Source organism: Dermacentor andersoni, chromosome 4 (assembly GCF_023375885.2).
Source record: "Dermacentor andersoni chromosome 4, qqDerAnde1_hic_scaffold, whole genome shotgun sequence".
NCBI lineage: Eukaryota > Metazoa > Arthropoda > Arachnida > Ixodida > Ixodidae > Dermacentor > Dermacentor andersoni.
The window spans coordinates 194,902,258-195,046,436 of record NC_092817.1 but is presented as its reverse complement, the minus strand read 5'-3'; the positions used below and the strand labels follow the sequence as shown (position 1 = coordinate 195,046,436).

The following is a 144,179-nucleotide window of genomic DNA, read 5'->3' as shown; positions in this document are numbered from 1 at the left end:
ATCGCAGGGAGAGGCCTTCGTCCTGCAGGTGATGTAAAACAGGCTGATGATGATGAAGATGATTATGATTAACAATATTACTTTAAATAGGGTCTTCGAATTGAAATATTTAGGTATCCTACTAACACACGATTTTTCATGGTGGAAACACATTGATGTAACCTGTAACAAGGCCTTTAAAAGACTAGGTTACTTGCATCGTCAACAACTAAGCTTCTTGTATATAAAACCGTCATTCGCCCAACTTCGTATATGGCTGCGTTGTATGGAACCCATACAAACACTGTGACGTCCAAAAGCTTAAATCAGTGCAAAAAATAAAGGCAGTGCGTATTGTTTGTAGGAGATATGACAAGGAATTTTCGCCGTCTAAACCTCTGCCCCTACTTGGTCTCACTCCTCTTGCAGAGCGTCGCAAAGTTGAATGCCTAAAATTCCTTCACACGTTAATCAATTCTCCTCGCCTCTCCTCTCCAGATAACTACTTGACTTATTCCAAACCCTGATGTACGAGGAGTCACCATGCTCTAAATATGTCAACCTTTTTTGCCCGCACTGATTCCTTGAAAGAGTTTTTTTTTCATTAACGATTGACATCTGGAATTAATTACGGGGCAACATCCGTTCACTACTACTCAAAGAATTCACGCAGGCTTGTTTATAAATGTTGTTTGCTTGTTGTTGATCCCACTCCTGCAATAGCCTCATTGAGGCTGCAGTATGTATAAATAAATAGATAAATGAATAAATAAATAAATTCAAGTTAGAAACCAGAAAAACAGTCCGTATAAGCTATTACGCTCGTTATCGGCGTCAAGTAAATTAACCTTAATATTTCCGACAATAAGGACTTGCTTATATTCAAGAGATAGTTTTCGAAAACCATGACGAGTTCACTAAGAAAACGAGGGATAGATGAAGAAGAGGAGCGTTAGACAGCACTAAGACCAAAATTCTTACGATTATGATAATTTGGCTGTAAGTCACTTTCAATCCATACTGGTATGCAGGATTTTACATTAAGAAAAAGATCAAAGCTACGCTCATACTTAACATGAGATGAAACAAATATAGTGGAACCACCATGTCGATCCAAAATCCGACGGCAGTATTCTGCTTGGTATGAACAAAAACCGTATAAATTACCATCCGCATAATGAAGCCATGCTTGTGAAACAAGCAAATCAAAAGACGATAAATCTCCTCATAGCCATCGTCGCCGTACTACACCTTTGTTCTCACGCTTTCGCCATATTTCGCCATACTCTCCTCCGCCGATTTCCTACTTGCATCATTCATCCCCTGCTACGCTCCGCGTTCGCTTTCAGCTTTCGCGGTACTCGTTGCAAGGAAGTTATAAATGGAAATCCGTAGTGGCAGCCCTCGCATATTCTTACCAGCAGAAGTGAAGCCAGCGCTTGCCCCTACTTCACCCTAGGAAACGTGAAGTTAAAGCAGTTAAACTTCCCTTGATCTCTTGATATAAATTTTAGACTAATTGGAAAATCATACAATGTTGTTTCGGCCTAAAGTATTACCACATGCTGACACGCTGATCTCCCATACAAGTTGCGAAGACCTTCAAGCTTCATCCTAAAACAAGCGACACAGACAGGCACATCGAGAAGCATCTGTGTGGCAAAATTTGCCTTATGAAAGTCATTGGAAGTGATAAAAGACTTATCCGCCAAATGCCAAAGTTAATCGATTCCCCTGGTAAGATGGCGGCAGCCGCGTTCACCTTTAGGGCATTATTTCCCATACGGAAGTTATTTTTTAAACCTCCTTGGTTACACCGACGCCGACGCTAGCCGCAGGGACGAGCGCCTAGGAGCTGCGCTCTAAAAGGCCCTCCGAGCGTTTATGCCAAGGGGCACAATATTAAATTTTTTTTCCCATTTGCACTCAAGGTTTTCAGTTCCGAACGAGCGAGGCAACGCCGGTGGGGCTTGACTGGCGGTGTCTGTAGGTGCTTCGCTTACCGCATTGCGGCGGCAGGGCTCGTTTAGGCTCACGGAGGAAGGAAACTAAGGAGAGGCCCTACCCCCTCCGCGCGCTAGGAGAAAAGTGTGGCGGAAATGACGTAGTAGGTTCTCATTTTTGTGCTGCTCTTTTATTTTTTTTGTTGTATGGCCACGCCTTTTGGGCCACAATGGCGGCGTTGCGTTGTTATGGTTTTGAGCGCTCACACGTGTTGCTCTGGTAGGTTTCGGGCCGTGGCAAAGGCGCTGAGTGGGCGGGTTTGCGTTAGTCACCGTGTCTTGTTGCGCTGTGTTACCTGCACCGTGCTCTGCCAGATATTGCGCGAGCGCGCGCGCTCCGCGCGCGACACCACGCGCAGCGCGGCGTGGTTTCGCGAAAGATGTAAACAAGAGAGGAGGGTGGCCCAAAAGGCGGAGCATCGCCATGAGCAACGCCAAATTCCGGCTTCACTTTTGCTTCACAATGAGTGACGTCAGGGCCTCTCCTTAGTTTCCTTCCTCCGTGTTTAGGCTTGTCGCGGCATTGACGGCACCCCGCGGCGGCCGCGGTATATAACTATGGTAGCTACAAGAGGGCAGTGTGACAGGCGGCGTATCTGCGCCGGGCAAGGGAGAGGCCCGATGAGCGATGAAATTTCCCGGTGCCGCTAGGGGTGCTCAAGCGCCTTGCTTTTGTCCGCAATAGACATTAGTAAGAGGCGACTGGAGGATTGGTGGAAGAAAAGTAGGGAAACGACGAAAGACGGAGACGTACAAAAGCACAGTTCACAATAGGGGATCACAAAATTTGGGCGTGGTAGTTCAGAGTGTTTTTTTTTTCCTTTTTTCATTGTTTAACCTAGGTAGGATATTAGGCAGTATAGTAGCAAGAGCTTGGTGGCGCAACCCACCGCCCCGTTCCAAAGGGGACGCTCATAATATCCATCCATCCATCCATCCATCCATCCATCCATCCATATAAAGGTAAAGGGGGGAGAACGATAGAATTGACTCGTATAGACCGTTGACCATTACATCGGTAATATACAGGCTAGCAATGCAGGCAATGAAATTAAAGCTGCAAGCATGGGCAGAGAATTTTGGCATTTTGTGAGAACTTCAGAATGTCTTCAGAATAGGTAGGCGTTTGGATGATAACTTATTTGTTCTTACTCAGTGCATTGAAATATCAAGCGTAGAACCGTTATATGTGGCCTCTTTAAAGACATTACAGGAGCGTATGACAACGCAGACCGCAGCATTTTGTGGGATATCATGGAAGGGGAAGGCTTTGGTGATGATTGTCTACAGCTTTTGAGGGAGATTTACCCAGAAAATACCGTTTGCGTTCAATAGAAAGGGATGAGCATCAAGAAGAAAGTTGACATCAACAAGGGACTGAGGCAGGGGTGCCGTTTATCCCCACTACTGTTTAGGATGTACGTGGTGAGGATCGAGAGCGCTAGAAAAAAGTAAGATCGGGTTTAATCGCTCATACAAACAGGCGGGTACAGTAGTAGAGCAGCAGCTCCCAGGTTTATTTTATGCGGACGACAATGTGTTGCTAGCTAACAAGCAAGGTGATTTGCAACGTCTGGCTAATATCTGTGGAATGAAAAGCGGGATTTTAGGTTTGAAATTTAGTTTCAGAAAATCTGGTGTTATGGTATTCAATGAAAACAGTGAACAGAAAGTGGTAATACAGGGAGAAAAAATACCTCGGGTAAGAGAATATAAATACCTTGGTATATGGATAAACGAAGCCAAAAGTTACATGGAAACACAGAAAAAAACAATAACAGTAAAGGGGAAGAGAAATGCAGCCATAAGGAAGCACAGAGCGCTTTGGCGTTACAATAGGTAGGAGGTGCTCCGAGGTATGTGGAAAGGTGCAATGGTTCCAGGACTTACTTTTGTAAATGCGGTTGTTTGCTTTAAATCAGGGGTACAATTGGAACTTGACGGGAACCAAAGGTCAGTGGGTCGCCTCCATTGGGCGCTCACGGGAAGACTACAAATGAAGCTGTGCAGGGTGATATGGGCTGGACTAGTTTTGAAGTGAGGGAAGCTCGCACTAAAATTGAGTATGAAGAACGGCTGAGGAATATGGAAAAAAGTAAATGGGCTGGGAGAGTGTTCAGGTATCTGGACAGGTATCTAAAACATTGATTCACAGTGGAGGAAAAGTACTAGGAAACTTACTAGCAAGTATGCGGCCTGTAGGGTGGGCAACATAGCAACAAAGAACGTCAAGCGGAAAGTCAGAGAGGCTGAATAAATCTCATGGGTGGCAGCAATGGAAAAGAAACCTGCCAAGAGTAGCTATTTAGAAGGAAAAAGCAAAATCAGGAAAGAAACAATTTATGATAACTCAAAGGGAAGCTCATTACTTTTCGATGCGAGATCTGGACGCTTTAGAACACGCACCTATAAAACGAGATATAAGAAGCAAGAAGAAGCGTGTGCTTGGCCGCGGTAAAGCTATAGGAAACTATGGACCATGTTTTATTAGAATGTGAAGACGCCTACCCAGTGGTCGATTTAGGCACCACTTGCCTCCTTGAAGCCATTGGGTTCAGCGAGAGCAGTGGAAAAGTAAACATGTCCGCAACAGGGATTAGTAAGAGGCGATTGGAGGATTGGTGGAAGAAAAGTAGGGAAACGACAAAAAACGGGGACGTACAAAAGCACAGTTCGCAACAGACGATCAGAAAATTTGGTTGTAGGAGTTCATATGTTTTTTTTTATTGTTTAACCTAGGCAGGACATTAGGCAGCATAATAGCAAGAGCTTGGTAGCGCAACCCACCGCCCCTTTCCAAAGGGGATGCTCATAACATTCATATATCCATCCAAGCGCGAGAGAGCAGCACGGCTGCATACACGCCTGATACGTAACGCGACTTTACGTTGGCAATGCAATGTGCGGCTACGTTGATTCAGCATTCTAGTTGCAAGAACGTTGGAATTCATCGTGAGATGGAATCTGCCTGAATTGACTATGCATTTTAAGGCTAAAGTAACACACGGGTTATAAGAGGAATCCTTAAACGATTGTGCTTTGATGTGCGAGAGCTCGATTGCTGTTTTTCTGTTTTAAATCACAGCTACGTTTGCTCTCCCGCTCCCTCTCTCTGCTTTCATCTCTGTAGGTCGAATTAAAGCGTGCCCATATTGTGTAGTAGTAAATTGACTCGATCTCGAAAATAGTATAATTAAAACTGGACAGATCCCGGAGACGGTATAATATAAAAGTGGGCCGTTGCCTTGGATAGGGATACAATCGAAATTGGGCACGTCCCACAGACAGTGTAATCAAAGGTGTTGACTTGGCAAAACGGTCCTTGCACCAGCCTGCGATGTCTCCTAGCAAGGGTTTTGATGTTGTTTCTAACGTGAGTCGATCCACCAGGCAGTCACATCCCAATAATACTGATAATTCTATACCATTACATTCGCTCACCTGCGGCACGTGAACTTAGGTGCTTTTCCGCTTCTTACGGGTTTGGCGTCCGTGTCCCACCAAGCAAACGTGCCTTGCAGTCTCCTACACAGCAGTGGCACGGAGAGCAGGACCACGAATAATTTTTAAGCGATAAACGATGTGTAAAAAGGACAAATGACATCTCGCGTAAGGCCTGCTATTTCGCGTAGGTTTAGTTGCAAGGTTGTTTGAGCACATGTTCGTTAGCAGCGATGAAGAGTGAAACATTTATCGAAACCTCTGACACTTCTCCGTGCCTCCGCTCAAAATACTTCCTTAATAGCTCTAAAGAAGCCCCGTTAGCCTGCAAATCATCGCTGCATCTATATCTGCAAGAAAGTTTGACACAATGTAGATTCCAAAAATGGGTTGCATCAGCCATAATTGTTGGTCGATCTTAACAGTCGTAGCATAACTCATCGCTAGTAAGGTCATCGTGGCCTCGGCAAACGTCCGTCAGTTTTCTTTGTAGTGCTAAGCCATAAAAACAGAGGCATGCGAATATTCCAAATTTTCAGTACAAATCCAAGAGTCCTTGCTATTCGATTTGAAAAAGCACTAATCAATGTTTTTGAATATGCTATTCTATTCTAATACCAAAGTTCACATCATTGTAAATTGAAGATATTTTCAAGTGCGACGACAAACGCAGGAAGGCAGAACACGTAAAAATAGGACAAGGTCTCGTTATGTTTTTACGTGTTTTATCGTCCTGTCTTTGTAATCGCGCTTCAAAGAATTTTGAACATGAACATCGATCAACTGAACTGAATCGCAACGTTGTTGCAAAAAGAGAACCTGTTGGGCAGTACAGGGAGAGCACTTGTTGGTCAATACAGGGACAAACATTGACGAAGGTGGCGACCGTTCCAAACGATTAAGCTTCCGGAGGGCCGAGGTTGTAGCGCTTAGGCACTAGCTCCCAGCGAATGCGTGGTGACGATAACTTTGAATAAAACCTTCAGTCACTCAATCAAAATGTCGCGTTTTTAGGCCCACAATCCATATTTATTGTTTCATTTTAGTGGATACAATCAATATTTTGTACAGTCTCCCTATGCCTGCATTCCTTTAAAAAAACGTTTGGAGCCGTACGTTGTATCCCATCTATCTATTTCAACGAATCCACAATTGAATGTGCAATTGGTGACGATCTTTTCTTCACTTGATCAGCTGTCACTAGCACAGTTGACTGGCTAGCTCTTCAGCTTGTCAGATGGCTGGCTGGTGAGGGCATTACGTGCGTCTATCAAATATTGTCTTTCTTTCTTTTATCAAAAGTAGTCCACGCGAACCTTATGTTTCACTTTTACATACAACAAAATATTCGGTATATCCGATTCGAAATGCGTAGGTCGTTGATGTGGAATTTTCGTTTTCGATTGGGGAATTTCACTATTCAATACACCCACTGAAAAGCTTTGCCGCATACCACGTTTACCTCTGTTGTTCTTTTCAGACCATGCCGCACTGTCACTCGCTCAATACAATGTTCGATTTTGAAGCAAACCTTCCTTTCGAAACCCTCCCGCGCAATCCTGAACAGGCTGCTTAGTGCTGTTGTCTTGTCGAATGGTTCCAACTTAAAGAAAAGGTTCAGTTACGTGCCCTGTAGTGGGATCGAACCTCCGTCCTCCAGTTCTTCTTTCCTTCTTTTCACTGCATTGAGTAAGGAAAAAACAACAGTGTACCTTTTTAAATGAAATGGCGTTTAGGTACACACATAGGTAATACTTGCCGAGCAAACACAAATATATAACAAACACATGCACATAAAGGTGCGGCTCACCGCGTACACACGTGCTATCGCGCTGAATATGAGTTCCAACACGAGAATCCTTATTTTTTTTTCTTTTATTTTTCATTTTCTTATGTAGGCGCTGGTATACAGTGCCCGTATGGCAGTGCGGCCGCGCTTACAGAATAAAACTGCTCAACATCGTTCCGATTGCTGGTACCACCCTGTTTACAAGGAAAACTGGCACCTCTAGTTTTTTTTTAGTGAAATTACTTACGGGTCTAGGCATATGTTTCCGCTCATATTGAGTGCGGCCTCAACTAAAGTACTGTGTCTCTAAAAAAAAAAAAATGATTTCGTTGAGCGAGGGTTTCCGCATGCCTAACGCACTACTTACTTGTCCAGAGACTATATGTAGGTCATTTAGTATGTGCTTGTCATATGCGCCTCTTCAAGATTTTGGAAAGGCAAAAAAACCCGAATTGAGAATCACGTTACCATCAACATTCTTTTTCAGCGTTCACATGGCAGGTGCACTTCTATCGGGCCAACGACAACAAGCACTTTTCGAAACTCGTAAAATTTTACAAAGGACTCCCCAGGAGGCTGTGATGATCGCCGCCTGTGTGACACTGCTTAGCACGCGTGAGCTATAGCACCAGTTCCCTTCCCGCCCGAGACGCAGGGATGGAATGGACAAATTCGTAGCATTTGGTTAAACATTTCACAAAGCTTCGATCGCTTCACATAGATTGGAAGATGTGAGTTGGGTCTGCATAATATTTATCTATAGTATGGTCTGCTCTCAGCGTGATGACATAGTTTCCACTGCCAGCAGCAGTGGTCATGCTAAGATGCCAAAAACGCTTGCTTACCGTGATTCGTACGCACATTACACGGACTCAGGTGGTTTACATCATTGCAGTGCCCGTCACTACGGCGTCCCTCTTAGTCGGTGAGTTTCCTAGGGACAATTCCATAATCTCTTCATAGTAGCGTTTCTCCATTTTCACATTCGCTGGCAGCGCTCATACTTTCACGCTGCTAGCGCGGCACGACTAAAGCACGATAGTAACTTCGTATCAATGCAATAAATCTTGAAAGTCTGCTTGTTTTATTGGCGCAGTATTCATTGTCTTAGTCTGAAGCGTTGTGAATTGCGAGCGCGTAGCATGCAAACAACCACTTGGTGCAACTTGGAGGATACGCTGTTTCCTATTCGAAACGCAAGTTCCATGGGCTACTTGAAGTTGTACGCAGAGGCATCAAGCGAAATACTTCTTTCCTGTTATTGCCACATTGTAGTCAAACATATACAAGCATGATATACAAGTATATATCCTTGATATATAGCACACTACGTTTCCCGCGTTCGTGGGAAGCGTGTGAAAGAACTCATGCAGTGCACTTTATGGAAATGTACGTCGAGCATACGAAAGCAATAATGCCAAAAAACAAAGAATAAGGGACATTAACTGGCACTAAGGTTCCGCGAACTTAGGGGTCATCATTATAGTGGGAAAACTACGGAAAAAACATATCTTAAGCATCACATGAAATCTGCAGTAACACAGAGTTGCAGCGTTAAAAATCAGTGGCACTGGTGAAAAATGTTTGTAGTTGGTTCAAGTGAGCAACCAAGCGCGTTTGGAATGGTGCAAATATCTTCAGAACATAGCTACACGCGGGATTGACCCGGTGGCCCTTTTCATCCACGTAGCAGCCTTCACGACAGTAGTTTGTGTAGAACAACTACTGGGGAGTGTAGCTTTCGAGCCCTTTCAGTTAGAAATCGGAGGTTTGGTCCCTGAAGAGGACGTAGGTCGTGTAAGCCACATCTAGCGCCGCAAAGCTTGGATACAGAAAGGAGACATTGACAGCTCCAGGGCACCATAATACGTTCCAGAATGCTCGACGATTCGTTTCTATTCGTTTCTATACGATTCGTTTCATCGAATCCCTCTCCACTTGAGCATTTTCCTCGCCTATTGTCACCCAATTAGATACGACAAGCCGCTCAGTGTAGGCTATGTTATTCGTTTTTCAAGTAAACGAAAGTGACCTCCTATGAACGAAGAGAGCATGTGATTGGTCTGTTCAGACAACCCCGCGAGTGACCGCCCGGTGCATGCGTCGGTGGTTACGCAAATTTGACGTCAGGAGATTGGAATAGAAACATATTGGAATAGTTTTACGTTATAGGGCCCCAGCGATAGCTCCCCATCTGATAGGACGTGTGCAAACTGATTATGCATTATCTGACCGAACAAGAGAAAATAGTTATTTCTGATTCAACGCTTTTCACCATAAGCCCTCGGCTATTGGTCAAAAGTTTTCGGGCTGCACCCACTTCACCTGCCTGTCACGCGACGTCACAAAACCGCAAAATCTCACCTCGTCAAAGTGACGTGTACGCGTTAAAGATGCATTAATATACCGAACAAAACAGAATTTTCTTCTGTTAACCCGCAGGCGGCCTCGATCCGAAAGGAATAAAACATGGCTGCCGCCGATCGCTCAGGCACTGGCTACTCGCACCTGCCAAAGAGCATGGGTTTACTTGCGTATAATAAAACATTTTGCGTTGCCGTGTAACGTTTTCGAGAACTTTCTGCATGTTTACAACCTCGTTCTGCGAACTCTTCTTCGCTGAGCATCAATTTCAGCGTCATCCTTAAGCTTCCGTTGCATGTCCCCGCGGTTTTCGACCAGCCACCGCAAGTTGAGTAAGGGAAAGCGAACCAGTCGAAGACGCCGACACCACCCTCTTCATACGGTTATCGATTTTCAGTGCTGTAGATCGCCCCCATTGAATCCCTCTCCACTTGAGCGTGCTCCTCGCCTCTTGTCAGCCAATTAGATAACAGTGTAGTCAATGTTATTCTTTCTTCAAGCAAGCAAAAGCGACCTCCTATAAATGAGGAGATCGTATGATCGGTCTGTTCAGACAACCCCTGAGTGACCGCCCGATACTTGCGTCGGCGGGTACGCAAATTTGACGTCAGAAGATTGGAATAAAAACATATTGGAATAGCTTTACGTTGTAGCGCCCAAGGGCCAGCTCGTTGTCTCTGTGAGCACGTCCTATGTGGAGCAGCGCCAGCAATTGTTTGAACGTGCTTGCGCCAGTTATAAATGCAACGCGATAATGACGATGCTTGTGTGGGCACGCTTTGACGGTTTTTTTACTGTTTTCTTTTTCCATTTTAGAATTGTGCAGAACAGGAGGCGGAGGACATCATATAAGAGTATGCTAGCGCATGCGCTTGACGCCTATTTGGACTTTGCCATTTGTATTGTTATTTATGTATTTATTTATCTTTATTTATTTATTACATACTGCAGGCCATGAGGCCCAAGCAGGAGTGGAATACAAAAATATAACAATGGTAAATTGCAACATCCGAATTCTAGACGAAACCTAGGAAGTAACTCGTAGCAATACTAATATGAGCTAAACAACATGGTCACTTGTAAGGTCAATAGGATCCACACAGTACGCCGGCCAAGAGTTCCAATCGGTGATTGTCTGAGGAAAGAAAGAATGCTGAAATAAATTAGTCCTAGTAAAGTACGGGGCAAGAGAAAGGTGGCGGGAATGTCAAGTTTGTCTAGTTGTCGATAATGCTATGTACAGTGCGGAATTTAATCCAAGTTTCTCGTTAATTAACAAATATAAAAATTTCAAACGATATAATGTGCAGTGGGACTGAAGGGTTGGGATTAAATTCGATTGCATTAGTACTGAGAAGGAAACGGTTCGACTGTACTGCAAAAAAATGAAATGGACGGCTTTCCTTCGGATTTTCTCAAAAGTTTTTATGTTAGTGGCAGTATGCGGGTCCCAGACAATGCAAGCATATTCTAATTTAGGCCTTATAAAGGTTTCGTATGCCAGTCTTTTAACCTGAACTGGTATGTATTTTAGTTTATGGCGTAACAAGTAATGTTTACCTAAGGCAGAGGAGCAAGTATTAGAAATGTGCGTGTAGCAGCTTAAGTTGCTTGTTAGTGTCGTACCAAGATACTTATATTCGTTTACTTCTGTAATTAGTCCTGAACCCAGAGAAAAAGAGAATTTATATGGATTAAGCTTTCTAGTAACGCGTAGTGCAACTGTGTTTTCTTAGTTTCATACCCCATCTATTACTCCACGTGATGATTTTCTTAAGGACAGTGTTTAGTACAACCTGATCATCAGCTAACCGAATGTCATTGAAGATAATGCAGTCATCCGCATACATGCGAATCTGCACAGGTTCATTAATCACATTGACAATGTCGTTACAGTATACCAGAAATAGCAGCGGCCCAAGCACACTGGCCTGAGGGACGCCAGATGTGACCCGAAGGGTACAAGAATCTTCACCGTTTATAGATACATATTGGTTACGCTGCTTTATATACGTTGAAAACCAGGCAATAAGAAAATTCGGCGGTTTTATAACCTGAAGTTTCTCTATTTATTTGTCATGGGATATAAAGTCGAAAGCCTTGCTGAAGTCCAAGAAGATTAGGTCTACCTGGCCGACCCTGTCAATGACGGACGCAAGAAAGTGAAATATGGTGACTAAGTGTGTAAGTGTCGAAAACCTTTTCCCAAAGCTATGCTGGTGCTGCGACAAAACGTTATTTTCCTGAAGAAATTTTGAAATGATGTTAGCCTCAATATATTCTATGAACTTCGAACAAGAACATAATATAGATATGGGGCGGTAGTTGGCCAAAGAAAGCGTGTCACCTTTCTTCAGGACGGGAACGACACGTGCCATGTTCAAATTGTCAGGTATGGATGCAGTTTTAATAGAAGCTTTGAATATTACAACAAGGGACTTACTCAGGGCTTCACCGAAACGCCGAAGGAATGCGCCTGGAATGCCATCAGGTCCCGGTGGAGATTTAACTTTTAGTCTCTAGCAGCATGTTAAGTACGCCTTCATGTGTATCAAATCAGTCCCATTCGAGAAATGAGGGAGAAATGTTGAAAATAACGGCCCAGGAGGCGTGGAAGAAACGCTATGAAAGTAGTGGTCAAAATGTTGCGCAATATTCTTGGGATTAGTTACTCATCATCATCATCATAATCACCAGCCTATTTATGTCCACTGCAGAGGAAGGCCTCTCCCTGCGATCTCCAATTACTCCTGTTATGCGCCAACCTATTCCAACTAGCACCCGCAAATTTCCTAATTTCGCCGCGCTGCCTTAGTCTTCTGCCGTCCTCTGCTGCACTTCCCTTCTCTTGGCACCCATTCTGTCACCCTATTGGTCCAACGGTTATCTAACCTGCGCATTACATAACCTGCCCAGCGCCATTTTTTTTCTCTTGATGTCTATTAGTTATTACGGCACTGTTATAAGATATTTCTTGCGCATGCGTTTTATTTTCATAAAGTTCCAGAAACCCTGAGCATCCTGAGAAATGAAGTTCGGGAGGATTGTGTTAAAACAGAAAGACTTGGCGCGATTAATGGCATCGGAAAGTGACGCGCGAGCTTCACTGATAGCATGAGATGCTGTTCTCTTCTTTCGTAGGCGTTTAGCCTTCCCTTTTAAATGTATTATATGCCTGTTCATCCATGATGTAGATTTGGCCGTTCTCTTTGTCTTATCAGGTACAAAGTTACATAAGCAAAAGTAGCACACATTCCTAAACTTGTTCCAAAGAACAGCAGCAGCATTATCAGAGGAGTCGGCTAACTGGCAGTCTAAGTATTCTCAAATGGCAACATCATTGGCATGTTGAAAATCCTTCACTTTTTAACAGCTGGTGTATTTTTCGTACACTTAGGAGCGAGCGCAAAAGAAATAGATACGATTTTATGATCTGATAGGCCGGAATCGACAGACACTTCACCATGATTGAGGCAGCGATGAAGAAAAACAAAATCGAGAATAGGAGAAGAAGAGCTGCCTGCCCTTGTAGGTTCACTGAAAATCTGAACCAGTTATTATCAAGCATGATATCAAACATAGTATTCGCATCGTTGACAGAATCGGCAAGCGGTTTCCGTCAAGGCTTGGAAGGTTGAAATCCCAACCACAATGAACCTATATTTGCTGTAATTTATTTATTTATTAGTATTACCCTGAAGCAGCAGAACTGATAGTTCTGCTGCTTGAGGGTAATTTTACTATGAAAGTATTACCCTCAAGGCCAGAGACTTTACAGAGGGGAGTAGAATATACGCGAAAAAAGACGCAATACAGGCTTTGTTCTGTTCATACAATGTTAGCCGAAAAGATGAGATAAAAGCGCGAAGAAACAAAAATTCAAGCAATTGACTGATAACAAGTAGAATTACATACTTGGTTAGTTGCATTGCAATACACTTGTGTTTAAAACAATAATGAATTATAATGAATCATATGATCCCTTAGCTTAATCAGCAGATCCGGCGTCTGCTCTGCTGGTCAATATGCAGCATACAATACGAAAACATGTCCAAAAAGGGTACCCTTTAAACATAAAAGTCAATATCATTTAGGTCTGAAGATGAATGGCTTCTATGTCCGATCTGATTACGACAACGACTCCTCCGCACCTCTTTGCCTATCTTCGCGAAACAATTTGAATGCTAGAGGAATAAGATAGTCGTTGCTAAGTGAACTGTGGAGACAAGTTTCATTAACGATGGGGATGTTTTGGTTATAGGCAAGGAGGACTGCTTCGAGTAAGGTGTTCTTAACAATATTCCAACGACAATGCGCAAAATAAACATATTTTTTTTTTCAATTTCGCAGAGCACACAAAAGGAAGCATGGCTTTATTGCAACGTCAACCTTTCTTTTTAACATTAAACACCTCGATAAAAGGCTGTTGTTTATTATAATCGTGAACTCAGCGCAACATGTTTGCGAGTGGTGGACCCAATACACACCACAAGGCCTCTAAGCAGCTTGTGTGCGAAGTAGAAACGCGCGCCATCAGCACGCAGGTGCATTACATTTGTCTCCGTAATTGCTGAACTAACCACACAGTGTTTTCTAGAGCATTGATGAAAAAAAGTCTGTAGAATAATAAATAAAACGGGCTCCATCATATTCGAGTGCATTCGCGAAGTGCTCCAAGTTACCCAAAGACAATTGCAATAGTGTCGATTAACGCTTGACAATGTATACAGAAGGGCTAGTCAATTTGTGCAGTGTAGCTTTCGTAGCTCACCCAGATTTCACAGAATCCTGATTGTGTAAACGTACTCCACAAAATGATCTGTGTTTTAGAGAAGCAGCACACACAAGCCAAAATAAACAATATGCACAAATTTTCCAACAGCATCTGTGGCAGTGAAACTTACGCCCCCGAGGTCCTTCAATAGCACGATGCGAAAGCCATCGGACGTACGGCTGTCGCGTTCTTGAATTTTTGCACTTTGTAACACAGCCACCACGTGAGAGAAACTTCGGCAAGCAAATTACCGGAGGCGGGAATTGCGTGAAAGGCGCCGCAAGCATTGTCTTCTGGAGCGCAATACGGTGGCTAAGAGAAACTGTCATGGCACCGACGCAACTCAAGATAAGGAAACAAAAGGCGCGGTCTGCTGCCCGAGGACGTTGGCGGGCTTGTTTATATGAAAATGGCGTTATTCAACCATGTGACTTCAGCCCACCAACACGGAAGCGGAGGCCACTTCGCCTGCTTTCGCTCGCCGGCTTGGGCATATAGAGAAAATAGAGAGCTTTAGATTAGAGGGACGCAAGGCGTTGGGGGCCCCCTGGCGCGTCGGGCCACGGTACTGCGCACGCGCAGACGGTCTGCGAATGCGCAGTACCTTGGCCGCAAGCGCTCGGGTGCCCCACCGCCTTGCCTCCCCCTAACCTAAAACTCTTGAATATGACCAAATCTAGAGGAAAAGCTTCCCATAACACCCATGAATTGATACTGGTAACCGCGTAGGCGTCGCCAAGACTGCCATGATAAAACGGTATCGGTACATAACGTGGTTGTATGTATAGTGAGGCGTAACTATAAAGGTTCATCGTATATAATAAAACTGTGTTTGCCACGTCTAGTACGGGCAAAGTTCTCTGCACGAGTCAAAAGAAAGCGCAGACGAGGAGGTGCTTCCGACGAGATTCGCGTACGGACGCGGTCCCGTGTGTCCCTTACATATGGTGGCGCCATCTAGATAGAGCACCTAAAAACGCACCCTCTCATGCTCAGTAAAATTTATAAATAGTATGAACTCTTTCTAAAGGATATAGGTAATGAACTTTACCCACTGTTCATAGGTGCGTGCTACTTCTAAATGCTTATTTATGCATAATATTTTAAGTATCTAAGCGTTATATAAATGAAATTTCCGGCAAACCGGAGATAGTTGGGCTAGCTGCATAGAGATGTTTTGACACCTTTGCGATTGTCACCTTAACCCGTGGTATTTTCTTCAAGGGAGAGAGAAAAATAGTTTATTTGCAGAAAAGCTGAGAGGTCGGCTTTAGCTATACCTTCCTTTGGCTTGCTGCTCTAGGCTGCTGCAAACGAACGGGGAGCAAGTGTTTATGAATAATTATGATGATAATGATGATGATGGTGGTGGTGGTGTGTGTGTGTGTGTGTGTTTGTGTGTGTGTGTGTGTGTGTGTGTGTGTGTGTGTGCGTGCGTGGGAAGGAGGCGTGTATATGCAAGTTCACAACCTTGCGGCAACTCTGAAGTCATGCGCTTAACACAGTGTAGAAAGGCTGTAGCAGCGGCACTTGTAATCAACGGTTTTGACGCTAACTCTAAGGGGCTCAGGTGGCATGACAGAATAATGACGCTAGCTTTAACTAACTCAGAATTTATCGGAAAATGTTGATTTTGTGCTATTGACATATCTATGGAAACGGGGGGGGGGGGGGGGGGGGGGACAGACACATACTCTACTTGAGCTAATCAGTTATTCTATGCATGTATAGCCGTCTAGAATTTTCACTATTTCTCCTTGATATTTGCTGTCTACACTATAACATCTAACCCACTACTGCACAGTTACCTATTCTAGCAACGACACCAGTTCTATCAGCCTCTCCCAGGCAATTTTCCATGAATACTCTAAACGTAACTCTCGCTTATGTAGACTACTGACCAGCTATTAGTTCCATCAGCTTTGAATAGCAGCGCGTATGGAAGGAAGGCGTTCCCTACTGCTCTGATGCGGTGAATATCATGGCATTCCGGACTGCGGAGTTATTAAATATCATGGCATTCCGGAGTCCTTTTCCGACGTTGCTTGCAGCGGACTTATGCCTTACCCTGATGCGAATGTTTGCTGCGCTGCGTTCTTTTGTCGTCAGACAGGCAATACGGTCCTTATATAGCAAGGCAAACAGATATGCCTTCCTGAATTTTTCTCGGCGCATTTGCAAATCTTGCAATTTGCAAACGCCATGTGACACAAAGTTTTACGAGAGCACACACAGGTGATATTACAATGACTAACGGTATTCTACTTAGCTGATGACCTGATGGGTCGACAGCAGCATAACCATTACCAAACAGACAGCGTCTTTCTACCTCGAGGACGGCCACTTAACGCCACACGCCATTTACACAACGTCTACCGCCCATGTCTATGCATGCATGGTGTTCCATGAAATGGAATTCGTATGCAGATAAGGGGATACTCTTCAGTTATTTGTACTGGTAATGGGAACGCGAGTTCGGCCCCGTGATATTTTGACGGGACTCCACAGGGACAGGACACGCACAACGATTATGTGGTATTGAGCTTAGTCCTACTAGATGAATGACCCACTCCACAACAATTATGGTAATAGTGTGTTATACGCTTGAACAGAAAAGGGGGCTCCCAGTGATAGGAGTGGCGCTCGTTTCTGCCTTCAGCGGCCAGCTAAACTAAACGCACGGTAGAGTGCTCAGCGGAATGAGTCGGAGTCGGCCGAAGAGAAGGGCGTGATTCGCTTGAAGAGGTTGTGCAGCTCTAATGATTTCTTCTTTTTTTTTTATTTTTTGCGCGGAACAGCTTTTCGTCCGAGTGTCGATGTACCGTCCGTTCTGCGCCTCTGTGCAGGTGCTTTGGCTCGCGCTCGCTGATGAGATTTGTAACAGCACTTTCGAGATCAGCGCTTCTTTTCTCCTCTCGGCATCGCTTCTACAGACGCTCGGTCGGCGTGCTTCGACTGCTTTTCCGCATGAAGTCACGCAATTGCATGGGTCGCATACGCCTGACCATGCCTGTGGCACAATAACGCAAAGCTATTCTAAACTTGTCTATCACAATTCTACAATCAGCCCTCCGCGATTGGTCAAATTTTTTTTCTGGCCACCCTCACTTCGTCTGTCTGTCATGCGACGCCACAAAAAACGCGAAAACGTCCCTTTGACATGATATGTGCACAATGATTATGCGTGATTAGACCGAACGCAAGAAAAAACTTCATTTCTGATTCGACAACTTTTTCGCTATTAGCCCTCTGCTATTGCTGAACCTATTTGGGGCTGCACCGTGCCCACTTAGCCTGTCTGTCACGCGACGCGACAACACCGCGAAACCTCACCGCGTCAAAGTGGCGTGTACGCGTTAAAGACAAACATATATGCCGAACAAAACTAGTTTTGCCCTAATAGCTGCAGAGTGCCCATGCCGAAAGAAATAGAAGATGACAGCCCGCCAATCGTTCAGGCATTGTCTACTGGGAGCTGCCGGGGAGAAGGAATTTTTTTGCGCATAATAAAACATTTGCGTGGCAGTATAACGTTATGGAGCCATTTCGGCACGTATACGACATCGCTCTGCCAACTCATATTTGGTGAGTATCAGTTTTAGCGCCATCTTTAATCTTCCGTTGCAAGCCACCGTGATTTTCGAAGTAATGGGAAGCGAACCAGTTCCAGACGCCGGCACCACCATCCCCATCTGGTTTTCTATTTTCACTGCGTTGGCTCGGCCCCATCGAAACCCTCTCCACTTGAGCGTGCTCCTCGCCTCTTGTCAGCCAATTAGATAAGAAATAGTGCTCAAAGTTGGCAATACTATTTGCTTTAAAAGAAAAAAAGTGATCTCCTATAAACGAGGAGCGCGTTTGCTTAGGCTTTTCAGACCACGATGCGGACTACCGCGCGATGCTTGCGTCGTTGGTTACGTAAATTTGACGTCGAGAGATTGGAACCAACAGAGATTAGAATAGTTCTACGTTATAGGGCCCCTGATATGACTATGGTAACTAAGCGATGAGGCAAAGTGTGCTCACCGGGTGCCGATATCCGGCCCAACGGTGAAGTCCCGTGAAGGCGTCCTATGGGACTTTCGGTAAGCCTGTGTCGCACAGCCACCCGACATGAAGATTGACGTTTGCGACATCCGCCTCATGGTCGGTTCACAGGAGGCTTTTCTCTTGGCCTCCCCAGCTGTCATGGCAGCGACGTTGCCCTCCGTGGCACGATAGTGACCATCGCGTTCATCTACGTTAGAGAACAGGGAGAACTGGAAGTGTCTGTTCGCTTGTTTTTTGAGAAACGCTGTAATATGGCCACATTGAATTCAGTGTTGTTGTTATTAACAGTGACAGAATTAGTAATGTGCTTGAACACATTGACACGAATGCGCGACGTCCCCAAGTGCTGCCTACAGTAACGAAAAAGAAACGCTAAATCGCGAAGCCGCGAAGCCCCCGCACCGATCGTACTCGTCGAGTATAATGTGCAAGAAGGAGTACTTTATTAACGCGAAATAAGTGGGCTAGAATAACGCTGAAGTGTGTTTTGGGTATTATTGCGATACCAATCATATGGAAACTGCAACCGAAATTTCGCCGTCGCAGTCACTGTGACATTCCGTTTAAAGATAAAGTGTGATAAGAATGACGGGCCCGCTCACCGTAAGCTGCGGGTGCCATATACATATATATACATATATATATACATATATATACATATATATACATATATATACAGATATATATATATTTATATATATTTTATTTACATAATACTGCAGACATCATGTGGTCCAAGCAGGAAGGGCAGATAACAAGACATATTTACAAACGCCATGAAGTTATTGCACAGACAAAAGGTTTCATACATGACACAAATGAGCGAAACAAGTCAAAGGAAATACATTGCACATCAATCAGCACATCAAAATTCATTTGTAAGATTTCTTTCAAAACTGTCACTTGAGACAATCTGTTCAGGCAGTGCATTCCAATCGTTTATTGTGCGCGGAAAGTATGAGTATTTAAACAAGTTTGTTTTCGCAAAATATGGTGTTAGGCATGGGTATGATGGTGACGGGTTTTTCGTGTAGTTGAAGGTTGAAGGTGTAACATAAGGTGAAGAAGAAATTCCAAACTTTCCCTGGATGAGTGAATGAAGAAACGTTAATAGAGCAATTTTCCGTCTTATATGAAGAGGTTTAATTTCGTTGGAGGCCATTAAAGCAGATGGGGAATCAGTTCTCTTGAATTTATTGTAAATGAAGCGCACAGCCCGTCTTTGCACGTTTTCTATTTTTACTATATCTTTTTTGGTGTACAGGTCCCACACTATAGCCGCATACTCAAGTTTGGGCCGAATAAGATAGTTATAGGCTAATAGCTTAACGTGACTGCGTGCTCCTTTGAGCTTGTGTTTCAAAAATCCAAGTTTTTTTAACGGAGATGAACAGATGTAATCCACATGGTCGCTCCAGTTCAGCTGTGAATTTATTAAAACGCCTAAATATTTCTATTTTTCGACTTCCGAGAGAGTAGTGCCGTAAGCAGAGTAACTAAAGGGGATAGGATGTTTCTTTCATGTCATGCGCAAAAGCACAGTCTTATCAGAATTGAAGACCATTCCTGATCTGTCACACCAGGCCACAATTTCGCGGAAAGCATCATTCAGTAATATTTGGTCAGCCACAGAACTTATTGGGGTTTACAGCATGCAGTCATCGGCAAATAAACCAATTTTAACATTTCTATCAATGGAACACACAATGTCGTTTATATAAACCAAAAATAACAGTGGACCTAGTACACTTCCTTGGGGCACGCCAGATATCACTGGGAGTAACGTAGAAGAGATGCCACCAATATCCACAAACTGTGTTCGATTTTGTAGGTAGGAAACAATCCAGTTTACTAAAGTCAAGGGCACGCCTATTAATTTCAGTTTTTCAAGAAGTTTATTATGGGGAACTTTATCAAACGCTTTGCTGAAGTCTAAAAAAATTATGTCCAGTTGTCCAGATTTATCTAATACGGAAATAAAGTTATGGATAGCAGTAACCAACTGCGTGACAGTTGAAAAACCTTTCCTGAAGCCGTGTTGAAATGGAGACAAGCGTCCTTTAGAGTTTAATATTTCAAGTATGTGGTTAGCGATAATGTGTTCAATTAGTTTGCAGCAGGTACTCGTCAAAGAAATCGGACGGTAATTGCTTAAACACGCGCGGTCCCCTTTTTTATGCACAGGCACAGCTCTGGCTGTTAGCCAGTCGGGGGGCAATGAAAAAGACGATAAGGATAAACAGAAAATTTTTGTTAAGGAATAAGCTAATGATTCAGCATAACGGCGTAAGAAGGCGTTTGGTATGTCATCTGGACCATGCGAACTTTTGGTATCTAACCGGAGTAGGTATTCAACAGCGCCTTCGTAGGATACAGTGATTGATTCTTCAGGTGGAAGGTCAAACACATGTTCATTGGCACTTTCTTCAGAAAATACAGAATGAAAGTAGGCATTGAAATGCGTAGCAATTGATTGAGGACACGTAATCACGTTGTTATGCACAGTGATTTGATTTATTTGCTTGTGGGAAGTTCGAAGGTGATCCCAAAATTTATGGGGATCATTTCGTATAAATTGTGGAAGACTCGCTGTAAAGTAATCTTTTTTTGCTGATTTAATGTTAGAAGAAAGCTCTTCTGCTAAAATAGTTAACTGACTAGAACTGGCGTTCTTAGCTTTTTTCAGCCGTTTAAGCCTTCGTTTTAGGTGAATAATGTGCAGATTTATCCAGGGATTTGCTTTCTCTAAGCGCTTATTCTTATCGGGTATGAAGCTATTGATAAAATATTTACAGTGTTCCTTGAACGTGTTCCATAACTGTGTGACACTGGTTCCCTCAAAGCTTTCATAAGCGAATTACAAGTAATCAAGGATAGATTCATCCAGTGCTTTTGAATAATAATTTACGTTCTTATGCTTTGCTTTTTCTATACGTCCGTGGACTACAGGTAAAGATACTACTACTAACTTGTGATCAGATATCCCGTCATGAACACATACTGTGTAATCACAAAAATAGCGTTTTATGAATACTAAATCTAAGATTGAGTCAGTAGAACCATGTATTCTAGTTGGTTGGGTGACTATTTGCTGAAGGTTCTGGGACAACATTATATCATATATAGCGTCAGCATTTTCAGAACATCCAAGGTTTTCGTTAGACCAGTTTATGGTTGGCAAATTGAAATCCCCTGCAAGTATCAATTTTTTATTTCTGTAGTTGAACAAAAAATCCTGCAGCTTATGCAGATAGTCCAGATCTGAATTAGGGGGCCTATACAGTGGACATAAGATAAAAGTGTAGCCAAGATACGTGATTTTCAGAGCAAGGCTTTCATGGTTTTCTGGTGAATTTAGAACTATAGCGGAAACATTCGGTTTTAGTAAAATGGCTACGCCACCTGCTCGTGACCCCCTATCACGCCTAAATACAGTGTATGGTGGAGGAAAGATGCAATCATTAGTGATATCACAGTGAAGCCAAGTCTCGGTTATAACAACTATGTAAGGGCTGTGAGTAAAAAAAGTGATCTCAAGGGCAGTTGCCTTGTTCACTATGCTTTGGGCATTTATGTTTAAGATAACAAGGTCACGAAGAGCTGGGTTATCTAAGGTGGTCTGTCAATCAGAGTTACTAGAAGAGAGAGGAGAAAGGCTAATCCGTTGTTCAGTTGAATCGTTCCAAGCGTACATGCTGTTGCCGATTTTGAGCTTGTCAATAACGAGATAAGCCTTCTTTCCAGCCTTCCTTTCGGCTTTGCAAGATTCCCAGAGCAATTTTCGTTTCCTTAGTGTCTCCTTAGAATAATTATTTTGTATGGAAAAAGCCGAACCTTTAAGTTTACTAACATTTGCATACAGGGCCCTTTTTTCATTAAAATCTTGGAAGAATGCGATTACAGGTCGGTTTGAGTTGTTATTTGCTTTTCCTATTCTATGTATACGAGAAATGGATGACGTTGAGACACCAAGGTGTTTTTCAAAGACCTCAGAAATCACCTTATTTTTAAGTTCCTCTTCAGTTTCAGAGGTATCTTCCATTATGCCATGTATAATCAAATTCCAGCGACGACTGCGATACTCCAGGTCAGTGAGCTTTTGATGTTGCTGGGAAAATGACTGCTTTATCGAATTCATATGCTGTCCGATTGGAGCAAGTGGTTCGATACCGGCCTTGAAGTCGCCAAACAGATGTTCTATGCGATCTAGTCTAGTTGCTAAGGAGCTGAGAGATAAATCTAGCTTACTATGGAAAGCTTTCAGTTCCGAAATTTCCTGCTGTATGATGGTTTGGGATTTCATGATTATATCGAACATTTCCTGAACAGGGGGGCCAGGTTTGCTTTCTACATCACCGCATAAGAGCAGTTTGCACACAATTAGGCATTCATATGCAATGCACATCAAACGCCGTGGGCACGGCAGGACCAGCAACATACGGTTATCGCTTCTACATGAGGAGTAGCAACCAACCTGGATAAGCAGAAGGGAGGCATGCTTAGAGCCAGTTTTCCGTGTGGTCCGCCGTCCCCAGTGAAGTCGAAGCCCTGGGGATCTGCTCTTATACCGGTTGTTGAGGATGACGTCACTCCCCAACCGAAGTAGCCGGCAGGGGTACGGATGAGCCTTGCAGTGTCATGGACAGGGGGATCAGTGAAAGTTGTATCAGTTGATACTGGCAAGCGGGTGTGGTTGTAGCACGTGTCGTTTTCATCGGCGAAGCCAAGCAGCAGAACCTGGATAAGCAGAAGGGGAGGCATGCTTAGAGCCAGTTCTCCGTGTGGTCCGCCGTGCCCAGTTAGTTACCATATATATATATATATATATATATATATATATATATATATACATATTAGCTATGCCAGATGTATGTACAACGAATATGTTGTCGTGTTGCTGCCAGTTGTTCAAGGGGAGGTGGGACCAGTCAAGCTGCGGTTATGCCGCTTTTATTCTGCCATCCCCACCGCTTGTATACATCTGTTACCTTAGTGGGAAATAAACGTCAACTTCTAATTTCTAACCTTGCTTAATATAATTGTCTAGTGCTTTCCTATAACTATCAGTGCTTCGCCTTTGGCGAAACTGCGCTTTTTTTTTATTCTCTTCTTCCAATAATTTCACCGAAATGCAAAAACGCCGGTGTCTCTTGCATTGGGGGCACTTTAAATCACTTGGTGGTCAAATAATCAAAAATGGAATTGTGGGTTCGGCACATAAAATAAAATAATTAATAATTAATTAGTTATTTCTTAATTAGTTTCTCCATTCATCCATTCGTTCATTCATTCATTCAACAATATTATTTTATTTACAAGTCACGACCAACCAATGCTAATGTTCTCTCTGGCAGAGCACCGCATGCAACACCAATGAACCGAAAGAAGCAAAAGAATCAGAATGGCATTCACACATTATTCCAGCCATAGAAACAGAGAGCGGTACGTTCACGAGTGCATATGTATCACCTACGAAGGGATTAGCACTTTGTTATTTACAACCATGCACAAACTAAATCAACGGACAATGAGACTAAGAGCACAGGGGAACTTAACTGTTGTTTTTATTGAAAACGACTTAGCCTTGTTGCCATGCGAGATTGCTCAAGGGCTTATTGGGCAGCTGAGTGCTTCAAGTTTAAACGCTAGATGATGCGATGTCGGCCACTGAAAGGATGTTGCACATGCTTCGCTATGACAGTGAGTGACATTGGCTAACACTCCCAGGGATAATCTCGTAGAAATGCTCAAACAGCCAAAAATTGAACGGGAGGATGGCCTCCGCGATAGCGCGATGGTGAAGCATCGCACACGTAATGCTGAAAAAGCGGGTTGGAGTGCCACCTGCTACAAGTTGCCTTTTCATCCACCTAAATTTCTGTTTTTCTTGTTGTTTTTACATTTCCATTTGAAATATGTGGAACTTTTCTTGCGCACTTATTGCCTTCATTCGTTTCCATTGTTCCTTGGTTCTGACAGTTCAACAAGCGCTAGCGATTTACAAAACTGCGAACGTATTCACAAAACGTTCTTACACTAAAATCGTTCGTGCCAGCCAATAGTGATGCACGACATATTATTAGCAAAGGCGAGCAGCCAATGAAAAACAGCACTTACGAATGAAAAGCCTTGTGAATTCGCCCCTGCATAAGGACTGAGAGTTGTATTAGCTGAAAGCTGAAACTTTTTGACGATGCTCTGAAATAGGTCTTTTTTCATAGATAATTCAAATCTTAATTGTTAAAGCGGTGGTTTTTGGGCAGGTTCAAATTTTTAACACGTAAGTGCTTTATGCCGGCGTCCATCATCAACTGTTTCTAACGGATGTGACGTCGGCGTGAACGAGTAAAATATGTTCTCTTGACAAGGATGGCGGCACCATCTAGGAGTGGTGAAGCCAAGTAGTGCATCGTTACATTACGGAGCACCGACACTCAGCGCTTCGACGCAGCACAGCGGAGTCTTCAGCGTGGTGTAGCCTGGTGTAGGCGGTGTAGGCCTTCTGCTGAGGTGACGACGCAGTTTCCGCACATTGTTTGTTTTTCGCGTCCGATTAACTTGAGACACTTCGTCGCCTACTGAGTGCAGCTTCAGCATGCATCCACAGTGCTTACGCGACGCCTACTGCTTCGCTTGCGATGGCACCAGCTAAGAAAACTGCTGCGCTAAGCGGCGCAGAAAAGCAGCGACCTCGACGGGCGAATCTCGCTTTCGTCAGGCGAGAGACACGACAGCGTGAAGCAGAACGCCTTCGCGCTTTCGTGGCGCATGCTGCGAATTCTGCCACTAGCATTCCTGAAGCTCAGCGCACCGCAACTCAAGCGACTGCCCAAGACCAAAATGACCAGCAAGGCCAAAATGCTTCTATACTTTTGCCGAAGCGACTCCGCAGCAGGACGCCGCTCGTGAACAGGACCCCGCAAGCCAAGCAAACCCGCAAGTTGTGCGCCTTTTGCTGCAGCAGACCGCGACTTCACCAAAGCAAGCGTGCAACAGCTTCTGTGAAATCAGGTTTCACTCTCGTGTTCTACCGATTCCGATGAAAGAAGGATCAATGAGCACGTCTTTTTTTTTTTTACAACAGTGTTTTTTCGCTTAGTGTCGAGTGGACGTTGAACGAGAGAGGACGCGAGGCGGCTAGCAACCCTCGTGTCACGTGTTATACAACAGAACGCAAAATTTGAGCGCACAGAACGCGAACAGCAGAACAGAAAATCGAAAACGACGTGTAACTGGTACGCAGAAGTATAAATTTGTTGACCGCAAAGGTATTCCGGCAGTCGCGATAAAAATGCTTATAAACACGACAACCTCGGCAAGGTGGTGCTACTGCGCCTTGCTAAGAATAGTGAATCGTAAAGAAGTTCGTGTAGCTGTCGAAGCGGTGCTCCATGGATGATTAGTTTATACTGAGGATGTGCGCTATTGGAGCGCGGCACTCGTGGCGCTATTTTGAACGTCCCGACGTGGAATGGTTGGGAAACTGCAATCTCTGGACTCCAGTGCGGTTTCCAGAAACTTCACGATATCGAACACCTTTTTGGCTGAGGGGACATCCAGAATGGGTGTAATACACGACAACCAACGCCAAATGTACCTTTCCCGTCAGCGACAAGATATTTCGCAACATTAGTTTGTGCATGCGTCTATTAAATGGAACAGACAAGTCATTCTGCTTACAAATGTTCAAAATAAAGGCGAGTGTAGTTTATTTCGTTGTGACGTAAAGCACACTAGTAAGATTCCTGTCGTTTGTTGACTGTCATTACTTTCTTTGGTAGGTGCGTGGATATGCAAACGATCCCTTTCATATTTGCGTTATAATCTTCCTCGGTAACATGGGCGCGATGTTGTGGAACCAATTTTAGAGGATCTATATACGGTGTCCACACATCTCACTAAGATTATGCGCTTCAACAAGACAACTGCATTACCACGAGTTCCTATTATGTAATTCTAATGTCATTTGGAGTGCTAAAATAAATCTAATGTTAAATAGCTCGCACTTTCATCCTTGCGTATATTCAGGGAGCTTTATAGGGGAGCTGCACATTTTACAAGATTTAAGCGATCATTGATTTGTCGACGGGTATACGTGCCTGAAGAGAGTTGCAAAGGCGTATAACAACAGACAAATCTAATAGAAACAACGCCAAATTGTCGATTGCACATATACTGCTGTCATTACTATGACAGGACGCCGTAGACCATAAATAAAGTATACCGAGATTGCCCATCATATTTGCGCTTACCATTCTGGCCAATACACGCGATGGCAATTACAGCGATTTGGAAACATTGAATAGTTCACATAATCACAATAATGTATCTCATCAGTTGGTTCTGCAGCGAGCTTCCCCCTGAAAGGGCGAGCATTGAGTGGACGCACCGACACGCAGAAGGCCTACAAAGCTTTGTCGACGTCGACGTAAAGACTACCATACCTACGAGCTAAACGGTTTAAAAGAAGACACGCAAAAAATAATTAGATTCAAGACGCATGCTGGAATCTGTGTGAAGCAGTTAATGAAGCAGTATCAGTTTGGTCATTTCCTTCTTCTGTCATAGGCGTAAAGGAAACTGGTGAGTCAATGTGGCTCTATAACACCCTTGCTGCGCAGTGTTACGAATATTACATCGGCCTGTATTTCTTCATTTCATTTAAAGGTACCGGCCGCGTCTTGGCCGATCCGCCCTTCTATTATGCGGCATAGTATAGAAATCACAATTGTCATGAACACGCGGCAATCATGTCGAAAGGCAAGTTGGTGATGGCGCGTTATGTACTGCCCGCTTCTTGGCTGGACCCCCTGTGTCGGTATGTGTCGTTGCGTGGATATCATCATCATAATCAACACCCCAACACGTTTATTTGCCAATCTCCTGCTATGGGCATGTGCTATAGCATGGATATCGTGTACATTGACACGTGATGATCATATCAAAAAGCTAGTTGCTGACACGGTGTGCACCGCCCGCGTCTTGCACAAATTTCCGTGGTCCCGGTATCGAAGTTGTCATCATATTCAACATGCGCACATGCTTCTTTGAATATCTACTGTTGTGGGTATGTGTCACTGCGTGAAAAATGCAACGAACACGTGGGGATCATCTCAAACCCGCAAAGTGGTGGTACGACATGTACCGCCCACTTCTAGCCCAATCCCCCGTTACGGGTATGTGTCATGGTTTGGAAATCATCATTATAGTCAAAACGTGGCGACAATTTGATAAAGCTAGTTGGTGTTGGCACGAGGGAGCTATAATGCGTTTCTGGCCTGAAGGTCCCAGCACGAATCTCAACGGCGAACTCGTTTTTTCTTAAGAGTCAGCTTGAATCTAGTCGGCAAGAATCTAACCAACGCACGACTGACACACAAGCAAATCCCCGACCGACCCAGGTGACACTATGGGATGGTCCTCAAACAATGCTTAATTTTAATAAACTGACATTTGGCTCTGCATACAGCTCGGCAATTGTCTTAAAATTTTCCTTAAGTATGCAGAGTATGACCGTCGGTTCATGGCGTTTCGTCTTCTCGAGCATGTTGTTGCACTCTGCAACACAGCAATACTGTGTACCAGGCTTTTAGTATTGCGAAGCGACGCTTGCCATCATGTAAACGCAATCAGAAGTAGTAACACACGCTTTTACGCGAACGGTTGCGCAGTCGTTTCGACAGGCAGGAGGCGACCGTCTATCTTCGAACGTGCCCATTATGGGAGCGATTGGCACTAGTTTGGAGGGCGGAAGGCTTGAGATTGCCTCCTCTGTAGTATTACGTAAGCAACCACTCCTGCAGGCAGTGTAAATGGTAAAGACAGAAAGCAGTTATTTGAGGCGAGCACGAACGTAAGCACCTTTTATAAAACCATTGTCGTAAGGACATTTTCACACTGCCTGCTGTTCGAGCGCCGCACACACGCACTAGCGATCGGCGTCACAATGAGAGAACTGCCGCAGTGAAGGCTAATCAATCAGCACCAGCGCATGAGAAATTTTGCGACTGCGGTTCAAGATTTCATGGTATGAGCCTTGTGCTGCTATACGCTGTCGAACGATATAAATAAATAGAGAGCCAGCTAGTTGGTTTCGATGTACTGCTGCAAATGGTGCAAATAACGCGATGAGAATAAAGAAACAGGGCACAAAAATGCGCTTTGCTACCAACTGACACTTTACGCAAACGAACGCTTTCTTATGTACAAGCCGTGGCGACGCCATCATATTGCTACGTGCAAGCGCTTCTTGCAAATCACCAAAGCAAAAACGCGGCATGACAGACAACGGGAAGAACTATAAATTACCTAGTTTTCTAGCCCAATGGCCTTTGAAGTAAATAAACTTTACTTTTGTAGTGATACACACAGAGCTGTGACACAAGAAAATGACATGCGCTGAATGTGCAATGTTTCAGCAGTTCATATCGCTGACTTATTCACATGCCTAATTAGAATCTTAGTACATTTCAACCATGCGAAATAGGGGCACTTACGACAATGAAGCCAAGTCGGAGTTTTGAGCATGCTTTGAGCCCGAAAGTCATGATATGCTCCCACCACTTCTCGATGAAGCATTGGCAGAGACACTCACCGCGTACGTAGGTATGTCGTCTATTGTATTGTCGCCTTTCCTTAGTCATCTAGAAAGATCCGTTGTTAGTCAGCCGGGTGTCTTTCATCTGCAATGCTTTCGCGCTGCTCGGTTCTCACTAACATGCGCCAACCCGTCCAGTTCTGCACCCTACCACGTGAAAAGATATGCTGGAGCGACAGGCGGCCACAGCGGAGATATTGCAACATTTGGTGCATCAGGCCACCAACAGATTAAATTATAGAGCTGACGGTTCTCAATATTCATTCTGAGGAACGCATCTTCTGAATGGTAGTCGACTTCGTGCAGATACACTTGAAGTTGTCCGCCAATCTACCCCTAACAATTTGTCGCTAATAGCCCGCGTTACGTCTCAACGCCACAAATTAGTTAATTAGACGTTTACCACGAAGCAAACACCGACCCATCCATCAGCGCCTATCCAGACGTCAACGTAGCGTAGACACGGACTCTTGACGGGTACATAGAAGACCACCACTCCCACCACTACTTGACAGACTGAACCAATGATGAGGAAGGACAACATGAAATGCTACTGAACAACGACAGTGACCTTCGATTCGCAGGTTGCTCGGGCTTCGGAGGCAGGGTTACTGCGGAGCGTTGCAATAGCATGTGCCTGGTATCGCAACGGATTCGACGATTATGATTGGCTGCTAGACAGCTCTCAGATTCCCTCGTAGGCTCGCCTAGGGAAAACGACGGTATGAAAAGAGGAGACTTTTTTTGCTCTAGGAACAGAGGGTCCAGTGATGTGAACTCGGATGTTTAACTTACTTCTGCATGGAGCGGGCTTCCGTAACTGGAGCCGCGTGACTAAGCCAGTTTAACTTTTTTTTTCCTTCATTCGTCCCTGGGCGTGGTGGATTACTTGCCCAAGCGCCACACTACGCTGCAACAAACTGGTGGCAGCGGTGGGATCTGAACCCACGCCCCCGAAGAGACTGGTGGTGCCGGTTCCATATCGCAAGGACTTACTGAGCCTTTGTCATGACCCCTCGTCATACAGGAGGCTACGTATGGATAATATGAAGCAAAAACTACTGCAGGAATTTTATTGTTCCGATTGTTTCATAGAAGCGCCGGATTTAGTCCACACTTGTGAGACTTGTCAGAGAGCAGGCAAGACTAATGACAATTGGAAAGCACCCATGGTAAAGGTGCCCATTATTTCCGAGTCCGTCCGCAGAGTTGTGGATTTGGTTGGACCGTTGCCAAAACCAAACGCGGGAAACAAATACGTTTTCACCTTATTGTGCCCTGCCACAAAGTTTGCTGAGGCGGATCCCTTAAAGGAGACAACTTCGCTCGAGGCAGTGGGTGCTCGCTTTCCAAACTTTCGCGCCTCGGTTTCATGGCAGAAACACAATTCGATCAGGGAAAAGTATTAACGAGCGCACTCATGGCAACGTTTCCCTAGAAATGTGGCGTTATAATTTTGGCATAGCTTGGTCTATCATCCCCAGAGCAACAGCGTAGAGATGAGATTCCGTCCTCAAGAAAGTTTCGGGGGCGCTTTGCCATGAAGGTAAGTGTGACTGGGAGTGTTGCCCACCGCGCACACTCTGCGTTGCTCACGGTGCCCCACGATGGATCAGGGTGTGCCACGGCAGAGAGGGTATATGGCCACAATCTTCAAGGTCCACTGAGGCTAGTTCGTAAGCTTTGGGAGAACGATTGGGTGCCCATAAGTGTGGTGGAGTATGTGCTGGACCTGCTGCAAAGGTTACATGAGTCTCGTGAGATCGTGTAGTGTAACCTAGAGGCAGCGCAAGATGCTTCAAAGCGGTATTTACGACAGAAATGCGAGGAAGCGATCATTTTACACTGGAGGCAAAGTGATGATCTTGCGGCCAAATCGCCAAAATAAAATGGAAGTCCGCTGGTATGGATCTGCCACGGTTATTGATTACATTTCAGAGGTTAATTACACCGTGAGGTTACTTGGCCATAGAGGTGAGGAACAGGTTCGTCATCTAAACCTAATGAAACCACTCTTGGAGAGAACAGCTATTGTCTGCATAGCTATGAATATTTCAGAAGACGGTCTTCTAGAGTTGCCTAGTTTTCGCGGGAAAACGGACCATAATGTGGAAGAAGTAATAACGCAGGCTGTTAAATAGGAGGAGCTAGGAACTGAGAAAGTGGAAGATATGAGGAGACATGTTCGGGAATATGTGGATTGTTTTGGAGAGAAGCTAGAAAGGGCTCATGTGATACAACATGACATAGAACTAACAACGAAGGTTCCTTTTGAGTTCAAACATTGCCGCCTATCGCCGCTGCAGCTAGACATAATGAAGGCAGAAGCAAAAAGAATGCTTCGTCTAGGGGTGATCAGGGAAGAATATAGTGCATATTGCTCCCTTCTAGTGCTAGTTGAGGTACGGCCAACTTCCACGGCCATGAATGGATTATGGAAAAAAAAATCCCATCACGAAAGACCAAATCTACCCCTTCCCTAATATAGAGGAGATAGTCGAACTCGTAAGCAGGTTTACATTCACTTCAGCCCTAGACTTAGTGAGGGGATATTGCAAGTGTCCTTAACAGAACGAACAAGTCGCTACGCGGCCTTTGTAACCGATTTCGGGGTTTACCAACAAGTTACCGTGAGCGTTGACTTGAAGGACGCGCTTTTCTTTTTCAATGCTATCCCTATCTGGATGATGTCACTGTGTTTTATGATGACTGGGAGTCTCACTTGAAACCTACCCGAATAGTGCTTGAACGAATCCGAGAGGTGGGCTTGACAACCAAAGCAGAGAAGTGTCAGTTCGGCCAGGCTCGTGTCAGGTATTTCGGGCACGAAATAGGACACGGAAAGCGTGAACATATGAAAGGCAAAGTGGTGGCTATATTGAACTTTTGGAGGCTCGTAACAGGAAAGGATGAGCGGTCATTTCTGGGATTGGCAGGGTAATGCCAGCACTGTACTCCAAATTATTTGGAGCTTTCCAATCCGCTAAATAACAGTCTTCGGAAGCGTCAATCAGAAGGGGTCTCCTGCAGCTCCGATAGGGAAGAGGCTTTTCAGGATCGCAAGAAAGCTTTGTCTTCACGGCCTGTACATGTCTCGCTAGACTTTTGCAGAGAATTATTTCTCCATTGTGACGCCAGCGACCGTGGTCTAGGTGTCGTCCTTGCCCGACTAAATGAACGCGGAGAAAAGCATCCTGTGCTGTACCTCAGTCGAAAACTGACACTGCGAGAAGAGGCGTTTAGCACTTGGGAAAAGAGTGTTTTGGTATAGTATGTAGTATATATGTTTAGCATAGTATATATGTTTGTGCATAGTATAAAATATGCATAGCCGCATATTCCATACTATCGGGCTACGGAGGCGGGGCTACTGCGGAGCGTTGCGAAAGCATGGGCGTGGTATCGCAACGAATTCGACGATTGCGATTTGCTGCTAACGTGCGTTTAGCACTTGGGAAAAGAGTGTTTTGGTATAGTATGTAGTATATATGTTTAGCATAGTATATATGTTTGTGCATAGTATAAAATATGCATAGCCGCATATTCCATACTATCGGGCTACGGAGGCGGGGCTACTGCGGAGCGTTGCGAAAGCATGGGCGTGGTATCGCAACGAATTCGACGATTGCGATTTGCTGCTAGACACACTTCTCATTCCCTAGTCGACTCGCCTATGGAAGACAACGGTATTAAAAGCGGGGGCTTTTCGTGCAGTAGAGACAGAAGGTCCTGATGTGAACTCTGACGTTTAACTTGCTCCCAGATGGAGTGGGCTTTCGTGACTGGAGCCGTGTAACAAAGCCAATAAACCCATTTTCCTGCATTCGTACAATCGGGCGTATTCGATTCCTTGCCCTACCGCCATCCTACGCCGCAACACCCGACACTCTCGACATAGATGGGTTTGTGACAGATCGTGGGGTCTTGCGGAATCAGAGCTTGCTCGGTGAATTCCATTTTGCAGAATGTTTTCAATGCGTAAGAATTCTTTGGCGAGTACGCCTGCCTGTCACGCAAAAAGTGTGATGCCTTGTATCTGCCCAAAAATGCGTAATTTGCGACGTTAAAACATTTATTGAATATATCAGTCTAAATGAAGATGACCGGTAGCTATATGAACGATAAACAATATTTAAAAATTTAAAAATATTCAGAAAGAATACCCATAGAGATACATAGGTCGCCATAGAAAATGCATCGGGCAGCTTATAGCTACAGCGGCCCAACTTAAATTGTAGGTTGGCCAACTTGAAGTTTGCGGGCGGCCCACAAGAGTTTAGGGGCAGGACAAGATAAATTCGGGGTGGGCGAACCTAATATTTGAGGGTGGGCCAACTTAAATTAGGGGTGGGCTAATTTGAAATTTGGCGGTTGGCCAAGTGCAAATTTTAAGTTAGCCCACATGTAGGGGTGGTTCAACTTGAATTTTGGTGGTTGGGGTGGTCCAACTTACATTTGGGGGTAGACCGACTTCAATTTTCAGCTGGGCCAGCTTAAAATTTGCGGTTGGCACAACAGAAACGTGGGGTTGTGCCAATTGTGCCAACTTGAAGTTCGAGGATGGACCTACCTAAATTTCGGGGCGGGCCAACTTGGAATTTGGGTGTGGGCCAACTTGAAATTTTGGGGAGGCCCAATGTCCAATTGAACGCTGCTGAGCATCCTTCGACGTATGAGCTCCTCGCCGGCAACCGAGCGCGTTGAGACGCTTGGTGCGTGTTCGTTGGGCCATAGAGAAGTGCACTCAGAACGCAGGCAAGAGCTCGCGCGTACAAGGAACGCGCATAACACAGGCGCTTGCGCGAGCGACAGCGAGGGTGACATGGTGTCGCGGCGATGCACTCGCCCCTCAGGGGAAGCCTCGCACGCTACTGCTGCAGCTCCCTTTCGCCCGCTCTGCTCCGTCGAGGCCACGTCGAGGCACGCTCGTGCCCGGCATTCCGGTTCAATTGGTACAATCGCTTTCAATGGGCCTGATGCGGCGAGAAACTTTTGGCTGTTGTCTTCTAAAACATAAGCCTTCTTTGCCATCGGAAACGCCGTAGGTAGGAGAGCACAAGCTAGGAAAAGCAAGTAACCAAGAGTAAGTAAAAGCGAAGTCACAGCCGAGCCAACCTAGAGCTTGCGCATCAGTAGGCAATTCTCAGAATTTCTGTAGCTTTTTCGACGACTACGTCGCGAGGTGCAGCAGCATACATGCACTGCGCCGTGGCCTACAGTGGCGTGGCGTTGCACTATGCTGTGACTACAGCCTGCAATATGCTACCTGCTAGCCTGACATCCGGTCATCCGTGCATCTTTTGCCTTCGAGAGCCTGCGCTTTGGGGCCGGCAGGTGCCGTTCCACCGTCGCTCAGTGGAGGGCCGACATGCGAGGCGAAGGGAGTGACGGCTGTTGTCGAACGAGGACGGGTCGCGTGACCGCTGGCTGGTATCCGGAAGCTACGAGCATCTTCGGACTCGGAGGACCCCTTGGGTGCTGCATTATTGAGGGGCCGCGGGACTTGCTGCATAAAGAAAGTTCTTCCAACGGAACGGCCGTCGTCTGTGACACTCCTAGGCCTAGAGATTTCTTGCATATGGCTTACTAGCATATACTAGCGCGCAGACTATGACCTTTCAGGAGTGTGGTGCAATAAAGCAAGACAATATCAACGGAAAGAAATAGGGCCAACGAAAACTGAATGGTATCTGCCACCACTCAAGAAAAGTTCCCAATTACGAGTCGGCCACCAACTCCGGAAAACGTGAGAAACAGAAGAATATGTTTCTCAACAAAAATGTATGTGTGCGATTTTTTAAATAACTTGGTACTCATCCTGCAGCAGGCTTCATCCTGAAAGGTGTGAGCATTGAGTGGACGTGACGACATGTTCCAAGCCTACATAGCTTTGGCGATGTGCACCTAAGGACCACTGTGCCTACCATATGCTACTGGCGAAATATATTGGCGTTCGTACATAGGTTAAAGCGAATGTTTCTTCCCATTCTAAAATTTTTGAGCAGAAGTAGAATAAAATTAATACGAGTGTGTGTATAGTAATTTGCAAGACGCAATCGAATACGAACAAACTAGTAGTATCAGAAGCGAACCGAATACTTTTCGAATAGTTCTTGAAAAATGAATCACTTTCACCATTACTGTAATACGATCTTGACACGCTAATTGCCCTTGCGCGAACACAGTAACCTCGACGTAAATGTTTGAGAACGCCTGAAATTGTCACGGCTGGCGTCACTCGGTCCATCATGCACTGCTTCAAAACGCCGATTCTACTTGACGTGCTATAGGAAGCTGAACTCTCTATGAGCCGCACTATTGCAAGCAATAGCTGCAACTGCAGGAGGCGCTCTAGACGACGTGCTCTAGAGCGTTGCTAACTTCAAGCAAAACTTTTTTTGTTTGTTATTGAGATAGTGTTAAATGCCCCGTGTCGCAGAAAATCCGGTATCGGCACCGTCGTTGGCAGAGTTGTCCGTGAGCGAACATTTCCGTATATATTTAGGTGTATATATATATGCGACCCCTTATTATGTGACATGCGGTATATGCAGGTTATATTGCCACACGATTCTATCCCTAAACTTGTTTTACTTTGCCTTACATTCTTGAAAAAAGTTATTCCTCGGTATTTGAGAATGACAGTCCGCAAACAAACGTGATGAAACAATACACCAACAGCGCAAGCCTTTTACGTTAAATCTTCTCAGACTTAAATGTTAAAACAGCGAAACAATAACAGAAACCTCAAAATCATGTATTTTTTTTTTTTTTTTTTTTGCTGTGACTGCACACTACCTTCGGAATCTGCCCACGCAAGATACCAAGTTTCTACTAGAAAGCTCGCGTTGGCTGCGCCATTAAAGACCGGAACTTTCTTATACACGATGTTTGTATTACATCAAATAAGGCATTTTCGCATGCTTTAAACGATCAACAGACTGTTGTTACTGAATTGCTGTATCCACCAGCTGTTAATGCCTTTTTAAAGGCGATGCAGGTACCTGACAAATTCATAAGGATAAATAAACAATATCAACATCAGCTATCCTGGCTACATGCCCACGGCCCAAGAACCAGACGAATGCCTCTAGTGTGACAACGGGCATCGCAAGGCCATATAGAGCTCCTCGTGACCACTTAGTGACTCTCACGAAGCTTTAGGTGCCTACCTGTGCCGGTAATTTATGTCAGTGGGAGATTTCTTGAATGGCGATCACCAGCATCCGAAGCCTCCGAAGAGTACACCAATATCCGAAGCCTCACCAGCATCCGAAGAGTGCATCGGCATATTTTGAACTCTGGCTTACGTGAGCTGGGACACCCTGTATATAAAGCCTGCATCGCAGTTCTGTGGTTCGAGGCTGGAATCTGCGTAATTAGGAAAATGCTTGTCTTCTTTTACTTACATTGTCTAAACGTGCGAGCGCGATTTCACACAGATAGATTCCTAACAGATAATTTCCGAGCGCAGTAAAAGCTACGACGCCTATTCAGCACGTAGCACTCCACTGGTCATGACTCCAGTGCCATCAGACCTGCGGCAATGATTAGCACTGAGGAATGCGGCTCATTGGTTTATAGACTCGGTATTAACACAAGAATATCTCGCTACAAAATTATCTAAATAGGCTCTGCGATGACCAAAAACGCAGAAGATAGCCACGCGCATGCCTCAAGGATGAATATATTGTTGTGCGTTTTCTTGGATCTGCACGAATTTGTCTTTTATCTGATGTTTTACAATGTTCCTCGCTGAATTAAATTAACTTTTTGATGCGCTAATCACCGGAAGCTCGGTGATTCCTGAGGCTCACGTGGTTGGGTTGTGAAGAAATACGACGCTGTGACCTGCTTGGCAGAGCGCGGCTTGGTGCCTTTGCAGACGCTCGACTGTCGCTCTAACCGGTAAACGAACTGCTGGAAGACGCAAAAGCACCACGCCGGAGTTTTCTTCGGTGACCGCTAGCCACGGCTGGGGTTAGTGGAGAGGCTTTCCTGCCGCTAGGCTCTGCCAAGAAATCAGGCACAAAACCAACTAGTCCGACGCTCTGGCTCTGAGCTGGCGCCGTACGATCCGAAGTTTGCGTCGCCGGTTGTCGCGTGGGTGGTGACGGAGGCTTGCCGGGATCGTTCTTGAATGAAGGAGGTCCGTTAGTGGACATGACTTCCGCTTTGCCCTTGTTATCCGCAAAAGGGCCCTGCCAGCCTGCGCACCTCGGTTCTTCTTCTTCTGTTCGGCTCTCGTTCTCGAGCTCTTGGCCAATCATCGGTCGCAGCTGACATATCGAGGAAGAACCATGTGGTAAATGCGGGTGCTCGAATTTTACAGCGAAGCGGTTTATGGCTAGGCTCTGGTGGATCTTGTCTCCGTGGACATATTCTAGCTTCGCTGATCATGCTTCTTCACAGAGTGTAAGGGCACTGACTTTTTTTAGTGTAGCTTGCATGAACTTGCTTTCAAGAACGTGCGCGGGGATTATAGTAATTCCTTGTGGTTATTACAACTCCAAAAATCCTTAACTCCATTTCCCAGTATACAATGGCTGCTGTTTCTTTCACATCGGAAGCACCCACTGGCCCAGGGAAAAAGGGATAAAAATTGGATGGGTTAAGCCAGGCGCAATTGCAATTGCAATGATCTTATTCCAATAGCATAGGAATTGGTCCATTGGTCCAATTCGTCCATGTCTGAAGATTCTCTCGGGCCGCTAACCAACATCGCCCTGGGTTAACCACCTAGTAGCGCACCTCCTGTGTCTAGTTAACGATAACTTAAAATTTTCACAGATCGAAGTACTTCGCCCACAGAACATCTGTCACTGTTATACTATTGAGCAAAACGAGAGCGAGTTAAAAGCGGGCGCCAATGTTTCGACTAGTGAACGTGTCTTCTTTAAGCATATGTTGCCTCGAAAAAGACAAGTCAACTTGTCGAAATTTTGGCTCCCGTGCTTACCTCGTTCTCGTTTTGATAATTGTCTCAAATTTCCGTCTCCCGCCTTCGCGGTGTTTCCCTTGTTGCACTATTTGTAATTGTGAAACTGAGGCAATTTAGCACTTCTAAAATTTATTCTTTAGCGCTGGCATTCTTTCCCGAGATGCGAGCAGCCGGAATGGCTGCGGTCAGTCAAGGCGATGATGGAACGTCCACTAGCGATGGCCGTCCACGTTGCTGGTGCAAATTACAAGGTTTCGCGCTTTGACCACGAGGGGTGCCTTTCGCAACAGTGCCAGTGGTGGCGCACGATGGCCGCCCGGCGCCAGTAGCGTTTATTGCACTAGAATCCTCCATTTACTTCGAGCTATAGAGCTACTAAAATTAAGTCAGCCCGAAAAAGAGACACGAACAAATCAGGCAGCCTGAGAGACAGCGACTAGTCAAGTGCATAAGGATGGATGCCAATGTTGGGCTTTGGTCATACTGCAGTGCGTCAGTCGCAATGGCAAATATTCTGGTGTTTGTCTTTAGATGTTATTTAAATATTCACATGTTTTCTGGCAGTGCCCTAGCTTCACACTGTTTCGAAAAATGTTGCGAAAAGAATTCTAAGAGTTTTAATACCTATAGCGCACTTCATAAAATAGATACTAGCTCAAGTAATCTTTCCACAAAAAAAATCATTCAGGGCTTACGAAATCGGCTCAAATGAAAGCGAACGAGATGAAAATTATTTGCGCGGCTGACATTTCTGTTGGCTCGCTGCGTAAGCCCCTTTGTGACAATGCCCAAGGTGTCTCACCTTGAGGCGTATACGTAACGGATGATTTGAAAATAATTTCATTAGAAACATGCAAGCACAGCAATTTTGCGCATTTGAATTTTCCGCGTCTCAACTGTCATTGGTTTGCATAAATTATACAGATTTTCACTGACATCACTACATCATGCAGGAGCCTGTTAGCCCCGGCGCAAGATGGCAATTGGAGGCTCGTATGGTTGAATTCTATGCCCTTTCCTACCCTTGCTTTCTCTCTCCTTCTCCTGCGATTACGCTTATCGGGACAGGTGCTCGCCATGGGGATTCGTGTCCTTTCTCTATGCAAAATAAACTAATACTATAGAATTCATGCAACGCCTCCCTGCTTCCAAATAATTGTCTGCTGCTTCGTGCTTAATTTTTCATAGTGGCACCTCGCCTTATTCAGCGGTGACGTGACGTAAGTACAAGGCCAGGTCCACACAGTTCTAATCCGCCCGGTCACCTGTCACTTTGGCGTCCTTCAGGAGAGAGTCTTTCCTTGCTGAGAAAGCTATTTCCTGACGGACGCCGGGGCTGTGACTGTGACAGGGGTGGATGGATTACGGCTGCCTGATCTGGTCAGCAGTCTCCACTAGTTTCAAGCTGCAGTTTCCTGCGCACCATCGCGCCTTGACGCGCTAGAGCTGACGCCGTCTTTACCACCTGTCCAGATAAAGAATATGTCGGCTTTGGGTGCCTGCCTTGGAAGTTCAAGCAATAAACGTGCGTCGTGCTGTTGATCGAGTTAAATAGATTGACGCAATCGTAATGTAATGTACGGATACGATAAACCGCATCTTCGCAATGGAATTATGATGCAAAATGAATGCTACGTGCTTGCCTTTCTTTGTGCGCTTTACCCTCGGGAATCAAAGATGTCGTGGCGATGCTTTCATCATAAAACGTGCTTTCTTGCTTCCATTAGCCAACGGAAAAGACAGTGATAATAGATAATTCCTGGGCTGCTAGAGTAAAATAACGAGTGCAAAGGGCACTAAAGCGCACAAGATGGTCGGAGAAAGGTCGAGACATAAAAGTATATAATTAGCAGGCACATGGTGGGTTCCGTTGGCAGAATTCATTGGCTGTTGTCGATTCTTATAAACCACTAAGATTTCTGTAATCGGTAGAAGTAGATTCGATGTAGAGTAAAGGAGCAACCTTCTCAGTTTAGGTAAGCTAACACGACAAAAGCGCTTTCCTGAGATAAAGCGTAGCCAATCACAATACTTATGAAGATCTAACGCATGTCCTGCACCACGTTTTGTAGCACACTGATCACGTCCCTGCCACTGGCAAGACCCGCAGACCCCCACCAAGTGAGTCGTGTGACTCTGGCGTCCTTGGGTGGCACTGTTTCTCCCATCTGCCATTTTCATTGCACAATTTTTATTCCACTGCATCCGGGATCGGCCCTCCTTACCAAGCGACAAAACGACCAAGCAGATGTTCAGAATAATAAAACGATTGCGCGCTTGCAGTTGCAGATTTCTTTTTTCAACATAGCCGGTCACTTGCATAGATTTAAGGATAATACAGACAGGGCTACATAAGCTGATTGCGTATACGCGTGCTGTTCTCTGTATGAGATATTCACCAAGACAGCAGCAAGCAGCCCCAGCACCCACGGTCAGCAAAGTCCAGGATGGCTTGCAAAATATATTTGCTTTCAAAACATTTCAATGCATTTAGTTTGATATATATCCCGGTGCGATCGCCTAATCGTTCGGGCGAAATGTCAGCTTGTTTTTTTCCGTAACGTTCGCTATTAATGATTTGGTGTGGATGCTCCTGCAACAATGCTGCATGGCTGACCTTCAAACTTTAAGTGTATTTATTACCATGGACCACGGAATCCTCCAATAATCTTAATGTGTTGCGAATCAAGCAAAGTGACCGGCTGCTACACCCGGTATAAGTGCAGCTGGCCGCCTCCGGATTTCCAAGTCTTGCCGACACTGCTGCTCCCTGCCCGTCGCCAAAGGGTGACCGCCACGAGCTTCGGCCGCAACTCTGCTGAGACTGCAGGAAAACAAATTCTACAGCTGCTGCAATTTTCGTGGCGAGGCAAAATCTTCTTTTCTTTCCCACGCATAATAGCTTGTTTCAACATGCATCTCTGCAGCCAAGTGCAGTTCCCTGTTTTTCTTCAAGTACAGGCAATATACACAGCTAGCATCACATCCTTTCTTAGCTGCTGGTTGCAAACTGCGGTGTCACATTACTGGAAAACAGGACTGTACCAACAACGCATTTTCCCTAATGTCGTAAAGCAACCTCAGACAGACGCACTAGTATTATTATCTATATAGAGGTGATAAAGCGGGTCCAGTTTCATTTTTTTTCTTATTTCACTCTTTCAAGTGCTTGGCAGAGCTCTAGCACACTAAAAAAAAGCGCCATAAAGATAAGTGAGGTCACTACGGCTGTCATTCTGACCCGGACAACAGCACTTGTCTTCCGCAGCTTCCCTTCAACACGACGGCATTTCGCCGCAGCCGGACATTGTTAACTACGTCACGGGGACGCTCGCGCCTTTCCCCCGACAGTAAACACGCCTCGTAAGCTCTAGGAGCTCAACAAAACTATTCAGCGCAGGATTATACGTACAGTCATTGTGTGCTTTTCTTTTTGTTGATTGTGACTCAGTTTGAGTAATGCCGTCTGGCGGTTTGATTTCCTGAGGGAAAGAAAGGAGGCGCATGGACTTATATAAGGGGCTGAGACGCACGTCGAAAGCAGTTCCAGATTACAGCTCTCTTGAACAGGTGCGTATAAGCTGGCTTTTCATTGTTCGGTCATCCAAGACTAGCGTTTGCAGTGGCGGAACAATAAGTTTTGCTTAAACTGGACTTTGAATCCCAGTGAGCTTCCCCTATGTCATTGATCGTGTGCGGTGAAGGGCATTATAGTCATTGATCCTACGAGTTGTGTTACAGCGAATGATCTGCAAGCTTTTCGATGCATTTTCATAATTGCGTTTAAGAGTACGCATTTATTGGCGCTACATGCTTGCATTGTGTCTTATGAGTGCTGCCTGGTTATTTTCTTTAATATTCAAGAAATATGCTCTTCTGCTAGAATTTTAGGAACTTGGGGGAACGTGGGCTCCGAATACGGGTATTCCGGAAAGCAACGGTAGCAAATGAGCTTTTAGGTCAATGACCAAACCAGTACAGATACTAATGCTAACGTGACGAGTAAATATGGTTGCCAAAAGAATGAAAGAGGATTTTTTAAGTTGTAATGGGCGCAACTAAACGTGGCTATTTTTAGCGCCTAAATTCATGCACGAAATAATCAAGGAATAAAACCTGGCCTCGACATCGCTTAATGCCTTATGAAGTTATTGTAGAGCACGGATTTCTCTCGCAAGTATATTATTTTGTAGGCTCCCAAACGTTATCTTTCTTCTGCGATATTGCTGTGCACCCTAGGTGTTATCGAATGCTGCTGCATTTTAAGGAAAATGAGTGGAAAAAGCTAATTTCTAAAAACATATATTGTTTCAGTGTACCTCTTTTGTGTAAAATATGCGTATGATGTACTTATGTATTTTGTATGAAATACATCAAACAATCAGTTGAACTTAGATACAATATATTTTCTTTCTGCGAAAACTGTCATCCACTTCAATTTTCCAAGCTTCAAAACAGTGGGCCGAAGGTACCTTTAAAGAACGTACTCATGTTGTGGGTTGACTAAAGCCTTGATTTTGCTACCGTTTCTATAAAGCATTCTAGTTTCTTTTCTATTTTGCATGCGTATTCTATAAAAAGGCAGAACATATTTCCGCACTTAAGTTTAAGTCCAGTCTTCTGTATGTGTCGCCAGGTAGTTCAGCGCTACTTTGTTCAGTCGATGAGTTGTGCACTGATTACGCTTACCCAAAACGCAGCACGGAAGTGGAGCTGAGCGCGTGATATAACATTACCATCGCTATATTGAATCCGCGTATCAGCTGCATTTGCTGATGAATCTGACGGAGTAGTTCTTGAGGACGATGATATTATTAATAAAATTATTTCCAACCAACAGTAGCAGATACAATGCTCTGATGTACGCAAGACGCAGTCGTGTTTCTCGGTAATAAATGACTTACGCATTTCTGACAAAATTATTCTGCGGCATTGATATGTTTATTTCCTTTACAAATGCAATACCTTTTCGTTCTTTACCATCGGGTGGGTCTCTGCACCGGAAAGGTAATGCTCTCTACTGTTTGAAGCTTTGGCGAGTTGTTAGTTTGTTACGTTTGAATCTTGCACAGGCTTGATAACAGAATAAAGGGGCGTGCTCTTTCCTCATCAGTAAGTCACCTAGAACAACAGGATGCTTTTCATGCGAACGCACTGTTGCCGGTTCTGCAAGCAGCAGCAACATAACTAATGGTGTTAGGCGCAGAAAAGCCAGACTTTGTGCCTTTGTTTTTCAGGAGCAGAGGTGTTCTCTGCCAATTTTTGATGCACCATGACCTCTCTAGCTTTCTCGTTCGGACCGTCGATGTACGTTAGCCAAGCTAACGGCCAATACGCATGAACTATTTGCCCCCACTTGGCGACGTTTAAAATATGTTGCTTCTTTTACCCACGCAGGCACCATGATTAGCCCCAAGATCATCATAGCAGCGCTCGTAGTTTTGGCCCTGATGATTGTGATGGCCAGCGCACAGTTCGGCCCAGTCATGGGGCCCGCCTACGGAGTCGCCGCGCAACCCGCGCAGCCCGCACAACCAGTGTACGCCGCTGTGCCCGTGCGGCCGATATACAAGGGGCCGTTCGGAGGCATGAGCCCGTACGCGTACGGAATGGGACGGCGCTGAGCTCTTCCAAGACGTCAGGGCCACCGATGTGGACGTCGTGAATGCAGAAATCACAAGCACAGAGCTGCTGCGACAAACAACTGGAACTTCCTCAGTCACAAACAAGCTGCCCGATTAATGGGTCTACTAGAAGCCTGCTCCGCTTTGTATACGAATTATTTGTCAATTCTTGTTAAGTAAATAAATGCGTCATTCTTTACTGTATGACCAGACTGCGTTCATAAGCGGCGCGTAAGCAAATTCGCGCGCCGACATTGGTGTAGTACCGTTCTCTTCCCTCTCTGCTTGCCTTGTAGGGCATAACATACAGGCGACTGCTTATTCGCCAGTCAACATTCAAGCGTTTATAAAAGTGACTAGCTCTCTGTGTCTTCGTGCCATGGGTTCATATGGTTTAGAGCGTAAGCTGTTATGGGCTCGCTCCAATAGGCGCTTCGGTTGGCGATGGTGTCTGCCGCCGCCACCACCACCGGTTTCCGGTGCCCCTAGCAGCTATTGCTGGGAGTGAGAAAAAAAGACACCGAGTTCCCTCCGGGATTGAACTCGGGCCTACTGCGTGGGAGTCTGCTGCTCTACCACTGAACCATGCCAGCGCTTTTCCTTTTTTTGCTTTTATTGCATCGAATTATGAGCAGTGTCATTCGAAAGTAGTTACGTTACATTTAGATACAGATGAAAAACAAATACACACGTGCTACGTGGTCCGATGAAAGTTTGAAAGTGGGGTAAACAAACGCAAGCGTCCATATGCGAAATACATTCAAGAAAGCGATCAAAGGTCGAAACCACACTACGCACTTGAGCAGCCTCTTCTCGAAAGACACACCTTGTCGAGCGAGGTGGCTCGACATAAAGCAATGTTCTATTGTCTCGGGTTTATTGTAAAGTCTAGAATTTGTATACTAGGGTGCATATAATTATTTTTCCTGAATCCATGTTTTAACTGGCAGGGTGTAAGGGTGCAGCTCAAATGAAAATGTTTTCGCTGCTAGCAAGCAGCCGGAAAGTGCTCTATAAACTCGTCCCAAGGTGCGAGGAGACACACGAGGTGACATGCGCGCCGCGTAGAGTGGATACGGGCACAACATTTAGCAGTGCAGTTGCATAGTATTATACCAGGTATAACGCCCTGTAGCAGGCACACGAGTAGCGGTACAAGGCGAATTACACCAGGTTGAACGCCATATAACAGATGCACAATTAGCGGTAAAAGGCAGGAAGTAAAGAAGTTTAGGGAGATAGATGTGCACAAGAATGCTATATAAAATATATTCTGTAGCTGAATAAATCAAGCTGGCTAAGTGATTATGTCACCGCCACGTTTCAAATGCGATGCCAATAAATCATCATCATCGATAGCATCGTATCGTGCCACTTGCCTTACGATGTGAAATCCGTGCCGCGTAGCCTCTAAAGGTGCGCCCTTTCCATTGTAGTTGCGTATTATTGCACCAGGTGGCACGCCATGCAGCAGTGGCATAGGTAGCGGTACAAAGTGAACAGATCAGTCTTGAGGAAGAAGAAGAAGCTTACGGAGATGTTTAAATATTGATGTAATAAAAACATGTGTTGTATATCCCTGATTAATTCAAGCAGGCTAGGTGTCCCCGACTCATTTCAAAGGAAGTGTCATTCAATTATCATCGTCGTTATTAGCATCCTATTGCTCTATTTGACACGCGGTGTGACATGCGCACCGCGTAGCGTCTGTACATACAAACATTGCAATGCGGTTCCGTTATATTCCACCAGGTGTAGCAGTTGCATGCTGCGTGTTACTGCGTGTAGTTGGAGCCGCTCATCTCACTCAGGCTAGGCGGCTATTTGTCACCACCCCGTTTCGAAGTGGATGCCACTTTGCCATCATTATCATCAACATCAACGTACTGAACCACAGGTCAAGTGATATGACATGTGGGCCACGTAGTCTAGATACCTGTGGTTACTCTTAGGTGCACGTCGTGGCGCCTGCTCGCAAGGTACGAACCACTGCTGCAGAAGGGAACCGTAGAGCTACGGGGGCTGCGGCAACCAGGCAACATCGGGCTCAGCAGACCTCCGTGTAGAAAGCAGGACAAGACGCAGCTCGCCGTTGACGCCGGTCGGACGGTTAAGATTATTCTCGTAAAAACGACGCGAAGTGACTTCACCGCGATGACCTTGTAGTGCATGGCGCCGAAAATGAAGCTGCTACGAAGCCTCGCCTACCGTTTACGCTGTGACTGTGCTGCGTGTGCCGCGCGAGCTTGTGACTTTTTTCTCTTGGCTAACGAGAACACAGCGTACAGGTGGGTTAATGAAAGGATGGTGGCACAAAATGCGTCTCCTTACGCCCATTAGCACTCCTTCAACGCCTTAGCAGTGAGCTAACATCAGCGAGCTAACAAAACATGGAAGGTATTCTACAAACAGAATCGCAACAACTTCTTAAGCATATCCTCATCCCGGCAATGCTATCGCTTTAACGTACTCATGTTCTAGGTTCTCCATAACCTTTCTTTTTACATATACTGTTTCTTTAGCTTGATGACACACTTCAGTGCCTGGCGTTGCTGGAAACAAAATATTAGCTTTGTAAGCTCCATGTAACAGGTCGTATGGCAGCATCTACTAAAGATTCGAAGCAATGTCTCCTCAACAATAGGCGCCGCTTGAAGTTTTGTTGCAGGACGCACAGCATTTCCTAGCGCAGAAGCGCTACTCATTACTCTCCTCTTACGAGGGCGAATCAGAAAGCATTTGTCCCTATGTCTTTTTTTAGCCAAATAACGGCCGTAAATGCAAACTCAACATATCCATTTCCAGCGGTGGGCCTTTCTTGAATGTGCTTGCCTTATCTGCCGGTAGCTCCGCGGCGTGGCGCTGCTGTCCGTGGTTTACGATGGTGACTGTGCTTCACATCTTCACAGCGTACGAGCAACGAAGTGTGATTCGTTTTCTACGGAGCAAGGGATGAACACCCATTCAAATCCGCAGGGAAATTCAGCCAACAGTTATTGTTCCACACTGTCCTGTCTGGTGGCTGCCATCAAACGAAAACTCCGACGGATTCTTGATGCGGAAAGCGCGGTTATCCTCCACGACAATGCGAGGCCACGTGTGGCAATCAGAAGAGCCGACCAGCTCCAGTCATTTCACCGGGGCAGGCTGGACTACCCACCATGTCATCCGCATCTCGCCCTTAGTGATTTCCAAGTTTTAAGTCCGCTGAAGAAGTTCCTGGCAGGAGAAAGACTCACGTGCAACGATGAAGCCAAGACAGCAGTTCGACGGTGGTTACACGGTCATCCGGACCAACTATGCAAAAGTTTAGTGCAGCGATGGGATAAAGGTCTGAAACGGTGTGGGGACTATGTGGAAAAATAGTGTAAGGTACGTAGAATAGTGCGCATATTTGTAACTACCTGTGATGGGATAAAGGTCTGAAACGGTGTGGGGACTATGTGGAAAAATAGTGTAAGGTACGTAGAATAGTGCGCATATTTGTAACTACCTGTATGCACCTTATTTCGGCTAATAAGAAACGTGGGCAAATACTTTCTCATTCGCCCTCGTAATAACTGGCCTTTAGACGAACTGATCATCTAAATTATTTTTTACTCCGAATAGAACTTCATGCAAGTATTAAGGTATTTTGTTGAATAGTTGTACAGCAGCACAATTTCCGCGATTAATTTGACTATGTCAATTTAAGTGGAGAATAATGAACCGCGTCAGAAACCTTGGCCGCTGGGGCGATAGTTATAAATGATTTAGATACAAATAAATCTCGACCGAAAAAAAGGACAACACTGAGAACTAAACGACAAACCGTATGCTGCTTGAGTCAAATTAAAGCGCGGCTTCCAACCAACTGTGATGGACACTGGAAACACTACACGTGCCTAGTGCTCGCCAAATGTAGCCCATTTCATACTACATGCGACAGGTTTTATTTGTTAATTATACCAAAGTTTAATATTGCTTTTGATAGATATCGCACTTAGAACCCTTGAGTTCGATCCCTGAAGGTTACCCGCACATTAAATTTTAATGTAAAATTGAATAATGAACACAAACTTTCTCTAATTAACAGTGCTACTAACTTCTTCCGGCACATATTGCGATCGACTAATTGCATCCTGTCAGTGTGCTAGGCATATCCACATGCAACAAATTATAAGGATGGTACAAGTTTTCATATACACACTGTCAAGCTTACAGTGAAAATGCACCGTTTGCATACTAAAGGTGTAAAGGTATTTCGTCGGGCGCATTGGCAATGAATATCTCGGTGCTGATGTGATCACTAGAAGTCGTTCCAAGTAGATCCGACTTTGAACTCACCTGCTATAGTTCGTAGGCACGCGTGCCCTAAAGTGCTCACTTAAAAACCTAACTAGTAATATCGTCTTAATTCATCGAATATTTTTTTTTATCGTACAAGTAATGTCCTTGACTAATCCAGCTCACCGACTGGAGCGGTGCTGTCTACCACAGGCGATATATAAAAATTCTGTAAAATCTCCAGAATCACACTCGATATTTAAAGCTCATTAGCTGCCTCCCCACCTTCGCTGACTGTAGGCCTTTACTTTTCCTGTCACGTACCCTTTCCGGCTTAGCATTGCTGAAGCAGGCAATGAACACTTAAGCGAAATTTGCACTTAGTCAATCACGTGCGCTTTAAATGCGTCTGTGTATGTGAGACGCCTTGCTTATGTTGCTGGCCACCGGCACGCCTGAGGAGTCTTTTTCCTGCCTGTTCAAGGAATTTCGTATTTTGGAAATATTGAAGCGGATGGCACTGTATTTTCCTTTTTTGCTGCTTGCAGAATGTGCAACGTTTCTTGCACAATTATCGTGCAAAAGCAATAGGCGGCACCACACCTAAGGCTTTCAACGACTCCTGAAAGGCAGCTAGTAAAGGAAAGAAAGAAGGTACGGTTGAATTATGTACTAGGTTATGATTGTGGTAAGCGGACAGAAGCTTAGAGGCGCATGTACATGGGCAGTTTATATGTGCATGTTGTTCAAGACTGCTCCGTTTTGTCAACTGTAATATGCCCTGGAAGCTGCTCGCAATTGAAAGAGTGACTTCTAATGTCTTGTGCGAGGGCATCTCAATTTATTGCTTATAACCGATTCTCAAGCAAATCCATCGAATCGCCATAGGGACATACGCTGTAATATCTAAGCAGCCGTTTCAGAAGGTGCCGCTGCACCGGCAACGCATGAAGCTTTGTTCCATTGGACCTAATTACTATGCAATGGCAAGTAGTGCCGTCTGCGCTGTAATTAAGGCTTGTGTCTGGGCAGCCAACGACACCTTTGTTTTTGACAAATATAACCAGTGACAACTAAACTAGACTAATACGTATGGCGACGAAACAGCACCAATCATGGTGGCGTCAACAAGACGTTCGCGCGTAGCAGGATGGTCAGCTCGTAACCGCGCGACATTGTGCTACCATCTCTAGCCACACGCGCACTCTTAATGAATAGCTCCCAGTGTTTTTATTTTATTCCCACGGGCTGTCATGTGGTAGAATGGGCACATGTATACATGCTATCATGAAGCCCCAGTTCATGTGGACACTCGAAAACGAGTTATGGAATGTATTGTGCACCACTTATATAGCCGTCAGGTTGGCGAGTTGTAAACGTCACAACGTCGCAGCGCTATCTCGATAGTTCGCATTCAAGCGAGCCTAAAACATTGTTGGAAATAATCCTAAAAGAAATAAAAAAAAAATATTCACACTATATCCTAGTTGTTCCGGAAAATTACCGATCGATTTGTAGTTATAGACGGGGCTGAAAAGATGTCCACGTAATTGGGCAGTACGAAAACACCAGTTTCGATGACGAAGTCTATTTCGTAGTTATTTTATTTATTAACACTACGCCACTGCGAATTTACTTACAGAATATCCCTCTTTGTTGTGGTTCAATGAAATGTTACCTGCTGAAAATTTTGTGATCGTCGAGTCCCCGTGTGTTTTGCGTTTGCCCCTCACGCAGCCCGATGCGCGTGGTCATGCAGTTCACCGTTTTCGTCTCAGCGAATGTGGGAAATACAGGATAGGCATTCGCTGCAGAAGCAGAATCACAGAACTTCGGACATTGCACCTTTTATCACCATGGCAGACTCCAGGTTAGAGCGAATTCCAACGATGCAGAGACCGGTCCCGTTAGACGACGCCTGGCAAACGTATTACTGCAGCAAGGTAAAAGTTAGCTCAGACCAACATTCGTTTGGGCTAGATGGTGCATACTTGAATTAGGAAGGAACAGCGCCAACTAAAATGTCCACGAGAGGGAGAACGACACAGCACAAGCGCCAACATGCCATTGGCAGAGAATGGCGCTTGTCCTGCGTCGTTCTCCCTCTCGTGGTCGTCTTAGTTGGCGCTGTTCCTTCATAACTCAAGTAAAAGTTTGATTCGCCGTGTTTCTGCGACTTTTCGTTACCAGTGCCATTGCCGCCGTTATCAATCCGTCGTCATGCTTTATCCTCAAATGCGCCCTTGCCCATATATGAAGGGGAAGAAACGAAACATTGTTGCTATCGCCACCGCAATGCTAGCTCATGTCGTCAGCCGATACCCAGTTGAGAGTAGAACGCCCCAACCGCTCCTATATTGCGCAGCTTTGGAGTTTATGAAAGACTGTTCAGTGCTGGGAAATTAAGCGGTGCAAGGGGTGGGAGAGGACGGTGGCATTTGCGGTCCGCTCGAACATAGCGGTAGCTGCTTCGTGAGAGTGATTTCCTGAAGAGAGAAAGCATTTACCATTACCGGTATTTTGATGAGTACGTGTTTCTCCTGATGTTTTGTCGCATTAGTCTGTTGTGCATCCGTGTTCAACGGCCGAAGAAGTTGTTACAAAGAATTTACATGAAATACCCAGCGTGAAATTGATGTTCGAGCTTCCACCACCAAAAATATGCGGCACACCGTTCCGCTATCATCTAGCAACCGAGTGAGCCACTGTTCACGCATAAATGTTGTCAGTGGCCCTATGTGATTCATCAGTCGATGAGGCTTATGTCTCGAAACAACACGCCTTAATAGAGACGCCTCTCCTTGAAGGGGGAGAAATAATTCAAACGATACAAGCACTTTCGTGTAGATAGATAACTCTGCACAAGAGCGATTTTTGTACATCACGATAATCAATACGTAGTCATACGGCTGGGAACCGAATAAGCGATTTTGATCATTAAGGCAAAAGGCTTAAGCGGCTCGTGGACCGAAAAATCCTTTGTCAGGCGTTATCGAAAGACTGACCGTCCGGCGTTATGGCAGCAAAGTTCAACGACACCGAAATTGATGGTGCCGCCATTGCTGGTCGAACCCATGACCAATGGTAAGAGTCGAACCTAGGACTTTTGCTGGTAATAATAATTAAGCCGCTCGAACCCACGACCTCTACTGGGAGTCGAACCCTCGACCTTTTGTGGTGCCTAATACCGCGAACAAAATTCAGAGGCGCCAAAATTCGATGGCACCAAAGGCCACCATTGATAGTCGAACCCACAACCTTTGGTTGGAGCTGAACCCTCAGCCATTGGTAGGATTCCAACTGATGACCTCTGTAGTTCATAATTCCGAAGTTAAATAAGGCACATTTTGCAAAAAAGAGTTGAGGCGTGCAGACAGGGCACAAGAGTAGTGAAGTGGACAACACGGCGTTCGTGTTCACTTCTCTACTCTAGTGTCCTGTCTGCACGCCTCACCTCTTTTTTGTATAATGAATCCTCACCAACTAGCTCAACTTTCTGTCATTCTAAATAAGGCACAGTTATTTAGGGTAGAGTTAAATAGGGCACTGGAACTCACGACCTTTGATAGGAGAAAACGAGTGATTTGAAGTAACAACGCATTCTAATGAGAATGTCAAATAACTTAATTAATGTCACGTGAGCGTTTAGGCTTTAGCCTTCATCCTTTTTAGCGTATGTTGAAGTCACTGTCAACTTTTGCATCATAATGAAATTCAAAACAAAATGTCATAGGATTCACAGATATTACCTTTTTCTTTCGAACGCAAGATATCTCAGCAAATTTGGATTTGTCGATCAAAGCTGTTTCACCTATTCCATGCATATACCTCCGAACTGCGTAAGTAAACATTTATTTTCAGTGTGTGCAGAGAACCGTTCGACAGCGAATACGTGGTGTTCAAATCTCGCCATTAGCGACGGCCTCCCTCAGAATAATATAACCTAATCTTGAAGCCCATACTCATGTGTATGTCAGCCGCGAAAAACATCCAGGAGCCCGAGCCCGTAGTGATCGCGATGTTTTCGACAGCAACTGTAATTAAAGCGCAATCTTACTTGCATTCTGAATAGCTGTCGTAACATGTATAATATCTCTCCTATAGGGCACGTTCAAGCATTCATTTCGGGCGCATTCTAGATGACAGAAAGATAAAATTTTCGCCACGCTTTTCCTAAATATTCTGGATTCTTTAAATACGAAGGCGAGGATTGACGCATTGTGTTTACGGGGGCGTAAAGAACAAGTAGTCAATTTACACGTGAATCTTTTTTTTTTTTTCTGGGCAGAGAACGTAGACGGTACAGAGGCAGTTGAATATGTTGAGATTTTTTTGTTTCGAATACACTTGGAATGTAGTTCTAAAATATAAGCAACTTCGGCCCCGTGATCAAGAACTGAAAACGTTCTTAGACAAGAAAGAACTAGAAGCCTAACACCAGTCAAAGATGGCAGAGTTTATTTTGTGTAAGGCCTCAGAGATGCATCCTTTCGAAAGGAATGCATTCCGCGGGAGTGCAGCCCTCTAGCCTGTAACAAGCGCCGCCGGACTGCACCTTACGTCGGTCCCTCATCGGGAGATGTTACGTGGAATGGAGCATTTATCCTCTGTATCCGCCATGACCGCCTCCAAATCCACGTCCTCCTCCAAATCCGCGTCCACCACCAAAACCACGTCCACCGCCGAATCCACGTCCACCACCGCCGAATCCGCGTCCCCCGCCGAATCCGCGGCCGTAACCTCCACGTTGAGCCACGGCGATGGTGAAGACAAGAGCCAGGACGAGGAGGCCGACTAGGAGGACCTTTGTGCTGATCATAATGGGGCTGCGAAAATAGGAGAAAAAACGAAATCAGCTGAAGCAATAACTCTTCCATGCCTAGTTTTACAGATCCTCGATTTACAAACGGAAATTGTAGCTAACCTGTAGTGTGTTAGTTACAGCGGGCCAGACCAGGGTTGAGAACTCCATATATATGTATATATATATATATATATATATATATATATATATATATATATATATATATATCTCTTAGTTTACAGAAATAAATAGGAGTGAAAGGCTGTGCACGTCCGCACCAATAATGATGCAGTAAGGTATTAGCCACAATAACATCTTCAGCGATAAGGCCAAGTGAAAATAAACCTCAAAGGATGTGGGTGACAAAACTGTGGTAATGACATTTTAGGTGTTTGTGTGGGAGGGGGGTGGGGCCTCTGCTCCCTCTTTAATATTCCGGAGGTCGGACTCGGGCCCGGACACAATCCTCACAAACAGTTACAATCCTTGCATCTGGCAGAAAGACACTTTTCAATGACTGAAACTTCCTAAGTTTATTTTACTCTGTCCCAGTGCCATGGTGTATTCCGGCGTGGCAAAATTCTTAGCCGTGCGTTAGGTAAAAACATGAAACCAATAATTGAAAGACAACGTGTTTAGCGACTCACAAACGGCTCTGATCTCGAATTGACTGGTTATGTTTATGTCAGTTGATTTTGCCATTCGAAAGAACGCAGGTACAATTGTTACATTGCTTTTGGAATGGCCACGGAGTTAAAACATATCGAGATCCAGGCCATGTCGAAGTGATATCGAATGCATAATCGATTTTGAAATTATTCTACTGCTAGAAACTCGCACAGTTCCTCAACAATTAGTGTGGAGCAAGCTGAAGAAAAAAATCATTGGTTTTAATGGCAAGAATATATGTGCTAAAATTGAAAAAAAAATAATGGGGCTTTAAGTGCCAAAATCACTTTCTGATTATGAGGCACGCCCTAGTGGAGGACTCCGGAAATTTCGACAACCTGGGGTTCTTTAACATGCACCTAAATATAAGCACACGGGTGTTTTCGTATTTCACCCCCATCGAAATGCGGCCGCCATGGCCGGGATTCGATCCCGCGACCTCGTGCTCAACAGCCCAACACCATAGCCACTGAGGAACCACGGCGGGTGGGCTAGAATTGCACGAAGAGTACAATTGTTTGCAAATTTTCTGTTTCGTTTGTCAACAGAGATAAGAAAATGAAACCGTCCCTGCCCTTTTAGAGAAGCACGGAGAAGGAGCGTCTATGTGCATGAATTTAATTAATACAGCCGGTTACCCTAAAGAGCGCTTCTGTATTAACAATACATTAACTAAGCAGAGTTCAATGATACATAACAATTGCTCGTGTCATTATTAAGATATATAAGCACGAATGGGGCATACTGCATATTACGAGCTCACAAGAAGCTATGTGGTTATGCGATGCCGTTAGCAGATGTGAACAACTGTGCGTATAGTGATATTGCACTGTAACCACAAGTACGGCACGCCATCAGGTCCACCCATAACTACTGTTCTTAGTTACGTCCATTTTAAGGTCCCCGGTGGTTAGAAAAAAGCGCTAAATTGCATGAAAACGAAATACCCATGTTTGCTGTGCACTACTGATCAATTTGTGAAAAAATGTTGTCCTTACGATTTCCTCCGGAGCTGGTCGGTGTCCCAGTATAATGCAGGAGTGTCATTTTTAATGTATGTTATGTTATGTATGTTATGTTTAATGTATGTTATAGGTGTACCTGATGGCGCGCCGTCCTTGTGGTTACAGTGCAATATCACTATACGCCTAGTTCTTCACATCTGCTAATAGCATCGCATAATCACATAGCTTCTTGTGAGCTCGTAATATGCAGTATGCCCCATTCGTGCTTATATATCCTAATAATGGCGCGAGCAATTTGCATAACCTGGCAGTACTAGCACCAAAAAGTTGTGCTTACCTAGGATAACTTGACTCTCGAATGCAACGCGTAGACTGAGCTTATATCAATGCGACACCTTGTGCAGCGTGTCACGGATGACTCCAAGGCTAGCCACCAATATCCATGACTATATTGCTCACTGAGCCGCCGAAGCTAGGGCGCAGAACCCGGAAAACGATTATGTACCAAGGCCGCCACATGGGAACGCACATAAACGCAAAGAGAAAGGTCGTTCAACTCGCTTCGAGATTGGATAGCTTCGCGTAAGTACCGATTTCATGCCGTTGCCCTTGCAGTAGCGCTATAATTTTGGTTTCGGCAGCCAATACCATCGTCAGGTTGTACCAAAGTAAAAAAAGAAAAGAACAAGATAGCTGTATTATATTTTGGCAAGAAATACCGTGAACCGACATAGCTATGAAAATCCTGACAATCTATTGGCAATGCACGAGGGGCAATACTTTGTTGTATTGGAAGTATGCACACGAAGAGCAGGTTTCCTTTGGAAGCCCCGCAACCACAGCCCGAAGCCGGAATTGTGGGCTTCCTACAAGTTTTTTTCCGCATTAGCGAATCGGAAACTTCATTTTTAACTCAGGTAGCGTAGACGCAATGACAGCCTTAATTATCGCGGTCAAGATTTCTAGTGTGACCCACCACTTATATGCCGCCCGGTGTGCGATATTTCTTTTACCTTTAAGAGGATGTGACTCCAACACGCGGCGTACCTTACATCATGCTGCCATATAGAGTTGCCAGGAATTGAATGATAGCGTGGTAAACAGGTAGGGGTAGGTCGGTAGATTTAGAAAAAAAGCGAAAGAATGAAAACGAAGAAGCGAAGAGGCTGTTTTGGGAGACATGAGAGTGCGTAGTTGGTATTTCATTATTATAAGTAAACTTGAAACTCAATGTGCGCACTCAGAGTGAGGTTCGTCGACCTCCTTAGAAAAAAACTTGCATTCCCGCGTCTCGACTCTCCATGTGCCGTGCCGTAGAGTGGAGGTGGACATGCTGTTTTTGTTCGTCTCTTACCAGCTCCCTTTTCTTGCATATTGTTTTCTTAGTGTATATGGTCGTTATGCAAAAAATACGTGAGGCGTGCAGACAGGAGACAAGAGTAGAGAAGTGGACAACACTTTCGTGTCATTTTAAACTAACGTTTATCAGGAAGTTAGCGCTTTTGTGGGTCCATCCATTCTTCCCCATTTTTTGTCTTCGTGCTTTGCCTATACTATGTTTAGCTACGTCTTAGTTCACGCGGTCAAAGAGAAATTTCACGATGACCCACGATGCTGCACTTTGATTAAGTTGCAATGTGCTTTTTGCATGCTACCCTTTCAGTTCAACTTACAGATATTTGCACACTGTGATTCTTTATAAAGAAACCTCACGTTGCTAATTGTAAGTCGGTGAGTGTTCCTTGTCCTGCCTGTAAAAGCACGTTGGGGGCGGATTTACTGAGAAATGTTCCTTTAACCCAAAATATTTTCTCCGGATATCACCACAACTACGTGCCGAATAGGCGCTACGGACAAAGACACGGAATTCATGCAAGCGATTCTAACCGTAGAGTTGGCTGCCTTGGAAGGAGCTACCGTGTTGTTACTGGCAGTCCGCGACATTTTCACGATGAAATGTAAGTAGGGTTAAGCTATAACTGAAACGTAACTTAAAGGACCTGTTGTCGGGTAGTGGGTTCATGTTAATTGGTGTGCGCTTGGGCCGTTCGAACTTGTCCGTGACTCGTTTGCACTTTTCTAATTTTAATGTACTGGAAAGATTAAATGGTTTTGCAGTAACAGCATAGAAACAGCTTAGTTGAATATTTCTCGGCTGGAATGGATGAAGGAGGTAGCGGACGTCAGCCTGCTGCCAGTGGTTGAACATTTCTTGGGAGTACATCGCATGGCTGCTATACTTGCGGTAAAATTCACAAGCCGTAAATAACACCAGAACCATGCAATGAGATAAACAAAAGAGCCTTTTGTATTGTTTTATAGTTTCTCGCATAATCGTGAAGCCTTACCAGTTTTCCTATTGTTCTGGGCACATCCACCATCCCTCAACAACAACGGGACGACCATGAGTTGCTTCAACTCATCAATTACTTAGAGGCCAGATCTGCGAAACCGCCTAGAGTTTTCGCAAGAGGCCAGTTGTCGTTTCGTTTGTGGGCCAAAGTCCTCTACAAAAGAAACTTTTCTTCGACCGGGTCCCCCTATCTGCTTGTCATTCCTGCAGCTCTTCGTACGGAAGTACTTCAAGCCTATCACAACGAGGTGACTTCTGGTCACTTAGGCTACACGAGAACGTTGACCAGAGTGCAGCAGAGGTACTACTGGCCGAGACTTAACACCACCGTGAAACATCACGTCCGCACTTTCCTCGACTGCCAGAGGCGCCAGTCGCCTCCGTCGAAACCAGCCGGCCTCCTGCAACCCGTCCAGGTTCCTCGAAGACCATTTGACCAAATCGGAATGGATATATTGGCTCCGCTTCCTACTTCTACGGCAGGGAATCGCTTTGTTATCGTAGCAACCGACTATCTCACACGTTACGCTGCAACAAAGGCAATCCAGAGAAGCACAGCGGCCAAGGTGGCGCGCTTTTTCATTGAGCACATTGTGTTGCGACACGGCCCACCAGCCGTCGTAATAACAGACCGAGGAACCGCATTCACTGCTGCGCTTTTAGATCACGTCTTGTTGTTAAGTGGAACGGTGCATCGGAAATCAACCGCCTACCATCCACCAACGAACGGATTAACTGAACGCCTAAACAAAACAATTGAAGACATGCTCTCCATGTACGCGGATGTTGAACTTAAAAATTGGGACGACATCCTACCGTATATCACCTTTGCATATAACACGGCGAAACAAGAGACGACGCGTACGACTCCGTTCACCCTTGTTCATGGGCACGATGTACAAACGATGTTGGATGCGATGCTGCCACATGACTTTGACGACACTGATACGGACGCCGCTGTGTTTACGCAACGCGCAGAAAAGGCTCGGCAACTCGCGCGCTTGCGGATCTGCCAGCAGCAAGACTACGACGCCGGGCGCTATGATCTTCACCGTCGAATAGTAATCTATGACGTCGGCGAGAGAGTGTGGCTTTGGACACCCATACGAAGACGAGGCCTCTCCGAGAAGCTGTTAAGGTGATACTTCGGACCATAACGAGTATTGCGCCGACTCAGTGACGTCACGTACGAGGTCGTCCCCGATAGTCCCAATTGTACGCGGCGCCGCACGCCCCGTCCTGTACTTGTGCACGTTGTCCGCATGAAGCCGTATGTGAGCGAATAACTATGCGAGAGACCCTTACTTCCGCAAGTGACACTTCTGCTCTAGCATCGGGACGACGCTCTTTTAGGGAGGGACCAATGACGCGTCTATTCTTCTATGCAGATGACAACGAAGATAGGGACATTAACGGACTTCATCTAGTGGGTCAGTGGGATTCATCGAGAACGAAGAAGACGTGTCTCTGGCCTGTTTTGTATTTGAACAAGTTATCCTGCGGTTCTTGAACATCTCCCTGTCTACTGTCCGCGTTGTACTGCGACAATATACTTCAGAAATGAGTTACTTCGGTGAGAGCAGTAAATGACTATGCTATTCGCCTTTTTTAAATAATAAAATATGACTAAGTGAGATATGGTGCAAAAGGTTAAATACTTTACTGAACCTCGACTACACACAAAGTGACACGTTAAAATTGGATGTTAATGGTGAGCAGCTCTGCGGCGCTGAGTTGGTCCACGCTTTCAATTTATCACACGTGACAATTTACACAGCCTCATCCAATGTGTGCGAATGCCTGAAACAACAAAATGAGACATCTGTTCTTTCACCCTGTCATATTAACTGATGTTTTCTGAATGATTAGAAGCTGGAATAACAGTAGCAGCAGTGACATAAATAGCATACAGATGCCGCTGATGAAGTATGTCGCTGGTATTATAGGACCTACTCTCGCTAGAATATACAATGCCTGTTTGGCTCCCACTGTTTCTTCGCTCAAAGTGCAGATAAAGAAAGCGGTAATGGTGTAAAAAAGTCAATCATAATGAATTTAGAAATAATAGACCAATATTTCTCTTGTCAAATTTTTCATAGTGCTTTGAAACGGTAATGCACGTCAGGCTATCAAACTTTCTGGAAATGTGTAATCTGCTCACGGGGTCTGATTTCAGCTTTCGCAAAAGATAAATCCTGAGAATTTGTACTATCAACAAACATAACATATCCTCACAAAGTCTGAAAGAACGCCATAACCTTTGTGCTGCTTATAAAATATGCTAAGTTGTTCGATTTAATTAACCATGAACTTGAAACGAAAAACTCTGTTATTACGGCATCACATGGTTGCACAATTAATAAAACCTTCCCCATCCCTTTCGAAACAAATAGTCGAACCTAATAAATCAAGGTCATCAAAGCAGTTGGCAGAGTTACTCACGTGAGTAATAAATCAAGGTCCCGCGTCAATAAAGCAGTTGGCAGAGTTACTCACATGAGTATATAAGGTAACGTATTGTTTATTTTACATATGAATGATGCAGTGCGCAGTAAATGATGCGCAAGTTTTATTTTATAGCAAACAAAACAAGGATGTTAATTTCCGGTAATAACACACACGACCTCATAGGCATACGCTATGACACGTATTACAATGAAATACCTCAATATGCAGATATTGTTTCACATAGTCATTGCATTGAAGTCGTCGGTCCCTCGCAGTGCCTATAGGCGTGTTCTCTGCCATTATGTCCTCAAACAGCCATGCAAACTATGCGGATGCCTGAATAAGAAGAATAATTGGTCGCCTGAAACAACTTCTTTCGACGCGGGTGAAATTGGTTATTTATAATTCCACGATGGAGTACAACGACGTGCAAAAAAATCATCTAATGCAGATCATGGTTCATTCAGTATTATGTTATTATCCCTTTTTTGACCTCAACTGTTCATTCTTTTATGAATGCTCACGTCACTAGAAACTAGCAGTTGTGCTATAATTTAGGTGAGCGATTTAAAATTGAAATTAAGAGAAATAAAAGCATTTGCCCACGATAACTTGTTTAGAAAAAAAAGAACAAATCTACGAGACTAGAAGATGTGAAACGTGATAGGTACCAAGCACGCGTTTAAATTCAAGAATACAGCATGTCTTTTGAATCATTATAATGTTGTGAATTTTTTTTTACCGGCACTTCCACCAAGCTACACTTGAATTTTGTTACCATGACTCCGTAATTCGCTAACGTATGCATATTGACCATATTTTATTAATGCTGGTTCTTGTGACTTTTGTTTTGGGGATATATTATGAAATTATGGGTTTGTGGCGCCGTGAACCTTTTCAACAGGGGAGGCGGGATCATGAAGCTGTCAAAGTGAAGCTTTCATCCGCCACTCCGGTCTGTTTCTTCAAATAAAATAAAATAAAATGCTGATTGATTCGTATATGTCTGGCCCTATTTCTGTAATTAACTTTTTTGGACCTCGCTTAGCAATATTGCTAACATCTATGTCCAATAGTAAAAAGTAGGGAATGTCCCTTTTGTCGAGTAGTTTTCTTTGTTTTTCTATGCAATTTATTTTTGCTCGAATTCGCCTTGGGATGACTGGGCAGCTCATCACATGGCGCCAGCATCTATCTACAGTTGCCCTTTTAAGGCACAATTGTCCACCTACGCAGGTTTAGAAAATCGCTTTACTGAGGCCATGTGTCAGCTGAGTAAATCCTAACATTAATTAATTAGCCTGCAAAATATACTCTAAAGACAAGGTATGACGCAAGCACGCCGAAGGTATTAATTTTGCTCATCATTAAATCAATAAATTCGGTTGGAGAGGTGCAATGGGACGATCACAAAATGTGAGCAACTGCAGAAACCAATTCCGAAAACTGTTAAGGTGCCAATATGCCTAGTGGTTCGCATGTGCGGGATGACAGGATATCACATGTACGTAAGTACGTTCATTGTAAACACCAGATACAATCTTTCTCCTAGTACGTGCAATGGCACTTCGTATTGGTTCTGCCATACGCCTCTTTTAGTCAAGAAACGACTGCAGAATTGGCTGGTTTCTATTTAGAAGTACCATACAGTGGGGTCACTTAAGCTTCCGTAAAATATAATTAAACACTTTTCCGAGAGGCGTTGCCTCTACATCGTTCGCAATAAATTTTGTTCGCATACCCTCCCCCATTGACCATAATAACATAATGTAATAAGTAGCTGAAAAATTATCCCACCTTTGCAGATGATTCTCGTGCTTCACAGATAGTGTTTCATAGTGCTACACCTAACTATAGGTTACTAACCGGCGCCTATTTGTTGTTACTGCACTTCCAAGGTGCGCGGCGGAAAACGTGCAGGCCAGAGGGTGTGCTGGTTTCAAGAAACTAATTAAACTGGCTGTTTAGAGTTTTGTGTTGCTTCATCTGAGAATTTGACTAAAATGATTACTCGTGTCACTATTATATCGCAACATTGTGCGATGCCGCGCAAGAAAGAACATAACATAGCGCTGCTTGAAAAATTGTACGTAAATTTCGCGTTAATACACGTTACTGACATGGAGCTAGCATTATTTTTTAGATCACCGAAGGTGCAATAACTATGTGGGTCATAGTGTATCTATACGGGCTCGTTAATGTATTGTTTTCTTCCCTTTCTTTTTCTATGTGTTGCCAAGCTGACTGGCTTTTACCTCTTCGTCCGTACAACGTGAACAGGTGTGCGTGATATGACTCAAAATATTCTAAAATCTCGGAACAACAGCTCCTTCTGGACAAATTAAAGTGCTCGTTACTTCTATTTTCATTTATATTGTGAAAAATTGTCCTTCATATCTACTCGGATGTTTTGCTGCCCCATACAAAGAGATATCCAGCTTCCGTATTTATCAGTCTATTAAAAAAATATGTTCACAGAGTGCCTCCAACATAATGTCTCGAACGACAGCGCCTAACCGTGCTCCACTTGGAAGTTCTGGAAAAGCTAATTGACAAGCTTAAAGCCTAGTAGACTATGCACAATGTATCGTCGCACCTATAAGACTTGAACTGCACTTGCAACACCCACAGAATGAAGTACACCTTCTTTGCTTGTTTTCTCGTACCACATTGGGTGTCCCATAGCGAGCGTTCCATAAAATGCTTTTGAAATTGTTTTCTAATAGAGAAGATGAAATAATGCCTGAGTTTCGTCCGATTGATTTTACTACAAAGGCACAAAGACTATAAATACTGAAGGCATTATTATAGAAATTAAAATTCACACTTTTTTTTTAATTCTAAGTGTCAGACAATCGATCTTAATGTAAGGCTTGAAGCCCAGCTCTCGAGGAGCTGGTGATCAGTTCCAGACGTGCTGAAGGCGAAGTCCCTAATTTCTGCAGTGTGACCAATTCTGGTCAACTTCACCCAGAAAAACCAATATTAACCTACCGTAAGGCAAAAGCCTCACGCCTTAAGTAGTATACAGCAGGTGACGCTGCTTACGCCGAAGCTTCTGTTGAGCGTCGACTACTCCGACAGCAATGGTTGTCACGTGAAGATTAAAAGGGTTATTGAACGTTGAAATAAAACTTCTATGTGCGAAGCATTCCTCAAAATTAAGCCAATATTTCTGCAGCTTTTTTCACTGGTTCGCACTGTTAATATTCAGCACCCAGGGATGCCACATCAATCCACAAACAATTATTGACTGAAACCATGTAAAGATCTTTTGCCATCAGCTCAAATCTAATGTCTACAGCAAAGAACATTTGGCAGGTAATATAAAGGAGCAAGATATTGATGCAGTGGATTTTTGTGATTACCTTATAGAAAATGACGCAACAATAAACGTCAGAATTAACAGTGGTCTTGGCGCTAAGTTTTGCCAATGCTTACCTTTTCTCACGATGCGGTTGTTCAGAGCTGGGGTGGTCACTGTCTCTCGTTGATGCTCGCCGGTGGAAGCATCCTGCCTTTTTATTTGCAGAAACTCCGGATGTCCCAGGCCTTTCCCTGCCTGCCTGTGTCGCAACGATAACAACACCGGGAAAGGACTTGAGGAACTGCGTTGCCCTCGCAGTCAACCCGTGGCCATCCGGATTTCCACAACAAGAAAGAAAAAGAAAAGGTTACGCTTCTTAGGCTTGAAACAAAAAAAAATTACTGCTGTTTAGCAATAAGTTGATTAAGCCTAGGAGCAGTTATATTGTTTCTAAGATGCATCATCCGCAGTAACACGTCATTTTGTGGTTGCTTCACAAGGAGACCTACAGCTGCTTTGGCTGCTAAAAAACAGCCCTAAAAGAAAAAGACGACCAGAATTAGGCATGCTAAACGAAGGAAGTTTAGCTTTGAACTAACAGAAAAACTCAAAGTCCTTCTAGACATCTTTAAATTGCGAAATGCGCATTAACACACCTCACATTGCCGAGGACGGACCATGCGAACGCCTAAAGGTTAAGGCATATCCGGCTAATCATTTTCCACGAGTGCTCCATAGGTTACGTGCGAAAGCAGCTAAGTGGTATTCCGATCATGCAAAGTCTCCAGTAGCGACATTGAAGCCTGCATGATTATCCCTATTTTAGAAGCACTCTGAAATGGCCAGTCGAATATGACACAAGTTGGTACCACACCATTCACCACACATTCACCAAGCATTTACACGTCCGCATAAAAGGTGCAAGTACTAATATATGGGGGTGACGTTGAGGTTATCCGGGTCCGGATAAGGTTGACCAACTCGTTACATTAGTGAAGGAACTGACAGTGTCCAACTAACGATTTCACAGAGAAGTGACAAATAAAGTTAAAGACATCCACACTACTTTGACAAACGTCAAAAGGCGACTCTCCAAATTGAGCAACGACTTGAGACTGTTTACAAGCTAAGCGAAAGATTTACGGCTGTTGGCTGTGTTCTTCAAGAATCTCACGTGCAGTTGGCGAGCATAGAGCGGAACAGACTCAACAAGGAAGCCTCGTAGTGGATGACTTGAATAATCAAATGAGGCGAAATAATCTCGTATTCAAGGGTATTCCTGAATAGGCTGGTGAAAGTGGAGCGATACAGAAAAATTTATTTCTGAATTTGTCATGATAAACCCAGGCATTCTTACGAGGTGATCTAGAGCGAGCCCATAGAGTCGATCAATGTAAACCGGATCGCACTCCACCCATTGTGGCTAAATTTCTGAACTTCAAAGACAAAAGCTATATCACGAAAAGCACTTTCAAACTAAATGAATTGGAAAGCTCTCGCGTATGGATCGAGGGAGATTTTTCAGCATGAATACAATTAATCAGGAAAATGCTTCGTGATTACGCGCGCGATGCGCCAGCAGAACGCAAAATATAAGTTGCAGTTTGATAAACTTTTAACGGGTAACGCAATTTTCCCCCTTGATTCTTCAAGCAATGAATTTGTCCCTATCCCAACACACAAGACTGCCCCGAAGGGCAATTGACGCCTAATTGCCGCTGATGACCATATCATATTAGGAACATAGACACGTCTGTTGTGCGATGTGGCCAGCATCGAATTATCTTGTCCTAAACATTTTATTTTGTTTCGAAAAGAAAGGGTAGAAGCGCCAGGCGACGGTGTTATAATTGCACTAAAGGAAAAATTCCAAGCGCTCCTACTTGACACGGGTGGATACCTGAATTCAAATTTTGTGGGTCATGCTTCAGCTTTCCTGCGTGACTTGTGCCGTTCCGGTTTGTCACCATCCGAGAGACTCACAGGACACCTTCATTATATGCCCAAACAAATTGTTAACCATTGTATGCCACAATTTTCCGGCTTACTTATGATTCTTGCGGGTGACTTTACTTACCCTGGAATTAACTGGCGGCCGGGCACCGCTGAAGGTGGCCCAAGAAAGCTGAATGTAAGGATTTTCTTGACGTCATTTCGCGCTACGGATTACACCAAATAATTTCTTTGCCAACACGAGGGAAATATGTCTTGGATCTTGGACCACTGAGCCCTTCAACGTGCATGTTTATGTGTTAGATTGCATTAGTGAGCACAACGTCCTCCGTTGTGAATACGATCTAAAGCGTAAAACAAGTGTACAAGAAAAGAAAACAATTTATAATTCATTTTCATCATCATCAACCTGGTTACGCCCACTGCAGGGCAAAGGCCTCTCCCATACTTGCAGGTGCAGCGGTGGCATAGAGGTAGAGCATCCGCCTCGCGTGGAAGAGGACCGTGGTTCGAATCCCGGTGCCACGCAATTTTCCACCGGATTAAAAAAAAGTAATCCGTGTGTGGATAAAACTGCATAAACAGGTCTGGAGTGCGGTTTCATCCCATTGACCAGAACCGGTAACGCATTCCCTCACCAGAGCAGGATTGGCCACCCTGGTGCAGTACTTGGCCACAGCTTCCTAAATGAATTTATAATTATGTGCGAGCAAATGCTGAAATGATCAGCAGCAAGCTCTCGTCTTTTTGGGTAGAATTCTTCAGCGCCACGTATGATCGTGAAAGAACTGGATGATTGTTTGTAACAAGCTGATTGCACTTGAAGAAAAGTACATTCCAAAAATACAAATAACTCTGTTACTGGAAGCGCATGGTTCACCTCTAACATAAGGCGATTTATTTATTTAAAAAAGCGCTCTTATTCAAAAGCTAAATTGTCAACATCTGATGATGCCTGGAAGTGCTATCGGGAACAATCAAAGTACTGCAAAACCGAAAATGAAGTAGCTGAAGACAAATTTTTCAACCATGATATTTCTAGTATGTTAGCAAACAGCACAAATATTTCTGGAATGTAATAAACCTCAAGCCATCATCATCGGGCTTCATTTTTATAATGAAAGACAACGAGTTCCCTCCAGCATCAGATGTCGCTACTGCATTAAATTCTTTCTTTTGATCTGTTTTTACAAGTGAACTTCCTGTTCCCGCTAATATTGACTTCAGCTCTGTTACCTTCAACGTGAGTGAAGTCATTATCACTCAGAAGGGCACTGAAGCTGCTATTGATTGTCTTTCTAACAGCTCGGCTTTCCGTCCAGACGGAATCTGTTCAAATCTACTAAAAATAACTAAACCTGTTACCATTTTACCGCATCGCGTTGTACACCAATGTATGCTTGTTCCACTCCTGCCTTGGCTACCAAATGGCGGCTGGAAGTATTGAATAAATAAATAGATATATCGAATTGTCATCTCTCATTTTCAGCAATCTATTGATTCAGGATGTGTTCCTGATGGACGGAAAATAAATTATTCCAGTCTTTGTGTCCGGCGACCCATCACCTGTCTCTAACTGCACACCTATTTCACTGACTGGTAGTTAATGTAAACTATTAGAACACATTACATCATCAGCAATTATGAAATACCAAACAGAGCACAATCTTCTCTTCATTAACCAATAATGGTTCCACCAGGGTCGCTCATGGGAGACGCAGTTATTCGAGCTATTTTCTAATCTTTGACAAGCTATTAACAACTCATCAGAAATAGACGCCAGCTTTATCGAGTTCGCAAAGGCTGTTGGCGAGGTAGCTTATAGCCGTTTATTAATAAAACTGCGCTATTTTACTATAGATAGTAGGAATATGAATCGGATCAGTAACTTCTTAACTACACGGCAAGCAATTTGTAGCTAAAGAATTTTCTTCTCGGCGATCCCTATCAAAACCCACGGGGCCGCCGGGCTCTGTATTGGGACCAATTTTATTCCTGCTATACGTCAACAGCAGCAATAATATTAAATCTACCGTAAGACTATTTGCAGATAAATGGGTAACTTATACACAAATGATTAACCCTTCCGACATTGACACTTTAGAATTTGACTTCGCGAAAATTATCGAGCGGTGTAAACAGTGGCAAATGGAAATAAACGTTTCAAAAACTAAGGCTCTAACTTTCACTGCAGCTATTAACAGTAGGCTTACCTATTACTCTGTGAACGATATTAGTATTGGACATGCACACACCATAAAATATTTGGGAATTCATTTATCTTCACGCTTCATGGAATGAACACATCGATGTGATTGTAGCACTGAAGCGACAGCAGAACGTCCAAAACCTTAGGCGTAGCCGTTACTGGGCAAACAAGTCCAATAAATTATTGGCACTAAATTATTTGCACTGGTTTGTTCACAAATATACTATGTGTCTTTTATTTTGAGCCCGCATCAGTCGTCCCTCATAAATAAGCTTGAGTCAGTCCACAACAAAGCAGCGTGCTTCATTACGAAAAAGTACTCACCGGCGCCTAGCACAACACGTTAAAACCTCTACAAATATCCCCTCTTTAGAAAATCGAAGAACGATAGGACTTACTTCCCGTTTTCACAAGCTTTATCACTGCAAGCCATCTTTCAGCGCATACCACATCAGGCCCGCCCATCGTATCTTCCCACCTCTTGATCACCCCTTTAAAGTGCAGTCCGTTCTTGCAGGCACTAACTTCTCTAACTTCTTCAGTCACTCACCCCTCTTTCTCCCGATATATCATGGAAATATGTTACGAAATAAAATCGTATCTTCTCTACGCCATCATAATTTCCTAGCAAAACTAAAACATTATTTTAACGTACACACGTCTGCTTATCTTTCTTTTTCGTTCTAGAGGTCAGTGTGTTCTTGTGCTATTTTTCTTATTCGACTCTTTTTTCTCGCCATATCTTGATGTTTCTTGCGCAAATGGCCTTATTTTAGTTTAGTACCGAGTACTTTGCACTGCATAGAATGTTTTTCTGGTTGTGCACTTGCTTCATCGTTGCAGGCAATATCTGCTGGTATATGTACGTATGTTAACAAGCATTTTCCGTGTATTAAATAACCAAGTAAACTAGGTTTTCTGTAATAGCCAATTTGATGGATATAGATGCCTTCAACAGTTAGGATCTGATGTGGGGGTCCTTTTACGTTTTTCTGTCTGTTTTTCTACTTGTGTGCTTGTTTTTATCCTAAAATGCGTTATTTCTTAGGATGCGTGTATTGTATCTACCGCTGATTTGCTTTACCACGCCTATGTAATGCCCGTATGGGCCGTTAGGGTACTTCAATAAAACATATCTGAAAGAAGTTTCCTTTTTTTAAGCATGGCGGTATTTATCACCTTATACACATTGAAAAGTGGGAAGCTCTCCGGACGTGTTTCTATCAAAAAATTTGTCGGGGCGTTATAGGAGAGGAAGGAAACACGGTGTGCAGCAAATATAAATACTTTTTTTTTATCATGGAGGAAACACGATGTCGTCATCTTCCTGTTGTCCTACTTCAGCGCTACTTCATCGTCGTCTTCAAGGCCTCATGTATCAACATGGCAATATGGATGTGGCATCTGCACCCATTTTCACTGCGTTTATACTCAAACTACCGGAAGTTGTACATAAAGATTACACAGTAATGTTATGCAGGAAGTATAGGGCTTCATGCCCAGCACGTGTCCAATCTCGGACAGGTGGAGCCTGCTTGAGCAGTAAGGTCAGTCTAGAACAAGTTTCTAATTCAAGTCAGTGATGCCGCACAGAACTTTTTATTGCCCAAAGCATCTCCACCCGAGCTCCTTGAAGAGCCCCCGTCAACGGATGGGTGTCCAGAGCTACACCATGTCACTGAATATGTACGTAGTAGGTCTGTGCCAAAGATTGCGTTGTGTGGCATTGTAGTCCTGGAGACCTGTGGCGCATATGTGCAAGCTGACTGGCTTCCTCTGCGCGTTGTCTAAACTCATCGGCCCCCGTTTCGTCTTCGTCACATTCTTGGGGAATATTGCGTAAATAACAACTGCAACAGCACGGCCACAAACAAGACATAAGTGTGTCACTATAGCGTTGTATCTCGACGAGCCGAGCCATGAGCATAAGAACATGGGGTAAAATATCGTCCTAGCTCTTGCGGTCGACTTTGACATACAAGCTCATCAAACCCGAGAGAACCTGATTCAGGCCTTCTGTCAGCCCGTTTGTTTGTGAGTGACACGCTATTGTCTTGTGGTGAGCGGTACCACTCGGTCACAAAAGTGTCTTGAAGCGCGCCGGTAAATGCAGCGCTCAATATGCTCTTTTATGACTACTGCAGGAACATTAGGCTTTATAATGGCGGCCTCGTTGAAAAATTGCACTGCTACGGCGGCTGTAACTACACCGATGTAGAGCACCCCTTTCAACACATCAAGTGAGATCGTGGCGACAATCCTGCTGTTGCCGGTAGTATAGAAGTTGCAGTTAGACCTAGAAAATCGATGCCACTTCGTCCGAACGGTGTTTCTAGTACCTAAACTGGATACTGGAGGTCAGCTGGCTGGTCAGCTGGTGCTTTGCCTCTCTGGTGATCAAGACATGTCTGGACGTAAGTTGTCACAAATGCCGCAAGTCACAGCAAGCAACACTTTAACCTAATTCAAGGTTATGTAATGGCGTAGCCGATGTGCTCACACAGGGAAAATTTCCTGCACTCAGCTAGTGTATGTACATGAGGTGTTGGACTTCACTGGCACAAGAAAGACGTCAATATGTCGTCATGACTACATTGTTTTATCTTTCGTTCGTTTCGCCGCCATCGCATTGAAAAGTCTACCTACTATTTCCCTCGTGCGATAACAACGGGGTCACTTCGACAGTAGCAGCGGTGCAACATCCTCAATTCAAAGATACGCTGCTGATATCATCATCATCATCATCATCATCATCATCATCATGATCAGCCTGGTTATGTCCACTGCAGGGCAAAGGCCTCTCCCATACTTCTCCAACTACGCCGATCATGTACTAATTGTGGCCATGTTGTCCCTGCAAACTTCTTAATCTCATCCGCCCACCTAACTTTCTGCCGCCCTCTGCTACGCTTTCCTTCCCTTGGAATCCATTCCGTAACTCTTAATGACCATCGGTTATCTTCCCTCCTCATTACGTGTCCTGCCCATGCCCATTTCTTTTTCTTGATTTTAACTAAGATATCATTAACTCGCGTTTGTTCCCTCATCCAATCTGCTCTTTTCTTATCCCTTAACGTTACACCTATCATTCTTCTTTCCATAGCTCGTTGCGTCGTCCTCAATTTAAGTAGAACCCTTTTCGTAAGCCTCCAGGTTTCTGCCCCGTGCGTGAGTACTGGTAAGATACAGCTGTTATAAACTTTTCTCTTGAGGGATAATGGCAACCTGCTGTTCATGATCTGAGAATGCCTGCCAAACGCACCCCAGCCCATTCTTATTCTTCTGATTATTCCAGTCTCATGATCCGGATCCGCAGTCACTACCTGTCCTAAGTAGATGTATTCCCTTACCACTTCCAGTGCCTCACTACCTATTGTAAACTGCTGTTCCCTTCCGAGACTGTTAAACATTACTTTTGTTTTCTGCAGATTAATTTTTAGACCCACCTGATATACCGGCTGCTGATATACCGTGCTTGTATTCAATAAACAAATAAATAAATAAATAAATAAATAAATAAATAAATAAATAAATTGTCAAGAGGCGTTATAGTTCGATTGCTAAAACGCTCAGATAGCAGAGCACCGCAGCGAGAGGACACAGAGCTTCGGCGACACAGGCACAAGGCTTCCAAGCACTCGTCGTCGTCGTCTTTCTCTAAGCAGTGCCTACTGCTCATTCTTCTTCAGTACAAAATAAATAAATAAATGAATAAATAAATAAATAAACCAACTTTATTTCCCTTGGAATAGGTGGAGTACGGGACTAAAAGCTTGAGCAGCTTGACGAGGTACCGACCCCTTTACAGTTGGTAAAACAGCAGAATGACGGTCAGTCATGCACAAAGAGTTTAAATAAATAAACGAATATTACATAACATCGAGCAACACAAGATTTTGTAAGAAAGCTCAAAAGCAATATAACCTATTTCCATAGGCTTAAGCTGGCATGAACACAAAAAGCAGCGATCGACAAGTAGAGGGACAAAAATAATTCGGAAGGGTGTACTGTTCCTGAACATAAATGGACTGGGCGAAACGCTTAATGAGATAATTTTGATTACACGAAGGATCAAAACCTTCATGGTTTAATAGGTTTAGAAGGGAAGGTAGCTTGTAGGACAAAGATTGTTCATCATAAGAAGTTCTAGGGGTGGGTGCAGTTTGCATTTCTTTGTACCTCGTTGAACTAACACTTGTGTTTGCTTTTAACTTAGCGAGATTAATTATGGTATTGGTACCGTACTTAACGAAAGCTTTATAACACAACATCAGCCTATAATTACATAAATAGAAGACTGGAAGAATTTCGTACTTTGTAAAAAGAAGTTTTGTAGAAGAAGTATAATGTACTGCAGCAATATGTCGCAGCAAATACAGCTTGCGCAGCAAATACAGCTTGCGCAAATTTGTTACACCAGTAGTACACCACACTATGCTGCAGTACTGCAACATAGAGAGGACACTAATGCATTGTAGATCTTAATCTTCACCTTTGTAGGAAGAATACATCGCGTACGTGTAAGGACACCAATGGCAGATGACATCTCTGAATGGAGGTTTTCAACATGTACATTCCATGCAAAGTGCTTTGAAAAATGTATTCCAAGCGTTTTAACAGAATCCACCAAATATAACTGATGAGAGGCCAAAAATAAATTCACCTTCTTTGTCAGCGTTCTTCCTTTGGGCGCGCAGAAAACAACTTGTGTTTTTAAAGGATATATGTTTTAAGAATTCACCACGGCCCAGGCATCTAGGTCAGACAGCGTTTTGTTAGCCATTGCTTCTATCTCTGTTTCCAAGTTCCCTGTACTAAAACTTTCGTGTCATCAGCATACAAGACGAATGTTGCGTTGTCTGTGGAGTGTACAACATCATTTATGTAAATAAAAAACAAGAGTGGCCCTCGAATCCTTCCCTGTGGCACATCAACAACGACCGGCTTCCTTGCAGATATTTTATTGTTTGTATCTACGAATTGTGTCCTGTTTGAAAGATAGAATTCTAAAAGCGCATGAGCTCTTCCACGCAAATCCATAGTTTTCTAACTTTCTAAGAAGAATGGTGTGATTAATTAAGTCTAATGCCTTGGAAAACTCAACGTATACGCCTAATGCCATTTGATTACGACTCAATGCACCTATAATTATTTCTGTTTAAGTCAGGAGGGCTGTTTCGGCAGAGCGATGCTTCCTAAACCCATGTTGAAAATCTTGAAGCAAATTGTAGTGATTAAAAAATGATAGCAATTTGATATGCATTAATTTCTCAATACCTTTCGAAAACAAGGCGATAATCGAAATAGGTCGATAGTTGTTTAGTGGCCTCTTATCACCATGCTTGAAGACTGGAACAACGCGTGAAGTCTGCATTTGTTTAAGAAATATGCTTGTAGTTAATATTAAGTTATATATATGGGTAAGAGCAGTGCATATAATATCAAGCATATACTTTATGGGGCGAACCTGGATGACATCGGCGTCCAGAGTCCGGCTGTTACCTACATCGCTGAAGAAAGAAAATACTTCTAGGGGGCCAGTTGGAACACATGTTCGAACACATTATCGAACACATGCGCGAAACAGCAAGACATGGGCTACTTACGATATTGAAAATATGAATTATAGTATTTTACGCACCAGAACCACGACCTGATAATGAGGCACGTCGCACTGTGGGACTGCGGAATAATTTGGATCCACTGGGGTTCTTTAACGTGCACCTAAATCTAAGCACATGGGGTTTTCGAATTTCGCTCCTGCCGAAATGCGGCCGCTGTGGCCGGGATTCGATCATACGACCTCTTGCTTAGCAGCCCAACATCATAGCCACTAAGCAACCACAGCGGGTGATGTTATGATGTTGCATGAATAATTGTTGCGGGCTCGAGAAGTGTCAACAAATCCTGCAAGCGACAACCGCGCTCGTCGTTATCGTGGTGAATCAGCACACCTTTTCCTTTCGGGCATAGGTGTGGTAGATGAGCAGTTTGATTCCTCATATTTATCCTCCTTGTGAATGTTTCTGCCCATTCATAGCCGCTAGCCCATAAAAATACTGACATCATTTTCAAGGCAAAGTTAGTACTTGACAAAAATATTGCACAGATGCGAGTCATCACTATAATAGCCGCTGTAAACTCACTTTCTTGGGACGATGAGCCAATCCAGAAGACGAAACTCTTCATTCTGTACATAAGAGACAGAGATTTTATTACTGACCTTCAATTCTAGCCGTCGCAAGCAAGCAGCGTTCAAATGGTACTTCCAAGGATATTGTTGCAGGAAGAAAGCAGGGCCACGAGTGTAAAATAACGTATATTTACAAATGGTGTATATGGCATTCAGGCAACTGCCTGACTTCGTCTTCGTCTAGTCTAATTCAACTTCTTTGTTCCCTCCACCGTAACATCACCCTCCCGGTGGAGTAGCGCCGTACCAGCGCAAATTATAGAGCCTCACTTAATGGGGGGACATACGGTTTAAGCCTGGCGACGTGAACAACATCGCTGGTGACGTTGGGATGCACTGAAGGCTGACCGATTGGTGCGATCTCGTATGTCACGTCGGACAGTTGGCGTAAGATCTGGTACGGACCAGAATAACTGCAAAGTAGTTTTTCCGACAAGCCGACGCGACGTGAAGGCGTCCAGAGAAGGACAAGGGAACCAGGTGAAAAATGGTAGTCTCGGTGCCGAAGGTCGCAACGTCGCTTTTGAGAAGCTTGCGAGACTGTCAGGCGATGACGGGCGACATCTCGGGCCTGGGCGGCTAAGTCAATAGCATCGCGAGCGTAACCAGTGCTTGGTGATTGTACTGCGGAAGGTAGCAACGTGTGAAAGGGCAAGGTGGGGTCGCGGATATAAAAAAGGTAAAATGGTGAAAATCCGGCAGTGCCGTGACGGGACGAGTTGTATGCGAAAGTGATATATGGTAAAGCGACGTCCCAGTCACGGTGATCGTCGGAAACGTACATGGCCAGCATTTCAGTTAGCGTGCGGTTGAGTCGCTCGGTGAGGCCGTTCGTTAGAGGGTGGTACGCGGTAGCAATCTGGTGTTCTGTAGAGCAGGAGGGGAGCAGATCATCGACGACCTTCGATAAAAAGTAGCGGCCGCGATCCGTCAGCAACTGGCGAGCGGCGCCGTGGTGCAGGATGACGTCGTATAGTAAGAAGTCGGTGACATCTGTAGCGCAGCTGGTTGGTAGCGCTCGTGCGATGGCATATCATGTGGCATAATCGGTTGCTACAGCAATCCATTTGTTTCCTTTGATAGAAATTGGAAAGAGGCCAAGGAGGTCTAGGCCCACACGGAAGAAAGGCTCTGTATGAATATCAATTGGTTGAAGCAAACTAGCGGGAAGCATAGAAGGCGTCTTGCGGCCTTGACACAGGTCGCAAGAAGTGACATAACGGCGCACAGAGCGATAAATGCCGGGCCAGAAGCAGCGGCGCCGCAGGCGGTCGTATGTACGAGTGATTCCCAGATGTCGAGCAGTAGGAGCGTCGTGAAGTTTCTGGAGCACGGCTAGTCGAAGGTGCTTGGGAACGACTAGGAGGAGCTCCGGGCCGTCAGGACGAACGCTACGACGGTATAAAGTTCCATCGCGCAAGGTGAACATCCGGAAGGACGGGTCATTGGGCGAGAAGCTTAGGCGTTCCAGAAGTGTTCGAATAACAGGATCTTTGCGCTGCTCGTCGCCAATATGGAGGAAGCCGGAGATGGATAGAACACTGATGCCCGAGTCTGCATCGGTATCGTCCGGTTGCTCCATGGGATTGCGGGACAGGCAGTCAGCGTCTTTATGCAGGCGCCCTGACTTATGCTTAATAGAAAATGTATATTCTTGTAGATGCAAGGCCCAACGTGCAAGTCGTCCAGTTGGGTTCTTCAAAGAGGAGAGCCAGCAGAGGGCGTGATGATCGGTTACGACGCAGAAGCTCCGACCGAAAAGGTACGGCTGAAATTTCGCAACTGACCATACGAGCGCGAGACATTCTCTCTAAATAATGGAGTAATTTCGCTCGGGCGTGGAAAGAAGGCGGCTAGCGTAAGCGATAACACGGTCTTGGCCCTGTTGACGCTGAGCGAGGACCGCGCCGATGCCATGACCACTCGCGTCAGTTCGTACTTCAGTGGGCGCAGAAGGGTCAAAGTGTGACAGAATTGGGGAAGTTGGGGATAACTGAAAGCTGCGCTCCTGTATCAACAAGAGATCTAACAGGAACGCCATCAACTTCAATGCCCAGTAGGTTTCTACATGTAGGCAGGGTCAACAGTGGATTTGTGGGCCGGGTCGGAGTTGCAGCTTCACCTCCGGGAGCTGCACCGCCTAGTTTCCCGAAGCGAAGCGACCGGTTGCAGAAGGGGACGAACAGCGGTGAACGAGAGGCGAACGGGACCTACGACCTTGCGGAGACGGGGAGCGGCTGGATCTTGGTGGAGCACTGTCGGCGTTGATGTTCCTAGTCGGCGTATAGGGCGAGAAAGTAAGATTGTCTGGTACTTGGCGGTAGGGACTCTGAGACGACCACCGAGGAGGCGACGACCAATGGTTGCGCCAATGACGGGCGATGTGTCCAATACCGGAACAATTCAAACAGATAGGTTTATCATCCGCAGTGCGCCAGTCAGCTGGGTTGCGACGGAGGGGCGGAAAGCTTTGTGTCTGGGAGCGAGCGGCCGGAGAAATCTGGTAGGTGTTTGTATGGCGGACCGAGCAGAGAGATGGAATGCCCAAACTTGCTATTTCCTCCCGAACGGCCGCTTATATAGGGGAGCTATCGGGCACGCTTTCCCGTCAGTCAGAATGAACTGGAGCCATGGCCTCAAGCTCACGGCGAACGATGCGCGTGATATCTTCCGGTCCTGTGGGCTGAACGAAGCGCGGCGGGTCTTCGCAAGAAGATGTCGCGGCGGTATTGGACAATCGGTCGAAAGTTTGAGTGACGCGGCGGCCCTTCGCTTGTTCGAAGCGCCGGCACTCCTTTATAATTGCATCCACAGTGGCACAATCCTTACACATGAGGAGATTGAAGGCATCGTCTGCAATACCTTTCAGTATGTGGCCGATCTTGTCTGCCTCGGTCATATTGTTATCAGCCTTGCGACAGAGGGCCAGCACATCCTGCATGTAGACGACATAGGATTCTGTGGACGTTTGAGCGTGACACGCAAGTTCTTTTTTTGCTGCCAGCTGATGATCGACAGGTCTGCGAAACAGGTTTCGCATTTTTTCTGTGCAGACATCCCAGCTCGTTAGGTCAGCTTCGTGTGTGTCGTACCATTGCCTCGCAGTTCCTCTTAGATAAAATATCGCGTTTGCTAGCGTCATTGTTGGATCCCACCTGTTGTTGTCGCACACTCGTTCGTACATCGTAAGCCAGTCCTCGACGTCGGCGTTGTCCGTGCCACAAAATGTCCCAGCGTCCCGCGGATGAGTGAGGATGACCGTTGACACGGGATGCTGAGGCGTTGTCGCTTGTGTCGGTTGATTTGCCATTGTGTCGGCAGGTAGAAGACGTTCGCTGCGAAGTTCTGTGATTGTACCCCGCACCTCCACCAAAATGTTGCAGGAAGAAAGCAGGCCCAGAGTGTAAAATAAGGTATATTTACGACTGGCGTAACTGGCAACTGCCAGGCAACTGGCAACTACCAGACTTCGTCTTCGTGTAGTCTAATTCAACTTCTTCTTTGCCTTCACGGTAACAATATCTTTGTACGCTGTCCCGTTGCTCGCCTCTTTAAGGCAAAATGTTTGCCTCTTCTCTTCCCACCAGTGCATCCGGAATCGCGCTGTTGCTCATCAAACTTTTATGTTCAAGATGTATTTATTCATGGCTAGCTGCATGAAATTTCACTAATCGCACTTGAATCCTCAGTCTGAAATCCAATGATACAGTTACCTTCTGCGAAATATCACTTTAAAATGCTTGAGCTGCCTGGGTGCTTGACTGCGCTGTCGTATCCAGGTGAGTTGAAGATGCTGAAGATAACTTGCTCTAGACGATGAAACAAGATAGCGGAACCTCTGGCTAGTATATGAAAATACAGTATAGCTCACAGTTGAAGCAATGCAATGGATAAAATAATAATGCTATTCAGACAGCATAAACATCGATGTGGTAAATGTCATGAGCGGTGATGTCGATAGAAGCAGCCGGAGAGATCAGGACGCTGCTCATGGACGGTGCGGTGGGTTAAAGTACTGCAAGGAAAGCGAGACCCAACACCCTCTTTTAAGAGGTTGATTGATCGGTTTGTTTCTTGCTAAATGTGGCACATATATGATCTAGCCTACTGACAAAAGAAGCTGGCGGCAGACCCGAATTACTTGCACATATGGCGCTCGTTAACGATCAACTTTATCGAAATTTCAAGGATGTACGTGGCGTAAGGAAAGGATGGCTTCTCTTTAAAGCTCGAGATAAAGGAGTAAATTAAACGTTACAACATAGAAAAATTAAAGAAAGAAGCATTAAAGGTGGATCTTTATATTACATATTCCTTTGTGGTGCTGACATGGTTCTGTTTTAACAAGGGTAAATTAGCGTAAGGATTGAAGTAAACAAAACAAGAAAGAAAACAAGAAATGCAATGTGAAACTAGTCTGCACAGTGTCTTATATCGAGTGTCATTCTAAAACGTTTATATAAAACGCAGTTCTTTGCATATTTGACGCATAACTTTTATGCCGCAATTTTTATTGTGAATTGCCTAAAACATATGTCTCCTTATTTCCTGTTTCCTGAGAAAACAACCGTATAACGAAGCCTGATTACGCAAGAAGATTCTTTCCCATTTTCCTTTCTTCTTTTCTGGGAAAGCTAAGCCCATTGACAACGCCTGTTTACACGGGAAGATTCTTTTCCGTTTTCGTCACCTGAACTACTTGAAAGAGCCGGTAGCACAACTTTTCACTGTCGTGCCAAAACACTGGCCTTTTTAATCATTACGACTTCCGCGTTTCTAATTTACACACCCCCTAGTTCTCTCGCATCGAGGGATTTGGGGAGTGAGCTAAATAAACGCTGCCAAGCAAAAGCAGCTGTTGCCCTCACGAAGACGGGAGACCAAATCATCGACAAAGCTTGTCGAAACGCTGGGTCAAGAGTCCCGTGTTTCTTTCTCGGCTACCGTAATTAGTCTACGTAATTAAAATTTCGAAGGAAATACTGCTTCCGTAATGCTCAACGATGTTGAAATATAGCCATCATCTGTTCATTCCAAATGTTTTTTTTTTTTTTGCCAAGAAGCCTCAAATCTCCTTAATTTCATTGTCACTACGTGCAAAGACATATCAGGTTCAAGAATTAGTAGGAACATGGAACACAGTCTCTTTTGCGATGCTAAAGGAAATATTTAGAGCAGCGTACAAAAAGAAGGCAACGGAGACAGATGTCGTGGAGCAAATTTTTTACTCTTGAATTTTTCATAGAACCGTTAATCTAGGCACGTTTCCGCAACTTCAGTTGAAGGCCTCTCAAAACGCTGAACATTTGCGCCAGTTTATGACTTTCCCTTCAGGTTCTTGACTACATTGTGTTGCGCCTTACATTTAGCGTAACTAACCACTTAGCCAAGCAACAACCCTTATTTTTCCTACATTCCCTGAAGTAACATGCATATTTAGAATATTATATTCCTAAAGAAGCGGAGATAAGCTAATGAACGCATTACAGACTGCAATTTTTCGTGTACGGCAGGCTCAACAAAAGCAAAGAAATCCTTCAGGAGCTGCATAGGTGCATTGGCTATGGCGGAAAAATGAGTCTTCATCAGAAAAATAGAAGGGTAGGATGGATGCATAAAACGCGCGTACTATCCGTTACTAAGTCTGTGAATACAGCGAAAAAAATCAAGAAACCTGAGAGGTAGGTAAATCAACATCGCAAACAATTCAGCTAATTGAGTGGTTAGTTGGGCTTATTTGTGGTTCATAGTGGGAGGAAGAGAAGACGGACAGTAGTAGAAGCGCACAGGTTTGATTATCATAAAATTTTGTGTGAGTACCGGATCTATTTTTTTGTTGAACACTGAATTTGAAGAAACCTACAAAATTTACTAGAAGTGTGTCACTACAGATGCATTATCTGCCTGGGTGGGCGCTAGTTGCAAGAAAAGCTATTCTAATTCTTTCACTCATTAAACTAATTACATTCTTAACTTGTTAATAATCAACTTTTCCTGCATGTTTTATATGGAATGTTCGCGGCAATTGTTATAAAAGTTTAGTCGTGGGTTTTTACATTTTAAAGTGATCATTGTGGCTGAAAGAACTAGCCTCTAATTATTCGTTCAGTTTACCTGACCAGGTACGTGGCAACCCGAAGCGCAGCTATGCGTGCGACCTTTATGAGACGTAAACGGTGACGTCAAATGGGGCGGCCGTCGAAGCTCTTTCTTTCGGCGTGGTGATTTCTACTGGTGCTTTGCGTTGCTTCCCATTACACGCATGGTGATTTCAGCGGCAGGGGTTAGGTATAGCACTTTACCGCGCGGCATGGCGCACTATACGTACCGACTGAGTTGCACCGTGAGCGGCACTTTGCGCTGCAACAGCTATGACAAATATTTTAACGCCAGTTACTTCGGTCCACGCCATCGTCTTCAAATGTATAAACGCAGAAATATAGCGTTATGACACGTCCGTTCCACTTTCCGTTGTAAACATGTACCGAAAATATTGGTAAACATTATGGAAATATTGGTTATCCGGAAGTTATTTGGTGTAATTAGTTTATTAGCGAATGCATTTGTTTTTCTTTCAAGATGTGTCCACCTGAGCAGATAATTTTGCAATGACATTCCAAGAGTGAAACTTCTAGCCTTATTTTTTTTATATGTACACGGTGTGCAAAACACACTGTGTACATGCTGCATGCTGTTCCTTTCAAATGTAATTTGTTCAAAGTCACAGCTGTATGCCAGTACTGCAGTCGGTCTTGCCTTCGTGGCACTGACGCTTAGCTAATGCCGTGCAACAAACATCGGCGAAAAACTGGAGAAATGCAAAGGTGTTGAGTGAACGAAAAAGTCACATTGACGGTTGACTTCGTGAGCGCGGGCTACGTGCAAGCGTATGAGTGTTTTTCCGTTCTTGTTCGAATGTTTTAAAAATGCTTCGTATTTTTGTAAGTGTGGCGTTTTATTGAAGGCTTATTTTTATATTTAATAGCTCGTTTTCCGATCTCTATAAAAAGTTAAGTGCCATTAGGAAAGATGGTAAGCCAGTGTGAGGAAATGCATAGTCTATTATTTCAATCTATTTGGTAATGTACTTTTAACACTATTCATTTTAGCCTTCTACTTCTTCCTCTTCTGAACTCTCTGGGCATGGCAATCCAGCACCTCTTGCAGTACTTGTTAAACTCGTGCCTGACGCTTGCCGACGACTCGCACTAGGCCTACCGCCGCTTGCGTCACTGCTCTCTCCTTCTTTCCCACCGCTCGGCCTTTCGAGCACAAGAGCGACGCGGTACGCCCATAGCAGACACAGACCCGTAGCAACTGCCAGAAGAGGTGAGCCCAGCTCGCCTTCGCCTACGCGACACTTCGCCTCCTTTCACCTTCTCCGCTTCGCTCAACGCCACATAGACTTTCCTCTAGGTGGCAATGCTTTGGAGTGCGCTCAGTTGAAGCTCTATTGAAAGCAGTAGAAGAATTCTCACAAGTCAGGCAAATGCCAGACAGTCGGCCTCAAGGTAGAATGAATTTAATTTATTAAGGGAAGCTGAAAGAAATGTAGAATTCACGCAATCGGCGATCGGCGAAATCTGATCTGCCGGTCAAGCGCGTCGCTTTTATACATGAGTCATCGAAAACTCGACACAATTCGCGTCGCACATGCCATGAGATTACACAAGATTCGGTGACAAGAGAAAACTGGTAGAAACATCGATAGCATTCGAGGAGAAAGTTTCGATACAAGCGGGCGCGTCCCGTGCTGAGCGATAACCCTTGTTAAACGGAGAAAAGCGGTAACCCGTAAATATATATATGTATATATATATATATATATATATATATATATATATATATGGGTTTCGGAAAGCTGGTAGGGCCCCAGACCTCTCCCGAAAAAAAAATTAAAACTGTCTGCCTGTGGGCATTGTCACAAATGTTTATAACTGTTTTCGAAAGCATTAGCCTGGTCTGATTTTGTGCACATCACACGGACCAAATGGAACACCTCGTCTGAGCGTATTCATCACGCATCGAGCGAGGGGGAAACAACAGAGTGCCGTATGTGTGCGCAGCAAAACTGACTCGTAGTCTCTAGATAATTTTAAGTTACGTGCACGGGCATATGGCTACAATATTTTGCTTGGCATACAATGATGCTATTAATGACCAGAAGTAACTTCGATCCCCCAGATGCGCATGAGATATGCGAGACACCAGGTAGCTGAGTTAGTGTTTCTCTCTTTCTGTCTGAATAAATTCGACCAGCTCTAGAGAAAAAGCGAAACAGAAGCACTTTGTAAAATAACGCGAATGCTCAGTGGCTACTGATTATTCATTTATCTTTTGTAAGAGAAAATCACTCTCAGTCATTACATATAACTCAATGCAAACCACAAGTTCTTTTCCAGAACATACCTATTTTGCAAGAAAGATGAGAAGCAGCCATGGAGATTGTACGCGTGATAAAAGCACTGTGCGCCTCGTGGTGTTAACTTAGCATGCATAAATCTTACAGCAAGGCTTATTGTATGTAATTACTTGTAAATGAAAGGTTAATTTGCGTGAAATCGTGTAACGGGCCAGAAGAATGTCGCTAGCAAAACCACACAGTATTTGTAGTGATTCCCTCGATCGGAAATGTATGGTACCATGACGCCTCGGCAGCACGTATCGCGACATTGTGCTGATTGTGCTTCTTGAAGAAAACGAAAATTTTTAGACCGACCAAGGCAGACCTAATTTTTCGCGCGTCGTGCTCACCGCCCGCCGTGATTCGAAGTAAACGTTGACATTACCTATACTTTGTAGCTTTTCTCTTCTTTCAATTCCTAATGTGTTCGCGTATAACCATGGTCATTAGGGATTTGAAGCTTTAAATCGTCCATTTGCTTTCTCAGGCTCGGTGACGATTTGCCACTGCCTCGTTTCAAAGGGAGGCAAATAAATGAACATCAGCATCATCGTCAAGAACTACCACAAGAGATGCGAGTCGTGCCACATGTCAAAGCATATGTCATGTGCTCCGTGTAGTCTCACCACCTGTGTTTACTCTTCGGTACACATTACGGCGCCTAGTATTGCGAGGGGAGGGAGCAATAAAGGGCCCTAATCCATTAACCTCTCTGTAAACATTCAATGATTAACAAATGTTTTTCACCACCAACCCTTCATCACGAGGCAAGAACCCTCTAGTGCGTGCTGTCGAAAATGGAGCTCCTATTGAGGCACTCGTCTAGCTTACGCTGCGAGTGTGCTGCGTGTGCCGGGCAGGACTGTGACTGTTTGGTACGTGTAGCATTCACAGGGCGTTTCAGCCACTTTTCGGGGGCTGTCTTAGGTGTCTATTTATATATAGATATCCCTGACTGTTATCCCGCTAATTTGGGTCACGGGATATATGGTACTGGGTATTTAGCCGCTGTTCAACGAACCTATTTGACAGCTTGGAGAACTGGGCATGTGCCACTCGGTCTGTGCCGCTGTTCAATGAACCTCTTCAAGGCCAACTTGCTGTAATGATAATGGCAACTGAGGTCGACATTAAACAGGAGATAGGTTCTGCCAGATATATACTTCCGCTAGACAATTTGGTTTACTTTTCAGTGAATGCATTTTATTCGATCAACCTTAACGGATATTTTTTTTTTTTTTGCTTATAAGTTCTCGTGCCAAACTTACCTTTTTTTTTCTCTTAATATTTGGTTCACCAATTTCGCTGATGTCGACAGGCGCTGTATGACAGACATTCTTCAACAGCGTAGTTGCATTCAATACGAAGAATAACAGGTCTATAAACAACTAGCTTATCTAGGATCGGCACAACTACAGGCTGCGTTGGATGTGACTATTGAGTGATCATAAGAATGTACGTGATATTCGGCCATAACACGAATGTGGTATAGAAAATAAGGAAAAGGCTGATGCGACCTGGCGTTATCATGCACGTACCTGCAAAATTTCTTCCCCGCAGCACGAGGACTACAAGCATTACCCGACCTACATCTGATGTCCGCACCCTTCCTGGTTCCTCATTTTCGTCGCCGCTACAGACAAACTCGACGCAAATAAAAATAAAGTGTGTAGGTTTCTAGGCGAGCAACTGACCTTCATCTCGCCGAGGTAGCTTGACGCGGAGCGCGGGTCGCTGGCAGCTTTAAGGCAAGCGCTGTTTTAGCTCTCCGGCAAATTTGCTTTCGCTGTGCTTTTTGTGCTAAAACAGAATTCCAACAAAAAACAAGAAGCGAAAAATTCCGCATAGCCTTTACAGTTTTGCTCGGTTTAAAGTAAAAAGGCTGAACACATATGTGTAGAGAAGGTGGTTAAAACACACTTACCGTCCCAGTCACTTGTCATGCTTTGGGCGCTTATCTAATCAGTGTTGCGGATTCTGATTGAAGGGACGACGCCGGGAAGGTGCAGAACCGGGAGGAAGCCGATCACGTAAGCGTAAACGGCAACGTTATCCTGTGCTAGCTTATACTGTTACTAAGATGAAAGGGGGGGAGAGAGAGAGAGCAAATGATAAAGGAAAGGTAGGGAGGTTAACCAGGACTGAGCCCGGTTGGCTACCCTACACTGGGGAAAGGGAAAAGGGGACGGAAAGATTAAAAGAAGAAGAGAAAGTCTACTGGGTATATCGTTCGGTCACTCAGTTCGGATCACAAACGCTGACTCAAACCAGTAGCCTTCAAATATCGCAGCAGAGCTTTTGTGGCCTTTTGTAGCTGCGATATGCGAGGCCATGGTCCCAAGATCTTCTTCAAGGTGAACGGTGTTCTATCTAGCTGATTGAGAGCTGTGCAGAGGTCATGACTTTCGTTTTGAAAAGATGGGCAGTAGCACAGTAGATGTTCTATAGTTTCCTCGGCACCGCAGGCATTACAGTTGGCGCTATCAGTCATTCCAATCAAAACCGTATATGCATTGGTGAATGCGACGCCCAAGCGTAAGCGGCACAGCATTGTTTCGAAATGTGGTTAGATTTATGATGCAAGACCAAAGAAACAAAGCCACGTGCAAGTCGCTCTTGGTAAATCAGCACCAGCTGTAAACTCTCAGAGTAATAAATGTCCAGCGAATAGTTCGAATATTCGCCAAGCGCTTACGATAGAGCAAATAGCTAACCTATCGTTTGAGGAATCGTTAAGGACATTGTCGCCACTAGCGGTGGTCGTGATCGAGCTCGCGATTACCCACGTGCGTTTAGTACTTCAAGGAGATGGGCGCAAATAATTCACGGACATATCAGAAACGCAAAATCGGTAGAACTAGCTGCTGCCAGGCTAGCGGGCTGAAAGATAAGATCATGTGACCTCATCGTTGATGGTGGTTTCTGGTGGTTTTCTTTGAGATCTCTATCCCACTCAGCTCGCTGTGTGAAAAGTAGTTCAGTTTATTCAGGCAGTTCACTCAGTGATTTCGCTGTTTTGACGAATAGAACCGAGATAGCAGTTTGAGGAGTTGAATGATAGTGCGAATCTTTTTCAAAACCTCTTCAAACGTGCGCTCTGAAATTAAGGTTCTCGGTGACTTTTAGAATCCGTCCATATCTATAATCAGCAGGCTTCGTAATCTAGAATCGAACCCACGAGAACTTGGTGAACGTAACAAGGCCCCAGACGCTTAGCACAGGTGGTGAGCACACGGGGCATCGACATTTACTGGCACGTTTTTCACTGCCTAATATCCAGCTGGGGCACTGCACAACGAGGTAATCCAAATCCTTAGAGAGAGAGAGAGAGAGAGAGATAAATGACAGGGTAAAGACAGGGATCGCCATTGGCAGAGTTTCTGCTTTGCTAAACTGCATGGGGGGAAGAGTAAGAGGGGAGAGAAATATAGATAAAATAGCGCAGAATTAACGTAAACCTAGAAGGAGAACATCTTTGAGAGCTATATATATAGTCTTTCTAATAGGACCCAGACGTTAAAATTGAAATAGTCAGTTGGACCGACTTCTGGTGTGACGACTGTATAGGCCGGCATTCCTCAGGATGATGCTGCAAGTGTATGACATGATTGAAACAATTTCTTTGAGAATTATTTTCTTATTGTTCATTATGTAGGCCATTCGCAATTGACCCACATAAAACCGCGATCTTGCTAACAGAGGGCTCGGCATTTGACGATATAGAGGATAAGAAATAAATGAATAACACTCTGAGGAAAATGATTATTGCATTACACTGATTCTGCCATCAGCACAATCTCTCAACAATTATACGGTTATAATTACAGATGTAAAGTTTACTTGTACACTGTTCTAGAGTGTTGTATCCTCGTTTCAAGGGTGATTTCTCTCTTTTGTAGTGACTCTTTTGGCGAGCTATAGCCACGAACGAGGAAGGTGATCTCACTTTCGTTGCAGTGCGACAGCGATATAAGCGCGCGAGACTGTTAACATTGCGCTGACTAACAACTCTTCCGTGTGCTTGTTTTTATCTCCCCCAGCAAGCAAGATGAATTGCGACCAACTCGCTCACTTGTCAGCTTTGCCGCAGATGATCTCACGCGCCTTATTTAGCGCTCATGTCCATGGCCACAAAGGCGCTGGTGCGTTTCTTGAAAGGCACAAGCCTGTATGACCACTTGTGATTGACTCGGCGATGAACGCTTGTGTGTGAACTTCTTTCTTCGTTCCCCTCTTTCAATCACATTTCGCCCTTCCTCAGTGCAAGGTACCCTACCAGGCTCAGGCTGGTTAACCTCCCTGTCTTTCCCTTATGACTTCTCTCTCTCCTGTCCCATTTTGGGCAAGTCATAGCCACTGTTCCTCTTTCAAAGCTGCTTCTTAGACCAGCAAATAAATTTAACTGCCGCTTTTACCACAGTGATATTCTAATTATTAAGGGATCCGAGAAGTCCTGCCCTCCTCCATATGACACGCTGAGTTTCGGGCTGGCCAGCGAAGCTGCTCTGCCCACCACTCTGGAAATTTATGACTGTCTTTATCGTCGCCTAGTTTAATTAGCTTGACGCAGTCGTCGTTGACTGATGCCGTCGAAGCAGCATTTTGAGGCGAAACTCTTTTGTAACCTGCTAGACCATGCGTGCAGTAGAAAACAGTGAGTTGCCTTGAGTCTTTTTATTGAAGAGTGGTAGGCAATCTAATAGCACGCCTTATGATTCCTATTACGTGAGACATGAACAAACAACATTTAGCATCAGCTAATTGTAAGGATTAGATGGAGTGATGACTTGAACTGGGGGGGTATTCTGTAAGAGTCCACCTAGTGGACTCCTACAAAATACCACCCCTGATATCCAAGAAGAAGAAAACAAATTGAAGATATCCGTATAAGACGGTGCTACTACACGGTGCACTTATTTACCCCACAACAATTATTATGATTGCATTATTTGATGAGGTAGGCTGCCTCAAAGAAAGCCCTACCAGAGGTGACGAGACAAGAAAGTGGCAAAGTCGAACAACCAGCGAAAGTTTCAAGGCTGGCCTTTACATAGGCAACACGCGTGAACATAGGGCCTTACGAGATAAATGAATCCCCATCAGCCCATTTACGTCTACCGCACGACGAATGTCTCTCTGAGCAAATTATGCCTGCTGTTAATGTGGGGTGTAATGACTGGTTACTTGATAAAGTGGAACTTTGGTCTAGCGGGCGATTTAATATTGACATACTGCACAGCGCAGAAGACGAGGACAGAAAAAAGGACACAAAACCGGCGCTGAAGTGTTGCCTGGTGTAACTAACATTAAACAGTTTTAGCAGAGCATTTACGGTCCACTTCGCTCACACCGGTATATGCTAACAATTTGCACACAGCCACTCAGCATAACGCTACCAGGAACACCATTGCGCGCGCGTACATTGCTCATAGCGCCAGTGGAACGTTGCCCACGTTGCGCTACGAACTCGACCTAGATGAGTGTCAGGGTGCATCTGGTTGCTTTCTTTATCATATTACAGTCAAGCTGGGGTCGCGTCACTGGAGACTCTCGGAGACGGGCTTGTTAGATAAGCGAAATCGATGCATCTTGTGCAGCCGCAGCTGCGCGTGAAATGTGTGTGGATTGGAGCGTAACCAACGGCGCTGCTAAAACTCTCTATATACGCTAGTTACTGCACTGAAGTGGAACAATGCTTGTTCTCGTGAGAAAGTGCCTTTTGGCACTAGTTGATGTGAATGGTTTCACCGAGAATAGTATAACCCCAAGAGAACTCGGCAGATCTTGTGCAAGAAAAGAGACTTCACTCCATGCCTGAAAACGAAGCGCCTTAAAAAGAGATTAGAGCCGAGAACATTCGCTACCAGAACCAGATGCAGAACTTGTACACCGGTACCTAGCTTACAGAACGCCGCGTTCAGTGAAGAATTCGCAAAGTGAACCGCGCTCCCTGGCAATTTGGAACACGCAGAATGAACCCCGTTGCTCTCAACGAACCTCGACGCGTCTGTTCGCAGCCCCGAGTGCACGTTTTCGGAATATCCCCTTCGTCTCGCTTAACTGCGCTCTCGCGTCGCTATCGTTTCGCCTTAGGGAAACGCGCTTAAGAAAAAGGGCGATGCAAGTGACCTTGCGTCGCTTTACGATTCAGCAGCGTTAATAAATGACATGACAGTGACAGGAGAAATTCCTTCCGAGCATGCGTGTTGCTCCTCGTTTACGTGAAGGGACTTACTCAGATTGAACTGAGCAGTGTTTCTATGGGTATTCAAAGTGGACGCAATACTGTGAAATAGAGTCCCTTTCTTCGGGTCCGCTATTGTCCACCATTTCTCTCTGGATCTTCGACACCTTCCGTCCTTGTTAATACGCTGACAATTTTGCGACGAGCTCTGATATTAGTGGTTTCTGTTGTCGCATATGAGATCTCGGAAAGAATTGATGGGCTAGAAAAGAAAATTTAAAAATAATGTCCCACTGAATGAACTGAATGAATGTCTCAGAAAACAAACCTGCCCACATAATGGATTAAGCCTGTTCGGCTAGGCACTACACCACTCCTTGCCACCGTCACATCAAAGAGTGAGCACGCATAAGACAGCACATTTGTGTATGCCACTCACAGAAGGCAATGTTTATTCGAGGCCATGTTCAACAGAGCCACATCAACTTATCGGAGGTCCGCGATCACAGGTCCAGCCGGGTCTCGCAAGTCTCTTTCAGCACAACGCGCAGCATTTCGTTCGGCAGTTGGCCTCGGTGCTGTCAGATCACAGAGTGACGCGCCATCGTAGCAACCGAGAATCATCCTCTGTAGCCGCCGCCGCCGCCATACCCACGGCCGCCGCCGAAACCACGCCCGCCTCCGAAGCCGCGTCCACCGCCACCGTAGCCGCGTCCGCCGCCGCCGCCGCCGTAGCCGCGTCCACCACCGCCGTAGCCGCGTCCACCGCCGCCGTAGCCGCGTCCGCCGCCGCCGTACTGTGCCGTGGCGATGGTGAACACCAGGGCCAGGACGAGGAGTCCGACAAGGAGGGTCTTGGTGCTGATCATGTTTTATCTGCAATGGTTGAAAAACAAAGTCGCGAGACGATAAGTCTTATGCGAGCATGAAGTTTCGAAATTCCCTATTTCTCAGTTGACCCTACACTTCCAGATAAAAGCAAACGCACTAACACATTATTCTATAATTAGTTATTTTTCCTTAAAGCGACCTCGTCAAGAATTCAGTTAAGTTAGGTAAGATAATTGCAGAAGCTATGGGGAGAGTGTGTGTCGTCTAGCGAAAATGTTATTCATTTACATTCTTTCTCATGTTGTTAAGCGCCGCGAACAGCCAAAATTGTTTGTTACGGAGAGTTTTTGTGTACAAGTGGCTTTACAAATGCATGTCATTTTTTTTAATACAGTGACCACTCTTCTTGGTGATTTCACAAAACACATGGAGCTGTCATGTTACTGTCGATAAAGGTGGAACCACGAAGGAATTCTCGCCTTTTTTAGGAAATGCTTACTGTGCCATATGCTCCCAAATTTAAGATAGAATTTTAATCTATGTAGTCACGTTCCTAACCTGAGACTTTCGCAATCGGTGAGGAAAGTCGCAGGGTTGCTCTAAAATATGTCCCGGTTTTCGTCATTAATAATTGTTTCACAATGAAACGAAAATACTTTCCACCTCCTTCCAGACGCATATGTTTGAAGCCATGTTGTTTTTCTTCCTTTCTTTTTGATTCTTTCTTTTCGCTTGTCGGCTTTCCGATAAAATCGCTCCAGTTGCGAAAGCGCTTGTTTTGGAGCAAATACCCTTGATTTGGACAGACCGTTTTTTGAAGTTCCGTACAATTTTTATCACACGCTGATTTCTAACGTTTTCGGAAGTGACAGGGTCACATGATACAGCCACTCATCTGCCCCTGTCGATAGAGATTGTTAATTCACGCAGGTTAACGTTTGACTGCGGAGCACACCACATTGGAAGGCTGCTTATCTCTTGCGTTCGTTACCCTGCACTAACGCCACAATGAACATATACCCTATTTCTGTCCGGATCAGAAACTGCAGCAGAATTGCGTCGTGGGGAAATCGCCGTAGTGGCTATTGGTGTCAATATTTAGCTTATATTCAGAACAGTGATTGTTTTACTAGCGCTCGTGGGACAAGTAGTTTCTGCAGTGTTATATACTTCAGCACTCTGCCAAGAATGGAGAGATTCTGTTACCATTTGTTCGATATTTCCCGTTACAGTTCTTTTCATAATATGGACGAGCACAACATAGATACAGATGGGAGTATGAGCTCTTTCGAAAAATCCCATAATAGGAGCCAGCAACTCAATTACTGAGGAACTAAATGCAAGAAATAAAAACCGGATGCTTAACTCGCACATTGAAAGCAGTAATTTTTGCTCTCGGTATACATCGGACATAGCCCCTGCTCCAACTGTCAGGGTTATTTTGGTTCATATGATATTCAGTTAAGTTAAAAATTTCTCCCACGGTTGACAGCATAGCCGTAACCTACAAGGCATTGTGCTACGGCCCAAAAACATTTGCGAAATCAATATTAGCAACGATGCATTTGGTGCTAGAAAGTTCTTGTACGTCTTTTCCTCTCAAAAGGTAATAAACCCCGCCTTTGACGCGTCAACACAAAGAAAATATTCCAGTTCTTTGATAAAACGCGCTGCTGTGGATAGACGAAGAGATTGCTTAGCCCGAGCTAATGGTGGAGCGATGCTTACCTGCCGAGGAACTGTTCGTCCGTCAGATGATGCTTAGTCGAGCGGCTGCGGCGAGTTTATATACAAGCGCGCCACGCGTGCTGTCATCGGACAGCGCCGTCTGTAAATACCCACGGCCATATTCACCGGGCAGGCTGCCCAATCGAACCACGGTACGCAGAACACGCGCAACGAGTGTTTTCACGTCACATTCTACGCACTTGCCGGCGGCGGGAGACCAAGCATTGCCTTGGCAGGCTGCAAGCACCCTCGCCTCATGGAGTGCCCAGCCTGCGAAACCTGCTAGCTCTCCGAGGCTACTATTGGAAGCCATTGAAAGCTGGTTTTCGTTGTGTACTGAATCTAAGTGAACCGACGTGACAGTCGTGCCAATACGACGTCTCGCTCCAGTCATTCAAGGTCCGCGAAGCGGGAAACGAGGCAGCCGTTTGACACGAAGCAAAAACAAATCTCGGAATCGACGATTACACTGCGACATCACGCACGAGATAAAGTGCAGGTTGGGCTTTCTGGAATAGGTAGGAGTAAACGAAAACAATATAGCTTGGTTTAGGCCTTTCATAAGAGAAACCTTGACTTCCACATGAAAAGGATGGTTTCCTATATGACACGTCCAGGAAGCTTCTTTTTCTTTTCTAAGTGTTTGCTCACACAAAGCGGTGTTTTATTAGAATCGCTAGTTCTGAAAGGTCTGTGAAGAATACTGACGTGCTAATCCTGAATTCAAAGCAAGTGCCCATGATCTACGCATCGCGCGCTGGTGTCAGGGCTACACCGCGAACCGCTCTGCAGATCTGCAAAAAGCACGAACTTTGTTCTCATTTTATGCGTTTTTACTCTATTATGGTACTGGCAAATCACATTGAATAAAAACATGTTGAAGATATTGAGAGCGCAGCATATTTATTAAGTATGTAGCAGCTATCATGTAATGATTGATCGACAGCGATAGAATTCATATTTATCGAGGCAGAAGCTTTCTCGTGCATTGCTCTGATTTTCTAATATTGACAGCAGTATCATACGCGCAACTCAAATAAACACCCGTAAGGCTGCTGTAGCTCCAGCGCACAATTAGTTTCAAGCTTTTGCACGTAAGCTATCGCCTGTGCCTCCCCACCAGTGAGAGAACTCAGGGATAAAATAGAGAGAACATTCATATTTTACTTAGTTTTAAAGCGCTAATGATATTTTTGTTTCACTTCCTATTGCGGATAATCTAAAGAAATTTGGGAGACACCCGACCATCCGAATCTATTCTGAAGCATCAATCGGTCAACAGTCAAGATAATCAAGACACGTTTAATGTATTGGCGGAATAAAACCAAGGAAGAAATTAATACGACCGCATCCGTTACAGCCATAGGTGGCTAGACACGGTAGATAGTGAAGTTTTGACGAAAAGCAAGCATTAGGGAGAAGATGTACACAAATTCTAGAATCAAAAGTTCGTAGAGCATATACCTGAATAACTCAACCAGCCTTGGTCACTATTTGTAACCACCCTGTTGCAAAGCGCATTTTTATTAATGCGTCACCATAATCATCACCAGCGAACCCAATAAGTTCTTACTGAAAAAAAAATGTGCAGACCAAACTGACGCGTAAGAATCTATGCCAGGCGGAGCTTTAGACAAGCCTTTCATTCAATGTCATACACGTAAACGTAGTACGTACAACGATGTCTAATCTCGACGCAACCTGTCGCAAGAACTAAGGCGACGAGTTATCTTTGTCAACCAAAGCATGGTGATAAGACACCTTGCATCTGCGTTACATTATTGCACATTTCCAAGCGTGGTCGCATCAATTAGGAGCAGATGCAAGTCTTGGTGTCAGAACCATCAATGCGGGTAATGGCCCATTATTTGCCACACTGTCTACAGATGCTCATTGTTCATGAGGTCATTGGTTGCTGGTTGGGTAATTGTTACTTTCTGTTGCAAGTATTTATTATGTCATTATTTTTTATGCACCAGCACTGACTAATTTTATTAGTAGGTAGGTAGTAGGAAAAGGCACAGCGAACAGTGGAGTGACGCTTATCCTAAGTCATAGTACCAACGCAAAGACTGTGAACTGTTATTCTACATTATGTGTCTTAATCAAAGCTCTCCAAGATTACCTTCATTTTCTTTGCTGCATTCTTGACGTTTCTTAGCGCATCTTGTTATTATTTTCATTTCCTTTCTTCTTGTTTGTTTATTCTATCGTACAGGTCTGTGTGTGACACACTTCATAAATATTTCACTGCTTACATCGGCTACTACGTGCTGTATCTTTTGTATTGCTCCCTCCCCCCCTACCCTATTGCCAGGTAGGTACTACAGGTATTAAAAATGCGTGCATAACATTAAAGATCGCGAACTATAACATTCATAAAGCAGACGCAACACTGTATGCATCAACATTCCCATAGCGCGATTTCTCTCCCGTCGACGAAAATACAGATTTGGTTAATATATTAAGTTGTTCGAACATTTTCTACCATTCTGCGTTGCTGTTCACAAGCCCTAAGCTTGGGTCTTCTCAAGAACATGTACAACACAGGAGCCTCGGAGAACGAAGTGCTTTGAACTGCAAAGAAACTTGCACTGCACATCAATATGTTCCGCCAGTTTCTTCACTCAATATAGCAAAAACTATTTTTATGCTTTTCGAGTTGTGAGGGGGAATCAGGTAAGTTAGTATGTGTTTAATTTTTAAATGATGGCTTGGACTAAAAGATTTTGGTTGTTTTGTAGTAAAACTTCTTACTTTCGAGATTTCCATCTTCACGCAATTTGGCAAATAATTTTGAGTTCCCGACTGGCGCAATATTTCACTCAAAATCACCTCTCATGTGCTTTGCTACATAAGCCGGCAATTATTAGGTCTACGAGGGGTATTTCCAAAAAGTAAATATACAAAGCAGTTTGTTGTTTATAAACAATACGCCTAAAATTGTCACTAGAGCTGTCTAAGACAAATTATGTTCTTTAAGTAAAAATTCTACGCGCTGCTTACTGTCATCCCACAAACATCACAACGACAAAATGGACATGGGTTAAAATAACAAAGACTTTCCTTGGCAACGCCTAGAGCTCCACGTGCCGCATACATCAATACCGACTACCACGTGTGTTTCAAGGAGTGTTGGCGACATCATGAGGAGGTCAAGAAAAAACAGACTGCAATCGATTACCTTTATTTCGAAACGAGTAACGTGAGAACACAGAGATGGCTCGGTCAAAGCGGCCAAGTATAGGCTTGTTGTTGGCAAGTGCCCATTTCCTATACAAAGAGCAGTCGTTTTTGCAATCAGCAAGCCCTTACGTCGCCCAGCGTCTTGGCTAGGAGCCTATTAGGCTTTAAGTGTGTCAACAAGCTCACCCTGCAATGTTTGACCCCAGCCACATGTTATAGTTGTATTACAACCATATATGTTATATTACAACATAAAGGTCGTCCCCAGTCACAACCCCAGTAAAATGTTTAAGATATTTTTTGTTCATTTTCATTTCTGCGTTCTGGTACATTTGCAGCTTTTCACAAAATGCTGGAGGCACAGACTGAAAGCCACAAAAGGTTTGATAGCGCCTGTACCGACTAATTGCACTTTGACAGTGACAAAATGAAATGCTCGTATGCGACAAGCATTCAATGACGCCACCGTACATGCAACGTATAATACTAAACAAACTACTGGTAAAAATTCAATGCTTTACTTTTCCGCACGACATCAAAATTCATCAGAAGCTTGGAGAAAGATAACGCAGTAGCAGTAATACAGAAAACAAGGCTGATGGTTTAACAGAGTAGGCAATATGTGTGCAATCGTTAGTCAGTCAAAGCTAGCACGAGTCCTAGGCGAAAAACAAGAGCTGCTTCCGCACGTGTCATAGGCACTCACTCTTTCTGTCAGATTAGAAAGTTTGTGCAAGTTGACGAGTGCTAGTAATGAATTTCTTTAAAAGAAGGCGGATAACGGTCACATGCTTGATCCGCTATAGCGGTAGATCACGTCGCTGTTATGAGGCTCATAGTTTTGTAAGTACCGGTAGCTTAAGAAACGCTCTGAGATTTCTGAGATGTCTAATTTTATTCCTAGTAATGTGAGGTTAAAAAAAGGTTGATTGCACATTTTTAGCGACCTTTAAAGAAAGAGATTTCGGAGTACATGGTGGGGCGAACATCACTTTTGTATTTAAGTAAAGAAAAGAAATAAACATTGATGAAATATGCAACATAAACATATCTAGGAGGAAAGCTCGAGATAAAATGCTGTAATCACAAAGCTTTAACGAACAAAAATTAGAAGCGTAGAAGAAGCGTGCATTGGTTCTCAAGAGGAAAAAAGGTTAACGCACTATTAGTTACTGTAGCACTTAAAAGGTTATTTCTATATAAAAGTGATTCTTGATGCTTGACGGCACAAGGTGTCGCACAATCAGCGAGCAGGAAAGGAGGTCAGGGTTCAAGTGTCCGACCACACGCAGATGGATCGACTGACAGGCTAGTTGGGACGATTCACATGAAGGAACCGAGAAATGTCGCACGTGGTCTCCGTGCAGCTTCGTGAATTGTACGCTTTGGTGGAACTGTTTTTTTATGTCCCCAAGACGCACATTCTAATCGGTCAAGATGAGACAATGCAACAAAAGGCGAGTCATGGCGGCTTATTTATTTGCACGAATTTCTATACGGAAGCCGCCATGGAAAGTCAGCACACAAACCGCGCTAACCAGAAAAAGCAATAAAATGATTCGCAAACACAGAGCTACTTCTGCTTAAGCACGGCTAGGGAACGTCTCACTGACAACCAGCTGGCACCTTTTTGCCGATCACATGGATAAAGTAGGCGATTATGTGCCACATGTCTCCTCTACAAGTGCTGGTGCAAGTCTTGCTTATATGACTTTTCTTTTTAGTCTTGGCTTTTGTTGTTCTGGCACTTTATTGGCCTTTAACTTTACTCTGCTTCAACATAATGCATACCAGGGGATGTTTTAGACCATACAGAGTTCTTTAAGTACATGTAGCAGATAGGATGATTACAGCCATTTAGTTGTATTACTCCAAAAGGCGGGCATAACTCGGACTACAAAATTAAATGCACAATCAACTACTTACCAGACTTGCCTAATTAGGTTTTAGCTACGTCTTTTACGAAATATATTACAGTTAACGAATAACCACTGAATTTGCAAGGCGTATCTCCTTGAAGTAAATTTTCAAGATGACACGATTTTCGAGTTTTCATTTTCCAATTTGCTTGATGAAATTTATTGGCGTTGCACTTACTTTCGCGCATCAATGTGTAAAACACCGTTTCCTTAAAAAAGTAGGTTGAGCAACAGTTCATTTTCTCCAAAAGTTCGACGCCGCAAATCTCAAAACCAGTGTTATAATCCCAATTCGCTCCAAGTTGATATGCCTAGTAAAGTCACTGGCGACAATTTGTACCTTCCAATATCTGCGATATATGCCTTAGAGTAATTAGTTAAAAACCTATTTAGAGACATTGTCTCATTTGGTCAAGTAAGCATCTGTATAATGTCCTGCCTCGCCGCGCAATTCACTTTAGTTATCATAATTGTGCAATATGCCCCTAAACATAACCCCGATTTGTGTGCGCAATATAAATAAGTAAACGCGGTGTGTCTTCTAGAGTTATCGTGTTGTTCACTCGGGCTAATAGTGAGAACAACGCTCATCCCTCTCTCTCTCATGCGGTGTTTACACACAAGGAAGCAATTGTTTATGGGGGTGCTTCAAAAATCTCGCACAAGTAACTTCCTCATTGAGAGGAGGTTACACGTACTCGTGTGTTCTGGCGAATGCTACAGAATGAGGTAAATGCAAGCTATCGCACTTGCTCGTCAAGTTTCTACAGCACTTGGAATGAACTCACAACAATAAATTGGCTTATTAGAAAAAGAAAACATCGCGAATGCGAAAATCCCAGAGCTATGTAGAAGCTATGTAGAACTATGAGCTATGTAGAACTATGTAGAACACAGAGCTATGTAGAACACAATCTCGAAAAAGAGAGAGACACAAATAAAAGTAAAAGAAAGGCAGGGAAGGTAACTAGAAGACTTCTCAGGTTGGCTACCCCACACAGGGGAAAAGGAAAAGGGATACGGAAGATGGATGAAGAGAATGCTAAATTACGAAGGGAAAAAGAACGACATAAAACAACTTGTGTGACCACTATCGCAGTTTGTAAATTCATCATGTTTTCATAACTTCGATTTTTCTGAGAAAAGCCTTCGGCATGAAAGGTGCCAGTTCTAAATAGCTTGACATGCCTGGGGCTCCTCCATTGAATGGCTTTTTTATTTAGTATTGTGTGCTTTCATATAGTACTCCGGTGACCTAAAATGCCGCACTTTATTAACAAATAAAAAGTGCTGTATAAACTTAAAATGGCTTTTGTTGTGTGGTACGGTAACGTGCTGGTGTGTCATCGCATAGTTAGTGACTCGGTGACAGTGCAAAGCGTAGGTTCGTATAAAAACTAAAGCCGGTTGGGAAACGCGAGACGTGACGGTGTTGTTGGCAGGCACACGTCCGCTGAATGTCACAGTTGAGAATGAAAATGCTCCGCACGTGCCATCCGACTACTACGCAGCGCACGTAATAATTATCGAGGCAGCCACCGCCATCAAGAAAACAGGCAAGTTTTCGAGGAACACACGCCCCCCCGACGCAACAAGCGGGCGCGTCCTGATCGCGTGGTGCACTGCGTGAAACGCTCAGCGGGGGGAAATCTCTCTGCTTGCGAAGGCGAAAAGGGTGATTCATGTTTGCAGTCGATTACTTGTTGTTCGCTTTGTGCGCCGCCTCGCCGCTGTAAATGATCCTGCACCTTGCGAGAGACAAAAAGCGCATTGCTGGATAGAAGTAACTAAACAGGTGCGTGACTTAATTGTTATTCGCAACTGCAACTTGGCTGCGCGTTGCGCTGTTGTAACGCTTATTAATGCAGTGAGAAGGGTTAATTAAACGAGGATCTATGTTTATTACTATGGAAGCATGCACGGCAGTTTCCTAAACCTATACGGTCAGAAATGTATTACGACCACTTCGTTTGTAAGTATTCAAAGTATAGTAGAAGTACGACGCTGTTTAGACTTCTGAGGAGCTTCTTAAGGTAGTCAGCGTGGAATGTGTTCATTCTACCACAGCTCTTTTTTGCAAAACGCAAGGTTATAGAACTTAAAGCTGCTCATGGTTCAGTATTCATGACGTCGTCCACATAAGCATATACAAGGTGTACCTACTGGCATGAGCCAGCGCTTACAGAGCTCCGTAAATGCTTACTTGGCAGAGTTTAAACATGACGCGAAAGGGCGGCTATACTAAATCTGTGCTCACATGTCCAACTTATTACCAACTGTTCGCAGTTGATAATTGTTTTCGAAACTTCAAAACGTGCTAAGCATTACTGATTTTTCTTTGACGCGTATCTGGCCACAGGTAGCCGATTGAGACGAATTGAGTGTACATACAGTCATGCTGTTGTGACGATGCAAAATCAGAACTAATACCAGCAAATTCCTACCAAAAATATAACTGTTCTTTTTGTGACCTTGAGCTCAGAAACGAAATCAGTATTCAAGTGACAATGATAGCGGCCAGCATGATCATCGGCAGCTTCAAGCTCATCTCCTCGTAGTCATCGTAATGGTACAGCCCGGCCCAATCGCTGGCGCTCATGTGTATTCGAGCGTGTACAGTGGCGTTCCCGTCTGACGCGCAATCTGGCCCAACACGCCTTCCCGCTACAGTATTCCCGACAATATTCAGGCATATTTGGATGAAGAAAACGTGCATTGCACGAATATTATAACCCATAAGGGCGAGAGTTCCGCAAAGCGGTCAGCGGCAGAGAGTAGCGGAACGGCGCGTGGAAATTTCCCTCCTCTGGAAGTATTGTCCGAATGCTTAAAACGGTAGATCAAAACCCAGACAAAAAGCATTAAATGCCATCACGATGGAATAATAAATCGTATAAGTAAATGTTCTGCAGTTCGTTAGCGTTCGTAAAAGAGTTTAAAACGAACGGCAAAGCCAACGCCAAGTCGTACGTGGCAAAGCTGTGACTTTGCACGCTGTGACTCCATAGACCCGCGTCTCGATGCGTTGGCATATTTTGTGCAGACCAAATAAATGTTGCTGAAGTTCGAAGTGGAACCTCTCCTCAACGGTGGCAGTGGTTCCTTTAATAAAGGAATCACGTGCATTAAGGAGTACATTTTCTCCATCCAGCGAAGATAATTAGTCACCGTTGGTGGCTTCATTGCGTGATTTCGCGAGGAACAGAATGAGTCCCTTCTGTAAGGATAGATGGCTGCATAAGCCGACTCGTTAATGTCTGATATCTTGCGTGGAGAGCTTCGGCAGGAATGCAGGAGCACCTTGCAGCAGCAGCGGGAGGGTTCGCAAAGAAAGCTTCACTTTAATAAACACTCGATCACGCACATTTTCAGACGCCAAGAGAGACACCACATATATGCTATCGCGTACACGTCGCTACAAATTTTCTCACGAAGTCCACGTTGCCGCATTGGTGTTCAAACACAAACATTGACCCCGAGCTGCCATTCCAAAGAGCGTCGTCGTAGGTTGCAATGTGTGGTTGCTGCTCCTTTGATCCTTCTCGATGCTCAGGCGCATCAGTTCCTTGGCTTTTGCAACCCACTGGAGACCGGCAGCCGCGTCGATCGTCGGTGACGTTCAGCAACACCGAGCAAAGCGGAGCCGCGGGGTTCCTTCGCAAACCAGCTTGAATGACGTCATGAGCGTTCCTTCTTGCACATCTCTGTTGTAGGCAAAATTTGTGTAAGAAGGACGGCGTCCTACGCCTTGCGCTGAACGCAGGCATACATTGTTAGCATGTCGGCGAAGGTGTTGTATAAGCGCTGCGTAAGGCTATTGGTCTAACGATAATAGCGTATTTGTTTGCAAGTTGCAATAGGGTCTTGACCTTCGGTAGCTCGTGACTCATGGGCATTTATTCTCCATTCGTGTACCAGACGCTCCCGACTAAGCTGCAAAAATGGCCAAAGTCGTAAAGGAACTACAAAAATGACTTAGAGCAGTGAAAAGTACATATATACACTAATGTTAACAAACATTAACACGTACATGTAGAAGAGAAAGGCAAAAAATTACAGCAGAGCTCATTTGAAGATGTCAATAGATAGTAATGAGAATACCAATCGATCGATGTAGCGACAGATAATGTTCCTGAAGTCACCTTTATTTAACACGTGCTGTGGCAATTATGAGGCTTTCGTTGATTCGGCTATATATGCGACATACATCGGCGTCGTCACACTTTGCTATGGCACTGGCTCGCACAGGTGGGGGGCTTCATGAGCATGGAGGCATGATGACGACTGTATGACGCCGACGCAATGGCGGTGAAATGACGGAGAAGAAATGATATCGATCAAGCTACGAAAGCGTTACGTTTTGGGCGAGTTGGTTGTAGATGATTCCTTAGAGACTTATGCGCGCACAAAGGCAGTACGTCGAACGAAGAAGGAACACACAACATGCGCAAACTTCAAGTGGCTTTTATGATGGCACGACAGTGGGACAACGAATTATAGCGTTTGTGTGACGACGATGACATGACAACGACGGCATAATCATGATTGAATAATGACACTATGGTTACAATACAATGCGAAGAAAGATTGACGTAGACGGAACAAGGAAAAATATTAAATTGAATTATAGGGTGTTACGTGCCAAAACCGCTTTCTGATTATGAGGCACGCTGTAGTGGAGGACTTCGGAAATTTCGACCAGCTGGGATTCTTTAACGGGCACCTAAATTTAAGTACACGGGTGTTTTCGCATGTCGCCCCCATCAAAATGCGGCCGCCGTGGCCGGGATTTGATCACATGACCTGGTGCTCAGCAGCCTAACACCATAGCCACTGAGCAACCACGGCGGGTGAGACGGAACGAAGAAGACGGTATGACAACTGCATGACGAGAATGGGATGACTTTACTTAAGTGATGATAATGATACAACGACAGCGTGACGATGACAGTGGGATGGCGATGCCGTGATGACACCGGCATGACGAGTGTGGATGACGCAGTGGAATGACAACGGCGCAACGGCCACGACAGCATCAGAACTCCGAACACGTGAGAAGAAGAGGCTGCGCACGGTTGCACCGCACATTGGTTCCGCCTTTACATCGCTAAACCCTGGATAATTGATGTCAGCGCCGCCACAACCAGTCTTAATCGACTTCTTACGTTGAGCGGAACACGTGGACACCCAAAGCTATACTGTGAGTCGCTTGCTCCACGAATTACCGGATTCTGAACTTCACAAGAGGCGCCGCCCAGATAAGCCTAACGACGGGTACGGTCTAGCCGAAGACCTTGACCCAGTTCGGCGCACCTATGGCCACCAATGATGGCATCGAGATGAATCTCGAGCACGCGCAAATCCCACTTCCTGATGAACCCCTCGGCGGAGACTGGCTTACTGTTAAGTACGGTCGGAAGAAAACATCGACTCCTACCAACCCACCCCTCCAACCCCGACACCCATCGCTTCCCCGACAAGCCCGACTCCCACCGCTGCCCCGAAATGACCTCAAGGTAATCATCCGTCCCCGAGAAGGACTCAACCTTGCCACGTGGACCACGCCACAGATTGCTGAAGGCATCAAGCTGGCATGTCAGCACCCCACTACTGAGCACGTACGCACCCTTACTGGAAGAATTGACCCAGTACAAAACATCGCTATTGCTAGCACACCAAACGAAGAGCAAGCTATGAGCATCCGTCGCATCACTACAATTCACCGGGGCGGTCGAGAATTTGCAGTCACGGCATACGTGGCGGCAGCCGACAGCTCCGTCAAAGGGGTCATTCACGGCATTCCCGCAGGAACTCCCACAGAAGTCCTCTTTAACGGGCTCTATGCACCCGGCCGAGAAATCTTACACGCACGTATGCTCGGACAAACCGCTGCGGCAGTGATCACATTCACTGGCAAGGCTGTACCCTTCTACATGCGATACTACGGCGGGGAAGTACGATTCAAACCATACCGACCAACCACTCATGTCTGCCGCATCTGCCACCAAGTCGGCCACCGGACCGATGTGTGCCCAACTCTAGAAGCAAACGTATGCCCTCAGTGTGGTACACGGAACCCCACTCAGGACCACCCCTGTCACCCCCGGTGCGCCTTATGCCAGGGGCCTCATCCTACGGCTTCCAAGGAGTGCCCTGATCGACTGAAGAAGGCATCTCCAGCATCCCAAAGGACCAGCCGCCAGGACTACTCAAGGTCGAAGTCTTGGTCACGTACAGACCAGCAACGGAAGCGTTCCCGCTCCAGGTCTCGCTCCTGCTCGCGGAACCAACAAGGAGGGATCCGGTACCTCAGCGGACCTGCTGTACCGGGATCACAAGCGGTGAACTGGTCAGCACGGCTTTGCCCCTCTCACACAGTCCACCAAGACAACACCCTCTCATCGTGTCTACACACAGCACCCACCCCACACAATTCTTCACCCATAGACAATACTGATGTTCAACTGCGAATTCTAGCTGAACTAAAGGCCATCAGAGAAGAAAACAAACGCCTTCATGTAGAAAACATCAAACTCCGCACGCAGATTGCAGAACTATACGCCACTCGTACTGCCACTCAGCATTCCACACCAATAACAGCACCCGCAAAGCCATCATCTTCGGAACGTTCTGAACCCACGATTCTCGCGGAACCAGCAAAACCGACAGAAATCGCACAAATGGAGGAGAAAGTTGATGTACTGCAACGACAGCTTCTAGCAATGCAACAAAGCATTCAGCAACTGGCAAGTGTTATTCAAGAAACACGGCTCGCAAAAGATCAGCAACGCAAGAATGTTAGAACACTAGTACAACAGGAAGTAGAGCAGGGACACCCTGCCGATCTACCCGTCAGCCAGGACCAATAGCAAAACCAACCACACGAACGAGAACCCACTCATAATCTGGCAATGGAACTGTCGCAGCTACAAACGCAAGCAAGTATCACTGAGACAGTACATAAGTAACCCAAACCGACACCAAGCGTAATCGCACTCCAGGAAACAGGCACACACCCAACTCAAACTGGCTACAACACACATACCACCACGCCTGAAAGTCGCGTGGCCACACTTGCAGCTAAAACGCTCACAACCACACAACACACAATAGACGGTAGTGGCGTCGATCACAACCTAATTGAGATCCTGCCGCTCCAACGAGGCCGAAAGAGCCTTTTCATACTGAATATATACAGCCCACCCAAGCAGAAGCAGGCCAAGTTCGACTACTTGATCACTAAAGCGATTGGCATAGCCAAAAATAATAGTCTGCTGATTGTAGGCGACTTCAACGCAGCTCACCAGACATGGGGCTACACGACAGCCACATCAAAAGGCACTGCACTGCAATACACAATACAGCAGCACCGTCTCACCATCCTCACAGACCCCGCATACCCCACACGTCTAGGAAACAGCGTCTCCCGAGATACATGCCCTGACCTCACCCTCACTAAAGGGATACAACAAGCTGCCTGGCACAACACGAAGGAAACTCTGGGCAGTGACCACTGCATACTTGCCACCACATTGAACGTTACGCATGCGCGCCACCCGATAAAAAAGACAACACTCACAGATTGGCCAGCTTTTCGCAAAGAGCGAGCGGATGACTCCTCAACGGGTATTACGGATCTCGAGCAGTGGGTACGAGAGCTGCAATAAGACGTAGCCAGACATTCAAAACAGATCACACTCACCACAGACATACCGGCCGTAGAGCCGCCCCTTCTTCACCTCCGGGAAGCACGTCGAAGCCTTGTTAGGAGATGGAAGCGCCAAAAACATAATCGTAAATTGAAACTACGTATAGCGAAACTCACGGCCACCGCGGAATCTTATGCTGGGGAGCTCACCCATCACAACTGGCGACAACTATGCAACAAGTTGCAGGGTAATCTTAGCACGGCCAAAACATGGTCGCTGCTACGCCATCTTCTTGACCCCACACAAAGCAAGGCAATTAACCAGCAAACAATTCAACGTATCTTCCACAGCCATCCGGGTTCTGATGACGAAATCCTGGAGGAGTTTCGGGCGCGGTACATAGGCGATTTTGAACCCGCACAAGGACAACCTCCAACCTACAGCGGGAGCGACAATTACGACCTCGACAAGCCGATCACTATCACTGAGGTGCAAGAAGCACTCCATGCACTCACACGAAACACCACCCCAGGCAAGGACAAAATAAATAACAAGCTCCTGCGCAATATGGACGATGGCACCATTCAATCTCTTACTGACCTCTTTAATCATCACTGGGAAGCGGGTACGCTACCAGCAGACTGGAAGCACGTGGACATCATACTCATTCCGAAGCCAGGCAAACTCACCAGCTTAGAAAATGTGAGACGAATCTCACTGACTTCATGCCTAGGCAAGCTTCTGGAACATGTCATTCTGAACCGGCTTCAACCTTACCTAGAATCCAGCGACCTCTTTCGCGAAACAATGTTCGGATTCCGGCCCCACCTTTCTACCCACGACATCCTTCTTCAGCTGAAGGAACAAGTCCTTGAACACATCTCACCGCACAACACCGGAGCGATTTTAGCACTCTATCTCAAAGGCGTTTTCGACAATGTGGCTCACCATACCATCCTTACAAACCTAAGCCTCACGAACTGTGGTCGTAATACTTACAATTATATACGCGCCTTTCTAAGCAACCGCACACCTCAATAGGCATTGGCTGACTCAGAACCCCGACGTTACCTACCCGCAACAAAGGAACCTCACAAGGTGCTGTTCTATCACCCACCCTTTTCAATATTGCTATGATGAAATTACCTGACAAACTCAACGCAATACCAGGAATCAGGCATGCAATATACGCCGATGACATCACTATCTGGACCACCACTGGTTCTGAAGGAGAGAAACAAGACGCCCTTCAACAAGCGATTGACGTCGTCCAGCAATATGCAAAAACAAGTGGTCTCCGGTGCTCCCCCAAGAAGTCAGAACTATTAGTCGTTCGACAGAAGTCACGAAGAAAATTCAATGAACTACCGCACATTACACTCACTCTCGACAGCAATAAAATACCCACAGTAAACCGCGTCCGCATTCTCGGACTCCACATACAACAGGACGGCGGAGGCGCATACACCATCCAACGTCTCAAGCAGACCACCTTTCAAACCATGCGAATGGTCAGCCATATCACCACCAAACAATACGGACTGAAAGAAGACGACATAGGTCCAGGCCCTGATAATCAGCCGCATTGCCCACGCTGCCCCGTACTTGCCCCTCACTACCAAGGAAATAGATCAATTAGACGTACTTCTTCGGAAAGCCTACAAGCAAGCGCTCGGCCTACCACCGTAAACAGCGACACTCAAGCTTGAAGCCCTAGGAGTCCATAATATTATAAGAGAAATTATAGACGCCCACCTCACAAGCCAACGAGAACGACTAGCCCTCACACCAACAGGAAGAACAGTCCTAGCGCGCCTAGGCTACCCCACACACGGCAAAGGCCACGAACAAGCAATTCATCGGGCCCCCAACTTCCGGGAGCACATCAAGGTAGTCTCTATCCCCAGAATCATGCACCCGGAACATCATGCCGATCAAAGCCAAGCTCGCGCAAAAACTCTGCAGACAAAATATGGCAGTCTCCCCACCATACTATATACGGATGCCGCGCAGTACCCCCAAAAAGCAGCCATGACGGCCAGCGTTGGCGACTATAACCTACAAGAGGTGGTCTCGATGACGGTCCGCACTGCCAGCGCCCTCGTAGCGGAGGAGACAGCCATCGCCTTCACCATCACCTCTAGTCTGACCAAAGAATACGTCACAATTATTACTGACTCCCAGGCAGCTTGCCGTAGCTACGCGAGAGGCAGAATATCTTCAATCGCCCACCGACTCCTCAAACAAGCCTCCCAATCCCCGGACGTTGAAATAGTGTGAACTCCAGGACACGAGTCCCTCCGTCGAAATCAGCGTGCGCACGCTGTAGCCCAAGCTCATGCCTCCCGGGCGCCACAAGAGAGGGATACGGCCGCATCCATGGAGCCCGTACCTTTACAATACAACGCCATACTACAACACCACAGATTGAACAGACGACAATACCCGCCTCCACAAAAGACCCTCTGACGTGAAGACGCCGTAACATGGCGACAACTACAAACCAACACATACGCCCATTTAAGCAGACTACACGCAATACAACCTACACTATATTCATACAAATGTCCCCTTTGGAATGATTACGCCTCCCTATATCACACCACATGGGCGTGCCCGAACGTGAAGGCGGCCCCGCAAATACCCAGCCCCCCACCCGAGCACTTGGAGGCCGTGCTTACTAGTTCTGACCCTCGTAACCAGCAGCAACTGGTGCGGCGGGCCTGGGAGACAGCAAGAGCCGCAGGAGCCCTGGACTAAGGGCGCCTCCCGCACAAGCAGAAAGACACCTGCTTGTCCTTTCTTTTTTTTAATAAATGTTTCTCCTCCTCCTCCTCCGAACACCTACCTAGTGACCTAAGCTATTAGAAAACTTAGACCACAGGGTCCGAGTACAAGGTGTGACGAGGGTAGCATAAAAAGAGTCAGGTCACGAGTTTGAAATAAGGACGATTGAACGACCCCGACAGCATCACTATAGCATTGTGACAATGACTACATGATGACTGTATGACGACGATGGCGTAGCGATAATAGCAGCACGAGTATTAGACCAGAAAGCTGGAATCACGGTGATCCAATGACCACGAACGCATCACGACCACTAGCCGATACCTATACTCTGTTTCATACATAGCAGTCAACGCTATGGAGCTTACAGAGACTTCTTGTCATGGCTTCGTTCGCGCTTGGATATAGTTTGATGTGTTTTGACCACAATTGTGCGCAATTGTTTTGATACTGGCTCAGTATTGAATGAAACAAGTTTCAATTATTACAAACAAACACACTGTGGTATACGGGTCGTACTGCGCTGTTTTAGATCATTTTGGTTTTTGTTGTTCTTTTCGGGTTTTTTATTTACAACCCGTCCCAAAGAGCCTCACGTGCATGCTCGAGCGAGCGAACGCTCTTGGCGCTCAACGAAGCATAGACGGAAAGCGCGGAGAGATAACTTTTCTTGGCCAAATTTCTTTTGTAGCTTCCACAGCGTTCACTACTATCTATGGAACGGAGTACAGTGGCCCAAGCTAGGGGACAAAGTGGACCACTGGGCCGGGATAGAAATCGCGACGGTGACGGCATGATGAAAGTAAGATACCACACAGTTGGAATTACGACAGTGATCCTGCCCAAGACGTATAACGGTCAGGATCACATACTGATATGTTACCGGAAGACGACATCGACTGCGCGGTAAAGCCATCCCTGATTACCCGACAGCGCAGGAAACTTGCGGCTTATTGTAAGTTTGGAACCAGCGCAGCCACGGCTGCGAATCTGACAATGCACCTACTGACGTAATGTTGCATGACCGTTTCGTTTGTGGTCTCTAGAACGAGGAGGTCCGGCAACGGTTGTCTGAAAAGGATTTGACGTTCAAGAAAGCGTTTGATTTTGCACTGCGAGCTGAAAATTTCCTCGAAAATCAGAAAAACGTGTTCGCGGAATTCACAAAGCCAGTACAAGCATCTGCAAGACAGAAAAGGAAGGCAACTGCAGTACATATACCCAAAATAATAATCAACGCTGTTGGATTTGTGACGCGCAACATAGTCCGGACACTTGCAGGTTTCAGACAGCTTCCTGCAACTACTGCAAGAAACGCGGACACATTGAAAAAGGCGTGCATGAAAAAGCGGAAGGAGGCAAGAGCTAAGAGGAATAACAATATCGAAAATCCACGATAGCGAATTTTGACAACAGCCTCAGCACCAGACGTGGCGCTTTACAAGCTCAACTCCGTGTTTTATGATAACTCAAGAGGCAGTGCCCTACTCTTTGAAGCTAGGTCAGAATGTGTTAGAACGCAGAGCTATAAAAATAAATTTAACGAAGAATAAGACACATGTATTGTGTATGGTAAATCTGTAGAAACAATAGAACAGCTCATACTAATATGTGATGGCATCCATCGCGATGTCGATGCGGGCACATTCACTCTTCCTGAGGCGCTAGGGTTTAGAGATAACAATAGCCATGTAAATAAATAGGCGGTGGAAATTAGCAAAAAGTGATTGGAAGATTGGTGGCTCAAAAGCAGAGAGGTTACATAAGGTTAAAAGTGTAGGAAGAAGTATTTAAAGAAAATGGCGAATTTTAATAACTTACAACACAGTGAAAGAAAAATAAAAAGCTGAGCATGGTGGCGACTAGCATCACCCCATTTCAAAGGGGACGCTCCTGCCTTCCATCCACCCATCCATCCATCCTTTGGGGACGCGACCAGCCCACAGAAGGTCATGATTCACCTAAATGGCAAGTCCTTGGATTTCGGAGTCGACTCAGGTGCAGCCAGCACTCTCATGGGTGAGGCCACGTTCAAAGCCACGTGGACACATGACCGAGCACGGCTTCAGAGGAACCACGTTATTTTACGCACATTGTCAGGTCATCCCCTTCAGGGGCTAATAGACAAAGCAGATAGACAAACTAGACGAAGCATGTAGACAAATTACGCCACTGTGTCGGCGCAAGGTCAGATAGATAGATAGATAGATAGATAGATAGATAGATAGATAGATAGATAGATAGATAGATAGATAGATAGATAGATAGATAGATAGATAGATAGATAGATAGATAGATAGATAGATAGATAGATAGATAGATAGATAGACTGAAAATGGCTGTAGTACAAACAATGCTATTGGCATTAAAAAGTGAAACCACCACGACACTGCGTCTTGTATTTCATAATTGGATATCAGTGAAAAGTGGACATTTGTGTTCAGGGCCGGTATTTTGTAGCGATGCCTTTTCCGATTCTATGCTTTTTCAGGCTTTTCGCGCTTGGCCAGTGGTCACAGCGACGGTCTGCCCACATTATCAAAGGGATCAGGCGGCCGTGTGGGGTGGATGATAAGAATAGCATAGAATAAGGCATAAGGCATCGCTACAAAATGGCGGAGTTCCCAGAGTTCCCAGAGTTCCCCCCAGAACGCAAGTTACTGTATTTCACATTATTTTCTCACAATGGTTCAGCACCAGCTCTGTATGGCCTCCCCACGGTTCACAAGCCAGGCGTCCCCATGAGCCCAATTGTAGATTTTACGTGCTCCACCCTCCACAAGCTATCAGGATTTTTACATCGTGTCATTTCGCCTTTTGTCGAAAAACGTGCCACTCACATCTGCAGCTCCTATGACTTGATGGGCAAAGTCCGTGACGTCGTATTGGATCAAGATGAAATCTTGGTCTCTTTTGACGTGGAATCGCTTTTCACTACTGCGCCAAGGAGCTGTGGATGTATGCAAGACCACTCTGGGGTCAGATGCAACTCTACCCGTAAAATCGCCTGTTGACGCCCTGAACCTAGTTCGGCTGTTGCAGTTCTGTTTGTCAAACACGTACTTTACGCTCCAAAAGCGTTCCTACAAACAGGTCCACGGAACAGCTATGGGAGCTTCTACACCGGTAGCCGTCGCTAATTTGGCAATGCAAGCACTTGAAATTCTAGCGCTCTCTTCGTTTAGGCATGCTCCGAAGTCATTATTTCGCTACGTGGACGACTGTTCTTGCATCTTTCACAAAGAAGCAGTTCAGTCGCTCACTTCGCACCTGAACAGCATGGAAGCACAGATCTAGTTCACGGTGGAAGAGGAAGTCGACGGGAAGCTCCGATTTCTTGATATGCTGATTGAAAGAAAGGAGTCTACTTTATCCTTCGGAGTTTTCTGAAAGTCAACTCCCACAGGACGCTACTTGCATTTCGGCTCTATGCAACCTACTTCTCATAAAATGGCAGTGGTTTCCACGCTTCTACGATGCGCGGAGAAAATCTGCACCAGACAGGAAGACTACGCAGCCGACGTAAGCGTGATACGGCGGGAACTATCAGCCTGTGGATACCCATCTTCTTTCTTGGATGCTGTTGAACGATAAATGGCAGTTACAATATGCTGCCTCTGCTCAAAAGTGCGCCGTAATACCACATATCCCGTCCACAAGTGAAGCTCTGAGCCGTGTTCAGCGTTCTTACAACGTTCAAGTAGCACCCGTTCCAAACAAAAAAACTACGACAATGGCACGTCAATGCTTAGGACAAATTACCAAAAGAGAAATTCCCAGGTGTTGCGTACGTTGTGCCATGTGCGGATTGTGGCTACGCGTATATTGGCGAAACAGCTGACACTGAAAGGCGTCTTCAGCAGCATAATTATGACGTGAGAAAAGTAAATGTCAAATCCAGTGCTTTGGTTGAGCATGCCGCTTCGAGCAGCCATGCAATTGACTTGGGGAACGCAGGTATCCTTGTCAGGGAAAAAGGGCTATCTCGACGCCTTTATCTTGGGTCGCTCATAATTGAGACTACGCCACACATTTTCAACAGGAGCGATGACAATCTGCCGTCAATGTATGCGCGCTTCCTGCGTCACGTGTTCATGACTATTTAAACGAACTGCTCGAACACATTTGTTTCTTTTGCCTGTTACAAGGCTCCCATGTGGGAGCCAAAACTTCGTCTTTTCTTTTAAATTTCATTTTGGTTGGCGTAGTGCCCCGGCTTTTTGTCTACCTTTACACCATGTTCAGTCCCGACCAGACGGGTTTCCGTCAAACATTGAACTTAATTAGACACCTCAGCAGCTACGCCAGACCAAACCGCGGCCTGTCTTAGACGATCAAACCCCGATTGTTCTGCCTAATAAATGAAGATAAATAGAAATGCTCTCACGTTGTTGTGACGACGAAGAACGATGCAGTGTCAAAACTGTGGATTACAAATTTAACCCGACATTGGGCGAACTTGTGCCCTGTAGAAAACGTAACACTCAAGCAAGCACAACAATAGCGGCGAGCAAAGGCGTCGATCGTCGAAAATCTGATAAGCGGGTAAAGCGCATCAGCTTTTATACAAGACTAGTTGGATTGAAGCAATAAAACGACGGACACCGACCAAAAGAAGTACTACAAAAGGATTAAATCTAAAGGACGTTTCGTCTTCCCTACGCAAGCCTTGTTCACAATGGGATGAAGGAAAGGTCACGGAAGCTTATGTAGTTGGATTGTTCCAGCCTAATCGCTAGCGTGCGCGCGACTTCCTGAAAGTACTACGAAATTCGCGTTGTGCATACAATAAGATAACACAACCTTCGGTAACACTGTGATGTGTGGTGCGCGACATGGTGCGGTGATCAGTAGCAGATGACAAGGAGTGCGCGAGCCGCGGCAAATTCCGTGCTGGAAGGAGGAAAACGACGACGCGGAAGAGCGTCCGGCACGTGATCGCGTGGCGCAGGAAAAGCAACTAAACGAAGAAAGGCAAACCAATTAGGAAGGACCACGGGGCATCAGGCAGCCAATCGGAGAGTGCCTAATTGGCCAGAGAGAAGAAAAAGCGTGGTGTGCTGGCAGAACAGGGGGGACACGCAAGAAGACACGCAGGGAGACGCCGGGGAGACGCCAGGAGAGTCCCAGGAAGCGACGGCAGGAGGAGGTCAACCACCGGAGCGGGCGTTGAAGACGGGCCGTCGGGTTCCGGACCCCAGCCACCAGGACTTCACCCGACCGGGGCCTCCTGCCAAACTGTTCCTGTGCGTCGCCCGTCTACCTGAGCGGGCCGCCAGCTCCTCAAGGCCGGTGAGCTTCTGCGCCCGTGGGCGAGACGAGAACAGTCGGGCTTCGGGCCCGAGTTCTACGCCAGCTGCCCGGCCAGAACGCCACCCCCGTCTGCCGTGCCGCCTGCTGCCCGAGGCCGGCGTTCGAGCTTCTGCGCCCGTGGGCAGGGCAAGAGCAGTCGGGCTACGGGCCCGAACTCTACACCCAGCAGCCCGGCCAGAACGCCGACGCCGTCTACTCGCGCCACCTAGCCGCCTGCTTTTCCTCGCCTAGCCAGAGCGGGCGCACTCCGGTCGCCCGGTCGGTCAGCTTACACCGCGACCTATGGCGAGACCGGCGCCACTCCTTTCGCCAACTTGTCGCCGCGTCGCCGCGTCGAGACTGTGACGCGTCCCTGCCCTCGTGGCAAGCCCGGACTCGCGCACTCGTTAACCTCATGCAAGCCCTATGTGTGTTCCTTGCCGCAATGTCTGCTTGAGTGTTTATTTTAGGCATGCTTTCTATTTCCTTCTATTTACTTTATGCCTCTTTTTAGTTTGATTAAAAGTCTTTGTGTGTGTGTTCAAACCAACGGCTTTGTCCTCAATTGGGTTCTCGGAGGCTCCGCCTAAGAGAGCCGTTAAAACATTTGAGTACACGAACCTTTGTCCCATATTAGGGTCATCACAAATTGGCGTCCGCGACAGGACAAAGCCGTTCGCTTGGATCTTTTTTCTAAAGGCTAGGAACTATGGCTGCTAGCACACGAGATCTGTTAGCCCTAGCCGAACGCATGGGCCTAGAAGGTGCGGAGTTGAGGGCATAGTTGAACGAACAGGAAGCGCGTGCGCGAGAAGAGCGGGCAGCGGAGCGCGAGGCTAAAAAGCAGGAGCTTGTACTAGAGGAGAAAAATTCACAGTTACGACTTAAAGTCGCGGAAGCTGAGGGCAATCGTGGCGAGACAAGCCAACGGCAGCTAGAATTGGAGGAGCGAACGCTTCAGTTGCGCCTCCAAATGGCGGCAACGGATGCTGCAAGGACAGCTGACCGAGGGCCTGGAGGGAGTGCCCATTCAGCGTGAATCCTCACAGTTTAATGCCGGGATTCAATGAAAGCCGGGACGACTTGGATGCCTATTTAAAAAGGTTCGAAAGCGTCGCCACCGGACAAGAATGGCCAAGAGACAAATGGGCCACGGCTCTAAGTTTATGCTTGAGCGGAGAAGCTCTGAAAGTCTTTGGACGTCTGTCTCCGGAAGACTCCCTCGACTACGATAAAGCCAAGTTGGCGTTGCTCCAGCATTTTCGGTTTACCGCGGAAGGCTACCGGGAGAAGTTGCGACAGAGCAAACCCCAAGATGGCGAAACTGGAAAGCAGTACGCAACTAGGCTACTGAGTTTCTTTGATCGGTGGGTGGAAATGTCCAAGACTGAAAAGGAGTATTTGGCACTTCGTAACCTGGTGGTGACGGAACAGCTTCTGAACAACTGTCATCATCGGTTAGGACTCTTCCTGCACGAGAAGAGCTACCGCCAGCTAGATGACATGGCAGAAGCTGCCGATAATTTCCTAGAGGCTCAGAGACAGCCCAATTTGTTAGTGTTCCGGCAGAAATCGGAAGGCAGTAACCCTACGGAGAAAACCGGAAGCCCATCTGAGAGAGTTCCAATGCGATGCTTCGTTTGTGGAAAACTGGGTCATGGTGCATCGGACTGCCGGTCTAAGCTGAGGCAACCGTACTGCGGATATTGCCAGAAGCCCGGGCATGATGTCAAAGCCTGCACCAAGAAAAACGGTCCACCAAAGAAGACGTCTTGCCTATTGTCGCCAGGAGAATGCCTGGAAGATTCCAACACAGCAGTCGTTGAACAAGCAGAGATAACTAGCACGATGAAGACCCAGACAGGAAGGAACTGCAGCACGCAAGATGCCTGTGCTAAAGGGCGTCATCTTCGGACAGACCGCGTCAGTATTGCGGGATACGGGAAGGAATACGCTGGTTGTGCGTGGTTCCCTCGTACCAGAGAAGGCTTTGATAGGTACCACCGCTAAGCTTGACCTGGCGGATGGCAGCAGCATTGAAGTTCCCGAGGCTAAGGTTGAAATTCACTCACCTTACTTTCCTGGTACGTCGATTGTCAAGTGTATGACAGCCCCTTTATATGATGTTATTATCGGAAATGTATCAGGCTCACTAGAACCTCATGATCCAGATAAAACCTGGACAGAAAGGCTGAAGAAGAACCCCATCGAAGATGGTATAACAAGTGGGAAAAGAACCAAGGGAGAAAACCATTCCCCGGATGCTTTGCTGGTCGGCATCAAGAGCCGAGACCAACAGCCGAAAACATCCACGATCAATATCAGCGCCTTGAAAATAACCAGGAAGGATCTTACCACTGCCCAGAACGAAGATAAGACCTTAGAGTCTTGCAGGGACAAAGTGGGTCAAGTGTTCCAAGGCAAAAGATTGGCATCCTAATCATTCGAAGTGGTAAAGGGAGTGCTGTATCGTCATTGCCGGCTACCTTCGGGCAAAACGACCCAACAAGTGGTAGTACCCCAAAAATTGCGTGGCCAAGTGCTCACTTTGGTGCACGAAAGCCTGCTGGCAGGGCACCAAGGAATCAAGAGAACGATCGATCGTGTTCTATAATCCTGCTACTGGCCAGGAGTCCAAGAAGCAGTGAGAAGCTACGTACGCTCTTGTGACACTTGCCAGCGAACGTATCCTAAGAGCAAGGTGGGCAAGCCACCTCTTGGTCGCTTGCCTTTAATAGACACTCCATTTGAAAGAGTGGTGGTGGACATAATTGGACCCTTAAAGCCTACGTCAAATAAGGGTAACCGCTACATACTGACCCTGGTGGACTTCGCTACCCGATATCCAGATGCGATAGCTTTGCCGCCGATCGATTCGGCTACGGTGGCCGAAGGACTGATAGAAATGTTTTCTCGCATTGGATTTCCACGTGATATACTGTGCGATCAGGCCTCCTGTTTCACGTCGGACCTAATGAGAGAGATAAATGACTTGCTGGCCATCAAACATCTAAGCTCGACGCCGTACCATCCCATGCGTAATGGTCTGGTGGAGCGATTTAATGGCACGTTGAAACAAATGCTACGCAAGATGTGCCAAGAAGAGCCAAAGTCATGGGACCGATTACTAGCACCCCTCTTGTTTGCGTATCGTGAAGTGCCTCAAGCCAGCATGGGATTTTCTCCTTTCGAGTTGATCTACGGTCGACACGTCCGAGGCCCACTCAGTCTACTTATGGAACTATGGACAGGAGACCACCTATGCGAAGAAATCAAGACCACATACGGGGATGTCTTGGATCTCCGAGATCGTCTGGAAAAGACACTACGGTTGGCACAAGAGAACTTGTCGCGATCTAAAGCAACGCAGAAAAGTTACTACGACCGGGGAAGCAAGATACGCCAGCTGAAAGTTGGTGACCGTGCCCTTATCCTGCTTCCAACGACGGCCAACAAACTGTTGATGCACTGGAAGGGGCCTTTCTTGATCACAAGAAAAAAAAGCAACTTTGATTACTGGTTGGACTTGGGACATACTACAAAACTGTTCCATATTAACATGCTGAAGCGCTATGAAGAGCGTGAACCGGAAAGTTCCCCACAGTCAGCATCATTCATCGTGGTGGAGGAGGAGGAGACGGACACCCCTAAACCTACCTCCAAACGAATGAGGGCGATGACCTTCAAGAAAGCCTACGTACGGAACTTCGTAGGGCGGGCTACATGAGTAGAATACAGGAGGGGGGGGGGGCTGTAACCATACGCCTCTTGATGTTACCGTTACTATAGCAAGCTTGTGTCATCGCAATGCCATGCTATTAGTCTTCGACGCTAGTTTTTTTTTTCCTTTTCACTTGCTGTTCACTTGCTGTTCACTTGCTGTGCTTTCTTTGAATTAGTGTTTTCCTTTAACGGTTTCGTTTGCGTGCTCAGTGAACTATGCGTTGGAAACACACAGCGCAATCTCGTGGACAGATCATGACTGTAGTGTTGTGCGCAATCTCGTGGACAGACCATGACTGTAGTGTTGGGAACTATGTCGCGCACTGAGCGGCAGTTTTTCTTCAGAAAAACTTGTTAAAAAGAAGGGGCTTGTGTGATGTGTGGTGCGCGACATGGTGCGGTGATCAGGAGCAGACTACAAGAAGTGCGCGAGCCGCGGCAAATTCCGTGCTGGAAGGAGGAAAACGACGACGCCGAAGAGCGTCCGGCACGTGATCGCGTGGCGCCGGAAAGCAACTAAACGAAGAAAGGCAAACCAATTAGGAAGGACCACGGGGCATCAGTCAGCCAATCGGAGAGTGCCTAATCGGCCAGAGAGAAGAAAAAGCGTGGTGCGCTGGCAGAAGGGGGAGACGGAGAGGACACGCAAGGAGACGCAGAGGAGACGCCAGGAGAGTCCCAGGAAGCGACGGCAGGAGGAGGTCAACCACTGGAGCGGGCGTTGAAGACGGGCCGTCGGGTTCCGGACCCGAGCCACCAGGATTTCACCCGACCGGGGCCTCCTGCCAACCTGTTCCTGCGCGTCGCCCGTCTACCTGAGCGGGCGGCCAGCTCCTCGAGGCCGGTGAGCTTCTGCGCCCGTGGGCGAGACGAGAACAGTCGGGCTTCGGGCCCGAGTTCTACGCCAGCTGTCCGGCTAGAACGCCACCCCCGTCTGCCGTGCCCCCTGCTGCCCGAGGCCGGCATTCGAGCTTCTGCGCCCGTGGGCAGGGCAAGAGCAATCGGGCTACGGGCCCGAACTCTACACCCAGCTGCCTGGCCAGAACGCCGACGCCGTCTACTCGCGCCACCTAGCCGCCTGCTTTTCCTCGCCTAGCCAGAGCGGGCGCACTCCGGTCGCCCGGTCGGTCAGCTTACACCGCGACCTATGGTGAGACCGGCGCCACTCCTTTCGCCAACTTGTCGCCGCGTCGCCGCGTCGAGACTGTGACGCGTCCCTGCCCTCGTGGCAAGCCCGGACTCGCGCACTCGTTAACCTCATGCAAGCCCTATGTGTGTTCCTTGCCGCAATGTCTGCTTCAGTGTTTATTTTAGGCATGCTTTCTATTTCCTTCTATTTACTTTATGCCTCTTTTCAGTTTGATAAAAGTCTGTGTGTGTGTTCAAACCAACGGCTTTGTCCTCAATTGGGTTCTCGGAGGCTCCGCCTAAGAGCACCGTTAAAACATTTGAGTACATGAACCTTTGTCCCATATCAGGGTCATCACAAACACAGACCGCGGATAAAACTATCAATAACATTCGAGAAACTTCCCATACATGCAGGCGTGTCCTGCGCCGAGCGATGACCTTTCACATTTCTTAGCCAGCGAAAATCGGTCACCGGTAAAGGATAAACAAGTTCACGTGTCCATGTCGCCCTCCTAACATTGTCCCGATGCTGCAAACGCAAGAGCGAAAAACAAAAGTACCCGTAGTAATGTAAACAACAAAGCAAGGAAGAAACGATTTCCAGAAGTTTGTCAGCGGATGTAGAAAGGCTTAACATGCCCCATGTCGACGACTTCAGGTCATGCGCGGCGCTGCTGTGATTACGAAATGCTGTCTAGCACGACGTCATAGTTCAGTACCCCAATAAGTCGAATGAACTTGTAGGGTCCGAGATATCGTCGCAAAAGTTTCTCACTACGTCCTCATCGGCATATCGGAGTTCATACCCAATCACGGTCGCAGGGATGGTATCCCATGTAACGTCGTCAAAGATTGTAGGGTCGGCTATCCATCCTTTGCTGCTTATTGGTGCGCAGGCGGGGAAGTGGTCGTGCTTCTTCCGAACACTGCATATAGGCGGCGACGTCGAGATTTTCTTCGTTGGCAACGTGTGTCAGCCTGGTGACGACAGTCCTCGTCGGGTTCCTTCTATAATACAGCTTGAACGGTGTGATCTGGGTTGTTTCTTGCACAGCCATCTTGTAAGCGATGGTTACGTAGGGAAAGATCGCATCCCAGGTCGTGTGATTGACATCGACGTACTTGGATGACATGTTGGCCGACAAGCATCCTAGGCGCTCCGTAAGGCAATTCGTCTGCGGGTGGTCAGCGGTTGTCTTATGGTGTTGTCTGGCTGTATTGCAGCGTGGTTTCAGTAAACTCCACCCGAACGAAGCATTTCTCGACGAAGGATTTCGCCATTTCTGTCGCGTTAACTTTGGGTAGGGCTTTCGTTTTGGCGTAGCGGTAACATCGTTAGTAGCCATATGGATTCACTTATTCGCGGATGGTGACGTCGAAAATGACCCCAAGAGTCCTATCCGATGTACTGGAATGGTTGACAAGGCGGCTCGATAAGCTGCAACAATCCAGCTGGCCTTGTTTGTGGTGTCTTCCGTCGCTGGCAGTCTCAGCAAATCCCGACGTAGAGGGTAACGTCGGCAGTCAGGCGCGACCGGTAATACTTGTCTTGTATCCTCCATACCTTACGGGAAAATCCGAGGTGATCAGCGGTAATATAGTGATGTAGGCGCGCAGAACCTCTGGACGCAGTGCTGAGGGCACAAGAAGGTAGTTGGCGCGTACAGGTGAGAAGTTGTTTACGAGGACGTCGTTATGCAAAGAAAACAAAGAATCGTCGCCTAAATACGCTAGGGACAATGTCACTGTTGCCTTGCAAGTACTCGACGAGGCTTTTAATAAAAGCTCCCGGTCGGCTGGCTGCTGTCCAGCAAAGTCTTCCGCCCATATTGTTCAGAGGAAAGCGTCGTCGTCCTTGTCTGCTCGCGGCGGTGGGTCGATGGGGGCGCGCGATAGGCAACAGGCATAGGAGTGTTTCCTTCCGGACTTGTAGACGAAGGTGATGTCAAATTTCTGGAGCCTGCAGCCTCCGTCGTGCGAGGCGAGCTGAAGGGTCCTTTAAATTTACCAGCCAACACAATGCCTTATGGTTGCTTACGACATTAAACGGCCTCCCGATAAGTAAGGGCGGAATTTCTTACTAGGTCAAATAATGGCAAGGCTTTCTTTTCCCGTCGTATTATAAATAGCTTCCGCTTTCGACAGCGAGCAGCCGAAGTAAGCAATGACAATTTCAAATCCGTGTTTAGTTTGGAATAGGACGGCGCCGGGGCCCAGGCTACTTGCGTCAGTGTGGATCTCGGTGTCGGCGCCTTCGTCGAAGCGGGCGAGTACTGGTGGTGAATACAGGCGTCGTTTATGCTTGTAGGAGGGACATGACGGCGGCCCAAGAGCCGTGCACTCGTCTCAGAAGGGCAAAGGCTGTGCGCGGAGCGGCGGCTGCGGTGGCTGCGGCGAGCAACGTGGCAGCCTTCCAGAACGGCACTGGGCGTACCGAGATTGCGCCTCGAGCACACGCCGGGAAATTTTATTTTCTTCCGAGCGCCGACCAAAGCGCCACGCGTTGGAGCGTCGGTGGGCGCTTCAGGGCCCCCCGCCCAGACGGAACGGCGATAAAGCAAATTAGGGAAAGCCAAGTGTCAAAAGGGTCCGTGGGCAGTTCAAGTAGTACGAGCACGTGGAAAGCGAAGAGGAACAATAAATTTCTCCGGTGGACGAGGCTGGGAGTGTTACAAAAGTCGAAAGGTAAATAGCACGTATTCAAGAAAATGTGAAAACAGATCCCTCTCTAGCAGTTAACGTACGCCATGCGAAACGAACGGAGACCGGGCGCTGTTTGTGGCGGACACGACAAGCCACAACCTTGATCGTAACGCCGCCACAGATGCGAGAGCCCTGTTGGATTCAGCTTGTTCACCTGCTTATCCGTTATTGCCCGACCCACGGTCGACGTCGCAAGCTCGAGGCTTCTGCGTCTGATATCTTCCTTGTCGCTACAAGATGATCTGGTGCGCGCCAGCCTGAGCTCGGGTCTTACCACGGTTAGTGGTCCTGGACACGAGTGGCGCTAAAGACGGCGATATAGGCGTCGTCAGACGACTCTCGATGATGGCACTGGCGCTGATGGCACTGGCGGGGTAGCAGCAGGCGATTTATGCTTGTTGACGAGCTCCAGTGCAGGCACGACGCGAAGGAGAGGATGAAGGAGTGGATGCAACACACTATCAGGACTTGCGGAACGGGAGGGGGATGTCAGTCTATCTGCCCTATCCGCGTCGCTCGACAACTGCTCCCAGGCACCAATGTCAGACCTGCCATAGCTGGCGCCAAAGGGGACCAACAGCGAATGGGCCGAAGGAGAGGAGCGGCAGTGTAGGAAAGGCACGGGGATCATTCCTGCAACTGCATCGCGCTCGATGGCTTCTAGGTACCGCGGCCCAGCCCCAGTTGACACGGTTCAAGGCAGCGGAGCCGGCAAAGTGCACAACTCGCGCGCCATCTCGGAGGCTCGCTCAGCGGACGGCGCGGGCGGTTCGAGTGTATCATTGGTTGGGGTCCGAGTGACAGGTGCGATGTTGGAGACCGACGCGACGGCGTGAGGTGCGGGAGCCGGTGTTGGTTCTGCGATGTCACCACTCTCACGTGACATCGTTGGTGGCGATAAAGGCAATGAGGCCGGGAATTACGCAGCAGTGCATCTGTCGTACCACGAGCCGGTATCATCGCAGGTCGAAGGAAGGCTGCCCTGATTACGAAGACACAGGAAAGGGCGCCCTGGGTGCTGTTGTTGAGCGTGTTTGAGGAGCTGTGCGGCGTACCACGCGGTCAACGTCAGGAAGCGGGCAGTATCTAGCGCTGTGGAAGTACAGCACAGCCTGTCGTCGTTTGTCGTAGGGGTGTGCGCCAGGCGATGCAGCGCTGAGGCGGAGTTGGAGATCCAGTGGCAGATCTTCAAGGAGCTCCAAGGCCGCCTGAAGCTGCGCCAACCATGCACGGTCGTAGCTTGACCGGAACGGTGGTACTCGTGGGTAGAAATCGGGCTCCGGCCTGGTAGCCATGGCAGCGTGTCGTCGCTGCCATGGCTACCGTCGAAATTCGAGGAGAAAACAACGACGTCATCCAAGTAGACGAGATAGGTCTGCCACTTCAAACCTTTTAATACTGGGTCCATCACGCGCGGGAACGTTGCAAGTGCCGAGCACAGTACGAATGACATGACTCTTATTTCATACAGGCTTTCCAGCGTGATGAAGGCAGTCTTCTCGCGATCGCTCTCGTCCACTTATTTTTGCCAGTAACCATCATTGAGATTCATCGATTAGAAACAGCGTTGCAGAGCCGGTTCAATGCGTCGTCTATCCGTGGGAGCGGGTATACATCCTTCGTGGTCATCTTGTTCAGCCGATGGTGATCTGCACAGAAACGCAGGGTTCCATCCGTTTTCTTCACCAAGACTACAGGAGGTATCCATGGGCTTTTCGATGGCGGGATGGTGTCGTGGCACTGCATTTCGGCCACTTGTTTCTCTAGCTTAACGTTCTCGAATCGAAACTTGGTAAGGGCGCTGGCATAGGGGTCGAGCGCATTCTTCGGTTATTATGCGTTGCTTAGCAAGTGATGTTTGTCGAGTGCTTGATGACAACGTGACGACGAAAAGAAGTCTTTGCATCGTAGGGGAGCGCTTTTGAGCTGTTGCTGCTTACTCATCGACAAACTGGAATGTCGAAGGCTGGTTTGGGAACAATTCGCTTTGGATATGCATCATGTGATTCGCCGCGTCGAGCTCCACCGCCACGGCCGCCGGCTTGCCGCATGCGCCCTCCAAAGCTGGGTCGTCGCCTGACCATGTGATCCGCCGCGCGCCTAGCTAAGAGGAGCGCCGCGCTCGCCTAGTTAGTGCGAGCTTGGCCATGGATAAGAGCAAGGCCGGGCCGTCTTTTCTAAACGTTGCGCGGAAGCTGGAAGATTTGAGCCGTCGTCGCCAAGTAGAGTCTGACCACCCCGTGGAAATCAGCTGGCGAGCTGCTTCACTGGGGTGTCCGTAATGCAACAGGCTTCGCACTGTCGGGATAAATGTAGTGACTGCGTTCGTGGCCTGTTCGTTTGTGCTTCGACGGCGTCTCTTTGAATGTCTATCACTTGCGCTTTCCCTGTGGCACAACAGGCGTCGCACCGTGGAGCGATGCATGTCTACCCAAGCCTAATGATGTCCAGCCACCGACCTAAGCACAGCCGTCATATCTGGCTTAACGGTGATTGTGTACCGAAGTGTAATAATTACAGCTAAATCAAAGGTTACACAAGTGAAACCAAGGCTTAACCAGGCTAGACAAAACTTTCGCTTTGCACATCCACGGTTAGCTTAGCTAAGCCGCAGTCGGATCTTTTATTACCCAGTGGTCCTTGCACCCAATGCACATTGAAGGTGCGAGTTGCACATGTAAGTCTGAATGCCATGGATGGTGTAAACGCGCCGCGACCCTGGCTGCGGCCATCCTCGCGTCGCCAATGATAGCAAAAAAGCACTATAAAATGAAGAACGTCTTTGTTTACCTCACCCGTCGCACGGCCCATATCCAACGCTCCCGTCGCTCTTTCTCGTAAGACTTCCGAGGAAATACTTAAAATTTTATCTTTGGGAGCTTACCGGCGGTGTTTCTGTAGCGGTTGTGGCAGCCGTACACGCAATAGTACAGAGTTCCACTCTATTTGACCACGATTCCGCGTCGTTCTTTCAGGGTGCCGTGCTTTCTCCTGGACACGCTCACGCTCGGCAATGACTGATTGGTAACGCTCCACGTCGCAGGCAGCGCCACTTGCTCAGCGCAAATCTGCAGTGCAACGAGCTTTATAGCTGAGTGAAGTCAGTTGTGGCTCACTCGATTTGCCAAGCAGTTGCTTCACTGTGCGAACCATCCTTTCAGTCTCTCCGTTCAGCTGAGAAAAGCGTAGCTTGTTGGTCACGAAGCTGAAACCATAGGCCTTGGTAAACTTTTTTGAGTTCATGAGAGGAAAATGGTGGACCATATTCTAATCTTACGACTTGCGGGATACCGTGCCGATCAAATATGATCTTAAGTTCCTCAACCACCGTAGAAGCTGTTGACGATGGAAGAGTAACAACTTCAGAGAAGGGAAAGTAGTAATCCACAACAAGCAAAAACGTTTTTCTTTGCTAGTGTAAGAGGTTCATACCAACAACGTCCCATAAACAACCCGGTAAAGGTGTGGAACTAAGTGCATCTGCTGGATTTGTGCGAGTATATCTAGGCTGCTCCATTCTGGCCACCGTAGACTCTGTCTCCTGAAATTCCTGGCCACGCACTGAATCTCTGGCGTTAGCTTTGGACTGGTTTACACCTTGATGGCCACCGTGCAGTAAATTCAGAACTGTAGGTCTCATGGAAGTGAGAACCACTATGCATTGGCCTTTGAGTAGAAAACCATCACAGACTGTGAATTAGCGATGCCAGCATACTTCGTTAGGTGCCATGGCAACTTTTTCTACTGAGACGAAGCATGTTGGGTGTATGATATTAGCGATGTATACTCCCCGCCCATGCTTTGGGCCCTCATGATGACTTTGGGAGTCAACGGCAACGTTGAGGATGCGTTGATAACAATTTCCGTTGCAAATAATTTCGCCGTGACCAGAGAACAGGTAACCGTGGGCGGTATCCTCAAGCCAGCGTCCTAAGTTGCCAGTAGTTTCTCTGGACCATAGTGTATGGGGCACTGACAGTGAATATGTTGGAAGTGCCGTCTTTGGATACGAGGAGGAAGCGTATTGAGTTCAATATTCACAACAGCATGGCTAGTGGTAGATGGTCCGTTTCCACAGCGAAATTAATATCACGTACGAATTCATCGAATCTCCATATTGCCCATGTCGCCGCCAGGGCTCCCTTCACTGTCTGACTGTGCCTTTGTTCGATGGCTGTCATGGAGCGAGAAACAAACTCTACAGGTTGACGTTCTCCTGAGGTCTGCGTTAGAAGTGAGACAGTTCCTAGTAGAAAAAAACTGACGTCCGCCGAAATTGTTGTGGCGCAGGAAAGCTGGCCCTTCCCCATATACCTCTCTGATACTAAGAGTTGTTTGATTCTGCTGAAGGCTTACTCTTGATCAGGCAGCCACGACCAGGGCGTTTTCTTGCTCAGAAATGCGCGGGCGAATTGTTATCTCGGAGATGCTGGCAAGAAACCCTGGCTAAATGGTTCACCAACCCGAGAAGTCGGCAAATTTAGCGATGTCCTTGGGAGCTTCAAGAGTATTGAAAGCCTCCAGTTTGGCTGGATCGGCTCTGATGCCATCAGCTGAGACGACTGCACAGAATAAATACACTTCGGACATGCCAAAGTGGCACTTCTCTTTGCTACATCTGTTTTGGAAAGGCGTGAGGACTTGCTCGAAGATAGCATTAGGCTCTTTTCTGTTATGACTGCAGCCAAGGATGTCGTCTATCCTATTTGCTACACCTTGTTGACCATCTAGGATCCATGCCATTTGTTTTTGAGAATATTCTGGAGCTGATGCAATATTAGATGGCAGGCGACAAAAGAAATATCGGCCCAAAAGCGTGACGACAGTCGTTAGCTCCTGCGGCTGTACAGAGAACTTGATCTTGCGGAAGCCGACTGTAGCATCCATCTTAGAGAAAACCTTTGAGCCGCCTAGAAAAACAAGAACTAGCCCAATGGTTGCCAACATGTGGCGCTCCCGGAACACAGCTTCATTCAACGAGTCAGGACGACGCAATGTCGGTAACCACCTGAATACTTTGGAATTGCTACGAATTCTGCACACACAAAAATTGGTTTATCAACCAAACGAATGACTCCATCGGCTTCCATCATGTCCAGTTCCTGTCGGACAATACCTTGCAATGGAATGGGGATTGGGCTAGGAGCGCTAAGTGAGAATGGTACAGCGCCAGGCTTATGTCTGATCTGGTACTCATTCTTTAGCATGCCGAAGCATTTGAACAGTTCCACATGATGCTGCGGCTGAGCAGTTGCTACGCCTCCAAGAAATCTGACAACCTTGAATGCCTGGAGCGCTGGGAAACTTAGTAATGGAGTAGAAAGAGACTCTGCCACATACAGTCGATGGATAGTTGTTTTGCCTCGCCCATTGAGCTGGGCGACGTACTATCCAAGTACTCGAAGCGGTTGACCTCCGGGACCTGTGAACAGGTCGTTCACTTTGGCAAGGTGCAGATGCACTGTAGGGAAACTTTCTGGTACGGCCGAGACTTGCACACCAAAATCAACCTTGAAAGAGGCAGTACAATAGTCTACCTTGACGGGGGGGTCCACATACTTTGCGTTATCAGGCACCACGACAGTATCCAGGCATATAGTAGAGAGCTTGGTCGGCGTTGCTCTGCGGGAGCGACATACCTCAGCGAAATAACGTTTCTTTCGACAGTGATTGCAGAGGGACGCACTTGGCAATTCTCAACGTGGATGCAGTGAGCGGCCGCAGAAAGAACTAGTGGTGTCGCCGGAGCGTTCCATCCCGGGCGGCGCATCTCGCTACCTGGCATCCAAGCGTCTAAGGGCTTTGCGAAACTTGGCTGCGCCTAGTTGAACTGACGTTGAACCTTATGCAGTTCCGTTTGCCGCTTTTTCTTCGTCGGCATCCTCCTATTGACGCGCTTGTGTCCAAGCATCCTTTAACGTCAACTTGGAGCTACGGCATAGCTGTTTCGAGGGACGAGTGCCTCTTAAGCCGTCTACAAAATTTTGCCTCGCGAGACGCTCTTCGACTTGGGCCGAGGGAAGTTTCAACGCTTGACTAGTCTGCACACTTCTGCGTAGTAAGCGTCAACGCTTTCGCCTGATTCTTGAATACGCTTGTGGAAGCGAGAACATTCATCGAGCTCATTACCCGAGTGAGCAAAGAGCTCCGTGAAATGCTGGAGGATGGTCACGCAGGATGGCGGTTAAACCGTAGAAAGCGAAAAAGTATCCGGGAAAAGACGCTTTTCGGGACTCGTACAGTGTAAAAGTGAGCATACTTGCACATCGGTGGAAGTGTGGCAAACTGGACACAGCTGCGTAGCACTTATAGCGTGTTTTCTCCGTTTGCCAAGACGCAGCATTGGTGAAGTCGAACGCGTTGTGTTAGCAAAGAAAATACCGAGCCACTTGGAATCGAAAGTCTGATGGTTGCCGGCCATGGATCATATGTACATCGTGGTTGTGGCGTGTAAAAGCCTAGACTTCTATATGCTCGCTTTCTGCGCCGTGCCACTGTGTGATGAAGACGATCTTCAGCTTGACACTTATTTATTGGAAGGGTGCGGTTTGGACCTTGTTGGCACATCTTTTTAGTGGCTCTCTGCTAGTACGAAAAACTTGAGGGAAGAACACACAAAACAGAACACACATACAAGCATTTATGACAGTTAGTGATTGTATGTGTCGTGTGAATGTGATTTAGTCTGATAAAATTGTGTGCCTTGCTTTCTCTTGGCGCCTGTCTGAAGCTTTTTGCACAAAATAGTATAAACGTTCCTTCCAGCGTACAGCTCTTTCACATTCAATGCAGTGTTTCGTCCTGTTTAGTCCTTAATGTGTATTCAGGTTTTGCCATTTACATACACAGTCAGCTGCTTCCGTTGGCGAGTTCACATCTCTGTTGGGGACTTCGTTTCTTCCTGTCCTTGCACCCTAACGCACAAAACTGAAAGCCACGACGGCTTTGTGGTGGCATCTATGGGTCCCAGGCACGTACCCAGGGCCCCCCTCCCTCGAAATTAGGCGACATACCTCCCCCTCCGATGCCACTACTCCTAACGCACGTTCCTAAAGCGTCACCAAATCAATCTTGAGACCTGACAGCTATTCGGCGGTTAACATTTTGCTGCCCTTTTCTCTCCTTTTTGATGGCAGTAGTTATCGGCATCTCCTGGGGTGTGAAGACCAATTTTATCATCGATTCTGTGCCCGCATGGTTAACTCGAGATGCGTTCAGTTGTCACCATCTATTGAACGACCACGCGCATTGCTGCTGCTTCGTTAGTTCAACCCTTTTTGCTTAGATTGATCCAGGGACCAGTAAAGGGATTCGGTTCGTACACTCTAAGAAGAATTCCGGGGAAAACGGAAGTAACTGCGCAGTTAGTCCCAAAAAAGGCGCTTTCGTCCCTCAAGGGAGTAACTGCATGGATGTGCGGGCCGTGTGCAAATTTTCGAGAGTAAGTGTTTAGTCCCTGGTCAAAAAGAGAGCAACGGGAGGACGAACGGCAACAGTTACTCCCCATGCGCTCCGCTGTTTTCGTCCGTGTCGTGCAGTGATGCGGCAAAAACTGTATTGTCTAAAAATCGTGAAAAGTTCGAAGTTCGTGCACTGTCTATTGAACTACATGCAAAGCAGCACTTTGCCTCTTCGTGAGAAAATTGCGTGAAATTTAAAGTTGGAATGTGAAGAGCCATGCCCTTCGTGCGCACACCATAAGTGAGCGATACACATTAAACGCGCAAGTCATTGATAGACTGCCAGATTTTGGTGGTGAATAGTACCTAAGTTCCTTCCGTTCCAAGGAGATTACGAACTTAACTGAAGCGATGTGTAGCTCATACGGGACACACTAAGCGACAGAGCAATTGTCCGTCTCTGTCGTCTTAGGTGCCCCGTTTGAGCTCGCTACACGTTTACATCGCCTAGTGTCGAGGTTTAAAGCACCCTAAGAATACTCGGGAAGATTTCTTTTCACTCTCACTTATGGTTGCAAGTACGCTCAACGTTACACTCTCCCCGCACAGCATACACAAAATGCCGAGTCGCTTTTACATTGCCGCACCTGCGTTCTAATGCTTAACCTGTCTCAATTTCCTACCCCGTCAACCAATCTGCCTTCTAACAAATACTAATGACATAATTTCTCAGTTCGAAACTTTCTACACTATGTTGTTTAGTGCACCTCCGGACGATCACGATGCAAAAGTTTTAGAGAGTTTTGTATCTCTTGTCAAACCATTACAGGATGATGACTGTGCAGTCATCAGTGGTAGCCTTACGATTCAAGAAATTGAGCTAGCTATTGATCAGCTGCCTTTGTCGAAAACACCCGGCCCCGATGGACTATCAAGTGAATTTTACAAAGCTTTCAAATCAATTATCAGCCCCATATTATTGGATATTTTTATTACAAGTTTAGAGGTTGACGCCCTTCCGCAGTCTTTTTGCAAAACCCACAGAGTTTTAATTCCCAATAGTTCAGATAAAGAGAAACTGCGTTCTGTTGAAGGCTATCGACCAATCACATTGTCAAACGTGGATTACAAAATTTTTGCGAAAGTTCTATCCAATAGATTGCAATTTGCGATGTCAATTCTAATTGGTTCCCATCAGACGTGTGGAATCAGGGGCCGATCAATTCAAACCAACATACATATCGCCCGTACCCTTCTTCAATACTGTTATGGTTCCACTGAGCAGCTTGCAATGCTCCAGGTAGACCTTGCTAAAGCTTTTGATCGTGTCAATCACTCCTATTTATTTTCCCTTCTGGAGCATGTCAATGTTGGCTCCATTGTGCTTAAAGGCGTTAGGCTTTGCTACACCTGTTGTACTACTCGTTTCGTTATTAGTGGCCAACTCTCCGAACCCATTTCTATTTGCTCATCAGTAAAACAAGGATGCCCGATGTCCCCACTACTATTCGCCCTTTACCTGGAACCGCTATGCTTAAGCGTAATTCAGTCGAGTCACATCCATGGCTTCAATATACTGGGTAATGAAGTTAAAGTCTTAGCTTATGCAGACGATCTAGCGTTCTTCTGCACGGATAAGTCCAGTGTTGAAAAAGTAGTATCGAAAATAGAAGAATTTGGCAGCGTATCAGGAGCGCGAACGAACTCCTCAAAAAGTTTAGGCTTATGGTTTGGCTCATGGTGCTATACACCACAACAGTTTGCAGGCGTTAAGTGGACTGATGTCCCGCCAAAGTATCTTGGCGTGCCGCTAGACGCATATAAATTAAGCGCACACTATTGGAAAGAACGGGTTTCGGTACTGCAAAGTTACGCCCAGACATTCGTTCCACGACGACTTTCTATTTTTGGGAAAGCCGAAGCCTGCAATAAGTTCTTGGCAACAAAATTTTCTATGTATTGCAAGTTATCCATTGTGCTAGGCTATACATCCAACGCTTTCACCGTATCTTTGCAACCTTCGTATGGTCTTCAACTTTTGAGCCCATGAGGCGAGACAATATTTTTAGACCTGTTAGTGAAGGTGGGCTGGGCTTAGTACATCTTTATGTGCGGCAGATAGTGTCTCGTTTCTTCTTTTTTCGCGATACTTCCCATCCTGTAATTCGTTCATACATGCAAGTTACACTGGTTAATGCGTTACCTGATTTAGTTGTTTCTTCAAGTTTTTCTTCGCGCTTATGCTTGTGGGGTTTCATGCAAGAAGTTTACTTGGCGGTTCGTTTCCTGACAGTTCGGTTTTCCACTGAATACTTGTATTCTGTGTCGCGCAAAACGTTGTACAAAGACTTACTATCCATGCTATTTCCGCCTCCACTTTACCGATCAATATACTTTAAATTGCCAGGCCACGATGTGCTAAAGCGAGTTCGCAAAATGTATTTATCCCCTTGCTGCAAAACATTATTTTATAAAGTTCATAGTGAAACCATACCGGTTAAAACATGGCTACAAAAAAAGGGTATCTTTGTCTCTTCTGTTAACTGTCGCCTTTGTGATGTACCAGAGACAATTGAACATTGTTTTATTAGCTGCACTGACGCCATCCTATTTTGGGATGTCCTCCAACGGACTTTAAAGAAAGACTTTGAAATTAACGCTCATACTGTGCGATAGCTGCTGCCAACCTCTGATAATAGTGCACCTTTCGATATGTTTTTTGTCATGGGAATGCACAGTTTGTGGAAAACGCGAATGATGGACAGAAACGCCGAAACGGTTGTACCTACAAGGGCAAATTTCATCCAAATGACACTACACCTAAAGCAGGTTTATGATGGACTCGGTGTACAACCGGACTGGTACCCTATTTTGGTGAGGTGCTTATCCTTGCCAACCTTCTAAAGTGACAAGAACGTTTCTACTCACAGTATGAACGCTGCCTTTTCTGTGTGGGACTTTTATTGTGCCCTCCATTCTCTGACTATGCGGAACTGGTGAACGTCTGGTTGAATGCACCTATAATAAACACCATGAAAGAAAGAAAAAAAAAATCTGCCGTGGTGCAGTGGTTAGAGTAGCTGACTTGGGAGCGCGAGGACGTGAGTTCGAATCCTACTTTCGGGCACTTTTTTTTCCTTTTTTTTCAGCTCAGTAATCTTTTTTATTAGCGTATAAATGCCTAATTTTATTAATTCCACCTTTGCGGAGCATCGGAAATAATGACCGTTACTCCCTTGAGGAGCATCGGAAAAGAGCAACTGTTAGTGCTCGGGGGAGTAACGGCATGGGAGTAACAGTTCATCCCCTCGCACTTACCCCCTAAAGGGAGGAATGGTTGTGGCAGATCAGTTGCTCCCCAAAAGGAGTAACCTCAGTACCCCATTTCCTCCTTTTCTTCTTAGAGTGTAGTGAGCTTGTCTGTATTCTCGCGGAACGAGTTGTGGCCGGAGAAAACGCCAGTTGCGTTTAGCATTTCCATTTCCTTTATTATTTCCTCATGTGACAGCTCGCCGTGACGCTGGCAGATCATCAGAACCACATACCCGTGATATAGGTTAGATAAGGTGGAAAATAAAATCATGCAAGACAGCGTCCATCATAAAGCCCTGCAATAACTGTTAAATCCATAGGAAATATGAATTTCATCCGTTACCTCGTTTCGTTTTTCTCTAATTGTATAGCACTTTTCGTGCCAAATTGGCAACTGAGGACAAGAGTCTCAAGGAGTTGAGAAATTAAGGGATGTACTAAGAAAGAGTGCCGAGGCAACCGCCAAACAGAAAGGAAAAGAGAAAATTAACAAACTTAACCATTGCTTCTTTTTAAATATTTACGGATCAACATCCATGCATAGAAAAGCCCTATGCCCTTGCATAGAAAAGTTTCCCTGGCTTGGACCCCACCCCCCCTCCCGAAAATATATCCTGGATACGTGCCTGATGAGGCCCTAGCGTCACAGCAAATCAAGAGGTTGGGGTGATTGCGTAATGAGTAGTATGTAGGGTGGGCAATGGGAAAGGTGATACATGGTCATTGGTATAACCAGGAGGTGGCACACTGGGCACGCGATTGCCCCCTCCCCTTCTTCCCACTCCTCGTCCCTGGTCGAGTGCTTGGCTACGCTACAGTAACTTGTTATAGATAATGTGCAAGGGGATAGGCGGTGCTCGACCTATGTCTCCTTGGTAAAACACCAGCGAGCAGCTAGCACCAACAAAGCGGGGCGCACAGTCAAAGAAAGCTTTGCTTAGATTCTCTTCGCAAACATTCAACACAAAGATAACCTGCGTTCTTTGCGAGTACCACTTTCATAATATCGAAATAGCAATCCTCTTTGGATGGGGAGATGTTGTACAAATAGATCTTAAAGCGAATTCGTGGCGGCGCGCAATCTGTCATTATTCAGTCTTGCTGAAGTCACGAATGCGTTCTTAGTTGCCCGTCTTATGTAATTACCGCAAGTATTGCACTGCTCGCGACTTCGTCTGCAAGCACTTCATCGCGTATTTGTGTCATTTTTTTTATTTCGCATTGTGAATCGGTGCTGCCCGGTCATCACTTCCTCCCCTTTCAATGGGGTAGCCTATTTAGGATTAGTCCATCTATTCGTCAAGTACCTTCTCACCTGTTCACGCATTCGCCACCAGTTTCTCGCGCGAATTGTGGCAGCTCCGATTAATTCATTACCTGTCTAATCTATGAATGTCATCTGCTGTTTATATATCCCACAGGCTGCACGGCCTCTTAAAGGAAATCGTTAAACCATATTTTTTTCTTGAAGATCAGATTTACTTCGAATACTTTTTGACCACGAGTCGCAAAGTGATTTCTACTGCACTACTGCACGCACATTTCCTAGATACCTTGTGTTGGGCGCCTTATATAGGTTGTTTTACAGGATGGTTATATTGGATGTACTTAGGCGAGTCCGTAGCGAGTGTTCCTCTCCTGTAAGAAAGCCTTTAAATAGCACTCGGGAACACTTCTTGTGCAAACCTGGTTAAATTCGAGAGGCTGCTCTGTGCTGGGCTGGATCAAAAACACTTCCGATTATGTACACATGCCGAAGCCACAGGTCCATTTTTTCTTTGTAGACACTAGCGGAGCTATATTTTTTGGGACATTTTCCAACCGACGCTTAGAAAGGGTGTTGAGATCACGCCATACAAAATCGGCTTTCTATTGTGTAGAAATACTCGCGATTGACCATGTTACGGGGCTTATAAAGTCTGTGGGAGTCTACAGTCTGGTAGAATTTTAGAAGACTGGAGAGGCCCTGCCCAGATCACCAAAGCGTGCCAGCCGACTGCCTCCGCGACTAAAGAAATAGTCCCGCACAAAAAAAAAAAATAGTGCTCATAGAAAGCGTAATTCTGGGTATAAATAAGGCTTTTGTATCTTTATGACTGGTTTAGTAGAGCTCTCGTGAGGGGAATGCTTCAGAAAATGCCGAATCACCAGAGAAAAATAACCCGGTGCCTTCTACAAAGCTGCGCGTCGTCAGCTTTTTAATTTCGTCATCTGCTTTATCTTCGGGACAAAACTAGAAAGAGCAGCGCTGGATGGCTTTTGCGCTGGTTTACATGTGCACGGAACATTTACTACTCGTTTCCTGGGCTTAAAATGAATGAGTTGCTATTTCACAAGTACTTAAAAAGCAATGCCTTTATTTAACGCGTTATAAACCTGGGGTAAGAAGACGATCAAGGCAACAAAAGTACAAATATCAATGCTTGTCTATTCGTTTCAAAATAGCATAAGATTTATATTTCTCTGGCTTTATGTTTTCACAAGCTTATTTTCAAGAATGTGACAGATCTTTTATTTTGATTCCCTTTCACGTTTTTTTTTTTTTTTTTTTTTTTTAGCACGCGTGCAATCTCGTGAGTTCGCGCACAGCTTTCCGTCCGAGTTTCCCGCCATGCAGCCCAGCAAAGTGACATCGGAACGCGATCCCTTGTTTCCGATCCCTTGTCGCCTCGGTGTCCAAGAAGCCACCAGCGAGAAGCCTCAGCAAAAAGAACAAGAGTAACCAGATCCTCCACAGTGATTCGCGACACATGATCTTCCACTGCTCCACGTTTTGGCGTAACAGGGAGCCTTAACGCAGCGTGAAGGACACGAGCAAGTTTGTCGCCGAGGTGCTCGATGTCAGCGAAAGCAGAATGCTCAGTCTGATAGGGAGGTGAAAACTGCATTTTTCGTGTGGCAAGCTCTCGACGCCCCCGGGAAAATGCCTACAAAACGCGGAGAAGAGAATGCGCAGTAAGAATTATGACAACTTCGACTTGTGCGCGCTGAGGTCATGTGTGGGCATGAAGTTAACATGATCTCTAGGCGTATGAATCTCCCATCCCTGAAGCGGTGTGCTGTTCGTCGCCTCCTTGCCGAGATCGCCTTCAAGCATGAGGAGTCGCAACACGCTGCTTGTCGGCAGGGATGACGTCGCCGAACGGTGGAATCGCTTCCTTCGTGACGGGAAGCGCTACAGGGCGGAAGGGCGGAAGATCTTACTGGGCGAGACATGGGTGACGACGTGACACACTCGGTCGATCGTGTGGACAGACGCCATGGTGGAGAAGCGTAGTCACCTGTTCGCTAGAGCAAATGGCCTGTCGACGAGTCTGAAACAACCTTCTGTGAAAGGCCAGCTCCTGATCGTGACGGACATCGGCAGCGAGATGGCTTCGGTGATGGCTGCTTGGATGTATTCTGAGTCCAAAAAAAGTATCACCGACGATTACGATACTCCCTATTGCGAAATTTGAGTGCAGCTGTATACGTGTTTTCAATTCACGATACGTTGGCTGGCGCGGACAATATGTCGCGTGCGGCACGTTGCGAACGGAGCGAAGTGTGGCACGTTTGCCTCGCTAACGGTTACACGTGGGTGCAATACACGTGCAGCCGCGGCAGAGAGGCCTCCGCTCATGCAGCTGTTTCGATACAGACGACGCACGCTGCTCTTGCGCCATCTCCTAGTCATCGCCGCCGCAAAGCCCGTCGTGCGTAGCACTACGCTTTTCTTCTCACGCTTTTTCCATACCTTCCTCCTCCGCTTACTTCCGCCTGCGCTCTTCGCTATCGCCGTCTTTTATACACGCTCCACGTTCGTTCTTTAATCCTTTTGCTGTGCTCGCTCCCTCGGTTACAAAGACGCCGACGCTCGGCGCTGGAACGGGTGCATAAGAGCTGCGCTTTAAAACCGGCGAACACCAGCAAGTGATGGGCAGCAATTGCTTCGACGGATGGTTGAATGTCATTCTGCATAAGTTGCCGGCTGGTAGCATCATTCTTATGGACAATGCACCTCACCATACCCGGCGAGAAGAGAAATTGATGACGACGGCCAGGAAGAAAAAAAGTACAGGAGTGACTCAGAAGCAATACCATCACCTACATTGAAAGGATGGTGAAGAAACAGCTGTTTGAGCAGGTGGCATCCATAATGTCACACTTTTTGAGCTACATTATAGACAACGCAGATTAAAGGGCCGGTTGGATTGTATTCAGGCTGCTCCCGCACCACTCAGAATTTAATCCCATTGATCTTGTGCGGGCAAAGGTCAAAAATAGCATCGATGTGGACGACAGAGGCTTCAAGCTGTCCATGATCGAAGACATATTGAGGGAGAAAATCAAGGATGTAGCGGCGGAAGACTGGAGAAAGAACATCCAGCACGTGATTGACCTGGAGGCAAAGTTCATACTTGGCACATCTGGGAGTGATCAGATCCACCTCACCGTGAAAGAACTTGGTGTTTATAACACTGAAGAAAGCGACTCAACGAAGCATAACGGCTTCTTATCAATGAAAGAACAGCCCTTATTTGGGCTACCTAAATTTTGCCGGTTGGGACGCTATGACCGACCATCCACCGTGTGGCCTCTCTAATAAATAGGCAGTTCATTTTCTGGCATATTCCTTTTATTGAAAGCTCAATGATGAAAAAGCAACGTCCTCCACACACCGTGCTCAATTTATGTACTGGCATGGACACATGCTTAAATTTTGCAAAATCCGAATACATAATATTAATCCTGAATAACCTTGTGGGGTCCAAAATTCTCATTCGGGCAGCCACCGTCGAGTTTGGCAGGACCTGTGGTAGCAGCAGTAGTCAACGCGAAACTGACAGGCACTGTTAGAAGCGTGCACGCCAAAGCACATTCATGTGGCCGGGTAGTTTATTGTGGCTACCTGGCACAGGCAAGTAATGCAGTCCCAGGCTCAGGCAAGTCGGGGAACGCTTGAAAGGCACCGTTAGTAGTCAGCACATCAAAGCGCTGTTCTGTACCAGCCATTCTTTGATTTAGTTATGTAAATAGGCAAGTAACGCGAATGCAAGAACAAATATTAACTCTCAATTACTCTGCTACCATTCTTTCTCGTTTTTTCTATCGAAGAAAACTGAATAAAGTTGAACGTGTTTTGTTGAGGCGCTTTGTTCATTGCACAAGGCAAAGCGACCGCCTGATTCAAACAATGAAATTGGTAAAGTAATAAATGGTGAAAGTCGCAAAAGCTCTCGGTGCGCTGCTATGGTGGGCTTCATTTACCGAAAAATGAATTTGTAATAATGAAAGCGTCATACAGGAAATGAAACCCCACTGCACAGTGTTATCCGTGTCAAAAATCTCCAGCACCATATGCGACGGGCAGCGAAACCGTTTGTTTTTCGAAACGTGAAAAAACTCACTCGCCATCCTGGCCCTGCGAACGTGGATGTCCTGCGAAGCTGTTGCAAAACCATCAATGGAACTTCTGAGGGGGTATTCACTGTTTTATTAATGGTTCGCATGCTTCTTTTGAACTTGTTCTTTATTGAAACTTATGCTCTTCTGTGTCTTGTATGGATGACTTCAATGAATTTATGCACTGTTCCCATCACTTTTCTGCGTGCTTGTTGCCTCTTCATGAAGGGGGTATGAGCAATTGCATTTTTCATCGCTTACGAGGGTATGAGCCATTGTTGATGATAACAGATGCTTGTTTTGAGCTTGTTTTTATTGAAAAATGCGCTGTTCTGCACGTTGTATGCTTGATTCCAATGAACTTATGCGCGGTTCGCTTCACTTTGCTGAGTTCTTGTAGCCTCTGCATTACGAGGGGATGAGCCGTTGTAGTTTTTCTTGCTTAGGAGGGCATTAACCAATGCTGATGCTGATAATTTTTGTTCACGGATGGGCATGACAAATGCTGGCCATCGAGAGGCTAACAGCTTCGCTGTAAAATGCAACAAAACAGCAAGCTGCTCTTTCAAAATCCAGCGAAGGAAAGAACTCCCCTCCCTGCAAAGAGTCGATTGCGTGTTGTCGATGCGCGGTAACGGGTTAACGTCCTTGAGCGGTATCTTGTTCAGACGTCGGTAATCGACACAGGACCGAACAGAACCAACCTTTTTCTTAACGAGAACGACTTGTGACGCCCAGGGACTGTATGAAAGCTGCACTATGTCACGCTTGAACATGTCAGTAACCTGGTCGTCAATGACACGACGTTCCGAGATGGATACTCGGTAAGGGCGTTGCCGTAGAGGTGCATGACTGCTGGTATCTATCTGGTGAAAAACGGTCCATGTGCGGCCCAAACCGGAAGCGTGTCTTTCCAAAGAAACGCGGAACTTCTGCAGGAGAGCGATAAGCAGCCTTCGTTCTGAAGATCACGTTTCATCATCGACGGAGCGGTGGAAAGCGTTGTGGAGTGACTGATCAACCGCAGGGTCACAAGTCAGTGCGCTTAGGTCCGTAGAAGTAGAAGCGGCAGGAGCGTCAAATGCGCAAAAGGTGTCGACCGGTTGAACGACGCCTAGGTATTCACCATAAAATAAAGGTAAAGGTTACGCCGTGGTGTTGTGGACGAGCATGTTCGTGATGCCTCTGCAAAGAGTAAGGAGAGAAAAGGGCAGCGGAGAACATTTGCGGCGAATGAACACTTCAGAGCGCGTAAAGAGAACTGTGTCATCAGAAATAGCGGCGCATGACACAGGCACAAACAGGCAAGAGCACGGAGGGACGGCATTGTCTTCGGACACAAGCAGTTTTTCACTAGATGGGTTGATTTCGACAGTCTCAAGGTCGGGAAGGGCACAAAATTCGAGTTCGGTGTGACAACAGTCAATAACAGCGTTATTATTTGCAAGAAAGTCCCAGCCTGTCATGGGAACACAAGGGTAGCACAACGAATTCGACGGTATACAGTAGTCCTTAAATAAGACTCCAGCAGTACAGGCAGCGAGAGGCGTAATAATTTGGGTGTTCGCGGTTTGTAGGGAAAGCTCGAAGAGAGGCGTCGAAACCTTTCGCAGTAGGCGACAGAGTTCGGCGGAAATTACGGATACGGCGGCTCCTGTATCTACAAGTGCCCAGACGGCGATTCCTTCGACAGACGCTTCATTCACGTTCGCTGGAGAGGGACGAAGACTTGGGCATTGCGACGTGGACGCAGTTCGTGCATCGGGAACTGCAGCCATCTGTTTTCCTGCTCGGTAGACACGGTACGACGCCGCATCGGAGAACGCGAGCGACGACGTGGAGATAGCGAGCGGCGGGTAGACGCGGTTGGGCGGTCAGGGGAAAAGGAAGAGGTAGGAAGGCTGGAGCACGAAAAGGGAAGATGAGCGGGGAAAGCTGCCGCTTACCGAATGTTCGGAAAAGGAAGCATGTGACGACAACAATGGCGCGCCAGCTGACCAGCACAAGCAAAACATATTGGACGGTCATCGAAGGCGCGCCACTGGTGGGGGTAAGGTCCGAGTCGTGGTTGAGGAGTCGGAAAATGCTGTCAGTCTGGTAGCGGCATAGGAGGAAAATGCTATCGGTCTTGAAGCGGCAGAGATGGCGGCAAAAATGTCAGCGCTCGACAATTTGTGGTGGCCGCAAGAGCGTTTGTCGACGAGATCGGGAAACTGCTTCAGTGTACATGAGATGTGCAGTGACAGGTGTCTGTTCACGGGCTGGAATAACGGCTTGATAAACTTGCTCTTGAATGAAGTCGCGGATCGTAGGTGGCAAAGTGGGTGGTGGTTCCCGGTCACAAGACATCAAAGATAGCTGGCAAGCGACCTCTGGGCGAACGAACTCTTGAATTTTTTAGGAACAGACGCATGGTTGTCGCCGGTCCAAGGCTTGACACTCAGCGGGCGTAGTGAGACGTCGGGTGTGAAGACGTTGCCTGCGAATCTCGTCATAACCCTGACACAATTCTATCACTTCGACTACAGTGTGAGCACTCTTCGATAATAACGTTTGGAACGCCTCGTCCTCAATACCCTTCAATATATATTTGATCTTCTCCTCCTCTGTTAACCTGTTTGCAAAGGTCAACAATGTCCTCAATATAGCTCGTGAAATTTTCTTTGATCTCTTGGGATCGGGTACGCAAACATTGTTCTGCACGAAACTTTCGTGCTGCTGGCCGACCGAAAACTTGGGTAAAGCTGGTCTTGAAAACCAACCACGAAGTGAGGTCGGCTTCATGGTTTAGAAACCATAGTTTCGCAACGTCCGCGATATACAATGCGACGTTTCTCAACTTAGTAACATCGTCCCACTGGTTATGGGCACTCACTCGCTCGTAAAAGGAGATCCAATCTTCAACGGCTTTGTCACTTGTGCCGGAGAAGATTGGGGGATCGGGATCGTGCTGACGCACGGCACGGGCACAAACCAGGGTGGGCGGCGCCGTTGGAGGACTTGGAGAAGTGCACGCGACGTCGGGCATGATGTGGGGTAGAGTGCGACATTGAAGTTCCAGGGTGCTCGAAACCCAGCACCTCCATCACTTGCTAAGATATTTATTAACAACGGACGCAGGAGAAGGGCCAGCAGTCACAAGCATACTGCCAAGGACAGCAACCACGAGCTCATGCCGGTAGCGATGATGCTGAAGCGCAGGCTACTCTTCTTCATTACACACTATGGAATAAACGCGCTGGATGTTCGTTTGCAGCGGTTTGTCAACGCAGAGTCCTGTTTTCAGACAAAGCTTAGCGCAGCGTCACCGACGCTCACTGCAATATTTTTTCGCCAGATCAGGGCGCATCAGCGATTCAACTGCGGAATGACTTACCCCATGCTCTTAAATCCTCATCATCCTTGCATGCATTCAAATATGAACTTAAAATTTAGTTTTGTATAACTGGCTGTCCTGATTAACTTACTTTGTATATAAAGTGTGTACTTCCTTTATTAAATAGGTTATAACAATTTAGATTGATAATGTGCGAATTTTCTTTTTTCGTGTATGACTCCTTGTATAAAAATCGAATGTATTCCTTTTCACCACTTCATTCACTTATTATTTACTTATATATTGCATAATTCTACACTGCTGTATAATTAGTCATTTTGTACCAATCTCGTTAACTGAGGGCCCCGCTGCAACTCGTTTGACTTTGGGACCTTCGCCTGTATACAATTAAGAACCAACTATGTATCTCGGAAGAATAATAAACTGAAACTAAAACAAACGGATGTGGCAGGAATAGGGCATCGTAAGCTCGCAATGTTTCCGGTATGATAGAACCCCACAAGAAGTTTGGGAATTCAGTGTGACGAGAGGCTGACGCCCACATCTGACGCGACTCGGCCGAGTTCGAAGCGCGGGCGGCCATCTACTCCATCGGCCGGGTCACCGGCCCCGTCTGGCTCATAACGTGAGTCTGGAGTGCGCGCCCATTGGTGGAGCTTGGTATGCATCCGCCTGCGAGGAACAAATGCCGCTATCTTCTAATGCTCTACCTGACTATAAAATGAGTGATCGACATTTGGAAAGGCCTCAGTACACCAGATGCTTTTTTCGAGAAACTTCAGCCTAAGTAAGAAGTGTGCATACTAAGTAGAAATTTTCACCTGAATGAATGCACATGTACGCATGTATGTGTTCACGTCAGTCTTGAGCGAGTGTATAGGGAGGTTACCTCTTTAGTATGGTAATTAGTTTCGTTTCCCATGGATCAACAAAAAAGCGCGGTAGCAGAATAGTAGTGGTGCACACGCTTCACAGCCGTGGTCTTCTTGGTTCAAGCCCGCGTAAGTTGGCGAACATTTTTGCTATATTATTTGCGAAACCGAGATTAGAACATCATGTTACAAGCAGTCATGATGTTACAAGGAAACCTTATGTTACAGATATAGCGGCATACCGAGCTCCTAACTGCTCAGCGCAGCACGCAGCCGCCATGCAGTTGTGATTTGGTTGACCATAGGTCACCTTTAGACTGGCAAGCAGCAGCTACACTAGCAGAAACAGCTCAATGTCATAATAATTCAACGGTGACCATGATACCTGGACGCGTCTACATATCCACTTTTTATTCATTAAGACCTTTTTCTATAGTCTGCATCGATCTCCAACATATTCTACTAACATGTTAGCTTTCCTACCAATAAATTTACCACCACCGCCGGTGACTGACAAAACGACCAATTAACCAAGTAGTGCTTTCGCACTAAATAGGTGACAGCGGTGGGCGATGTGTTCGGCGCACGGGCAATAAAGCTGTACAGGAGTCTATTACGCTAGAAATCAGCCGAGAGGGCTTTGAAAAATTGTCAATTGGATCTTTTTTGTACAGCCTAATATATCCGCTATCTTATTTCTTTCGGTCAACTGGGGTGCTATGCAGGATGCGCCGAGTTTGGCGAAACTCGGGATCTTCACGAGCTCTGGCGACACCCCAAGATGAAAGCACAAATGGTACCGAGACACAGTTTATCTTTCCACAAGCCTCCAGTTTCATTGGTTTATCTAGATTCACTCTGGGTGGCTATCATTCCTTGGGCGTTGCCTCCTGGGCGGTCGACAAACAGGGGCTCACGTGATCATACCGTCGGTGCATGGTCGTGCCTTCTTTCACTTGTTTGTCGTTCCACTGAGTGCATTACACGCACAAGCGAGTTATAAAACAAATGCATTTAGTACAATATTATTAGTTAGTTTAACGTGGTTTAAATGCATTTTAAAGCTTACAAGATGTAGACTGAATGTGTATTCGACTAATTTGTTATTTAGTACGCTTCGCATTATACCACGAGGGAACGCTGTGGTGGCGTCATCACATACATTCATCGGGCGAGCATGGCGGCTAAACATTGAAGCCCAGTGTAAACAAACTCGTACAACGAGCTTGCAGTGCGCGACGTAGTGATCAGGCTCGACGATTACCACTATTTCTTGGATAGTTCTGTTCCTCCGTGAGCAATATTTCCGTGCACCCCGAAAGGCTTCCCATAGCTTAGGCGATTTTACAGATCGCAACGCGCACCTACTGTTCACGGCACAATCCTGAACAAACAACTTATCCGGTGCTGCTTCTGTGAGTGCGCTGAGTTCCTCCCCTCTGCGTGACTGCGAGCGTCACGAATATTGCATAGCGTGTGCTAAAGACAGCCGATATAGCTAAGATGCGACAAGGAGGTGGTGCCGATGATGGATCTCGCAACCAACACAGTGAAGGAGACATCGACAAACTGCAGATAAGTATATTTCTACTGTTTCATATTTAGCATAATAATAGTGCACGGATTAAGTCACTATCGTAGTAACGAACTGAATGTCCAGCAGTTTAAAAAAGGCATTGAGAACCAATGAGTGTTCGTGCTTTTACATGTACGTGGGCCCGCGAAAATATGGAAAACATAAAGGTAACCTTCACTTAGTGAAATAACAGAAATTCATCAGTGACATTCAGCCCGCAGAATCTATGGAAGAGTATCTTTATCCAGGTGAAATATCAATAGCAGGTACTGATGTAAAGCAGGAAACTTATACAAAAATTTCATGGTTTGTACAGCACATGGGAGGCATTCCCGAATCGTGATCGCCACGTTACCGATATCCTTGAAAAATGTTTAGAATCATTGCATTCTACCGGTTATGCAATATGGCACATAAACCTGGAGGTTAACAAAGAAACTTGAGAAGTCGAGGACTGTGCAGAAAGCGAAGTAACAAAAATTGTTGGAGATAGCATTACGGCAGGAAGACAGTGGCGTAGTAAACCGTGGCAACTGATATGCTAGCTGAGATTAAGAAAAAAAAAATTGAATCGGCGGGCAGGCCATGCACGTCTTCAATCACTTGTTGCCAATTTATAACAGGTGATTACATAAGCGTGACAGAATGGATGTCAAGAACTGCAGCCGAGGATGGTAGAAAATTGCGTAATGGGACAAAAATATGTTTGTAGGCATAGGATGCAATCAGCTCGCATAAGACGGGATTGTAGGGAGCGGCATTGGTTTTGCAGTGAACAAAAATAGGTTTGTGGTGCTTACAGTAGAGACTCGTGAAGGTGCGAGGACACCTCAGCTGTTGGCACACTAATAAACATCACAATTGGCTCTGAAAAAACAACCCGTTATAAAAAATAAAGAAACGTTGTCCCGACAAATTGTTTTATTATGCATACACTAAAGGCTTCCACAGTTAAGGGCATTTAGTACCAATAGTGCAATGAGCATTTTTATTTGTAAATAATGGTTTATATGCGGTTGATTCATTCCAACAATCCACTTTTTTTTGCAGCAAAACATTCTGCTGCTGGAGGCACTCAGCCACCTGCTGGCAGTAGGCGAGCGCCAGGCATGTGCTCTTGAGAGTGTGGCAAGGTCCAGAGGGCTGCTCTGCAGCAGTAGGATCAGTGCCCTCACTGCTCTCCAGTCGAGCCCCCAGAACACACCTTATGAAGGAGCTTTCAGTTTATTTTTTTGTTTATTATTCAAGAGCATGAATAAAATTATTGCAGTAAACATTGTGCTGTGCATATTGGGACACTTCTAACATGCACTTGATGTCTCTTCAAAATGGGCAAAAACGTAAGACAACCTGTGCCACTCTTGGACCGTGTAAATGAAAAAGACACTAATGCAGCATATACGTCATTGTGCTGTTTGTTCTTTCTATGTGCAAGAATACAGTGGGTGTTGATTAGCCACAAGATGAATGGGGTGTGTATTTCACAACGAAAAGACGGGAAACGGCATGAGCTTGATAATGCTATCACCTATAGACTGTGCATATGAATGCAACACTCCCCGATGTAAACGTGCCATTACATGCATGTTCGATACGACATATTCTTTAACAATGTCATATATTTGCATGTACTAATTTTCACACAGCTTAAGCCCATGCGTAGCTCACTTGTGATGTATTCATTTCATAGGCCAAATAATTGTACACTTTGTCCTTTTGTGTTGTATGAAAAGCGGCATCCTCTAGTCAGATACAACTTCGCAAGACAGGAGAGGCCCCGCCCAGATGACCAAAGTGCAGCTGCCCATTGCCTCCACGTCTAAAGAAATAGTCCCTTTCCAATGAGCGGGTATTAGTGCGTCCAGCAGCACGACGTCAGTGTAGAGTGTGTGCCCATTGGTGCAGGCTTGTGTTCACCTGCCATTGAAGTGCAGATTCTGCGGCCTGCTAAAGTTGTATCCGACTATAGAATCACGTAATGCCTTGCACTGGTTGCATAGACTTTAGCAACTTGATAGCACACAATGATCAGGAACAGAAATCTATAAAGGTACCCAAGCAAAGCTGGCTGGCCACACTTCTATTATGAGGGGCTGTAAAAATGTCTCGCCAAATATTCTCATGACATCCTTGAAAAAGAGGTGGTGTTTGGCACTTCTTTAGAATCAAAAACAGATTACAGTGAATGTTGTGTAGCACGTCAAAACAAACTGAGCTTGGTTTTCTGCACAGCATGTAATGGAACCTTGTGCTTCACATAGGAAACAAACTGCTCTGTCCAGTACAATTGTCGAGTTCGGTGTGGCACCTATTGTCATTAGTGTCAACATACAAATTTTCAAAGGCCATTCATTTCACCATTATTTTTGTATGACGGTTCTTTCAATCAGTGCTTGTATTACAGGAGCAGGTGGATTTGAAAGCAAGCTTTGTTTGCTAACCTTCAGACTTCCATAATTTTGTGGCAAGGCACTGGCATGGTGTCGAATACCTCACACTTCCTCGGTCCTGCACCAAAGAACAAAGAAGCCCAATGCTCTGTTTGAAGTTGGATCGCGCAACAATTCGACGGCACACAAAGAAGAGTAACACACACAGCATAGCGTTCTGCTGTGTGTATTTCTCTTCTTTGTGTCCCGTCGAATTGTTGTGCAATTCAACTTCAAGCTTCTATACCAATACAACCAGTCTTCAACCTCATCAATGCTCTAGTTATTAAGCCACAATGGCGCACATCTTTAAAATGTCCCAACACGAATTAGCTTTCCAACAAATCACCGCAAGCATAAAATTTTGCTGCACAGGTGTATGCACGTGCCATATTCTGTACCACTAAACTCGCAGGAATCGAAGGGGGCAAGCATTAACTAGCCTTACTGCTGCCGTTACCATCGTCATCATGACAACAATAGAAAGGCAGTGCTGCGTTTCAGTAAAGGGAGTGCCGGGGGGAAAGGAGTGACAGCGAGGCTTATAATAAAAATAGCAGTTACAAGACACGTTCAATGCCAAAATACGCTACATATCGCTCATCCTACTTTGGCATTGCGGCAAGCTTTTACACGTTTAAGCATGTCACAGTTTGTGTAATCATTGCCCTAAAGCTGTGCAAAAGGTCTATTCCCTCTGCAATCTTTATTTTTATCATGGCGGGTTAAAGACCCACTTTTCATTGGCACCTGCACCACATTTCTCCCGATATGTAATTTTGCCTTGGTGGTTCACGACATCTTCACGCACACCGAGTTCTGCAGAGCAGTGGATCTGCATTGTTCTACTGCTGAAGAATTAGAGCCCCATTATGAGACGAAAATATATGATTTGTCCATACAGAATAACGCTGCCCCCCCCCCCCCCCAAAAAAAAGAAAATACACTGAACCACTGGCACAAACAGTGAACATAGCAAACACTCTGAAGTATTTTCTTCATGCAAGCCAGCACACTAAGGTTCTCAATGCATTTTCATTTCGCCATAAATGCATAGGCACAACTGGCTTGGTGCGACATCCACATCTCGCACTGCAACGAATTGTGCAATGCCTTGCTGTTTCATAGTGCGGCCGATATATGACGCATGACCATAATTCAGCATTATGCATACTAACTTGTACTAAGTACTAAGTAATCTCATAAGAAAAACCAAGTTCTTTATGAGATTAGCATTCACAGGGTACTTCACACAATTTGTGATATCCATTTATCTATTCATACTTCTTTAACCTCTTTCCCCAAAAAGTGAGCCATTTGGAAGGCACCCTGATAGATAAGTAGAACAATCTGTAAAAATTCAGCAACCAGCGAAAAAGTCATTATCATAGGCTGTCGCATGTGTGATGTCGGTTACACAAAATTTAAGTCGGCTACACGGAAGTAACAAATTTGACAATGTGGTGCGTCTAGACATTGCTTCAATGTTAATCACAGTAACGCTGACATTGAAGGCGCCTTAATTCCTACGTACGTTCCGTCGACATACCCGACTACGTTCGTAATGTTTCCGCGAAGTAAATAGCGTTCTTTTATAAA

At 45.8% G+C, this 144,179-nt stretch overlaps 3 long non-coding RNA genes across 3 annotated transcripts; 1 reads left to right on the top strand and 2 right to left on the bottom strand.

Moving 5' to 3' along the window:
* Positions 1 to 41,233: 41,233 nt before the first annotated feature.
* LOC126530423 (uncharacterized) lies at positions 41,234 to 43,766 on the top strand. Its single transcript, XR_007599397.3, has 2 exons — positions 41,234 to 41,508; positions 43,336 to 43,766. It is a non-coding gene; the product is annotated as an uncharacterized lncRNA (long non-coding RNA).
* An 8,503-nt stretch (positions 43,767 to 52,269) lies between these two features.
* On the bottom strand, positions 52,270 to 62,742 carry LOC126530425 (uncharacterized). Its single transcript, XR_011893719.1, has 2 exons — positions 62,509 to 62,742; positions 52,270 to 52,654 (listed from the first exon to the last, which is right to left on the bottom strand). It is a non-coding gene; the product is annotated as an uncharacterized lncRNA (long non-coding RNA).
* Positions 62,743 to 87,738: 24,996 nt separating this feature from the next.
* On the bottom strand, positions 87,739 to 90,076 carry LOC129384690 (uncharacterized). The gene is made up of 2 exons (XR_008612360.2): positions 89,877 to 90,076; positions 87,739 to 88,193 (listed from the first exon to the last, which is right to left on the bottom strand). It is a non-coding gene; the product is annotated as an uncharacterized lncRNA (long non-coding RNA).
* Positions 90,077 to 144,179: the final 54,103 nt, after the last annotated feature.